General features: G+C 48.6%; 3 protein-coding genes across 3 annotated transcripts; all 3 read left to right on the top strand.

Annotated features, from left to right (window-relative positions):
- The first annotated feature begins 11,402 nt into the window (after positions 1–11,402).
- Positions 11,403–90,036, top strand: LOC144723651 (alpha-actinin-1-like). Its single transcript, XM_078602546.1, has 21 exons — positions 11,403–11,729; positions 41,662–41,776; positions 46,701–46,820; positions 59,984–60,070; positions 63,779–63,866; positions 65,610–65,688; positions 66,634–66,715; positions 67,491–67,576; positions 73,677–73,769; positions 74,096–74,326; positions 74,982–75,129; positions 75,626–75,776; positions 76,296–76,404; positions 77,253–77,393; positions 79,031–79,213; positions 79,498–79,632; positions 83,678–83,857; positions 84,747–84,893; positions 85,422–85,502; positions 87,531–87,689; positions 88,117–90,036. Exons 1-21 carry the CDS (start codon positions 11,631–11,633, stop codon positions 88,273–88,275), a joined length of 2,673 nt encoding a protein of 890 aa, XP_078458672.1. The 5' UTR covers positions 11,403–11,630; the 3' UTR covers positions 88,276–90,036.
- Positions 90,037–97,423: 7,387 nt separating this feature from the next.
- Positions 97,424–114,257, top strand: GOLGA5 (golgin A5). The gene is made up of 13 exons (XM_078602547.1): positions 97,424–97,575; positions 99,322–100,002; positions 101,497–101,730; positions 102,929–103,148; positions 105,189–105,312; positions 106,297–106,500; positions 107,290–107,463; positions 108,127–108,255; positions 109,115–109,213; positions 110,896–111,112; positions 111,687–111,792; positions 112,349–112,412; positions 113,646–114,257. The coding sequence occupies exons 2-13, from the start codon at positions 99,360–99,362 to the stop codon at positions 113,724–113,726; spliced, it is 2,295 nt and encodes a 764-aa protein (XP_078458673.1). The 5' UTR covers positions 97,424–97,575; positions 99,322–99,359; the 3' UTR covers positions 113,727–114,257.
- A 6,867-nt stretch (positions 114,258–121,124) lies between these two features.
- On the top strand, positions 121,125–122,771 carry LOC144723722 (muscarinic acetylcholine receptor M1-like). The gene has a single exon (XM_078602659.1). The coding sequence runs from the start codon at positions 121,125–121,127 to the stop codon at positions 122,769–122,771; it is 1,647 nt and encodes a 548-aa protein (XP_078458785.1).
- The last annotated feature ends 6,466 nt before the right edge of the window (positions 122,772–129,237 follow it).

The raw sequence follows: 129,237 nt of genomic DNA on the forward strand, positions 1-129,237 counted from the left end.
GATACTCCATCGTTTTCTGGACCACCGACCACCATCCCTTCGAGCAACGTGTCCTGCCAGAGCTCACGTACTCTTCTTAGCAAAGTGATGCATTTATCCTTCGTGTGTTCTCTTATCCACACGTTCCCCTTTTTACATGCTTTCTATTAACTCACTCTGTCTGTTGTTGTCGTATCCTCAAATCTTGTAACTCAATTTTAACCCACTCCCCAATGTGGTATCGACTGCAAACTTGGTATACTTATGTCATATTGATGACAATACTATATTATATCATGAAAATATATATTTTTAAACCATCTTTTTATATGTTATGTTTCGGCTTGGGTCTAGTTGTCCACGCTCAACTGACGTTGGCTGTAAATCACCACGGTCCCTTACGTTATGGCAAGCTTTGGGGCCACTTCCTGGAGTCGTGGAGTTCTTCCATTACTAGTAGGGTACATTTAATTAAAGCGTGTTTTGAAAAAAGTTTTTTTATAAATATTACTTATTATTGCATCTCAATTTAATTCCAGGAAATTACCTCTCTATGCTTACATTTGTTGTCAGTGCCCATGTTTCGGTTGCATAGGTCATAATAAGTAATCTGCTGGGACCCAGCCTAAATGCTCTCTCCATTGAACTGATCTGATAAAAGAAACTGAGGTGTGCTCGCCCAAGAATATCTCTGGGTGGAATCGCACACTTGGGCCCTCTCATTTCTCATGCCTGAAATTATAACGAATTACGCCGTACTTAAATATATATTCCTGGGCATTAAAAAAAATCCCATTTCTTGAACTGTCAATGATGCAAGTTTCTTAAATTCCCTCGCATCTGCCAACCTACGAGGATTGGGTGCACCAGTTAGTTAACCTGCAGGTCGTGTGTAGTGGGATAAAGCATGGGTGCTCTAGCCTCTTCCAAGAAGTAAGTATGTAGAACTTCTTTTGCACCGTACGTAGCCAACCGTGCTGATCGGAGGTTGCGGGCGAAGGGCAACAATCCCACAAAAAGCAGTTCTAAAGAAATTCGTTTTCAACCTAGATTATTTAAAAGTGCATAGATCCAGTGGCTTCCAAATATTGGAAAGAAGGTGCTCCAAACAGCCGCACAAGCGCATCTGAAAACATGCGATACAGTGACCGTCTTTGTTCAGGGGCTAGCCTTTGTTCAATAAATTGCTAAAAGCCCCTATAGTAGAGGAGGCCGAAAAATACCCCTCTATCGTGGCTCTGGAATGCTTCCTCTAGCGGAGGCCCTTCCACCAGCAGTGGCTGCGAGCAATATAAATAATTTGCATGCCACCTAGATCCATTGTGTTTATGGTTGTCATTATAGATTCTTACGTAATAATTTGCTCAACTATCGATAAATGCTCTTCTGACCAATGTGCGCCATGCTGGCACTGGACCAGAGAGCCGTGTGGTCACCTGACCTGCCTGATTTGCTGAAACGGTTCACGATTAGTTCACTTTTGACCCTATGTACAGAAGAGCACTGCCCGCTAAAAGCTGGACCAAAACCAGAACCTGTCATGTCATCATCACAGCAGGGTTACCGTGCCAAAGATAAACCCGTGCCGTGATGTCACGCGCCCCTCTCGTGTTTTTAAACTATCTCGGACAAAAAATATATAAACAACTTGTAGATTCTAACTTAAAGTGGCATAACCAAACGTGTGACTACATTGGTTGTTTAAATTAAGTGAATCTACAATTTTATTTCGTGGTAAAATGGTTCCACAGCATCTAGTGCACTGCACGATAATCCCAGGAACTTCAGTTGGATTCCCACAACCATGGCTAACATCAATGGCGATTGACATCTGCACTCGTCTTGGCAATCACCTTCACCAACCCATACGAAATACATCCAAACAGTCGTTTTAAACAACAATGCACAGGGAGACCTTCATCCAGCAGTGGATTGAAAAAGGCCTATGTAAAACTGATGATTATAAACGTATTCTAAGAAGTGATTTTCATAGTCAATTCCTCACCGACCAACATTTCCCACCCTCGTCTAGATTTCTGCCCAGTGAAGGTGTGCCCTCCTCGGCGTGGTGACTAGGCCACAGCGGGTAAGGGGAGGGCGGGAGGGAATGGGAGTGTGAAGAAAGAGAGGGGGAGTCGGGGGAGAGATCAAAGGGTTGCCACATTTGAGGTGAATGTACAACAAAAAGGGGGGTATGTCATGGGAAGGATGTTTACGACTGAAAAAACCTGGGACGTTTAAAGTTCCTGGAAGACTTAGTAGACATAAGAGTCATTCTCAGAACGGCTACCTCAAAAAAGATGGTCCTAGAAAAAAACGAGGACAGGTGGCAACCCTCGAAGAGAGAATGGAATTGAAGAGGCCAAGCTCATGGGGTCTCATTTGCTTTTAATTTATGGGGAACGGAGAGGACGTGGGTGTGGAGTTCCACCCCGGGGCTATACCTGGGCCAGCGCAGCCCAGTTCTGGGTGGCTGTGGACACGGCTGAAATACTGAGATAGGTCTCATTGCCCATGCTGAAACCTGCAGACAATTTTTTGTTGTTGTGCCTAGCAGTCTGCATCTGAACACACGTTTGTGGCTGCCACATCAATTTTCCTCAAGACCGGTTCAGATAACGCTCGCCACTGACGTTGAAGGTCTCCAACTGTTACAGCCTCACGTCGGTTCTCTGCTGTCGCCCCTTCGGTGTGGAACTCTCTAATCCCTTTGCACATCCGCAACATCAAATGCACTCTGACTTTCAAGAAACATCTGTTTGGGACAGGCTTTCAAGCAGCCCTGAGCTTGGCTCCCCGCCTCTTGAGTTATTGACTTGTCTGCAAAATCTGGCACATTATAAATGTCTTTATTATTAAACTGCTCCATCCCATTCACACTGCAGTTTAGGGCCTGACGCTAAGAACGTGGTCGCCTGAGTTCAATTCCTGGCCACGGCTAACGTCAGCAGTGAAAGCTAACATCAGCGGTGAAAGATATCGTAACTGGTCCTGGCCACCCCTTTCACTCCACCCGCACTGACCAGCATGGTGAAGTATGATCGTAGAACCATTATGACTGACAAGGCATAGGGAGCCCTTAATCTAGCAGTTGATTGACAAAGAATTGCAAATTAGACAAATGTAAGGCAGATCAAGTGTCAAAACTGCTTTGATCACTAAACAGCACATTTGAGGAACAGCTGAAATAATATAAGCTGGAATTACAGTGTCTGTGTACTACATGTTCATGCATTGTTTAATCTCCTTTTGATATTTATAGTTTGCAGCAAACTCGTGTTTATATCAAAGGGCCAAGTTTAGGCTACTGTGATGCAGGGTCTTTTTCTTCTACAAATCCATGTAAGCAAAACCAGCCAACGTGGCTTTTACAGTTGTGTGCTGTTTCCATAGTGTGGATCTCCAACAACCTTGTCATGACGCGTGGACATTCTTTTAACAAATGTGGGTTGCACATTAATAGGGTTCACTAGTATCACTCCCAGATCCCCACATAATTATTACAAAAACATGTTGACTATTAACAGGTGCTGAACATTTCAAAAGAGCACACACTGTATTGGAGCTGGCAGCACGGGGTAGAGGCGGGGGGTTAAATTATAATGAGAAAACTAGTGATTGGTATTTCTTTAATAAAGGTTTGTTATGGATTAGTTCGCGTAAATATAAACGTGTCGTTCACCCGCCACCACCCGACACAGTCAATTAGTTACTACTTCAACACTCCGGTGTATTGGAGAGTAAATCCTCAACTATTATGATTCGAGTACGACGTTCCGCTGGTGATTAATTGGCACGTTTTGTTTACGTTTTGTTTATGTCGCCAATCTTACCAATTACCTGTGTCGGGTGGTGGCGGGCTAACGACACATTTATATTTTCGCGATCTACCCCCCCCAAAAAAACGTTATTATGGATAATATTGGTCGCGAAAGCCTACGTGTTAAACAGTTATTTCTTCAGAATACACGAATCAGGTCTGGTACGATTCAGGGGGCTTAACTATTGGAGTGTGCAGGCGGTGCAACTGCACAGGGGCCCGTGGGTATCGAGGGGGCACAGGCGCCAGGCTACGAAGAGGGAGATGATAGCGGAAATTGGGACAGGGCGCTTCCATTTCATTCCTCGCACAAGGCCCACGCCAATAACGCTACACCACTGGGTTATGAGCCCTGAGGGAAAGCTGAGTAATGTTATATACAGGAATTTATACCTATGTTCGTGTTTTTTGGCATATAGATCCGCGGAAAATGGATACTTTTGGATTATCCGCGATGTTGAATTAGCCGCGGTCGTCCTCCCCGTCATTATCGTGGATAATTATCGAGAGCAGACTGTGTATATGGTGGCTGGATGTGAAGAGATGAGAGAACGTCGCTGTTCGCCTCTGAATGAGCGCAGATCCATGGGACTGAGAAAACCCACCCGGACCATTCGACGTAAAACAAAAGATCGAAGTTTGGCGTCCAACAGTAGCAGCCGCTCACTTTGTTAGCACGGCGATCTTTATCAACGTGGGCTCGTGTTCCAGAATGCTCGTCTTGCCTATTTCCTGCAGCACATTTATCCACGAGCTAACACTCCATGCAACGCGCGCGTGCCATTGCCAAGTGACCTTTATCACGTTTATTTCTTACAGCGAATGCGCATCGACCTGTAACCACGTGACATCCATTCTCTCCCCACCGCCCCCCATCCCCCCCCCCCCTCTTGGGCCACAGTGGCATTCCGTTAAAGTTGACAACTGCCGACTTGTCACAACAGCTCTTCAATCGCTAGGCAACTCTTTGAGCCACCAACCCCACGACACATCAGATTATCTCGTGGGTACAACTTGGGGCCAGGCAGCTGTGTCACGAGCCCTGCCAGGCACAGAAACCAAGTTTATAAGGCGCCATCGTGGCCGAGTTTCAATTTAGGGGCCGTCCATAAATGACGTCACGCACCTAGGGGAGGGGGGGTCAGAGATTTGTGACGATGTGTGAGGAGGGGGGGGGTCAGAAATGTGACGTCACATCAAAATGCGCAACTTTTAATAAATATAGACAACACGTTATACTGAATTAAATATACTTTTTAATAAATGTTTTCTCCTACAACATCAGAGTGCAGCGCCACATTAAATACGCACTACAATGACAATAGTTTAAAGCGATTTGAAGCATGGTTTATTTTTGGAGGGGGGGGGGGGCAGAGCTTTGTGACGTCATATTTGAGGGGAGGGGGTCTGACTTTTTGCGACGCCGTGTGACGACGGGGGAGGGGAGGGTCAAAAATCGTTCAAAATCGCGTGACGTCATTTATGGACGGCCCCTTACGCCTTAACCCCGCTTATCACCGATGTCACATGGCAAAGTTACACTGTTGATACGCAGCTGCGTAGATCATCGCGCCTGCGCTTGTGCGGCTCTCTGCCCGATGCGTTTTCGGGTTGGCACCCCTCGAGTTTTGTTCGGCGCGACGTCCGACGTTTCGCTCCATTCGATGTGTGGGAGCTTCCTCGGCAACCTGAATTCTGCAGACACGTTTTTTTTTTCAGCGAAACTGTACCAAAGGCGTGTGGAACAGTTGCGTCGTTCGGTCGCGTAAAATGTCGGGAACTAAAGAATTCGCATCGATGTGCTTATTGTTGATTTAGCTGACGCGTCGTGCCGATTTTGAGATGTTGGTAGACGGTACATATTTGTGTACAGTGTTACAGGATTGCAGTGCACATACCAACGGAGCAAATGATTTTGAGTGTGAATGCGAGATAAAAGAAACACGTTATTATTTACATGCGGAGACACGGAATGGCGTTCTGCTTACGCATGCCGTGTTCTATTTATTGACACTGTAAAACTACAAGCACGTACACATGCGTATGAATGGACTCGCTCAAATGGTAGGTAATCTACACATTGGCTGTATGCTTATGCTAAATCCCCATTGACTTTAGTCGGAGGAAGTGAACCAATGTTGTGCGAGGAGGGAATGCAGCGTCACTGAGAACCACAACATTCACCCTCTGCACCGCTGTGCAAAATGACATAAGGAGCATTGTCAAACCCTAGTTTGTAATGAAAACAAATCAACGAGTTGCCTTATACAACGGGTCACTGGCCAATCACCAAACAGCTACTCTATTTACCAAGACCCAAAACCAAACATCCAGTCTACAGTGTATGCAATGTATCACCCACATATAGTACTCAACACCCATTCTACGGCCCAGACCTATGCGTGTAAGTATGTTGAACTTCGTTCGCACCATACGTAGGACAACAAAGCTTGAATTCAACGCTCACATTTAGCCCAGACCCGTGACTCAACACCCAGCCACTCTATCACTCGGCGACCTCGTTACATTGAAGGTGAAGATGCACAAATTCCATATCGGGGTGGCAGAAACCATTCTGTCACATCGGACTACCACTCGCATTTCTCCGAAAAGGACGGTACCAATCTAATCGCCACTGGAAATGATGATTAGCCGAGTGGAAACCTGACTGGATTTAGAACTCGTAACCATCTGATTGTCAATGCGAGGTCCCTGGACACAGTGGGCTACGGTAAACCTACACATTATTATAAGACTTTAGTTAGCTCTGAACGTTTATTCCAGCTGGGTGGGTGACAGGCATGCAGTTGGTCAGGGATCGTGCACGCGCTATTAAGACCACGGTGGTCATTAATCATTTAAACGGGGAGGATAGAATACCCTGATAGTTTTTTTTAAAGGCCCTACACACAATCCCTGCGTGCTGACAGGGATAATCACGCAGCTTTGCACTGAATTAAGAGTGCACAACCTTGGCAATTTTTAATTATGGCAGCCTGCCCCTACCCCAACCCTGACTTTGTTTCGTCTGCTCATCCACGCCCCAAATTCCACATCCATTACAAAGCGCCGTCATTCAGAGGGATGGACAACAGCCCAGAAGTTTGCGTGGAAACGCTGCGTAAACAATTCCAAATCAATCAAACTGGGCAGCAACTAAGGCTGAATCAGGTCCCCAGGGAGGGGAGCAGCAGCTGGGAGTGACTGGTTCGCGCCCACCGCAGCACCACCCAAAACGTGCCACGTGGAGCCTTGTGGCCTCGGGTTAGCCGGTTGCAGCTTTTGACAATAATTCTAAAAATATATGTTTTCTTATACCAGATAAGGCCTACTGAGCTGTATAGCTCTTTTTCAGACACAATCTTACCAGAAATGATATCTCAACGAAGTGGTTTATCACGTGGAAATTTATAGCAGACAGATACTCAAAAGACACGTTGATTCTAAATGTGGAAGGAAAAACTGGGAGGACCCGGAAAAAAATCCACGCGGCCAGAAGAACACATGAACTCCAAATATACAGGCATTAGGGTCAAGATCGAAGCCACAACCTCCTGCATCGCAGGCGAGGGAAATATAATCTCGTCACCGTGGTGGCCCTATAACATTTCACCACAATAAAGGACTCCAGAAGAATGGACACATTTTTATATTTGCCACAAACACAAGAACAAGAAAATCCACCTGATTTTCAAACAAGTAAGGCAAATCATACAAACGCATGGATCTATGGAACGCTTTCCAGAATGTGTTTGTCTCCGTAAGTATTGAATAACTATCCGTCTGGAAGCCGATGGCTAACTGGAAAATGAAACTGATTAATTGGTGATGCTGATGCGTTCACATTGGTGCACAAGCACAATTAACAAAGCAAAAGCTCCACACGTCTGTCAATAACTTTTTATTTTACCAGGTAAGGTCCACCGAGCTGTATCACTCTTTTTCAGAAGCGATCTGGCCACAAATGATAGCTCAGCGAAGTGGCTTATCATGCGGAAATCTGTAACAGCCAAATACTGTAAACGAAAACCGTATCGGGCCAATGATGTGCAATGAAGAAGGGCCACTGTCTGAAACGTTACCTAATTCATATATTTTCTTTTAAAGACAGGGTGTTATTAACGAATATATTGGACTTTTCGTGTCTCCAAAGTGTGGGTAACACTACGATCAATTTGGCCAGTTTTCAATCTGGTAAGTCCAAAATAGCAACACAACAAATGCGTATACGCGTTATCATGGCCGTCCTATTACGGACAGAGTCTTTCAGCATTAGTCGTAAATAGTTCAAAAGACAAAACAGCATTACTGGAATCTCCAGATCGATTGCATAAAAGAAAGGCCCACTGGGAACATGAGCGCTCATGATAATGACTTGGGGTACAGCAGGGAGATGGCAGTCTTCGTTCATCTGAAATTCCCCACCGGCACGATGGGCTGTCACATCCGCCCAACGTTGACTTACAGCCACTGGAAACACTCTGTCTTATAACGTTGGTGACATTTGGCTCGATTACTGCAACGCCGCCCTTACTCGAATCTTTAAAAAAAGACGACGTTGGCTCCAAAACAACCTGTTTCGAGCTGTCTTAGACTTTATTTTATTTTGGCACAGGTAAATATCCATTTGGAAATAAAGTCACGTGCATTTCGATGGGCATTAGGCATTACGCACGGCCATATGTATGTATGTTGAACTTCTTTATCACCGTACGTAGCCAACCCGTGCTAATTGGAGGTGCTATTTGGCTTCCGTGGTTTCGATAATAAAAAAAAAAACTTGCACCAGCTCCCCATCAAATCAAGGCTGCAGTACAACATTGATATCCTGTGTCATCGAGCTCTGTTTCAGTCTCTCCTGCCACACCTCCGCACCCTTCTCACTCCACTGACCACTTCACCTACCAACATTGTCATCGTACCCAGAACCAGCACCCTACTGGCTGAGTGGCGTTTCTCTGCAGCAGCACTCGGCAATCGTCTGGGGCTCTCTCCCACTGCATATTCGAAGCATTCGTGCATCATCATCATCATCATCCACCTTCAAGCAGTAGCTCACGCCTCTCACCCTTGAGGCTCTCACCTGTTCAGGCTCTCACCCATCCAGGCTCTCACCAGTCCAGTCTCTCATCCGTTCATGCTCTTACCTGTTTAGGCTATCACTTGTTCAGCCTCTCACCCATCCAGGCTCTCACCTATTCAGGCACTCACCCATCCAGCCTTTCACCAGGTGTAGGCTCTCTTCCGCCCAGGCCCTCACCTATCCAGGCTTTCACGTTTCCAGGCTCCGCATGAGGGACTTTGAGCTCTGGCTCCAAGCCTCCAAGTTTTCGATAGAACATTGCGTCCGATTCATGAAATATGCGCGCGTTATGAGTTGATTATTTTTCCAGTATTATGCAGACCCAGAAACGAAAAAAGTTATTTACGTGTTAGTTCACATGGTTGCCTTTCATGTGCAGAAACCTAAATACACTTTAAGAGAATATTCACAAGGAGGATGCAGTTCGATGTGAAGGAGACTTTGTGGAAGGCTGTGGAGGCAACGAGGTGGACAAGTCGGGTTCGGGTCGGGTTGCCGCCTGTCCAGGTTAAACCCGCACAGTCCGTGCATTGGCATCAGCATTCGGGTGGCAGGAATAGAATTGTACGGAGATATGCTACCGGTGATTGTGTTTGAGATCTACTGCAGTAGTTGTGTAGTGAGTCACTCAGAGACACTAATAGTAGGAGGCACTCGATTTATTACAGCATTCACAGGTACAAGGACAGGACAGCTAACAGGCTGCCTGCCTAACAACGCCGAGGAGGTGAAGACGGTGACGAAGACTCCAGCAGCACGACGGTTCCACTCCAAACAACAGCCCCGAACCTTGCTCGGGGTCCCCCTTTTATCCACCCAGCGTGGCCTCGCTCCGCCTTTGGCCACGCCCCCTTTCTAGAACCTACTGGAAGGTTCTCAGGCGTTACCTCACGTGCCCCCTCTATCACCTTTACCCCACATCCCTGCTTGTCACGTGACTTGCTGGCAGACAGGGCTGCTACAACTGCAGTTCCCCTTCTCTGCCAGCAATCGGCGCTGAGCCAAAGTGACCTATTCCATGTCACTACACTTGTGTTAAAGACACTCAGCTGCTTCTCATGCGGTTATCTGGCTTGACCACCTGAGTGTGAATTTGCAAGTTGTTGCTCTGTATCTCCATCGGCCGCACGGAGCAAGAAGAAGACCACACACTTTTGATCATAGACCTCAGCTGATTGAGAAAGGTCCGGGCTGTAGAAAAGGTGATACCCCTAGAATTAAGAGAAAAACTAAGGAAGGTGGAATGAAGCGTAGGGGGATACGTTCGGGTTGATTTCGTGTAATCAGGTGAGAAATTTAAGTATATATATAGAATTTTTTTCGCATCGTACGTAGCCGACAGTGCTAATCGGAGCTGTGGGGGAAGGACAACAAACTAAACACAAGAAGATGTGGGAAGAGAAATGCGGATTCAAATGGAGGAGGAGGTCGTGGAGGAGGGAGCGGTGTATGTATGTACTATTTCTAGATTTGAAGCTTTCGTGACTGCAAGGATTCATATTCTTAGGTTTTTTCAGTAAAGTCACGTAGGAAAAAACATTTAAATTACATTTTTTTTAATGAATTTTATTTTTTACCTACGTGACTTTACCGAAAAAAACCTAAGAATATGTATGTACTATGTTAAACTTATATTCTTGGTTCTTTTGGTAAAGTCACGTAGAAGGAAAATAATAAAATATTAAACAATACAAATTTTCACGACGTTTCGACTGCAACACAAGTAATCATCATCACACCTGATGCATTTTTATTGTTTTATATTTATATTATTTTATTATTTCCCTTCTACGTGACTTTACCGAAAGAATCAAGAATATGAATCCCTGCAGTCACGAAAGCTTTAAATCAAAATTTATGTTGAACTTCTTTCGCATCGTACATAGCCGACAGTGTTAATCGGATGTGCGGGGGAAGGACAATAATCTAAACACAAAGAGCAGTTATAAATAAATGAGTTTTCAATCTAAATGATTTAAAAGTGCGTTGCTCCAGTGTCCTCCTAATATCTGAGGGAGGAGCATTCCAGACGGCCGCAGAAGCGCATCTCAAAGCGCGCGATGCGGTGACCGTCTTTGTTCAATGGCCGGTCAGAAGCCGCTGCTGTGAAGATGACCGGAGTTCACGTGGCGATGCTTTATGTTCCTTGAGGCGTGGAGGAAAGCTGCGCGTTGAGGAGGAAGGATGAAAGAAGGAGTTGGACGAAGTTGTGAATGAAGATGGGGATGGGTGAAGAAAATCCGTGCGGGAGGAGGAGGAGGGGCAGGGGGAGCGCCGCCTTTTGTTGGGCGAGAGATGGCGCGCTCACGTGGGCGGAGGGAGTGGAGCGGGGAGGAGGGCGAGGAGGGAGCGGAGGGAGGAGGGCGAGGGGAGGGGGGAGGAGGAGGGGAGGGGGAAGGAGGGCGAGGGGAGGGAGGAGGAGGAGGGAGGGCGAGGCGTGGTCTCGTGGTGGCCTCGCCACCAAAGGGGAGTTGGCTCTCCCCCCCCTCTTCTCTCTCTGGTGTGTTTGCGCGCTCCCGCCTCTCTCACTGTGTGCTCAGCCGAGGTGGCCCAGGGTTTGTTTGTAGCAGCGGTAGGTCGCGTCCGCGTCCAAACAAGCGCCTTTCTAAAGCTCTCTCCGAGGCGACGGAGAGCGGCTGTAAAGCGTTACCCCCCACCCCCCCCTTCCCACCATCCAGCAAGCGGCAAGCCGAACGGCATCATCAGCATCATCAGCAGGTGTGAAAAGGCGAGCAACCTAGCGACGCGATGGATAACTCGCACGTCCTGCCCGCTCACCTGCAGCAGGAGGAGGACTGGGACAGAGAGATGCTCCTCGACCCAGCCTGGGAGAAGCAGCAGCGCAAGGTGAGCGAGCATCTTCCACCGACACACCTGGAGCAGCACCTTGGCCCCCATCGCTTGCACGATTTGACGGACCAGAATCTTCAATTCGGTTCGCTGGCTCGGCCCGAGACAACTTGGCACGGTTCCCCACGCGCGTTCAACTCGTAATCTTTAATGCAGATTTTGGTGGAATTCGATGAGCCACTCGGATATTTGTTTTTGAGACATGTCCAGGACGGTCTGGTCGGCAAGTAGACTCGGCTGCTCACTCACACAACCACCAAAACCGACTTGCCTCTCCACTCAAACGCTCGTTCGCCACCTCCACTCAATGATTTGTCCCCCCAATTCACTTGTTCATTCACTTATCCACTCACTCAGACACTCATTTACTCACTCGCCCACCCACTCACAGCCCATTCACCCATCCACATTGACACTCACCTAAACACTCACTAATGCACATCAACAGACATTTGCCGACTCAAACTAACTCGCATTTAATCACGAATTCGCCTATCCACTCGCATATCCACTCCCTTACACCATCACCCATCCACTCACGTCCACCATCACCCATCTACTCACCCATCCACTCCCTTACACAATCACCCTTCCACTCACCTATCCACTCCCTTACACACTCACCCATCCACTCACCTATCCACTCCCTTACGCCATCACCCATCCACTCACCTATCCACTCACGCCCACCATCACCCATCCACTCACCCATCCACTCACTTACACCATCACCCATCCACTCACCCATCCACTCACCTATCCACTCCCTTACGCCATCACCCATCCACTCACACCATCACCCATCCACTCACCTACACCATCACCCATCCACTCACCTATCCACTCACCTATCCACTCACACCCTCACCCATCCACTCCCTTACACGTGTAGCGCGCACTCTCTTCACAGATTACCGATCCACTCGCTCGCCTTCGCCTATCCCACTCCATTACAAACTTAACAACCCAAACTGGCCGACTCACCCCCTCACTCACCCATTCACTCATCCATCCCTCACTTGTTCCATCACATTTTCACTCTCTCGCTCACTCGTCGATTCGTTCAGTCATTTGCCTGTTCGTTCATTCACTCACTCACCCACTCGCTCGTTCACGCATCCATCCACCCAGTCACACAAACCCAAGTGACTCAACCATTCAGGCATTCAACCGCTCGCTCGCCCTCTCAATTCTTGCGAGACACGCCAGGACAGCGGAAGGGGAATGGAGGCCCGGAAAGATGCCAGAGAGGAAAGTGGATGGATGCGTTCACCTTTACAGACCTGTGCACCCCTCATCAGTGCTGCCTATCTTATTACAGACCAACTCGGACCATATTGGTCACCCCGTGCCCCTTATGAATCGCAACGTTCATCCTACAAAGTCCCATCACGAGGGAGAAACACAAACAAATATACATTGTTTGCTTTGCCCGCATATTGAAACGGCTGTACGCCGTATGGACCTGAAGACTCAATATCCCTGCACACGAATACGGGGTAAGCCATATGGGTTGACAGGATATGCGGCCTCTATCGGGAGAGGGGCCGAATGGATAGGAGAGAGAGATAGATAGGGGGCATTGTATGAGCGAAAGGGGTTCGGTGAAGATTGGAAGGGGAATGAGAGACACGGGGCGTCTCCCGCCCTGGCGTCAGGCATTTTACGTCTGGCCAACCCTCCCTCACCTGCACACGAACTGCGTGTAGAGCCTCCGCTATGCGAACAGACAAGCCTTTTCATGTAATGCGGGGGGTTGGCGTCGAGAAAAGGGGATTTGTATATAGCTTGCGCTGTAATTGTCACGCGAAGTTTTTGGTTTGTTTTACCCTGTGCGTAACCGCGGCAGATTTGGCACGTTTGGCTACGTACGGTGCGAAAGAAACTCAACGTAGATACGTACAAAGAATAACACAGCACTCGCCTACACACTATTCCTCAGGATCACACAACGCCACCACTATCCCTAGCCATACAACTAGCACTTACCCAACTCCTAACACATACCCCCCAACATTAACTATGCCAGTAACCCTATCCAAACACGAACCCAGTCTTAAAACCTCATCCCCAACACACACACGCACACCCCGAACGCGAACCATACCGCCAAACTTAGCCCCAATACTCGACTCACCCCACCCTGAAACACCTAACCCTAACTCTTTGGTTCTTTAGGTAAAGCCACGTAGATCTAAAATAAATCACGACGTTTCGGGCGCAACAAACAAGCGTCCGTCATCAGGTGGGAAATCACGACGGACGCTTGTGTCGCGCCCGAAACGTCGTGATTTATTTGATTTTACACCGACCCCTAACGCACACCACATCTCGCTGACACGAACCATGGGCCCCCACACCGCCAGCTCAACTTCTGACACGGACCCTATTGTGAACACCTTCGTTAGGGACCTGGTGTGTATATTCAGGAAGGTCTTGGAGTACGCGGGCTCCCAGGGTACGCGGACCCACTCATAGACGACCAAACTCATCCGATTCATACTTCACACCCTGTCAACCCATGCGATTTTTACCCCGGATTCTTGTGCAGGGAAATTGAGTTTTCAGGTCCATAATTCTGGCAAACAAAATGTGTCTTTGTTTGTGTTTCTCCCTTGTGATGGGACTATAGGATGAACGTTGAGATTCATAAGGGGCACGGGGTGACCAATAAGGTCTGAATTGGTCTGTAATAAGGCAGGGTACTGACAGATAAGGGGTTGACTAGGTTTGTAAGCGCGAATTCGCGTAAGTTGGGGTTCGCCTATACGAGTGCATATAAAATGTATATGAATGTACATAAATGTTTAATAAAGTACAGTACTGTACAGTAAATAATTCACTAATCATCAGTGGCATCCGGGTCGGATAGAACACGACATTTTATTTGGACTCGTTCCTTTGCGCGGGCGATTGTGTTGCACGTAGTCAAATCCATCATTCGCGTGATGGCGGGGCGGTGATTTGACTCCTCGCTTCTCGCCCCGTGCGTGTGTAGCGATAGTACGAGTCACAAAGTGTGAGCATGAATCGGAGGGTCTTGCGACAGACATTTGGCCGTATCATTAAGTGTCCTCACCCAAACACACAACTGTCAACCCCTTATCAGTGCCCTACCTTATTACAGACCAATTCAGAACTTATTGGTCACCCCGTGCGCCTTATACATCTCAACGTTCATCCGACAAAGTCCCATCACAAGGGAGAAACACAAAAATTTTGCCCGTATTGAAACGGCTGTACGCCGTATGGACCTGAAAACTCAATTTGCCTGCACAAGAATACGGAGTAAATCGTGTGGGTTGACAGGTTTGCGCTTACGCAGGGATACACGGAACCTAACCCTCCCCACGCCTGCGTACTCTGAGACCTTGCCATAAATGCGTCTCATGGCACGGCAGCCTGTGGCACTGCGTGTACTCTTCACGGCGTTTCTCGGCTTCATTCCCGGTGCAGCGGTTGCGATCACATCAACGGGTGGGCACCCATCTCTTGTTGTGTGGATATTCAATGTCTGCTACGTTACTCGTACAATACGGAAAACCGTGACTCAAGGAAACCGCGTACAATTCTTGTGACGCTCTGGAAGGGTTGGAAAGTTGAAAATGTTGGCGCGCATAAAGTCGAGTCCATTGTTTCCTAATACCGTATCCAGCAAGATCTGTGAAGGATTTTAAAAAATCATTTCCCCCCCCCTTCCCCAAAAAAAGAAGTTAAACTTCAGGGGTAGACAACTTTTGGCTGACTAATCTGCGGATAAGCGCGGATAACAGGAGCGGGGAATGTTCCACAACTTTTGGCTGGCGGCGACTGATGAGCGGGAACGATGCGGATACGAGGAAGAATTGATGCTCGAGGTCGTAACGCGGGTTACTGCTGCTGATCGGGGGGTGCGGATTCTAGGAGGGAGCGGTATTTCGTAGGGCGTCAGGATAAGAGTGGCTGGCCTGAGGCTCGCCACTCCTCACGACGAATGGCTGCTTCAACCGCCCTCATGCCACAGCCATTTGGCAAACATATATCAAAAGAGGCACGATATGAAACAATTCTAAATCCCGATGAGATAATGGGTCACCAATTCGCTTATTCTTTTCATAAAAAGCTAAGGACCATCTAAGTAAACCCACCAGAATCGGTGCGTCTCCAGCGGAGGAGGAACAGCAACAACGACACGAACGCTCTCCTGAAGCCCTCTCATGGCCAGCACACCTCGACATTGGCACTTAGGGCCTGCACATTGCCATCATACTTAAGAGTAGAATAAAACAGCTAGCCGAGTGTCGAGCTTTGTTGTTGTCCCCCCCGCACCTCCGATTAGCATGGTCGGCTACGTACTGTGTGAAAGAAGTTCAGCATACATACACGTTTCCCTCGTGTATCACGAAGGATTATTTGTCTCTTAAGTTTGGGAGTTTACTGGCTTTGATTTACTGCTCCACTACAGAAGCAGTCCAACTCCTAATGTGTCTCGCGTCACACTAAACCGGAACTTGAGTGTTATTTAAAAAAAACACAAGTCCACCACATTGGTCATTAACACTGTGGGTCTTAAAAAGAAAGTAAGTGTATCTACTCGGTGACGTTTTGGGCAATGGTTCTACTTAATAGCAGGTGGATGTAGAAGGGTCATTGCCCCTTTTGCTTGTTGAGTTTCTTTTGTTGTCGATTGTGCTTGCTGCACCACTGCCAACGCACCAGCAGCAGGATCGCCGAATGATTTGTTCAATGTTATTAGAAAATATTTCTTGGTTACAGAACCAAATGAAAAAAGACGTGAATACAAGAATCGCATTACAGTGCTGTTGTTCTAATAACAAAGTCAAGTTTGTGGCCTTCATCCAGCAGTCATCTCCCGTTCACACTCGGGACCTTGTAGGAACTCCTGCACTAATAAGAGTTGTACCTCCGATTAACACGGTAGGCTACGTATGGTGCGAAAGAAGTTCAACACACGTGCCACATATGTAGGCCAACATTTCAGGCAGTGGACCTTATTTAAGGCGTGCCTTTCCTGGGGGTGGCGGTGAAGGATCTTTCAGTCTCTGTTGCCACACCACAGCCGACGGAAAGCCGCCTAATGTCACGCAATTGCCTTTGGTCAAATTCTCCTGAAAGCGTTCGATCTGTGTTAGAACTCTGGAGGCTAAGCAGGTTGGAGCCTGGCTGGTGCTTGGGTGAGGAACTATTGGGATGTTGCAGGTTTCGTAGGCCGCGATTCCTACTGCTGTCAGTGAAGCAAGTGGATTCTTGAATCTTTGCTTTCCATCCTCGTATGTGTGCTGTTTTAGCACCTTGTCTGTGTCGCTTTGCTGGTGTCCCCCTTTCACACCCAAGTTACCGATGAATGCGGCATTTGACAAACATCCCAATAATGCAGGACCCGCCTGAAAAATAAGTCCTCGGGACGAGGTAAAGTATTACTCAGTTTCATGTTGGGCAGTCGTGTTTTGTAGTTGTGGATTTATAAAGCACCCAAATGCGATCACGTCTCAAGGCGCTGATGTACAGTGTCGTGGTTTTTTTGTTTGTTGCTACCGACTTTTTTCACTGAAAGATTCACTGCATGGGATTGGGTGGAGTGCGGTGGGACGTGCCCCAACGGACGTGATGGGTCACGGTGGTGGTGGGAGGGGGCGCCGAGGAGGGAGGCAGCCTTCTTCCAGGGTCAGAGTCGAGTTTTAAGCGCAGTCCTTCCTGTGTGCAGCTTGCAATCACGGTGATTCAACAGGCAGCCGTGTATGCACGTTGCATTTCTTTCGCACCGTACGTAGCCAACCGTGCTCATTGGAGGTGCGGGGGAAGGACAACAAATTAAACACAAAAAAGCAGTTCTAAATAAATGAGTTTTCAATCGAGATGATGTCGACATGCATAGCCCTGGTGACTTCCTAATATCGGAAGGAAGAGCATTCCAGACGGCCGTAGAAGAGCATCTGACAGCAGGCGATGCAGTGACCGCTTTTATGCAATGTCATAACAACGTCTGGGCCGTCCCAAGGGTGTCTCATCGCTGAAACACGCAGCGATCAACTCCATCACCGAGTCAGCGGTGGAAATTCTACTTTGCTATGGTGGACGCCAGTCTCTCTCTAGGACAGCCGCTGTTGGGTTTACACAGAGCGCTACTAAGTTTAACCACCACGCAGGCCCACAGCCTTTTTAGCAAAGAGCTCTGCTGCATACGCCTACATATAATCACTATCCAGAATCGACGCAACTTGGCTTGAGAGATTCTGACGAGACCAGTGTGCATTCCGGATGATTAGGTGTGATAGGCACGGCGTCTGTGGCGTTGCCCCACTACACTGTCTCCTCGTGCCTGAGCCACGCGACCTTTCAACGCGAGGCCCTCTCTGTTCGGCACAATTAGAACCTGCACCCACTGTGCTGGTGCAGGGCTTCGTCTTGTGTTTGGGCGAAGCTATTCTGTTTGGTCCAGTCGAGTGCAGCTGCAACAAAAAATAAACAGTTGCTTGTGCGCTCCATCACCGTGCAGCAAATTTCCATCAATTCGTCATTGGTCTGCGCGTCCAGGCTTGTTGAGTGTTTTATTTGTCCTTTCTCTCCTCCGTATAAAGACATTTCCCCGTACGGTATATTTGTTCGTGCTTTGTCTCCTCCCAGAGTAACGAAACAAACACAACTCGACAAATTCGTTCAGCACACTGTGTGTGGCCTTAAGGGGAGCAAAACACATTTCTAATAGGCAACGTTTTGGGCAAGGGCCCTTTTTCATAGCGTGTCTTTGCAAAGTCCGGTTGGTATTCATCGCCGGGATGCATTCCCCCATAGGCGGGCTGTGTTTTGCAGTGAAATACTCGCACGGTGTCAGAATCAGAACATTTATTTATTACTGGGGGAATCCGATGAGCTATGAAGCTCTTTTTCACAGATCTCCAGTGGAGTCATGAGGAGGAGGCGGCTTCGTGTTACACCAGTGATCAATTCCTCCTTACTGACCTTCAAGTTTGCTACATTACCTCCTGCCAGTGGTTAGCCCAATTTGCTGTAAAAACCCACAGTCAACCGGAATTCGACTTCCCGGCCAGCGGCTAACATCAGCGGCGAGTGATAACTGAACCGGTCCTAGGCCCCCCTCCCCCCCCCCCTATAATTATCCTTCGCCAACCCGCACTGACCAGCGTGGAGGAGAATGATCAACAACCCCCATGGACCTACACATGTTGTAATCATTGTCTCCTACTTCCGTCATATCACTTCCTCCACACTCCTCTCAAAAATCACCGTCCTTTCTCGCTGCCCACCACACAACGTCCCCAGCTGTTTAAAAGCAATAAATACCCGTCTCTTACCGTCTTCCCTTCAGCTAATTCTCGCAAATATCCTTTCCTGTTTCACATTTGAGCGTACATTTTATACGTCCTTTGACATGTTGGTATTGGTTTGTTTCCAACTGTTATTCTGCACCCCCAACCCGTTATATTATATTCCCTGCTATTGTATCATCCTAAATAAGTAATTTGGGCCTGTCACGGCAAAATGGAATTGACATCTTTGCTCAGAATTGCCAATGGAGATCAGTGCCACTCCAGTGCTGGTTTCAGCAGATAATGTATCAAATGTTTGCACTTTGTTGAGACTTAAATTACAATTGCCTGTTGTCACGGGAATGAACTATTGTCTTTCTAATAAAGCGAACATCGAGTGGTGCTCATCTCCAAATGTAATTCTTGAGTTGGTGCTTCAAATTCCACATTCCTGCGGCAGGGGCCTTTTATGTTGATACTTACATCATTGACTAAAAAGGTCCGATGGCCTCGGCTAACCTTTGGCTGACGATGGAATTCGTGAATTTGCCGTCATCGCGAGCTCTTTGATCTATCATTGTTAACGCCACAGCTGTGTACGCCACATGCACGGGTCGTGCAGCGTCATAAATAACGATGCAAATATATATGCCGTCACATTCCGCGCTATTGTTTTACATCGCGGTCAAGTTTTAACGACACCCGCTGTCGCGACTTCTTTGTCACGGTACAAAGTGCTTCCTTGCCAGATGCATCGTTATTGTTCATCTATAAAACACGAGTTTTTAGAAACGTCGCGTGAGCTGATGTTACTCTGTGGCCCTGATAAAAGCTTGGAGGGGGGGTGGTGGTGGTGGGGGGCAGTCAAACATGGACCAGGGATGCTCGGAGCTCCGTGAGTCTGTGCCGTCTTGCGCTGGAATGCGCTTCCGCTTAGCAGCGTGCAGAAGGCGCGGTGTTGACCTCCAGCGGTTGGTGGGGGTCACCAACAGACGAATGTCTCTCTTTTTTTGTGTGTGTATCGCCAAGCCCCCGTCACTTCTCCAGCGACCGAGCGGGCCAGCCAGCCAGCCTGTCCGCCCGTCAGCACAACCATCACCAGCCTGCCCCCCCCTGCCCCAACTAGACCTTTTGGAATGCGTTCCCCTTCGAGCATTGATCGAGTGATACCATGCGTGCTATTTTTATGTGCATTGTTCGGCATGCCACGCTGGGGTAAAGTGAGTGGGGTTTTTTTTAACAAGCAGGAACCCAGCCGGCTGCCTGCCGGCCGGGCGGGCAGGCGTGCTCGGCGGTTTTTATGAAGCCAACAGGGACCTCTGATTAATGGGTTATTGTAATTGATACTCGGCCGTTTTTGAAAAAAAAAATGTTTACTTGCCACCTGCAAAATAAAAAACGGGGGGCCTCGATAGAAGCGTCGAGCCGTCTCGGGCAGGCTACTTGTTTGTCGGCTGGAGAATGAACTCGGGACGAGTGGTTCACTGAGAGTTTACCCCCCTCCTCCCCCTTTCCCGGCGATGAAATGAATTGTCACGATTTCAGGGGGTTGCGATTCTGCTCAGTGATTGATATGCCGTGTTACATTTTGCATTGTTTTGAATATGGAAGCTACCTCTAGAGGCTGCGTAGGTTTTGTTTTTTAATTCGGGACAGTCCTGATTAAAGAGTGTTTTAGATTTACACGTACGTGCGTTGAGCTTCTTTCACGCCGTACGGAGCCAATATATTCCGATATATTTTCTTCGTTCTTATGGCGTTTGAAAGTAGTAACAGTCTATAATTGTATTTTACATTTCTTAAGTCATTCCATGGAAAGTCATTTGGACATTTACTGTTAAACGCACATTCTAAATTAACCGTAGGCAGTGTTTATGTATTTTTTTGTTACAAAACAAATCCAATAATGCTTTACTTTTTTTTCCTTTTGTGTTGATGATCCAAAGTGAATAGCAAATGTGCACAGCCTTAGACAATGCTGGGGGGGGGGTGCAGCAATAGACAACAATTGAATGGTGGAGGAATTATTCTGGCAAAGGGTGTGGTCTCGCAGACCTGGAAGGGTTGTGAGGCTTCAAAAAGATGCCGTTAAAGTGATCGTCACAATCACGTGACGACCCAGGCTCTTTAGCCCTGAGCACATTCTCCGAAGACTTGCTACCTTTTTTGTTTTGCACACCTTCGAGTGCAGCTGAAGCTTATAAGGCCTAAGCTTTGGTGAGGCTAGGAGCTCTGTTCCGATTTAAAGACAATTCAAAAGCAAAAAAAATGGCCAAGTATTTTGGTCAAGCGAAGCAGTTGGGAGGGGGGCGGCAACGCGTTTCATTTCGCGGTCCCTTAAGCCGATGGTTGGAAATTCGACATTTACGGGACAGGGTCTCTCTCGTCCGTTCAACTGCAACTGGTGGCTTGTCTCAAAATCATTCTCATTTATCGACCACAGAGGGATGGACGATGATGGGTTCAAGTCTACCGTTGACCGGGATTTGAACATGATTGGGAGAAGAGTCCATGGCCACGGTGCATTTCTGCGGCTGAAACATACCTGCGATGCGTTACGCGCATACAGTTCTGTATATTAAGCAACGCGCCTCGCCCACTGTTTGACTATTTTAACTTTGCGGTGCGAGAAAACATGCAAATGTACAGCCCAAATCCTCCCCACGCTTTTGTGGGTGAAGGGTTTGGTGAGCGTGGGGAGCATAGATGGCGAGTGCATAGAACCACAGTACAAGGATGGATTTCGACGATGTAAGCACAGCACCGCTGGCACCAATGACAACTCGGTATGCGTGTGTACCGCCCCTCCCCATCATCCAAGCATTATCCAGTTTGAGCTTTGCTTCGCTTTTGAGATCTTTTGAGATTGGGTGCATTCTGGAGTGATCATTCTGGGTGATCTGGCCACCGCAAAGCGGGTTCGCGTGTAACACGCACACAACATACACGTGCACAACGTTAGGTCAAGTACTCGAATTGTAAAAGGTTTACGTGACAATTCTTACTAATTGGCTGTGTGGGCGAGGGGAGCGATCTAACCCAACAAAATGAACCCCTTATTGAACGTTAGGTCAGCGGCACGGGACTGTGTCGATACTCAGTATTGCACCGACCCAGTCATGTCATTAATAATTACCTATTGAAGGCCCAAACGTGCCCTTTCGTGAAACTCCTCAAGGTCAAAGTGTGTGTTGTGTGTGTGTGTGGGGGGGGCCCTCTATCACTTATTCTCTGAGACAAAAGGATTACCAAAAGGCTGTAGAGTCTGGCCCGCTAAACATTGACACACACCCAGCTTACTCGTCCTTCCATAACAAAGGCGTTCGCAATTGTGACAATGGCGATCCGAATGGCGTCCCCCCGCCTACCCTGTCTAAAACTCGTTGTTGTCCGTCCAATTCCCCCACACGGGGCCCCGTGAGGAATTTGGAGGTCGTGTGTGATCCCCTGTGGGGGATGCTGGGGGGAGGTTGGTAGGGCGGCACCCATTGCATGATGTGCAAGCTTTACTCAGGCACCCACCAACCCAATAACTTCTGCTGCTGCTGCTTATTGCAGCAGCAAACCAGCGACAGTTAATAACAGTTGACACAGATGCGGCAGAAATTTCTAATGGTTCAATGTTAGGTGCGAGTCAGTGTTTCACGACCAGTCAACATCTGCCGGTGGGTTTATTTTTTTACGATTGACTTCTGGTGCAGCGTGCATGGGCCCACACAGTGTGCTCGAATTAAGACGATACTCATTTGTCAGTGACGCTGATCCAAAGAGTAACAAGGTAAATCGCAGTGCTCGTGTTCTCCGCAGCAATGCTATCGATGATCTTGTTCCACCATGAAGAGGGCAAAAATATAACGAATATATAGACTACTTCATGGTGTCCGAAATGTCACCCTATTGTATGCATGTTGAATTTATTCCGCACCATACACAGCCATACGTGCTAATCGGAGACGCGGGGGAAGGACACCAACCAAAACACCGTTTTCTTCGGATTATAAGATGCGCTGGAAAATAAGACTTACCCCCAAAGCTTGTGGCTGGTGTGAATAAAGTTACACAATTATGGCCTTTCTCACAAACACACACACACAGAATACTCCAACTATTGCAGTAAAATACAGGGAAGAAAGTCTTAGGATCCAGAGAATATGGTATATACGGTATAAACATATTTGCCTCTTGATGCGAGTTTTTTATTTGTCCATGTGCACCACTGACCAACGCAACAGCTTATTACAACAATATCTTGTCTGGAGGCCCTAAATGCATTGGTTGCTGTGTACGAAGATGCTGCAGTCCATCGCCAACGCGTGTATTATTTAGGGGATAGTTTTCGGATGCAACCACGGTGTTAGCACTCGAGCACAATGAATGCAGCACCGTGGGAAAGAAAGCAAACGGCCCGTTGAAACGCGTGTGTGGATAATAAAACATCACCACTTGGCTTGGGCCGATGATATCACCGCACCCATTGGCGTTGTTTGGAATTAAAGTTACGTTAAAGTTATGCCAGAGACAATTCCGGCAAAAAAACATTTTGCATTTTTCTGGCACCGAGTGTGTGCGCTGTTATTTGGAAGAGCGTTTCACTCCCGAGTTGGAAGTTTTTGCGAGTTTTAAATTCTTCCTTGGGGGTGGCAGGGGTGGGGTTGTGACTGCACATCCTATCCTCCGCGGTCTATGAAATAAGAATCACTTTGTGAAACTTGGAACGGTGGCTGTCCTTTTCGAGAAACAGCCTCCCGCCCCTGCTAGGGGACTGTGGAAATTCACCCGCTGGCTCAGAGCCGTGAGCAGTGACGGGCTGTGTGGCCATGAGCAGCGGAACGGTGATTCACTGCTGCCCCTCATTTGACGAATTTTCACGATTTGGTGTCACAATTCCACTCCGATTAGCACGGTTGGCTACGTACGGTGCGAAATAAGTTCAACATGGCCACATTTGAGACTTGATTTTCTCTAGATTTTCTTTTTTTACATTTAGTGGCTGCAGGGGTGACGAACACCCATTGCAAATACCTTTAAAAATCTAAAAACGCAGAGGGAAAAAAATCAACAAAGAATCGATGCATCATTCCACCCCTACTGCCCGTGCCCATTGGAGCGGGGAGACGCTGATATCTTTACTTTCATATCGCCCTGACAAGTTGGTTGCCGCTGAGGGGGTCCGTGGGTTGAGCCCAAGCGGTCGCCCTGGTTAATACTGCAGTGTGAATTAACCATAAAAATACTTACACACACCGTCAGCTTCACAGTGGCCGTTGAAGACGTTTTTAGCAAAATGCAGATAACTAACTTGAACTATTTAAATTTTTTCCAGGTAAGGCTCACGAGCTGTGTAGCTCTTTTTCAGAAGCAATATGGCTATCACAAATGGCGGCTCGGCGAATTCGCGTGTACCAGCAACATGGGCCAAATTTTGAGAATTGCTTGGAAAATGACTTATTTGGAAAACACCACAAAGCAACGTCACCCCCCCCCCGCCCTGACTGGGAGTCTTCACTCAACTGAAACGCAGCGCCTTTGTGACAGCCTTGTGTGGCAAGAATTACGCGGATAGCAAATGCACTTAAGTTTAGTTATTATTATGATAGAGAAAACCCGTACGCTGCGCCTTGTTGTCAGTCCCATCATTTATCTTCACGCGTGTAATGGCCTTAATAATCCTCACCATCCACTTGGCTTGTTTCCGGACGTTTGTACGAGCTCACAGTTTCCCGGGGCCAGCAGTAAGTGTTTCGCTCTCCACCTCCATCCCTCAAATGTGTTTTTTCATAACGTTCTGGCGGCTTGATGTTGCCAGACAAGTTCTCCGCTGCGAGAAACAATGCGGACATTGTGCGCGGCTAATGGGGTGTCTCGTGGTGAATATGAGAGAAATATTCATTAACTTTGGCTTCACATGGCCCGCAGAGACCGGCTCTATGCGCTCTACAGTAGCACACTGGAACGCCTCTCATCCGCTTTGTTGTAGGGGGGGGGGGGTCTCTGGTTTGAGCTTTGCGCCTGGGCCCTGTTAACAGTAGCCGTGATGAATAACAACTAAAAATGACTCCTCATTATCGGAGCGGTTATGTGATTCTTATTCGCAGAGGCTCGGATGAAGGGAATGAGTTTTCTGTCGCTTTTGGGATCACTCTTTTCCATGCACAATCGCAGATAATAAGAAGACTCGATGCACGGGTAATAGGAGATTGCATGGTTTGATGATGGTGTATGGATAACAGGAAGTGCGGATGACAGCCAAACACGAATATATGGCAATTGGCCAAATATCTCGGGTCAGGACCCTATGGTCATCCTCGCAGCGGCTTTTGGCTGGCCATCAAGCAAAGACGGTTACCGCAGATGCGCTTCTGTGGCCGTCTGGGCTGCTCTTCCTTCCGATACGGTATTAAGAAGCAACTGGAGCTCTGCACTTTTAAACCTAGATTGAAAACGTATTTCTTTAGAACTGCTTTTTTTGTGTTCAATTTGTTGTCCTTCCCCCGCACCTCCGATGAGCACGGTGGGCTATGTACGGTGCAAAAGAAGTTCAACGTAATTACAACGCTCGCTGCTGCAGAGTCTGCTTCTGGAAACCGTGTATGTGGAGTCCCCACAATCTACGCCGTGGGGCCCATTCGCGGATGGCAAGCAGAGAGAGAGAGCGAGAGCATCCCCATCGTGTCGGGGGTGGTGTGTATTGTGTGTCTCAATATTTAATCCTGTGTTTTTTACCCAGCATGTGACCCTTGCAAAAAGCAGCTCCGTACAGTGTGCTCATTGGAATGGGGCCAAGAAAACAACAACGGTGGCTCCCGTTTATTTTTAACATTTGGCGGCGGACGATCTTCGTCGTCTTTATCGTCCCTACAATTCAGCGGAGATGTTCTGAAATCACGTTATTGCTTTTATTTTGTAAGCGCGCCACCTATTTGTGCGCGTATGAGATAATTCAAGTAACATGCTGCTGTTGCACACAAGTGGAAAAATTGTCGGCTATTGAAATGTGCCCAAAAGTTAATTATCGTAATAATGACAGATTACAGTCCTTTGTCAATTTGTGGCTGGTTGCAAGACCCTTCCTGCCCCCCTCCCACCCACGTTGTATCAGTCGTGAGGATTGTTTGACCATACTTCACCGCGCTGGCCAGGGCCAGGTTGGCGAAGGGTTTGGGGAGTTAGTCACGTGGCACATTTTTATAAATAGTTGATTTCGGGTGGAGGAGGGTTTATGACACATTCTCTACACGACCTCACCGAAATGAAACAGTTTATGAATGTTACGTTGAACTTCTTTCACAACCGTACGTAGCCAACCGTGCTAATCGGAGGTGCAGGGGAGCGGGCAAGGCCAATAATCGGAGGTGTGGGAGAATCGAGGACAAGAAGGCGCGAGAGTTGTAGACGTCCAAAGATGCGGCGATTCGCACGCTCGCGACGCGCTCGCCGGCTACGCGCACACTAGGATCGACCGTGATTTTTTTACATGCAATTTCACGCGCCGGTGTTGCGTGTGGGCTCGTGAAGCGAGCGTAAACTTTACAAGCACAAGGACGCGAGCCAAATCAACCACAGCCACCACCAGATGAGATGGTGAAATCAATGCAAAAGCTGAACAACAACAAAAGCCAAAAGATTATTCTTGGATTGAATCGCAACCCTGAACCGTGATGAGTTATCAAATCGCTGTGGCGATGAATCGTTAAGATGCCTGCGGGCTTGCATCATGCACCTTCTGGAGCGGATCACAGTCCCATGGTTTTCATTCCCCCGTAAGATTCCACAGACGAATGCCAAACTTTGCATTTCATAATGTCCTGACCTGTTTGTACACGTACAGCTCTTTCGTCAGTACGCTGCTGGGCTCGTCAATTAGTTATTCAATTTCGTCCATGAAGCAACTTCGTCGACTTATTGTCGCAGCTTTTCAGCTTTTGGATGGTCGACAAGTCGGCGTTTGAGTGGATCACCTTGAGTGGAATTAAACTCGAGGTGTTTTATGCAACCAGCCGTAGGCCTCCAAGGACCACTTTGAAAGTGTATCCCGTCATTTGGCTTCATGTCATCTCCTTGGTAGCTGTCGTGGTTAATTATCATTGTACGTAGAATTCCTTCATGATTGAGCCTTCCAGGACGGGCTTACACGGCTGGCCCAAGTGGCCCGTTGCTTCGCTGTCACTTTGGGACACCGCTGCGATATCAAAAATGCTGAAACTGTGAACTCTCGTTCCCTTTACAACCAAAGTTTGCCCAGCCGGCCTGGCACGTGGTTCGGAAGGCACAAGGTCGTTTTTTTCCACTGCAGAAGCCTGAGCCGTGCCGCTGACGTCCAGCGCTATGAACGAACGGTGACGCGTGTCGGTGACGCGGTGACGCCGCGTCCTCATGGCCGCACTGACCAAAATCGCAAGCAGTGATGCGTCATTAGCCCCCGCATGCATCCTGACCCTGCTTCGGCCCCGGGCTACATTCGCCTGTCTTGTTACATGTATACCGACGTACGTACGTTGAACTTCTTTCGCACCGTACGTAGCCAGCCGTGCTAATCGGAGGTGTGATCAGCACGGTTGGCTAATTGTGACGCCAACCTGAACATGGTTTGGTTCTGTCTTGGCACGGTAAATAGCCGGGAGAAAAACCTCCTATGCCCGTGAGACCGCCTTGGTGGCTCGGCTCAGATGTGCCAGTGGAAAAGGGCTATTTGTAACGCATCTGTATATATGTTTAGCTTCTTTTGCGTTGCACATAGCCAGCCGTTCTAATTGGAGGTGTGTGACCGCTGCTATACACGTGGCTTTGAAACCATATTCTCTTTGGTAAATTAAATGTTTGAAGTGTTTTGTTGAGCTAATTATTGAATTACAGTTAAAAAGAAACAGGTGGAGTTGTGAGGAGACTTAAAAACAAATCGTGGCTATAAACTGACAATGCCAGCTCGATTGAAAAATATCGCACCCAATTTTATTTTGTCACATGTTACACATTGATGCTTCTTATTACCACGTAGCACTGTATAGTGGGGGGGGGAGTTCCAAAAAAAATTCCTTGCATAATATCCAACACCCCTCCCCCCCGTAACCTTTGCATATTTAAATTCACCCAAGGGAGGTTGAAAGGGCCCGGAAATTCCACAGCCCCACAGCCTCCGTTGTGTAAACAATGGAAAACCCTCGGCGGCCGCTGACACTGGGGCGGGCGCAACCTTGTACGTGCATCAAGTGGCGTTTATCAAGAACATTAGCGGCCGTGTCGGGTGTGCGTCTTCCTTCTCCGCACCGAACGAGGGTTGTGTGTCACTGTGAAGGTTACGCGTTCCACATTGAAACCACCCGTCGGTTCCACGTTTGGGTCCCCCCCCCAGGCCTTTGCTGGGTGGACAGCGCTGTCCCCGTAAACATGGCACAGTGCCTGTTGGGCCCACGTTGGCACGTGGCTTGAAACTATTGGAGCAACTTTCGATTTAAAGCTTTCGTGACTGCAGGGATTCATCTTCTTGGTTCTTTCGGTAAAGTCACGTAGAAGGGAAATAATAAAATAATAAAAATAAAACATAAAATTTCGTAGCAACGTTGAGCCGACATTGGGCCAAGGTTGGGCAAACATTCTATGTTTACTGGCTTCTTGCTCTTTTCTAAAGGAAAAGCTCTACCGAGTCCGAAGACTGATTTTTGGGAAGTCCTGCATGAGGATGTCTGGACACTCTCAGTGTACATCGTATGGCTTGTATCAAGGGGAGGAAACCGGAGAACCCGGAGGAAACCCATGGAGAACAGCGGGAGAACATCCACACCTCACACAGAAAGGTGCCCAGGTCAGGGATCGAACCCAGGGTTTCCTTCCGTGAGGCATAAGTGTAAAGCACTACGCCACCCTGGCACCCAACGATGATGATTATATCAAAGCAAACTTGGTAATGATGACGATGGTGGTGAAGCAGGTTTGAGCCTGGTTAGTGCCTGAATAGGATGATGACCACGAGGGCTTGCCAGGCGTTTGTAGCCATGGGGCTTGCGAGGTGACTGAGAGATTGATGTGGTGAGTGTTGCCCCCTTGTACGTGTGTGCGAAGGGATTTCTCCTGGTTCACCGGTTTCCTCGCACATGAAGCCAAACTCGCATTAATGGAATGGGCCAAACATCTCAACTGTGGCAGGCCCGTCAGTGAAGATGTCAATGCATAGCACAGCAACAACGGATGACCATCTAGAGGAAATCCTTCAGTTTATTATTCGGAAGTAATTGAGTGACATTCTGCAATGCTGTGGTCTGTATTATAAATTGGGCTGTGCCTAATCACCCTTCCTCGCAATTGACGAGTTCTCACGATTCCAGGTCGTGCTTCGAATCAAGAATCGTTGCGGTGAATGTTCGCGAGCGGCACCTCGTGGCTGGAGCTGAACCCAACGATCATACCGCGTACACAATTTTAAGAACATAATTTTTTTTAATCCACGAATCCATCCATTTTGTGTTACACTCACAATTTTGACTCCTCAGATGTCACTGCAGTGGGTTGTCCCCTTAGTGGCTTTCTGTTGGATGATTCACTCCTGCCATAGGAAGATCTAATTTCCACCACTGTTCCTCGACTCTGGTAATCGGAGAGATATTTTTCTTATGATATGTCCTAGATTATTTTTTGTACCTCACAGTGGACAAACCCAAGGGCTCAGAGCTGTAAATTATCTTGGCGTTGTCCAATCCTGTCAATGTCACCGTCATCATCACGATCTATGGGCAGATTGCCCGTAGATGTCCTCTGCACACTTCGTCATCCCGCGGCACCAATCTCTTGTGATGTCCTCGTCAAGCCATTCTCTGTTAGGTGTTCCTCTCTGTCCGGTTCCTTCCATTTTTCCCCCGAACAACACATCTTTCATTTTCCTCTTGTCCGTCCTTCAAATGTGTCCAGTCTGATCCTGTTACTGTGCACAACATATGAGCCTGGTCTTTGTTGATCCAGTTTGTCGTAAAAAAAAATCACCCTGATTGATTGACTTGAAAAACCAGTTATTAATCTCAGTGTGGTAGCACAGCCGCATACAGTGGGAGGAAATAAGGGTGTCTGGTACAGGAGAGAGGGCTGTGGGAGCGTTGTGGTGCCACGCACACTCCACCAATGTATGAGCCCGGCGACCCGAGTTCGATTCCAGGCCACGGGCTAACATCAGTGGTGACTGATGGCGGAACTGGGTGTGACAATTACCAAAACTGACATGTCATGAAAGGGCCTTGATTCACGAATGGATTAACAAAAACAACTGTGCAGTCTATACCCTTAGACGGATGCAAAGCTCAGGTCGAGTGTGGCGAGGTAGATAGTACTGCAGCGGAGTTCGATGGTCATCTTTTATATTGAGATTGACGTTAGTTTCTCTGTCCCTTTTTAATTTTGCCGTAGAGTCCACTGGTGAAGTTCATGTCGGGTCGTATGGTAGTGGAGTCCGGATGCATCGGTTCAGTGGAATCGTCGGTTTGTCCGTGGTGCAGTCATTTAGGAAAATGTCATTTTTTTATTCTGACTTTTTATCAGACCAGGTCTCACTGGATCCACTTGGCCTGTCATCCGTCGGGGGTCAATAATAGGAATAGATTACCACTTTGTCAGAAGTTGTTCATCGTGGATGGACTGGCCCCAGTTAGAGGAATGAGAAATTTCCACCACTGGCCTAGAGCCACTCGTATGAGCCGGGGCACACTTTCGTTCGTTCGTTTCTCAGTCCGCTTGTCCTGGTGAGGGTCGCAGCGGCAGCGTGTTGAGTAGTGGCGGTCCACACCTCCCTTTCCCTGGCAACAGACTCAAGCTCTACATTACTACACACCACTACACTACACTATACACTAATACACTACACTATACACTAACTATACACTACTACACTACTATACACTACTAGCTATACACTACTACACACTACTATACACAGACTCTAGCTCTTCCTGGAGAATTCCCAGACCAGCCGAGCGACATCGTCCCGCCAGCGTGTCCAAGGCCGGCCCCGGGTCTTCGCCTAGTGGGCACACACTTGGACTTAAAAAAATTTGTTCGCACTTTTTACATTCCTCATTTTCCATGCAACTGGTGATAATCTGTGCCAGTGTTCTTCATTCATGGCAAGGCCTGTGGGCCACTCGTGGTCCCTGGTGGCCTTCAGTGCAGCTCCAGACATGCGGCCTCCGACGAAACACAAATGTGAAAACACCGCCCATCATCGTGCTGTCAAACCCCAATGGTTTCAAATGCGTGGCGTGGCACTCGCACCGATGTTTTATTGGCAAAGTGGCCCCCCACTAGACATCACCGCTCTCCCACGTCTTCATTGTGTTTATAACGTATGCACGTATGTTTGTTGAACTTTTTCCGCACCGTACGTAGCCAACCGTGCTGGTACAATACAGTGCACGGTATCATCAAACCAAAGTTGTGAAAGCAGTCGCGCTGACCAAACGTAGGAGGGCAAATGCATTCATGGGTGTGCGCAATCTTCTTTTCTTTAAAAAAACAGAAGTTCATCGCAATGTTATAAAATAAACTATAGTGTATGAATAAGCAAAGTCCTGAGCTAACCGGGTGCAGCCGACATTGACACACGGATCATCACACACTACGGGGTCACTGGTAACAATAAAAGTGTCAAAATAATGAAAAATCCTACGGAGGAAATATGCGTGCCTGTGGTGTTGCATAAGGACGAGTGGAAAATGCGTAACGCCAGTCGATGCAGCTTCTCGTCGTCCTTCGAGTCCGAAGATGACACTTGTCGATGACGGTATCGTGTTTTGCGTGTGCGACTGTGGCCATGTAGACGCCACAGTGGCGAGATGTTAACTACCTCGCCTGGTATACAGGAGGTCGTGGATTCAATCCCGACCCTGACGCCTGTTTTTTTGGAGTTCGTATGTCTCTCTCCTCGTGGTCGCGTGGATTTTTCTCCGGATCCTTCAGTTTTTCCCTCCACATTCAAACTCAACATGTGTTAAGAGTATTTGGCCGCTATAAATCTCCAAGTGATATGCCACTTCGTTGAGCTATCATTCGTGGCCAAGTATATTCAATTAGGCCTTAGCTGGTAAAATAAAAATAGTTTATAGTTAGAATAGTTTACTTTAGACCAATACCACGTCGGTTGCACCTGTCGAATGATGTTTGAAGGAATGTGGTTGGTTGCCCATGGAGATTATTTTTCACCGAGTTGCAGCATCTCGTGCGCTGGGTAAACAAAGTCGCGTTTGGACAGAATGTGCAGTGACGAGCTCGAGTTGCCACTCGGATACGTCACGGGAAGAACGCGAATATGTGACATTACTGGAAGAGGGGGGAGAACTTGGCAATGTGTTCCCTTGAGGACCGTTTTATTATCATCACAACCACGCAAGTGACAACATCTGGGACTTGCAATGCCACGGGAAGACTGACAGATTTTGCGGAAGAGCCACCACGACAAGAGGACGATGCTGGGAAAACCAGGACAGAGGTGGTGACCCGTGTTGTTGTCACGCTATGCATCGGCAATTCATTGGGCCAAACTGAAATAATGGCCGAATGACGGACAAGAGTGGGGAAAACGCAGAGGATTGAGCCGGAGTCACAAACTCTGGGAGTGTCGTAGTTTGTAAACCAGTGATGATTCAGCCCCCCCCCCCCCCACTTAACCTCTCCCGCACCACAGGGATTTGATGAATTGTCACGATTAGGATCCGTGATTCTATCTAAGAATTAATCGTTTTTTTGGTCGTATTTATCACCGTCCGCAGATTGTACGGGTTCGCGTTATTTTCGTTGCCTTGGTACAGTTTTGCTTACCCTCATTTAGCCTTCATGCAACGTTAGTCTTATCATTTAAATGAACCGTAATAATAATCCACTCTTACGCGTTCAGCTCGAAGCCAATTATCGAGTACGAAATGCAAAGTATGCCCCAAAGTCATTCAACTGCCCTCTGGCCGATGTGCCCCAGGCCATTTTCGGACATAAACCAAAGCTTTAGGTGCTGACAGTTGTTCTGGTCTCTTGAGTGAATCTGATGATTCTGGTGTGGTCCTAGCAACCTTGCAATCCAGACAATGGGTGCAGTGGGCTTGCTCAGTGGCTGCTGATTAGCAACTGTGCTAGAGGTACTTGTTCGTACCACCAGAAGTGGCATAACTTCAGCGGTTCCAATTTCTTGATGTGGCCAATAAACAGTCATTTACGTAATAACCATTCGAAATGAATGGGGTTACCAAAGTAAGTCCATCGTATCAGCCACACCAATACATGGGTACTGCTACATTTTCGCTGCCTAAGGTGGTACCAATATCCTCTCTGGCCCCATGGATTGCTATCTGTGTTTTCGGATTGCACCGCATGTTGTTTCGGGTCTATATGCTGAGGAGTTCCTTCCGTTCTTGCTGTCAGTTCCTGAAGAAGCTCCTCCACACACAGTCGAGCGAAACGTCGGACGACACGACGGACCGACCCGCGGCATGAGCCCAAAAAACACGTAGGGGGGAGAGGGGAGAGAGTGCGGTTCGGCACGACCGTGAAAATTTCACGCGGCCGAAATTCCGAGCCCTTTTGCAAAACCCTCCCACGTGTAACGCACGGAGGTGCACGAGGGATCTCGCTGTGGGTGTGTGCTCCTGCACCGAGCAAGGAACGCATTAGGCACGCACCTGTTTTCTATCACAAGCGTGCTTGCACACGCTGGCTAGCTTTCGGCCACAGTCAAATTCTCTGAGATTGCAGGGATGCCATCAAATGGCTCAGTTGAAATTTACGTAGCAATTCATTGCCCCCCCCCCCGCTCCCCTACTGCGTCCACTTGGCAGGGACCCTCCTGGAAAAGTGTCGTGAGACTCGGTGAGCGAGGGCCCTCGTGGGTAAACAACGCTTAGTTAGTCAAGCTTGTTTGGGCGCTGTGGTGGCGAGATGTTAGCTACCTTGCCTGGTATACAGGAGGTCGTGGGTTCGATCCCAACCCTGATGCCTGTACATTTGGAGTTTGCATGTTCTCTCTTCCCGTGGCCGTGTGGTTTTCTCCTGGTCCTCCGGTTTTTCCCTCCACATTTATAATTGACATGCATTTAGAGTATTTGGCTGTGATACATTTTGCACCTGATAAGCCACTTCGTTGGGCTGTCATTTGTGGCGAGGTCGCTTCTGAAACCGGTAAAATATAAAACATGTTTAGTTTCATAGTTTTCGTCATGATAACTGCGAAGAGTTCTTCTCGACACAGTGGCCACGGGCGCGCTCGTGGCGTTCGCGAATGGCGGAGTGCGTGTGCCATCGCGATGCTTGCGCGACGATCATGTCGTAGTGCAGCTTGCCTTTTCCGTGTTTTTATTATCTGCGCGGCAATTGGCAGAAGATGGCAGCTAATCGGATGACGTTGCCGCCACTTCTGGGATAACTCCTCGTATCGGCAGGCTTGGATAATATCACGAATTTGGTGCTTTCACGAAACCAATTTCTGGTAACTGCAGAAACCACAGATAATCAGATGTTTTTTTTCTCCTTTTGTGGGTGGCTCCCTTTATCCAGAGACACGTGTGGATCATACGAAGTTTCGATGGCACTTTGGGAATACAGCAGTGTACTCCCAAATGTCTGTGGACAAGGCGTGAATAATTGGCACAATGAATGCTTGGATAATAGGTTTCTCGATAATGGGAACTGCGGGTTAATAGGGGAGCGTATAATTGGTTGACGTTGTATATGATGCTGCTGCACTAAAGTGGAATTAACAGTAACAGCGAGCACCGGGGCAAGTAATCTCCCCTTAAGCTGACTCACGGAGCCGCCCTGTCTCCGCATGATCTCAGTAATGCCTTTGGCTCTGCCTCACGGATTCCAGCAAACACTGGGGGTGAAAATGTGGCACGTGTTCCACAGTGGAGAAGGAGCCGTACATACTTCATATCGTTCGTTCACAGTGGCTTTGGGAATTGCAGAAAAATGTTGCGATGGGACAGCCCAGAAACCCCCCCCCCCCCCGATATATATCACTCACCCGGCTCCGTTATTGATGCTGCCCTATTACGTAAATATGTAGCTTGTCGTAAGCTGACGTTTCAGGCAATGGCCCTTCTTCAGAGCAGCGAGTGCGTAAAGATGGAATAAGTTGTACTGCCGCGTAGGTTTTCGTGGTGGTGCTGCTGGAGTGCGTTCTGAAGTGTGTTCGCAGTGTACCGCATATTGTGTACCATGTGCAGTGTAACGCGTTCTGCGTACCGCTCGCTGCGTCCCGTATTCTGTGTACCGCGTGCTGTGTACCGCTCGCTGCGTACCGTATTCTGTGTACCGCGTGCTGTGTACCGCGTGCTGTGTACCGCTCGCTGCGTACCGTATTCTGTGTACCGCGTGCTGTTCAGCACGATGTCCAACGTTTTTGCTCCCCGTGCTGGCGACTATTAAGCCGAAATGTCACCTGGACACGCATCAGAGAGCTGAGTAACTTACGCTTGAAGACCACACGAGGAAGTTGTGGCCTTCTTGGAAGTGCTGGGGGGGAATGTCAAAAAGAGAGTTGACACTGACAGTTTAGAGTTTTTATTTTAACATACGAACGTGTCGAGTAACTTTTTTTTTTGCGCCCGTGCGCCACTGCCAACGCAGCAGCATCACCAAATAACGTGTTTACATATGAACAGTTTTCGACTGTATCCAAAAGTTAAAAAGGGGAAATAAACTCGCAAACGAAAAAATATTCGGCCACTGGAAGCGGGTAGTGGAATGGCCTGGTGGGGAGGTTTACCGATAACATCTGTGCTTGGTTGGGGTATCAGTTGAGCACCATGTACCGTGCTTGTTCTGACACTGATGCTCAGCGCAATGATGATGGTTGGCATTGATCATGGTGGTTCTTCGACCTCTGCAAAAAATGCAACATTTTGCCAGGGGTCGAATACTTGTGGCTCAGGCGCCCCTGTGGTTTGAAGCTGTTTGCCCCCCACAGCTCGTTGTTTTGGATAACGTGGCGTTCAAAGTCAAAAAGCGCTCGGGTGATGAGGGCTTTGGAAGTTTAGCGCCAAATCATTGAAATTCCTTCCCAGAAAAAGCCGCCGCGTACAACCAGGCCCCTCGCGACCCCACTTTGGCACCCGTATTCACACGGCAGGGAATGGTATTCATTGCAGGCGGTGCAAGTTCACAAAGGTGTTGCGGTGGTGAAATGTTCACTACCTCGCCTGGTACACAAGAGATCGTGGGTTCGATCCCGGCCCTGACGCCTGTGAATTTGTTCTCTCTCCCCGTGGTCGCGTGGAGTTTTCTCCGGATCCTCCAGTTCTTTCCTCCATTTAGAATCAAGATCCGTTTAGAGTGTTTGGTTGCTGTACATTTCCACATAAGCCATGTCGTTGAGCTATCATAAGTGGCGAGGTTTCTACTGAAAGAGAGCTATATAGTTAAGTGGGCCTTACCTGGTAAAAAAAAAATTGTTTAACAGTTTAAATAGGAAAAATAACAACAATAGTGATTTAAATTTGTAACACGCCGCACAGTATTCGCTTGCGTTCGAAGCGGGAGAACGACTCGGAGGCACGAGGGGGGACCACAGATGAGGCAGCAGCTAGGCGATGGGCCGACGCGACCGACAATTTCCCAAGCTCCACGGTAAATCGATATATTAACGGTGTTGTCGTCCGACCGTTGAGTGAGGAAACAAAACGCATGTGCGTGCGCCCTGGTGTTGCGAGGCACCTGGCGTTATCTTTGTACAAATATCGCACATTCTTAGCTTTTGTCAGCGGCAGTCTTGAAGCGGTCCGCGTTCCCTGCTCGAATGCAAATTAGTTTTGAAGGAGCCCTCAACTATGCTCAAAAGAAGGGGGGGGGTGGAGCGGTTGGCGAGCCCGCGCTGTTAACTCAAACGACCCGAGTTCAATTCCCGGATGCGGCTTTTGTCGATGCAAAGCGATATCTTAAACCGGCTCCTTGGGCCTCTTCTGTCCTACACCAACCCTCACCAGGCCAGCGTGGTGAGGTACGGTCGTCCGGCAGTGGATTGGAAATGGGGCTGTACATTATATTACATCGTAATGTATCTCCGTATCGATCACTTTGTATCGAGGTACGTTGCGTGCGGTCGCTGGTGGTGGCAGGGAAAGGGGTTTGATGCTGGGAGGTCGGGAGGGGTTTAGTCGCCGGGGTTGCTGCCTGATTGGCTCTTAGGGTCGCGAGGTTCGCAGGTGGCTTGAGGGGCGGCACGGGGAGGCAGCCCGCAGAGGACAGATCATGATATGGGACATTGTGTTCGTGCCCTCTGTTAGGTCACTGGCCGTCGGTCCACAACTTGGGGGGGGGTGGCACAATGCATTGGGTTTTTAAATTTGTTATTTTGCTCATGGTGTGTGCATCGAATCCCATGCGTAAGAGCTGACGTGTTTTATTTGTTTGTGTGGTATGCCGCTTCATCAACCCGCAGTGACCAGCGCGGTGAAGTATGGTCAAACAACTTCCCATGCGTGACACGGTACTGGGGAGGCATTCATCCCCCGGTGGATTGACAAACACCTTCACCTTACTATTGTTATTGTTAAGCATTGTATGTATGTACATTGAACTTGTTTTGCACCGCATGCCATTGGTTCACATTACCCCTGCAGTCACTGGAGGCCGCTACATCCAAAGACCTATTTATAGAGAGAGAATTGATTCTCGATGCTGAATCAGAGGAAGAAAATGTCCAGTGTTTATCCGATGGCAGCGTTAGGTGCGGGCAAAGCCAAGACCTCGTTAAACACCCGCTCGCCACCGACGTGAGAAGTGGGCCCGCCGTGATGATTTCTATCTTCGAGAAAAAAATTTTGGGGCGCGTATGCGGGCAAGTAGCCGGGTCCGTTGATTCACCTGACGGATAAGATGAGGAGGAATCTGGGGTTCGAACGATGGACAACGGAGCGAGGCAACCGCTCGTTTCTTGCGGCACACGGTGGAGGGGGAGGGCGGTTTGCGGAATGAGGGCGCAGTGGAGGCGACTTTATGGGGTCCTTCTTTCCGGAGTCATTGGCCAGCACCACCGCCACCGCATCCTTTACAGTCGTTTCATCGTTCCGGAAAGGCATTTTTCTTTTGGTCCTCCTTGCCTCGGCAGTGATGTAATCGCGTGATAAAAAGCAAAAGGACAAAAGCGAAGTTTTAAAATAGCCGACAATCTTATTTCCTGCTTGTGAAAGGGACGCGCTACCCCTCACCCGATTATTGGTTGGATTTAGGTGATCATAAAGTTATCTTACATTTACGTCCTGACAGATAACATTGAGGTTATAATGCCTCTGTAGCTTAATGACAAAAACTACTGTTCATGAACACGAACAAATCAAACACTTTTAGTTAAACTAACACTCTGAGAGAACATGACAATAGTATTTCTAATAAGTTGCGTCATGTGCCCGTGAACATGTAATGGATTGCCTGCTATTTTCACCTTGACACAATCGCGCAGTTGCAAGATATTCCATTTTATATTCACTCGCACAAACCTCGCCGCATTAGGTGTTAAGCATTCACATTGTAGATCAGCCCGTCCTCACCGTGCTCTGTAATGTTTCACAGTCCACGTGAAACGAGGCACCGCTGTCCTACGATTAAAGGGTTCTCACCTAGTTTTGATTTAAAGCTTTCGTGACTGCAGGGATTCATATTCTTGGTTCTTTCGGTAAAGTCACGTAGAAGGGAAATAATAAAATAAAATAAATATAAAACAATAAAAATTTTCACGACGTTTCGACTGCAACACAAGCAATCGTCATCAGGTGTGAAATTCACAGCAAGAAATTTTGAAAAATTTGAAAATTTGAAAAATGTTCTTGCTGTGTTGCTTGTGTTGCAGGCGAAACGTCGTGAGAATTTTTATTGTTGAATATTTTTATTATTTTATTATTTCCCTTCTACGTGACTTTAACGAAAAGAACCAAGAATATGGTTCTCACCTCGTTTTAATTAAAGGTCCTGTGCGGTGTGTACGCTGTGTACGCCCTGTACGTGCGTGCGTGCTGTGTGTACCAAGGGTATAGGACACGCGCACACAGCGACGCCCATTGTGTTTTGTTCAATACGCGGGCGAATTGAGGGCAGTGGGAACACAAGAGGCGTTCTGTTTTTAAATCGTCGCAACGTCTCGCCGCTCAACTGACCCAACATCGGGCGTGACAGACCCGTAACGCCGGGGATGGGGGTTACGGGGGGCTCGGAGAGACCCCCTTTTAATGATGAATGCCCCCGATGGCGGGTTTTTCTCGTGTAACCCATGCCCACTCACACGGACTGATCCTCTCAGCGGTGTCCTTGATTTAATTCGCATACTTCATTCGGTGATGATGATGACTATTATGGTTATCTGCTTCTTATTATGATGACGGTGATATGCAAACTGTCTGCAGTAGCCGGAGGGAGGTGGACAAATTGCACTAATGAGCACATGGAAGTAATGGGGGCGTAGCGACAGCCGTTCCTCGCATGGAGGGGGAGGGTGGTGGTGGGGGAATGGGGGGGCCAGAGCAGAATGCACAATAGGCAAGAGCAGAGATCGTATCGTAACTCATTCTGCTCGGTGTTTACCGTTTGTTTAACGTTTGTTTGACATCGACCTCCGCCGTGCCCCCCACCCCGCTCCAGAGGTTTGTACTCCTCCCTTTAAACAAGGCCACGCTGGTACAGGGTTGAACGGGGGGAGGGGGGGGTGGAAATTCCACATTCCCATGGCAGAGACCAGTGCTATTCATATGAAGCACACTGTTAACTTCTGGAGCAAATTTAGACTTAACTTTCGTGACTGCAGGAATTCATAGTCTTGGTTCTTTTGGTAAAGTGACGTAGATAGAAAAAAAAAGCTAAATTAAAAGAAAAACGAGGCAAAAAAAAACCCCACGACGTTTCGATCGCAACACAAGCGGTCTTCTTTTGGATTTTCGGTAGCAAATTTTGACCGCCGGTGAGAACAACATCCGAGACATGCGAGGGCAAAGTTATTTATTTATTTAAGCAGGTAAGGCTCCCACTGAGCTACGTTAGCCCCCGTTTTCAGAAGCCATCTGGCCATCACAAATGACAGCTCAACGAAGTGGCTCGTCGTTTCGGATGAATCCGCCAATTCTGCCGGCCGTGTCGTCCCTCTGCCACGACCGGTTCGCTGGGCTCATCACCCAAAACTGGAGGTCATCCCCGGGGACAAGGAAGCTCAAACTTTTATTCCATACAAACCGAGCGTGCGGTTTTGCGGCGCGTTTACGGCTCGATGCACATACAAGCCGAACTCTGTTTTCTGCATCGCCTGCCCGAGTAAGACCGGCGACGATAAAATATATTTATTAATGCCTGGGGTTCGACAGAACACAGTTGTGCTCTGTGTTTGTGTGTTCTCGCTCAATCTGTAGCATTATTGTGTGGAACGTTATGGCTCGGGGAGTAATGAAACGCTTTACATCGGCTCATTCGCTCGCAAATCAGATGATTGTGTTGTACCAACAAGCCATCCTGGCTGTGCCCACAATGGAGCAGTCTCTCATGGAGGGCTGCCCCGTGTAGCTGGCGTATTGTTGGAACTTAATGACGGCTCTCTGCGGGCCTCGAACGAAAGGGTGTCGGTTGCACTCGTTAAAGTGGGGGTCGTTACGGAGCTACCGGTTTCGCCGTACAGAGGTGGGAGGTGGTGGTGGGGGGGGCAGTTGTCTCGAGCGGGGTTTTACGTGGGCCGCTGTTCGAGTGGAATTAAATTTGAGGACTGGGCCTTTAAAACAACGGCGAAAACACAGCTGCGACCCGGCGGCCGCTTGTGCCACACAGCCACGATTGTTGATACAACAACGCCCGCTGCAGCGTCGTTCCCTGTGCCTGTTATAAAGGCAAAGGTGCAGCCCTGCAAGCACTCCGCTCACGCCGTTGCAGGTGGAAGGGGCCTCCGCTAGAGCAAGCTCTAGAGCCGGGGTCGGCAACAAAAATAACAAGATGAGGCATTTTTTTTCGAATTCGGTACAAAGTTCAATATTTCAAGAGTCGCAATGCAAGTGAATACATACATACACTAGGTCACGTAAAGAGCCTCATGCGGGTCCGGAGCCGCAGGTTGACGATCTCTGCTCTAGAGCCACTTGTCCTCGCCGGCCAGACGTCTTGGAAGATGTGGGCACACGTACTTTACCCCACCACCCCCACACACGCGACATTTTTTTATTTGATCAGAAAAGGCAGAAGCCACCTGGCCACAAATGATAGCCCAGCAAAGTGGCTTATCACGTGGGAGTTTACAGCAGCCAAATACTCTAAATACGTGTTTCCTAAATGTGGAGGGAAAAACCGGAGGACCCGGAGAAAAATCCACGCAACCATGGGAGGAACATAAAAACTCTAAATATATGCATGTCAGGGTCAGGATCCAACCGACGACCTCCTGTATACCAGGCGAGAGAGTTAACATCTCGCCACCGTGGCGCCCATTTCCGATGAACTGTGACGCGTGCCTGTTTATACCGCTGGGGAAGGGGATTTAAGAAACGGGCCCCGTTTGTTGCAACTGCCGCGCTAGGAATTCAAAGCGTAAACCGGCGATCTCTGCGTGGCATGTCCAGCGTGCTCGCAATCGACGCACGGCAGTAGGGGACCCGTCGGTCTCTTGCAAATGAGTTGCATTCCGGGTTTCCGAGTTAATGTTCACGGAGCGTTGATCGCTTTGCCCGTTGTGTGTTCCGCAGACGTTCACAGCATGGTGCAACTCCCACCTGCGCAAGGCCGGCACGCAGATCGAGAGCATCGACGAGGACTTCCGGGATGGCCTGAAGCTCATGCTGCTGCTTGAAGTCATCTCGAGTGAGTGGGAACACAACAGAAAAAACTAAACACCCGTGTTGTGGCCTTAACGGACTGCGGGGCAAGTGCCGTTCGCAAGTAGCACCTGTGAAGGCCGGCAACGGCACACGATTTGGGGTGGGTCGCTAACACCATGCCCGGCCGCCTTTGTCTCCCCAGTGGCAATATTTATACTATGCACGAGGTACGATGAAATCAGCTCCTGTGCAGGTGCTGGGTGGATTGTTGCATCACGGAACTGTGGGAGGTGGCCACAGCTTGTGGAAGGGGGGGGGAGATAGGTGCATGGGTGCCAGTGATGATGACAGTGATGATGACCATTGACTTATTTCACGAGGGTGGCGACGCTGGCGGTCAACGTGATCCCACGCAGTGCCAGTTGACAGAGGCAACTGAGTCCGGGTGCTCCGGTTTCATCTCGCATGTAAACACTCATGAATTGGCGAGTAACACCTTAATATATATTTAGGATCACAGAGCTTGGGCAATTGTTGACGCCGGCTCGCCGACCAGCTGCTGCTTTCCCGCCCGTCTCGCCTCTGATTCCTCCTCTCTATTTCTCTCTCTCGTCGAGAGTGAGCGACTACTGGTTCAACAGCGTGGGACAAGATGTCATCATCATTATTATTATTATTCGTCATTTCTTTGGAGAGGGACTTCCAAAGTGCTCGGGGTTTATGTAAAGTGGGGGCATCGCCGCGGTGACATCGTTCGCTGGCGTCGCTCGCCGTGTGATCTCACGCCGCGCACCCCGGTGCCCTACATTCACAAATTGCCCGCAACTAAACGGGTCGACGTTTGCGCCTTGCGCAAGCACAGCAGTCACTCGGGGCTCTTGTGCAACGGAGGCGATGGAACTCGGCAGGCTCGCGCTTGTTCACATTACGGACACGGAGATGTGTCGTGCCATGTCATCGCCTCTGTATTGTGCGCAAAAGTTTAGGCGCACTCCTGCAATTGCTTGCGTGTGCCACAGCTGCCGGAAGGGTTTCCGTCGAGGAAACTCGCAAGAGAGTAGTGGTTAACCTGGGGTGCGAGATGCCCGTACGAGACATGGCCAGATATTTTTGAGAAGGTAACTAATTTGAAACACAAATTAGGATGGTGCGTGTAAGTACAACTTTTTGTTTCATCAAACCTGTGCGTTTATTAACATTGTACATTTTTTACGATTGAGAACCAAAGGGGGGTGCAGGCTGCAGTCAAATTAAGAGCCACTGGTTTAGAGGGCACCTTGACCTCCTCGTCCACACTGGATAGATGTCATGGAAGAAGTGGGGGGGGGGGGATACCCACACTTGACCTCACCACTCGTGACCACCTGATCAATTTACTCTGATGCAGTCATCGATACCTGCTGGTTAGAGTACGTGTCGATAATGATAATAATCATATGGCCCTTCATCAATCCACTGATGAATGAAGGTCTGACCCACGTCACGTCAATCGAGGGGATTGTTTGACCATACTCCACCACGCTGGTCAGTGCGGGGACGGAGCATTATAAGTTCATTACGACGAATGATTTTGCCGCACCGCCCTACGCTGCCCACAAAGTTACCCCTCATCCTATAAACGCCCTGCCGTGCGTAGTGAGTCGTCCGTCTGAGCACTATCCAGCAACCAATCTGCTTGGCATTCAAGATGAGACGAGATTGGGTGCGTTCCGGGTGACGTGGTCAGAGGCTTGCGTACAGTAATAGCTGAGCCGGGCCAAATATTTCGCAGATCGCTCTGTGAGGGGGGGGGGGGAGCCGCACGCGTAAAAACGAAAGATGTCAGATCGCCTCCAGCTCAGTCGAGCAGCCCTCGTCACCTTCAACGACTTTGAGTGGCCCAGGTCGCTGGAAATTCCACATTCCTGCGAAGGGGGCCAGTCTCTCCATGGGACCCCCCCCCCCCCATTATTGACTTTCGGTCCTTTGCAAAGAGGCTCGTAAAAATCCCCGTTACTCAGGCGGGTTGTGTTTTAGTCTGCTACATGCACAGCCCATTTGTCAATTCCACCGCCCCCCCCGCCCCCCAGGTCTTGGGTGTTATTTGACCGCACTTCACCATGTTGGTCTGTGAGGGCTTGAAGGCGCGGGGGTTGCGCTACGTGTGTGGCACAATTACAGCAGCTCCGGGCACGGGCTCACGTGACCACTTTACACGTTTGGCGATGACTCTTTGTTCAATGTTCGACGCTGGCACGCTGCGACGATTAGGACGCCGGATTTGCGATCCGGAGATCACCGGTCCCATTCAATGTCCCGGTGCGGCAGTCGAAACGAGTTTCTCCATCTTAAATTTTTTAAATCAATCTCCCCGAATCTGGTCCGGCCACGGTTTCACCATGGCTGGCTATGTACGACACTGTGCAAAAGAAGGTCAAAACAAAGACAAAGATCCCCCGTATAGCCTGTAACCGACTGTTGGGGAAAGTGCTGTTGGTGAGCACTGATGAAGGCCGGCACAGCACACGAAGGGGTGGGTGGCCAGCACCACGCCCGGCCGCCTTTGTCTCCCCAGTGGCGATGTTTACACACTGCACCAGGTACTAATTTGAGGCTGAGTCGACCTAGGGGAGGCCCAGGACCGGTGCAGATAACTATAATTGTCACTATTGTTGGCCGTGAGCGGGAATCGAACTCGGGTTGCCGAATTCGTAGCGCAGCGTAGCGCGAACCTCTACACCACTGCTCCCCACAACATACATTCATTCAAAGCGTGTGGATACTTCCACATCTTCCAGGACGTCTGGCCAGCGTGGAAGGAGTAGACCAAAATACCCTCCTAAAGTGGCTCTCTATAGAGCTCCCTCCAGATTAAAGCTCTTCCGCCAGCAGTTGCCCGAGCCAAGCAATTGCGCGGCTGTGCCTTTTTGCTCTTGTTGAGCGTTCTTCCGTTGTTGTTTTAAAGAGCACTTTGCGCGCATGATGTTTCAGCACTCAATTATTGGCTCACGGAAGCCTCCTCTTTGAAGTAAGAGTCCCCTGTTGTGTGTGTTCGTGTTTGTGCGTGCGTGTGTTTGTGTACGCGCGCTAGCGTGGTGCCATTATGCGCAGTTTTAAATGCAGAATGCCCCCGCCGGTCCTGTGTCTTTATTGGGCCGAAGGAATGCCGGCCAGAATAGTTGGGAGTGTAGCGAGTAGCGTGCGGCACTCCCACACAAAGGTGTGTCGGGCACCCTCGGGTTAGAAAAAAAACATGCCCGGCCAGTTTTCGGCCAAGATGGAGGCCTTCTTGTTACTCGCGAGCAGGACAAATGTGTGCCTGCATTTGGAATATCCGTTGGCGTGCTTTGTCTGCAGGGGCCTTATAATGAAATGTTTATGCTTGCTTTGCCAAAGGCCACGCAGTTCCAAAGTCTATTGGTCTCGGGGTAAATGACATTTTTCCGGCGATGACATTGGCACACAGTAGCCTGCTCTGGTTCAATGATATCAACACTGATCTGTTTTTTTTTACTCAAATTATGTTCGTGGGGGTGTTGCAGAACCCAGTTTCTCCCCCGCTGCCCCCGATAGAAGTCGAGGTGAAGGAGCAGTCAGGTTTGGTTGACGATCCAGCAATCAACCGTTTCACTCTCGTCACTCGCCCACCGGCAGTCAGCCGCCTCCTTACCACTCTTCTATCGCTCCTGCCGTTGTTACTTTTCCCGTGAGCTTCACTCATCAATTCCTCCACTCTTGTCTAGGATTCGGTCTATCAGACCGACCCGTGTCGCCTCATCCGCCCGGTGTTCAGCCACCGCGCCGCAGGTCACAAAACTTGTAACAGCCACCATTGACTCGCCAACAAAGTGGTGCTCATTTTCATGGAAGGATGACAGACTAAGGTGATCCCCGAACTGGGATTTGAGTGTGAAGCAAGTGCTGCTCTTCCCGCTGGGACCGCCTCGGTCACATTTATCAGGGGCCGACAGATTTTGTCGTAATTAGTGACCACACTCCTGGACAGAAACACCCAGCGGTGCTCGGGTCACCAGAGCAGCCCCCAAAAACCCAAAGAACACAAATGTTCTTCCCCACCGACAACGGTAGAAATAAATTAATTAAAGTCAGAGCGGCTGACCAAACGGTACCGGGCGACGTGGCACGGTGTAGTCGACAGACCGCGGACGCGCAGCCCACAGGTATTGGTCCTCTCGCTGAAGATGACCGGACGTGCAGGCGCGGCACCGATGGGAAACGTCGAATGCTCGAAGACTTTTGCGCACAGCCCAAGGCCCGTCAACGAATGCGTTCAGCGTCATTACTCAGGCTCGACTCGCAGCAGCTTTGAATAAATAAATATACACGGCCAATTGTGCGCAAGATCATCGCCATGGTCTCCCGGTGCCGCTCGGTATCACACATTGATTGTGGGTAACAGCATCTACACTGTGTGAGCGGAGCAGCTCACTCCTGAGCTCTGTCTCCACGTGTAAACACAAACATGTTTAAGTGAGTCCATTGGTGGGTATTGTCTTTACACACCAATAGTACCCAATGGCATTTGTTTAACTAAGCGAACTCTGGACCGGTTTTGGATCCTTCTTGCATGTCATCAGCAAGAGTCGGCCTTGTTAAACAAATGCTGCTGGATTGCCAGATGTTATTGGCAAGAGGACTCCGTATAAACAAAGGTGACCTGTTCAGCCGTTTGTGTGAATCTGCATAATAAATGTGCTAGCGTGTGTGAATCTAGAACCTAAAGTCGTATGAATCTAGAAGCTACAATGGATTGAATGTCGGTCAAAGTGTCTATTGCACATTTCGTCATTTGTTTCCACTTTCCTCTGCCAATATGCTCAAGTAGTGCACATCTGTCGGTGCACGATCTATAGAATCCACATGAACCGCGGGACCCTATTCAACGCAATGGCAAAACCACACGCGTCGTGTTGCTCTGCCGAGGGACGTCGTATTTAAAATAATAACCCGTGGTTGTTCCCGCGCAGGCGAGCGTCTTCCCAAGCCCGAGAAGGGCAAGATGCGCGTCCACAAGATCAACAACGTCAACAAGGCGCTGGACTTCATCGCAAGCAAGGGCGTCAAGCTGGTCTCCATCGGAGCCGAGGGTGAGGTGTCCACACAGCAGCCCCCGTGGCGTCGGGGTGGGGGGCTGAATATGACTGAGGTCTCCCCCCTCCCACTGCGGGCCGGAGTGCGTCGTGTTCGGGAACAAGGAGGGCAGGCCCACGATTTCGGAGCATTGCAGACACTTTAAAGATGTGGCGAGTCGTCGTCAGTACGGTCATAAAGTGGCTTTACACTCGGGCAGAGGTTTGTTGCGCTATTAGGAGTGGGATTTGGATACAAATAATGTGTCCACCACCCATCTTGATAGTGAGTAAATGCTCGTAAAATACCGCTGCTTCGGACGTACTCGGACGGAAATAGCTTTAAGTGACGTTGAAATGGTAAACGCCACAGTGGCGATATGTGAACTACCTCACCTGGTATCCAGAAGTTTGTGGGTTTGATCCCGTTGTTGAATATGTTGGGTGGAGGAGGGTGTACGGACACACATTTTATTACTCGCGCGATCTCACCCAAAAATACATTGTGAATAAGGGTAGCAGCGATCGACTTCCCAAGAAGTTATTTTCCGTATTTCCAACCGACACGTCAGCCCTGCGCTGCCTCTGCTGGTGCGTCACGTAGATACGGCCGCCATTGTGCGCATACGTCAACGAGCACGTGCGGACGCGAATCTCGAAACCGCGGCCGGAATGCGTTGGTCGCTTCGCGTGAATGGTACGGCAGCCTTTTGAAATCCGAGCGATGAATCGCGAGGGTCGCGCACGTCGTCGTCGGCACGCCAGGGTCGCGACGCGGCGAGTCGGTGGCCCGCGGTGTCCTCCGTGGCGTGCGAGACGCCGCCCTCGTGCGTGACCCGTCGCGCCGCTTTTATAAACGTGCCGCACCCTCCACCGCGCCGCTTTGTGCTGTTTCAAAAAACGATTATTCGGTCGCCCCCCACGCCCCGCCTCTTTTGCAATGGGCGGAAATGTCACGGCGTACAAGGCCGGACGTCGATGCTAGTTTCCCCCATGCTCCGTCGAGCTGTGCAAGTTGCCCGCTCCCGTTGACCTTCGCGTGGCCTCTGTCGTCATCCGAGTCGTGTGGCACTCGCAAAAATTCGTCACCGGGCGGGAGACGTTATATACACTCGCGCATTTTTTCTGCGTGACCTCACACCCGCTGAGATAACGCTCGCAATCAACGCGGGTCTATTCTCGTGACGACCCCGCATACCGAGCGTTCTTGCGTGACACGTTTCGGACTCTTTATCGCAAAAGATGTTGAGCCCGCGAGCGTGGCTCGAGATGCGGTGCCCGCCGGCAGAGACATTCCACGTTGCGTGAATGTGGTAGGAGATGACCGCAAAGATGTTTCTGAAGTTTGTTTATCGTTGCCACACTCCGTCACCAACTTGTTCTCTCTTGCAGTGACCTTATTTGCTCATCGGTGTGAAGGCTCACTTGCACCTCATCTGTCCTCATGTTACTCATTGTCTCACCAGCCCTGCTGAACTACCGTTTCCCTCGCTTCCTCCTCCTCTGCACCCCCTGCTAATGAACTCTGGAACCCATAACCCTCTTTTCTATGCTCTACTGCTAAACTTTGGAAATTATCACCCTCCTCCTTCACATCCGGTAAAGGTGAACTCTGAACTGCTCACCTGCATCTATCTCCTCACTCGATAATGCCTCTCAGTCTCGTAAGTCTACTGTCAACCGTTGACAATCCCCTGCAGTTGTGCTGTCACTGACGAAGATTAGCGTTCGTGAGAGGTCGAGACTCTGGACCTTGTGTCAGCGACTTTCAATGTTGGCGTAGAGAGAATCGCACAGTTCGGGAAATGCGTGGTTCACGCTCACAGGCATACACTCTCTCTGCCCGTGCAGCTGATGGAATTTAAAGGACGCTCGCGCTCGTAATCCAACACACTGTGGAGGCAGCAAGGGTTGGTGGATCACACAAATGTTACGGATACTCCCTTCCTGTAGCCATCGAGGAGGAAGCCATACCTTGGCCTCGCCAGAAGGCGGCTCAGAAATAAATGCTAAATTCCACAAGTTTCATCGCACGGGTGCTCCGGTTTCCTCCCACAGGTATAAACACTCATTCATTGGGCGATCACGACGTAATGTACATAGAAGGCCGCAGAGCTTACGGGGTGAATTTGGTGCCATCTCACCATCTCGCTGCTGCCTTCCCCACTCGTCCGTGGTTCCTCCTCGCGCCCCTGAGTCTACAAGAGTGGATACCGTGCGGTGCCGCGTTTCGCGTTGACGTAAAAAAAACATTGTTATTAAAAAATCTGGTCTGATACTCCAACTGATAATTAATTCATTATTCGTTGCAATAAGTAATTATTCGCCTATTGTTCATCCACTGCTGGGTAAAGGCCTCCCCGCAGAGTAAGTGGTCACAAGGGGGGTTGTTTAACTATACTTCACCCATGCTGGTCAGTGCAGGTTAGTGAAGAGGGAACTCGGGATCGATTTGGAAATGACTGGCCACCAATGGCCAGAAATTGAACTCGGACCCCTGAGTCAACAGTGTAGTAGTGCGCTAGCCACTGTGCCACCACTCGAGCCAAATTCTCCATGCGAGCGATTCTCATTTTAAACTTGGGCAGACTTATTCGATTGAAACGTGTGAAAAACATTCCCCGTCACGTCCAACCATCCGTGGTGAGGAACGGGTTGTGTGTTTCAGCGCCCTGTCAAGTTGTGTGACAAATCGTCGATCTTTTTGATATGCTTTTTTAAGTGTGATCTTTAAAAAACATTTTTTGACAAACGACAAATCCGGTACACAACAAAGGATATTAAAGGGGGTTGACACCAGTACAACACACATTACGGATTACAGTGCAATGCAAACCCACACCGTATGGGTTGACACGGTATGGAAACCAATTTAAACCGCATGTTTCAATTAACCGTTTCAATACATTGTACAATCCTGGTGCCTTCATAAGCTCTGATAGCCCTGTAGGAGAAGGGAAACAGGGGAGGGGGGAAGGGGAGAGAGGGGTGGAGTGCCAAAGTGCCCGCATGAATGCTCTTCAGAATCAATGCCCACTGGAGGAGAGGTCGTGAAAGGGGTTTCATCTTCGGTGGTAAGCTTCCTTCCTGCCCCGTGGTGTTGCACTTCGATGCTCTAGAGCGGCCTTTATGCATAATCTTCGCGAGATGTTTCTTCCCACCGTGAATTTTTTACCTTTACGATCCAGAAAACACGTGTTTATGACCTCCCTTGGCCAACTGTCAAACATCACCACGAGGGGCTGTTGGGATTCCTGCCACCCAGAAACGTTGGCCCTCTTCACTTTTCCTCCCAGCTTGCAAAGTTTTCCTGTTGCTTCCAGTGAGATTCCTGGCAATGGTCCCACTCTGACAACTGTCTTTATTCGTACCTTAGTCTCAACCCGCAAGATACCCTCGGCTCCATTGTGTCCCGAGGCTGTATCTGTGGTTGATTTACTCGCACCCTTGACACTGTTTTTATTTGCTTTCAAGCTCTTTGTTGTTTGACCTGTAGTGCAGTAAGTTCTAGTGTGGTTTTCGTGTAAATAATGTATTGTTTGTTGCTCCTTGTTTGTATGTATGCATGTTGAACTTCTTTGCGCGCACACATTTCCTCCACGCTGTGATGTCGTGTAACTGCCGATGGTCTTAGGCTGTGGTCTGTAAGTCTCTATGTAACTCTATGGATCTCTATGTTACCGTGTAACTGCAATGCCATGTACCTCCTGCCACTGCTGATGATCTGGTGCTGTGGTTGCTGTTGTAAGAAAGCAGCTTCGCTCAATGGGGCCCTTCCTTGGCCAGCTGAAATTAATTCTGAGTTGGAGTCTGGAAATGTGTTCAGGGGACTCCAGTAGGCTCTGCCACAAATGTATGTTCTTTACCTGACGGCATGGAGCACCGAGGATTTCATCATCATCATCATCGTCGTCGTCCGTTAACATTTACAAGCCACCCTTTCAGTGCAACTCGAAGTGCCTGGAGCAAAGGGTAATTTGAGATAATGAGTCTGCAAGGAAGTGATTGCAGACCAAATACAATATTCAAACACAATGCAACATAGACAACACAAGTACAGTGCTGATTGCTGGCTGGGTATTCATGACCTCGATGATGAAATTATTTCACTCTCTTTGATTTTGGGATATTCTATATTACGTTGGTTTGAGACTGTCTGCCCCGGATACATTCACAATTCTGGCAAGTCGGTCTTAATCTCTGCCTACCTTTGTTCCTTTATTTCCTTCCACTTTACCAAAGGCCATGACTCTCTCCGCGTGTTCCTCCGATCGCACCTTTAGGACTCGGTCTAGCTGGCTGGCTCTTTTGTCTCATCCACAATGTGTTCAACCACCACACTGCAGGTGACCCACCATGCTTCTCTCTCTGCTTCTCTCCCCCCCTCCCCCCCTTTTACAAAGTTTTTATGAACGTCTACGGGCACAGCCCCGGTGGCGAGATGTTCACTACCTCGCCTGGTACACAGGTGGTCGTAGAACTCCCTCACTGGACACTTAGCCTCTTGGGCCTTGAGGCCCTGTGCTCGGCAACTGTGATTTTTGTTACAAATAAAAAAATACAATTTGCACCTATTCACAGCGATGATGTGTCCAAGCACTGGCGGAGCCAGTGGGGGGCGGGGGGAGTGGGGTGGCACGTGCCCCCACAATGATCTGTTTGAAATCCCTAATTTCGATCAGATCATTGGAGTATATTAGTAATAAATCGGCATTTTGTGACCCACACTGCCACTGTGTAGCATATTACTATGTGCCAGGGACTCTGAGATGATCGGACAATAGTCTGAGTCCATAATTGGCAATAATTAACGGCAACGCAGTTATAAGTGACTAACAGAATTGTGCGCAGTTGCGTATACAGTACGCGACTTCCCTGAAGGCAAACGTCTTCAGCGAGCGCGATGCCGATCACACGCGGTTCGAATTCGACCCTCGATCGATGGCTGCGCCATCGCCGCACACGCATCGAATAAAAAGCGAGGGACATGTCCTTAATTACTAACAACTCCTATGATTCTTCATTGCTGGCTCCGCCATTGTGTCCAAGTGCTTTAGTTCACACCTTTTTATTACGGCGGACAGTATTTGCTTGTTCACCGGATCTCACGGAGCACGCTTCCGTTGGTTCTTCCTGCTGTCGATGGGACACACGCAATCAGCCGACTTCTCCAGCTGCACAGCTCAGCGGCTCTGATCTTCCTCCTATCTTACCCTAATCGGATCTCCCTCCAAATTACCCATCTGGGATTATACAAAGCAATCATTGCCCCCTGCTGGTAGACTAACGCCTGTTTGCAGGCCAGATGCCGAATTATCCTGTGTTGCGCAGGGACAGCTGCCAATGGGCACCCCTTTCAAAGTATTGCAATGAGATGCGAGACGTTAAGCAGTTTGAGATGTCCCAGCCTACAGGAGGGTGGCTCTATCAAAAAACAAATCGTCATCATCGTCGTCGTCTTCTGCGTGTACCATCCAGGCTTCACTTGCATCACAGCGTAGGGCATAGCTCTCAGCTTTGCGTATCCCGTATGTAGCCATCCACCCATCGGAGGTGTGGGGGAAGGACAGCAAAATAAACACAAAAATCCGTTCTAAAGAAATTCGTGTATTCAATGTAGATGATTTAAAAGTGCACAGCTCCAGTGGCTTCCTATTGTCGGACGGAAGGCTTTCCTAAAGCGAGCACACACAGCTTTAATGGGAAACAAAATATTAAATGCTTTGCGGTTTGGAAACTTTAATGGAATAAAAAACGAAATAACATCACATACAGATGGACGTCGCGATCGGTAATTGTAATGCACATCCCGAATTTTAATTAGCGTTGCGGAGAAGGGCCAACTCCAGCCCCAGCGTCCTTACGTTCTCGGCCGCCATTTTGAGTGTATTGGGTTGGCGGGGGCTGAGGTTTTTATGCCCCCGTAAATATGAAAGGAATGTTTTTTTAATCGATAAATCTGGATTAATAAATGTTCACAACAATCCTGTGAGGACTGAACTTTGGCCGTCTCCGAATAATAACATTTTAATTTAACTTGAATGTGGCTTAACGCCCTCTGTTTTTATCCAGATATATTTCCATCGTGGAGTGAAAGTTAATCCCCCCATAATAAAAAGCACTTGTTTTACAGCTTAACTATGTTGGTTGAAAATTAATTCATTTTAATGCCGAACAGCTCTAACCACGGGGTGGGGAGCGGTGGGGAGTGGTGGTACAGCGGTTAGCGCACTGCGCCACGAGCCCAGCGACCCGAACTTGAATCCGGGCCACGGCGAGCATGAGAAACGAGTGACATCTGAACCACTGCTGCGCCCACCTCCACCACCCAATTAACCAACTCGCACTGACCATCGTGGTGAAGTATGGTTAAACACCCCCCCCTCAACCCCCCATGACCAATGCGGAGTGAGGAGACCTTCATCCAGCAGTGGATTGGCAAAGGGTATGTGCGTTATATCGCATAATACCTACAAAATAATGTTTTCGTTATATGTCGAAAGAGAACGTAACATGGAGAGATGGAGCGCTGAAATCGGCTCGCATGCATGCGCTAGGTGGATCGTGAGAGATGGCAGTGGCTTGGGGAGGGGGGCGAAGGGGGGTAGTGGTGGTGCTCTTCCATCAGAAGCAGGTTAATCCTGGCTGATGACAATGCCAACGACGATGATAAACGTACGACTGCAGGCCAAGGTGTTTTAAATCGCGTCGGCACGTAGGGGAGAGAGTCTGGGCTGGAGTCGGGTGCGGGCGGGATGGGGCAGGCGTTGACATCTGCTGCAACATGCCGACCTTCGTTCATTCCGTGGCCACACCCAGAGCCAATTAGGCAATTACAGCGCCCGGCCAGTGTCTACACGCTGGACCAGTCTGGCAGGATGTCTCTCCTAAGAGTCCCTTTTGGATAACTGCACCATTCCCTGGCTGCGCTGTTGAATGGGTGCGCACACGCCAAGGGTATAAGTTACAATCGCCACGCATCGACGGGGGGTCTGTACTGCAGGTTGCCCGGGGAGCCGATGCCAGACGCGCCGAGCGAGCTTCTGCAGGAACCAAGGAGAACGAGGTTTAAGATCTGGAAGAATGCTCCCGGCACACGGAGTGAAACGTCGGGCGTGACGCCGAACGGCGCACGGGGTAGCACGACCCCAAAACGTAACGGAGAGCTTACGCAGCGCAACCGTGGGAAACCGGCGCAGTCGGCGTCGCTCTCCTCTAAGAGCGCGCACTCGCAGAAAGGATTGTCAGTTTTTAAAAAAATCCATTGATTGAAAGTAATTTGAACTAAAATCACTGGCTGCTGTGTGATTTGTGTTCATGTGACCCTGGCGCTGAGCTCGGCGCTGTCGGGAGGTTGTGGGGTCAGTATCTAAAAGTTAAACATGCATACATGTATGTTGAACTTCTTTCGCACCTTACGTCGCCAACCGTGCTCACCGGTGGTACGGGATGGCTGGAACGAGTCCTCCAGCTTCCATAAAAGGAGAACCGCTTTGAGAGACGTCACCAGTTGACTCGCCATTCTGGTGACCGGCCTCTGCCGTAGGAATGTTGGAATTGTCACCCAATGGGCTCATCTGCCAACAGGGATGAGCCACAGTGCAACATTTCATTGAGATACCGTGACGGATTTTTAAAAATATTTTGTTTTACGTAAGCAAACCCCATCGATGTTTAGAAGATGTTCGTTTTCAAGTACCCGGAATGTGCCTGATCTCAATCCGTTCTTGAATGCTAAGCAAGCTCGAGCCTGGAGCGTGCTTGGATGGGTGACCACCACCCTTGCCGGGCTGGCAAGGCTATGGGGGCCGTGCTACGTGGTGGCGGTGGAGAGCAGAGAAGCGGTGCAGTAAAACCCACCGTTGTACTCTGCTCAGCTCCTGCCGTGCGTCTATGCCTCCATCCTTCACCAGCATGCAAAAAACCGCACCACAACCCAGAGGCACGCACCCAGCAGTGGAATTTAAGCTCTTTTAAAAACTCTTTTCATTTTTGCCAGGTGTAAGGCCCTCTGAGCTCTGTCGCTCTTTTTCAGCAGCGACCTGGCCACAAATGATAGCTCAACGAAGTGGCTTATGATGTGGAAATGTATTGCAGCCAAATACTCTAAACGCACGTTATATATATATGGAGGGATAAACCGGAGGACCCAGACAAAAATCCACGCGACCACGGGGAAAGAGACACGCAAACACCAAATATACAGGCATCGGGATCGGGATCGAACCCACGACCTCCTGTATACCAGGCGAGGTGGCGAACATCTCGCCACCGGGGCTGTGCTTGTAAACGTCCATTGTAATGTATAACTGCTATAAATGTTTGGTGGAGAAGCGACACGGCGCGGGTTGTGGTGGTGGCGGCGGCGGCTGGCACCGTGGCGCTGCGTGCATTGGGCCCCTGCGTGGATTGGCGGGGCTAAAGTCTCGACCTGTCAACTCCCACGTGGAATGGGGAGTGCCCGCCGCATACCTTCACAGCGACAACGCATACTTTGTGCGGTGGTTCTCGCAGCAGTGGAGGGGGGGGGTGCGCGGGGGAGGGGAGTGCAGCAGGGTCTTTTTTTATTGATCCCGGTTGGCAAACAACTGCCCCCTGGGGGAACGGGGGGAGTGGCACGGAACTTTGAATGCAGTTCACTTACTATCTTTTTTTTTCTCTCCGAATTTTATTCCGGGTCGTGTTTAATTCGCGGTTTTAGCGAACTGAACACACGGGCCTCGGTGGTCCAAAAACGCGAAGCGGTCCGTAACAAACCGCACTGTTGTAAGCGCAATAGGCAATAGCAACGACGATGAGAAGCACTGTTTACAACGCACGCCGTTATTCGTGAATACGGACGCGACGTTCGAACGAGAATTCGGCCTGAATGAGTGAATACGTTTCCTGGACTCAAGTAAGGGGGTAATGTTTATAAGGACTCGGGAGACGAGACGATGGGAGGCTATTCCAAAGGCGAGAATGACTTTGACCCCCGTGGTGTGGTAGTGGAACAAATTGCAGTGAGCAGTGCACCACTCTGACACAGAACAATTCCCTCTTCTCTGTCAGAGACCAGTCACAAACCGCTTCTGACATCACTTGTTGATTAATGCTTGAGGCACTCCTTATATATTGCCCCGCACAGAGTATTTGTTGCGTGTCAGTCAAAACAATGATTACATTTTTACAGACCTGGAACAAACGAACATTAATATAAAATGTCTCATTTAATTAGATTTTATAAGCAGTCAGACCGAGGCCATCAAACCTCCCCTTCACTTGCTGACTTGAGAACCCGGTTTAATGGCAGGCGACTGAAACTCGGATTCAAACCCAGGGTCTCGGCACCCCTCGCTCGCCTCTCTGGCACGGTGTTGGACCCCTTGAGCCCTCTTCCGATACCTTGCTTCCACAACCGATTTGAGAACCATCCTGGCACTGAATCAGGCCTCAGCTACGATGCCTGGGCTGTCTGTTTCTGTTCACACGTCGGCCCAATCGGAACGGTGCGCGCGATCGGCTCCAAGTGGCCGGAGGAGCCCCTCTTCAGAGGGAGTTCCGTCCGCTGTCAGCAACCCGGGCACGACCTCCGAACTGGTGACCCCGTCAAAGAGATGCGTGCACTGTGATATCGATCGCGCCGGCTAGACCAACAAGCCAGCTGTGTTGGTCATAAAATAACGATGGTCGGCAAGTACATACCGAGAGCGCACGCAACAAATGGAGTTGACTCCCACTGCCATCGTCATCATCAGCACTGCGTTGTGATAGAGAACAAATACGGAAGGGCGAGTGTTTCAGGTCGCGACCCTGGCCCAGCAGCAAGCAGTCCACACTGCAGTGCGCAGAGTCTTTGCACGCATTTGAAAAATTTGAAGGAGGTCAAATCCACTTGTTAATTTATTAATGCTTCGCTGTCAAGAGCATCTGTCACCACGGATGTGCAAGTGGGAAAAACATTTGCGAGTGAACTTTCGTTCGAAACTTTACTCCACGTCGTCGCTCCGTTGCCAAGCGGCCTCGGTGGCCGGGCATTGGGACACGGTGCCTCCGCCTGAAGCGAGACGTCCTGCGTCACCGTGCCGTCCGCACAGCAGTGCGGCTGTCCTACAAGGCCACGATCAGTCACGGCCAATCTCAGGTTCCTAGGTCTCCGAACCTTGTTAACTCTGTCTCTCTGGCCTGTCTATTAATGTGCTACGAAGAGGTTTATTGTCCCTCCCCCCGCAGCTCCAATGAGCACGTTTGGCTATGTTTGGAGCGAAATAAGTTTAACATACATACATATAAGGGCCATTTCCTGAAACGTCGCCTGTTATCCTGGACGTGTGAAAATGAGCCATATAGCTCATCGGATTCCTCCAGTATAAATAAATATTCTGATTCTGTAATCCTCTTTTAAGGCCACAGTGTTATTGATGATTGTGTTGAGTTTATTTGCGAATTAAGATGTTTACACCTGGAATGGCTGTGTTCACATGCACTTCCTCTTGCATTTATGAAGAGGTGAACAGTTGTTTAAAAGGCCTGACTCTGCTGTTGAGACCCTGAAAGTCTAAACCGGTCCAGAGAGTATTCTTCTTTCAACAAATGCCACTGCAAAACATCGGTATGGGAAGGCCCATAGGCTAATGGACTAAAATAAATATTTCACGTGGAGAAATGGATTTCCTCTCTCGTCCTTTTATATTCACAGCTACCCATCCGCTCATTATAAATTCAAGAGACCTTCCTGCCCGTGCATTATATATTCACAACCAGTCTACTTCTTGTGACAATGACCAAGAAGTCATGGAGGTCGTGAACATAAAATGAACGGACGGAAAGTAAAATGTTTGCAACGGACTTCCTGTTCGTTCGTAGAATGTTTTTTGTTTAATCGCCCGTACGCATTCCGCCGCAGCGCGCATTCAATTTTTTTCGTACAAATGTGCAATGGTCCCGATGACGGTCTCGGGGAGTTTGCTGCGCGTGTGTGCAAGTCGAGAACGGCGGGCCGTGTCAAGTGGGGCTCCCTGCCATCGCTGCGATCTGTGCGGCTTCGGTAGCGCGGTTGGGGGGGTGGATGTTCGGGCTGACACCTGGGTAGGAGGAGAGTGAGGGTGTGGGATGGGGCTGCCGCAGCCTGACCTCCAGGGGACCTCCACGAGAGGTCAGACTGTGGCAGGAATGAATGGCGTCCGTCTGCCGTTGCTACCATTAAACTCTCACCGGTTATCGGGCCTTGCTAGCGTTGCCACCTAAAAGACCCAGTGCCAGCGGAGCATTATAAAAAGTGCTGCTGCCTCGAAGAAGCCTCAGCTGCTTCATGTTGCCTTAGAGAAAGACGCCTGATGGCTAACAGATGTTGGACGTCCCATGGTGGCCCTCGCAAAGGGATGGGGCATTTTGCGTGCTGCAGCATTTCCGTGTTAATACATCACCCTCAATTGATATCGCCGAAGCTGAGTCGACCTAGGGGAGACCCAGGGCTGGTTCAGGTAATCAACACTGTCGTTGGCCGTGAGCGGGAATTGTACTCTGGTTGCCAAAAAAAAAGACAGATCCCCGCCGTGTAGCCTTAACAGACTGTTGGGAAAAGTGCTGTTAGCGAGCAGCGCCTATGAAGGCCGGAACGGCACACGAGGGGTGGGTGGCCAGCACCACACCAGGCCGCCTTTGTCTCCCCAGTGGCGATGTTTATACCCCACATCAGGTCCTCATCTGAGGCGGTGTCGACTTAGGAACCGGTTCAGATAATTGTTACTGGCGGTGGCCGTGAGTGGGAAATCAAACGCGTATCACCGGGTTCGTAGCGCAGTGCGCTAACCGCTACTCTGCCACTCCCCACGCTACCACTCCCCTACACACACATTAACCCACACACCTACACACACACTTCACAGGTGCCATTATCACTTCTAAGAGGCCCTTGCAATGACAGAGGGTGACTGAGCATATGACAACTCGAACACAAAGTTTTGCCGGGTTCAAAATCTTACCCCTCTCGCACTCGATTCGTGTGGCTGTGATGGATAAGTAATCTTGGCAGGCTATTTGGAAGTGGTAGGCCTCACGTGGCCACGGATCATGTGAAATGAAGTCGTGGGCCGCTCACAGTCCGCTGCTGGATGCGAGATCCCCATCCCGTCATAAACCAGAGCTTGCAGTGGTTGTAATTGATTAATGTTTTATAATGCAAGAATGCCATGAGGTTAATGACTCTGGGATGGTTGAGTGACTTGTCCGGATTTGTTTTTGTTAAAACTTTCACCAGTGAGTCCATGGTGGTGGCGGTCGCCTGCGATCCATCGGTTTTGAGGAGGGGGTTGGCAGATAGCACAACTTTGTGAAACTTCCAGACTTGCCGGGCTGTGCGTGAGGCTTGAGACGATAGTGCAGAAGTGTGCGCATGAACCTGTCTGCGTGGGCTTTTGAGCATTCGCCATTACATTTGCGTGTTTGCAGCAGACTCTCTCTCATTTCCTCCCACACGCATGACACTCCTTAAAAGGGTTGGTGGATTGTTCAAATGTTGCAAAACTCCCTTCACGTGGGCGTCAAAGAGGTATGTGTATTGAACTTCTTTCGCATCGTATGTAGCCAACCGTGCTAATTTGAGGTGTCAAACCCTGGCTTACCAGGAGAAGGCAGTACACTGAAGTGTGGACGAATGTCATCTGGTCCTTCTGTGTGGGATCGAGTGTTTCCCCCTCGCATGCGTGGGTTTTCTCCAGGTACTTCAGTTTCCTCCCACATGTGAACACTCATTTTAGTTGGTTGTTTCCCACACCTCCGATTATCATGGTGAAAGAAGTTCAACATGCATACATACAAAACATGAATGTATAGAGAATTGCAGAGCTTGGACAATTGTTGGTAGCGACGGCTCAATGCCTGACTGGTGCCTTCCAGCTTGGTCTGTGGTCTTAGTGACTTTGAGATGCAATTTGCATGGACCACGACTCGATATAAAACGAAGCATTCAACATTAAAATGCAATTAACCCAAACATGCTCTTGAAATATGCTCTTGAGTCTCAAGACTCGGTGAGTCTATCCTTTGATAACTGACGTCATTATCACGATTGTATGAATTGTATTGAGCTCTAAAAATAATGTGCAGTGTGTTCACATATTTGGCTACGCGGCTTAATGGGACACACGACACGGGAGTTGTGTGTGTGCTGAATGTCTGTCGTTGCAATTCTTGTTTTGCAGAAATTGTGGACGGAAACACAAAGATGACGCTGGGTATGATCTGGACCATCATCCTCCGCTTTGCCATCCAGGACATCTCGGTAGAAAGTGAGTGACGCACCGACAGATTCTATGTAGGCAGCTTCACGGCCGCCCTTCGGTGGAAGATTGCAAGTAAAATAAACCCACTATATTGCACATTTGTAAATTCGTACCGCGGGCTGTGTATCACAAGCCGCTCAGCACGAAAGTTTTAAGCTTCGTGATTGAGAGAGATCGTCTGGAATCGTGACCAGGATCACTTTGTAGCCAGCGGCGTAACTCGGTCGGCGCTGGCCCTGGCGCATGGCATGAAGTGGGGTGGCTCCATGCCCACTTCCCCCCTCCTCCTCGTGCCCCGGCGCCCGGGACCCCCTCCTCCATCCCGTGGGCCCCCGGTGCAGTTGCACCGCCTGCACACTCAACAGCTACGCCGCTAACTGCAGAGCGAAATGTCCACCGTAGTGGTTCATCCCGTACAGCGGTGGCGTCGCTAGAGTGCTCCTGTCTGCCACTTTACATTCTGACTTACTAAGTTAAACATGTGTAACAGGTTCCGGAGACACTTGTAGAGGTAACTTCTTTATTACAATACAACACTCCAACAGTCCAACAGTCCAACAGTCCAACAGTCCTGATACTCTGTTACAGCCTAGGTACACAGCCTAGCTACACAGCCTAGATACTCTACTCTGGCTACGCTCCGGAACTCGCCCTCACAAGGTCGTAGAGTCGGGAGTTCCAGAGTCCCAGCGCTGGCTCTCACAGCATCCCCGGGTCTTCAGATGGCTGGTCGTGGGTCTTGGGTCTTGAGTTACAACTGGGCCCCGATCGTCCAGGGAGCTCTCCTTTTATGCCTGGTACAACGAGGGGTGGGGCCGTGTGCGCCCCCAGATATCCCACAGAGCACACACAGCCCCCCCCTTTGGCGGCGCCAAGGGGATTAAGCGTCTGGACCCCCTGGGAACTCAACGCCTGGCGCCCAGAGGCTTAGCGTCTGGACCCACCTGGGAACCCAGAGCCCCCAGCAGCCCCTCCCTTCTTATGTCACTACACATGTAAGAGTTTTTTTTATTAATCATGGTGCTACTACATAAATATTGCTGTTTTTTTAAATGTAACATTTGTCTCGCGCAAGCACCTTAATCATTTACGTTGTGACGGAATGAGATCGATGTCTGTTATTTGAAACGGTGATAACCCAGTGGAGGGCACACCTCTTATTTTTCAATGTACAGTCTCGCGGTATATCCTGCAATTATGATGCAGGATATACCGCAGGCTTGCGGCCCACCGTGATATGAAACACAGCGTCGGTTGTTCGCATTTTTTTTGCATAATGCCCCCATTGTCCGTGTTTCCTCCCCTTCCCTTCCTGCCGAGTCAAAACATTCTCTGGGACCTCTGTGTTTGTTTTTTTTCATCGCACAGGCGACAACCGCGCTGCAAAACGTGTACAGTTCCTTTTTGTTGCAACTTGTTTTCGAGAAAACGTCGCAAAACAGAAGCACATCCTACAGAGAGACTGGGACCCACCCGCACCACCCCCTTGGCCATAGAAATGTGAAATTTCCACCGTTAGTTCTGAGTGTGTCATGGGGGTTATTTGATTGTACTTCACTACGCTGGTCAGTGTGGGTTGAAGGCACAGGGTATATACGTTAGAGCGTCGAAGTACCGTACAACAATGGATTTATTTTTCACAGCCCTCGGCCATCAACGTAGCCCTGAAGCAGCCTAAAGCCACCTGTTTTAAGAATGGTGGTTGCCCATCCTAGTGCTATCCAGGTTCAACCCTGCTTATCTTCCGAGATGGCTCGTGTGTTCTCGGTGATTCGGCACCAGGCGATGAGCCGGTGTCTTTTTCGCAAATGTTATTGCAACGTACAGACCGGTCCACTTCTGGTGTTTATATTTGCGTCACAGAGTCAACAGGGAGTGCTGGCGCATTCTGTGTGTGTGTGTGCGTGTGTGCGCGTGTGTGCGCGCGTGTGCGTGTGTATGCGTGTGTGCGCGTGTGCGCGTGGGTGTGCGTGTGTGTTGTGTCGCGCACGTACACACGCACGCTGTTGTTCCATGCCCGTTGTACACAGTGTTTCCCCGTCGCTTCACCGTTCACTCGTTTCGCCTAATTAGCCCCAGACGCTTGGTGATCGAAATGCACTGGGGAGCTATGAATAGAACCCGGCGGTCGATGCGCCGTGCGCGTTATTTAGAAGTCTGCTGCGAGGAGCGGCGGCGGCGGCGCAATCCTTAAGCATGCTCAGCTGTGATCCCACTGACCTCGGTTGGATTCCGGGCCACAGCTTCCGTAGCATCGGCGGTGCAAGTGATATCTGAACCAGTCCTGGCCTCCAACCCACATGTCACCAACCTATTCACGAGGAGGCCTTCAAATCGGCAGCGAACTGACAAGGAGCTCAAAATTATTGTTGTCGCACCTCCGATGAGCACGGTTGGCTACGTACGGTGCAAAATAAATTAATCGTACGTACATATATTTTTTTCTAGGTCTCAGGGTCCCAGACTGCATTGCTTTGGGGTGGCATTGCCCTTGCATTCAGTTCGTGCGAAAATATCTTCTGAGAGTAGAATACAAATCCGTATGGCCCAGAGTGTCTCTGCGATCACAGTGCTTGACTCGCAATCACTGTTGCCGGTTTAAACCCCAGTGTGGTGTCGATTCAGCCCGGCAGTGCCTCTAGGCTCTGTGTATGCATGTTGAACTTCTTTCGCACCATACGTAGCCAACCACGCTGATCGCTTAGGTGGTCCTAGTCGATCACATTTGGACAACGTCAGAAGTGAGCAAGTGTTCATTTTGCAGGTATAAACTGGCACCCACGGTGGCACCGTGGGATTTCCGCCGCTGGTCCAGTGCCGTGAATGGGGAAGAACAGCCAACCCCTTCGCCGCTTTGAGCAGAGGGCCACCGGCTTGTTGTTTTGGACTTTAGAACGCATTCCATTATTTAGTGCAAACGGGAGTTCGGGTGAGCAGTTGGTTGGGGGTCAGTGGCTTTTGTTCGGCGGAGGCTGTGCGTGCAAGTCGTGGTGGCAGGCGTCGATTCGTTTTGACTGGGAAGAGCTCCCCCGGCAAGAAAGTGCCCTCTGTGACGGGCGGTTACGTGCAACGGGCCTCGCTAGTTTTACGATTACCCAGCACAAATGGCAGAGAAGACCCCATCCCCCCGCACCGCGGTCACACACAGGGCGCAACACGCGCGGTTGCGTTGACGTCCCGGCCATGGAAACAGTCACTGGCAGAGTTTGCCGCGACTTGCTTGGTTAGCGTTGCACCAACGCAATTGGGTGGCCTCTGAGCATCGCTTGCAACTGCGTGTGCAGATTCGTGCGTGCCTTGTAGTCCAAATATTTACCCGTTTCTGTATACGCCCAGTAAAAGGTGAATTACATGATAATTTACCCTTCACAAAGTCCCTTTTATGGGTGATTTAAAGATATTGATATGACTCAAGTTTTGCCGGTTCAGGCGGTAGCAACAAGGATAATATTTGGTCTTGGCCCTTGGATTAATAACCTCTTGTATTTGGTGCATAGAAGCCAGATGGATTGTTCCATCAGAAAACAGTGAGAGATGGCTGCAGTTGCTTGGGGAGGCCTTCATCCAGCAGTGGATAGACTGTGGCTGCTGCTGCTGCCGCTGCTGACGATGACAAAGTGTATACCATACATGGCGAGCGCACTTCCTCTCCGACAGCGCTCGCTCGTAATAAAAACAAGACAATGACGACACCGCTCTCGTCCGCGTGTGCAGACACGTCCGCCAAGGAGGGGCTGCTGCTGTGGTGTCAGAGGAAGACCGCCCCCTACAAGAACGTCAACATGCAGAACTTCCACACCAGGTGAGCTCCCGACAGTGGCGGCGCTCCCTCTCCCACTCTCCCACTCTCCCGCTCTCCCGTCGCGCAAAATGCCGTTTGCGTTCACGGCAGCGCGGAGCGGCTCCGCAAAAGCGCCGCCACCGCACGCGGTTTCGGAATACGATGTCCGACGTTTTGCTCCGTGCTTGCCTGGAGCTTTTGCGGGAACTACCCCCCCCACTCACCGCACTCGGTGGTGTTGAGATGGCACTGATTCGGTTATTGCTGAATTTCAAAACCAAAGAGAATGCCATTTTACGCAGATATGTTTGTAGTGTCTTGGAAGTCCCCTGACCTCGAAGGGCAACGAGTTCCAGAGTTTTGGTGCCGCAACTGCAAAGGCACCGTCACCCTTGGAGTGTGAAGCCGAGACCGTGCGACAGTGAGCAATGCACAACCTGAGGATCTTACCGATCTCGATGGACTACATGGCTGAAGGAGGTCATGAATGGAAGGCCTTGAAAAACCGTCGACCTTTTGGTTGACGGTAAGTGGACGGTGATCCGAGGGAGCCCATTGCAAGCGTTCGTGCGAAAAAAAGCGTCTCCGCGCTTCCTCCCGCGCTGCGCCTCAGCGCGGGAGGAAGTGCCGCCGATGAGGGGCCCAAAGCTCTTTGCGCCATCGTTGCGTTTTTGTCCCCTCGCCCATCGCTTTTCAGTGGCGGGGAGGAAAAGAGTGAAAGAAAAAAAAATCGACAGGAAAGCCCACGAGCGTGCCCTTATTTCACGTGAGGATAATTGAGTTCATTAATAAAAATAATAACAAGAAAGCAAGCCACTGTCAGAATGGCATCGCATTCAGTTCCATTGAAGCTACCATGCTCCGCCAATCACTCTCTTCCGCTGAAGCTCACAATTTGCGACAAAGACAACGTCTATTATTTTTATCATTTATTTTTATTTTGACCTATCTGACTTTACCAAAAAAAACCTAAGAGTATGAATCCTTGCAGTCACGATAGCTTCAAATCTAGAATTAAAGACAACGTCCAACTCCCAAGGTCTCATTTTACAGCGTCCAACCCCCCGACCTTGAGGTTTTCCCCTCGGTCTCCAACCTCTGGCTGCCACTTCAATAATGCCCTCCTCCACCCTGCACACGTGACCCACCCATCATCACAACCTCCTCTTTTGCGACGACGTCATTGGTGCTTTCCCGCCAACTCTTATTCCAAACTGCCGCATTGATCATCCCCGAGCCTTCCACGATGGCCTTTAGCATCGTTTTCAAGGCACCTGTTTTGAGAGGCCCGGAATCTTAAAAAATATTGCGGTCGAGATCAGTTATTTTAAGAAGAAAAAAAACGGCGGTCTTATTATTATGAAGGCTCGTGTGGCTCCTCCTGTTGGGTTCTGTCTGGGACTGTGTGCTTAATTTGCCTCTTGTGTTGTCTGGTATTCACAGCAGTTGGGTAAAAGTCAACACGTCCTTAAACATTAACGGATTCACCAAACACAATCAAGGCGGGGAAGGGGAGGGAATTGGAATCCACTTCCTGCCACGCCGCGTTAGCCGGGGCAGATTAGTGGAACGGGCACAACATATGCTTTTCCCATTGTTGCCGTATATTTAGCGGTAGCAGACGCTGCCAAACCAAATAATGAAACCGTGTCCCAGCCGTTGCTGGGAGCGGCTCGTGTGTGATGCGTGGCATCGGTCGCCGGGGCAAGTGCTGGCTGGTGATGCACCGCGTGCGTCGCGTGTGTGCGTGTGTGCGTGTCACAGCTGGAAGGACGGGCTGGCATTCAACGCCCTCATCCATCGCCACCGGCCCGATCTCATCGACTACGACAAACTGCGCAAGGTGACGTGTGACCATTGCCACCTCTGCTGCGATGGCTTTGCATAATCCCCCCCCCGAACCACCCAGCCCCCCGTGGTGATGTAATGGATAATAAATTACAAGGTCGTTGTGTTCCGGCCTGTATACACTTTGCGTTAATCTTGAATTGCGTCAACGACAATAGCAACTGCAATTGTTTGATTTCTGCGGTTTTTTTTGTTTTTTCTTTTTGTTCATTGCTTAGCGCCTGAGATCCGATTAGACGCATTCCTGGTGATTTGGTCAATGGCGCACGTTGATAATAATACCCTTTAAAAAGAAATCTATGCCTGGCAGGGGGAAGCCAGCCATCGGCTGTTTAAACTAGAGCGGTGGCCAGACCGCTGGATGAACACTTGGCTATAATGTGGCCAGGTATTTTTGGTTTGAGCCTGCAAGCCCAATCACCTGGAATGCGTCAGATCTCGTCAGCAACGTTTTCCCTTGAATGACTTTATAAAATCTGCTTGGTGGACTTGAGTATGCATGCATGTTTGCATGTATGTTGAACTTCTTTCGCACACTACGTGGCCAACTATGCTCATCGGAGTGGCGCCTAGGCTGGAAAGCACCCAGGCTTAGTGGCACGTGGACTGAGTGGCACGTGGATTGAGTGGCACGTCGGCCGGCAGGCATCTCGGCTCAGTGGCACATGGACTGAGTGGTGTGCAGGCCGGGAGGCACCGACGCTTAGTGGCACCAAGGCTCAGTGGCACGTGGACTGAGTGGTGCGCAGATTTCGGGCTCTGAGCTCAGTTGTGTAACTCGCGTGGCCAGGTGCCAAGTTTCAGGCCACACGTCGGCTTGTAGGGCACGTGCAGCTAACTTTTGATTTGAAACAATTGGACGAGAAGCGGAGAGTACGGTCCGTGTGTTTGTTGTGACGAATGCGTGGCCGGCTGCGGTGCCCCTTTGCTCGGTTTGCAGGATGATCCCATTGGGAACCTGAACAATGCCTTCGAGGTGGCCGAGAAATACCTGGACATCCCCAAGATGTTGGACGCCGAAGGTGACGTTTGCGTGCTTCGGTTTCTCTCGTGACAAAACGGGGCGTCTCCATATGCATGCAGAGCGCTTGGATAATGGAAAGACTTGATGCACGGGTGATGGGAGATTGCATGGTGGTTGATGATGGCATGTGGACAACAGCCAAATACTCTATTTAAAAAAAATATTCCAGGTAAAGCCCACTGAGATGTAAAGCTTTTTCAGAAGCTACCTGGCCACATTATAGCTCAACAAAGTGGCTTATCACATGGAAATGTATAGAAGCCAAATAATCTAAATCCATCCTGAGGGAAAAATTCACGCGACCACTAGAAGAACATGCAAACCCCAAAATATACATGTGTCAGGGTCTGGATCTAACCCACGACCTCCTGTATACCAGGCGAGGTAGTTAACATCTCGCCACCACGGCGCCCTCTTATGCTGTACACGGCAATTGACCAAACATCCCAATGCAGGATCCTACTGAACAATAGTCCATTATATTTTGTGCGTGAATTCATACAAGTCACTAGTCGTGTCCTTTGATATGCTTCATTTTACCAATCACTTGGGCGAAGTATATGGTAAAAAATCCCCAACGCGACCCATACGCATTTGGGGTGGGTGGGGGGAAGGAGAAGGCCCCTCAATCCAGCAGCGTGCGCACACAGGCGCCGTATGTATGTGTCCGTCGCTGTCACGGCTTCTGAGAAGTTTAATGTTCGTGTTGTGTTGTGTGGAGGACAGCGGGTTAACTCCTTGTCTCTCTCTCTGGCTCTCTGTCCACGGTGCAGACATCGTGAACACCGCGCGGCCCGACGAGAAGGCCATCATGACCTACGTGTCGTGCTACTATCACGCCTTCTCCGGGGCCCAGAAGGTGCGTTTGTCGCCACGGCACCCAACCTCTTGCCCACAGTGCTGGAGAACATCTCTTTCTCTCTCTCTCTATAGTGATACAATCGGGCGTGGCGCTGGTGCTTTGCGTTATTAGGTAATGGACTAAATGTGGAATTCGAGTTTTCCCAGTAAACTTGCCAACGTTGGTATGTGGTTGGGCCAATGTTAGCCCAGCGCATTTAAGCGCCGGGAAAAAAAAACGCAAATCCTCATTGTATTCTTATAAGTAGGCGACGGATTTTGTTTAATCAGCGGAAAGGAAATAACATGATTGCATTGGCTTATGGGCATTTTCTCTCATTAATGCTGTTTAAATAACAAACGCAAGTTTTAGGCATTTTTAGCAGTGTCCATATTCTCACAATTTAAATGTAATTTCCTCTCGGCGATTCAACAAAATTGTGTATCCATTTGGTTATTTAGTTTTTTTACATGAAAAACTTTTTTTTTTGCTCCCAGTTAAATTATTTATAGTTACAATTTTGTTTTGCCCCCACTGGTGTTGTCGTGAGATGAAGTCATTTCGATTTGGGACTCGTGGTGAACAGTTGTGTCGGGGAACAGCTCTCTGTGGAAGATGTTGTCATAGAACTACTTTTGAAGTTACTGCAGTAGGCCCTGCAAAGAGTGTTGTTGGGACCAAAAATTAGAGCAATTTTTAGTCCTCGCAGCTTGAAAGTCCAAATTAGGTGAAAAATCTCAATTAACGTCATGGAGGTTTTTCCCCGCAATGCAGTCATTGATTATCACCTCGCCACACTTGCCCATCCCGGTTTAAACACAGACAGCTGACGCCTGCTTTCGTGACCCCAGAACCTCAGCCGTGCCAGCCGTACATTAATTCAATGCAGCATTAACAAAACAAAAATTATCACGTAAAACTTGCAACGACATGAAATAACTTTTCAAACAAAACTCGCAAATGCGGTCAAATGTACTTGTAAGTCAGTGCCGTTTGTTTTAAAGGTGCAGAAATCTCAGAGGAGGTGTGTGTGGGGAAACACAGCAGCACACCGACATGACGGCTCTCTTCCTCGGGCCTATTTAGGATTTTTCTTGTCGCATTTGCTGAGCAGAGGCTGTGGTGGAGGCCTTTACTACAAATCGGCCAGCAACTCGGAGCCTAATGGCGGTACTTGTTAAGGTCGTTTAGAGTATTTGGGTGCAATACATTTCTACACGATAAGCCGCTTCGTTTAGCTATCGTTTGTGGCCAGGTCGCTTATGAAATAGAGCTTTGTCGGAGCTCAGTGGCCCTTACCTGGTAAAATAAAAGTAGAACTGACTAGTCCTCAGAGGTGCGGTTAAAAGTCACCAAGACTGATCCCCCAAAACATACAGAGACCAGCTTTGGAATCCTCCGATGACACATCATGACCGGCCACCTCAAGCAGGCATCCAAGCAGGGCAGAGCCTCTTTGACGATTCCTTTCATAGCAGTAAACAACTCAACACATTTGTCAATAACACTGTGGCATGAAAAGGAAAAGTGTATATATAGCTCATTAATAATGGTCGAGATTCTTTGTTAATTGTGTTTGTGCACCACTGCCAACGCAGCCGCAGCAGCAGCAGCAGCTTCACCAAATAATTCCTCTTGCAGTAGTAGAAGTAGGAGGTAGTGGTAGCATTAAGTACATCCCTGGGCAGCAACAAAGTTTAACCTTTGACACCGTCCACCTTGGATGCGTGGAGCTACCTCCCCGTTGTTGTCCCCTCGTGTCTGTTTTTTTCCACTAAATCGTTGGTTCAGGACGATGCGCTCTGGGAGTTTAATGAACCCTACGGGAGCACATTCCAACATCACAGCCCCCACAGTTTGGCAGCCACGCCACGCCACCCTTTGTTGGTTGCAAGTTATGAATTCACAGCCATAGATGTTGCATTGAATATGCTTTTTTTTTATTAGATTTTTTTTGCAGAAGAACGTTGGGTAACAAAACGCAACCGCGTGCGAATAATCCACCAGGTGTATGTACCTGACCTGTCCTGATTGATGGGCGGAGGGGGAGACAGGACACTGCGGAGCATTGAACTATTATTTTTAAAAGATGTTTGGCTAGCTGTGTATCACCCCTTTGTCAGGCAATGGCCCCGGCAAAAATCAGGTTGCAGAATCCCTTGGGAAATCACGTCGCCTGTTGTTCTTGGGATTATAAGATGCTCTGCAAGGAATAGAGATGCAACCCCAAACGTGTCTCCCCGATGTCAATAACGTGATATAAATCTAGTCAAAGATCAAAGATCCCCCGTATAGCCTTAACAGACTGTAGGGGCAAGTGCTGTTAGCGAGCACCTATGAAGGCCAGAACGGTACACGAGGGGGTGGGTGGCCAGCACCATGCCCGACCGCCTTTGTCTCCCTAGTGGCAATGTTTACACACCGCACCAGGTGCTCATTTGAGGCTGAGTCGATCTAGGGGAGGCCCGGGACCGGTTCAGATAATCGTCACTGGTGTTGGCCGTGAGCGGGAATCGAACTCGTGTCGCCAGGTTCATAGCGCAGCGCGCTAACCGCTGCACTATCGCTCCCCACCTATCAGATTGTAGGATTCCAGCCCCAACTTTTGTTTAAAATAATCATCATCACGATCCATGGGCAGATAGTCCGTCGGTGTCCACTGCACATTTCGTCTTTTGTTTCCACTTACCTCTCTTGCACCAATGTGTTCAAGTAGTGCCACATCTTGCTGGCAACCAATCTCTGATGTCTTCAAGCCATCCTCTCCTAAGTCTCCCTCTGTTTCCGGTTCCTCCTAGTTTTCCCGAACAACACACTTTTAATTTTCCTTTAAAATAAAGAGTTGGAAAAAAAAATCTCCGTACGATAATCCGGCGATAAGAGTAATAAATGGGCCTCTTCATCCACGCTAGTAACGCACGTCTTAAATATTCCCTGTGAAGAATGTTCAACGCACGCCACTGAAACCGATTGTGTGTTTGCAATTCTCCCCAAAGCTGGAATAAGCCAAATTAAGTGAAGAGGAAAAAAAACCCCAACATTTAATGAGATTGGATTTTTTTGTTTTGTTTTATGCAGTCATAGCGACTGGACTGAGGCCATCATCGGGTCACTCCGCTTGAGATCCCAGTTAAATCGATTGGAGCTCAGGGTCTCAGCGGTGCCAGCTCAGAGCTTCTGACCCCCCCCCCCGAACCACCCGCGCCACTTCCCGTGTGAGATTTAAATGGGACACTCAAACCCCACCTCGGCATGGTGTTTTGACGAGTCTCAAGTTAACACACGGTGCGCAGAAATTGCATCGTCCATTATCGAGCAATTACAATTTGACAGCAGTTTGAGCTAGATTTAAAACATTTTTATTTGGCCAGGTAAGTCCTCCTGAGCTTTATTGCTCTGTTTCAGAAGCGACCTGGCCACATGATAGCTCAACAAAGTGGCTTTTGTGAAAATTTGTAGCAGCCTAATACTCTGAAATGCACGTTTCTAAATGTGTCGGCAAAAACTGGAGAACCCGGAAAAAAATTTACGTGACCACGTGGAGAACATGCAAACTCCAAACATAGAGGGATCAGGGTCTGGATCGAACTCACAACCTCTTGTATACCAGGAGAGGTAGTTAACATCTCGCCACCAAGATGATGAATGTCCTCAATGGTCCCCCGTACAGCCATTAACAGGTTGTTAGGGCAGGTGCTGTTCGCGAGGCCGGCTCTGCAACACCCCGCCAAGCCACCTTTGTCTCCCCAGTGCTGTTGTTTTCACACCGCTGAAAGTTTCGTGTACAGCGAAACCCCTTCTGTTCGTACAGATGCCGAGAGGCCTGTGATTGAACATTGGGAAGGAGTGTGACCCAGTTTGGCGAGTGTAGTAGTTAAAGGGTTCGTGCGACCGTTGTGGCGTGGACGATATGGGCAGCGGGGGAGGGCAGTGGAGCAAAAAAATAATCCATCGGCGTAGTGTAAATATGTTGAACTTCTTTCGCACAGTACGTAGCCAACCGTGCTAATTGGAGGTGCGTGGGAAGGACAACAAACTAAACTAGAAAGAAGTCAAAAAGAAATTAGTTTTCAATCTAGACAATTTAAAAGTCCATAGCCCCAGTGACTTCTTAATATCGGAAGGAAGAGCGTTCCAGACGGCCGCAGAAGCGCATCTGAAAGCGCCATGTGATGCGGTGACCGTCTTTGTGCGATGGCTATGCTCCCACGTCTATGCTCCCCAACCCGCACTGACCAGAGCTTCGAAGTATGGTCAAATATCCCCACAACCTGCGTGGCGTAGGTAGGCCCTAATCCGCCAGTGAGTTTGCACAAGGTTTATGCGTGTGACTTTGGGAAACACACACACACCAAGGCTGTAAATGATTAGGGTTAGTGCTGTTTTTGTTTTTTTACAATAAATCTAATTCTAAATGGTAACGCAGTGAAACGCATTGGACATTGACTTTTCAAATATTGTTATTTTTTATTATTCAAATCTCCCTCCCCCCTCCCCTTGTGATTAAATTCAGGAATCGATTTTATCTTTAAACGTTGTGATGGATGTAGCGGCATCTAGTGGCTGGAAGGGCCATCACGTGAAAACCTTGACGAGAACACATTGATAGCTACACTTGCGATTCGATGTGCGGTATCGCGAGTTTGGGAATCGACGTCGACCGGTGCAGCGGTACCGCGGTACCGCGACACCCATGACAAACAAACACTGCCATGGTGCTTCAAAAAGCCAAGTTTTGAAGAGTTTGCTGTGCGAATCGCTGAGATGTTCCCGCAGACTTGTTATGTTCCCGTAGACTTCTTATGCAAGTATCTATTCGCGAATGGTTTTGATAAGACGCACGGGATTGCTGAGATGTCTAAAACAGATTCACGCTTGGCTCCTCATCTCCGCCTGTTTTCTCTCTCTCGCTCGCTCTCTCGCTCTCTCTCGCATACCTCCGACATGATGCCCACTGCTATCGTCCATGATTTATGTCATCGGCGCCTCGCGACTTCAAACGGGGGCCGCTGATCTATGCCCTCTGATCAAGAAGAATTCCTTGTCTTGGCAAACCTTTGTTGTTGTGCGTGTGTGTGTATGTGCTCTCTGCTCTGTCTCCCTTTCTGCTCTTTCTTTGCAAGTTGAGGCAATCTCTGGGAGGAAAGGATGCCCGTGTCTTTATCCTTCCTTGCTTCTTTCTGTGCTAGGCCTGAGCAAGGTACAGTTTCCACTCATGTGTTCTTTGCCCCCCCCCCCCCCCCCCGGGCCTTCCATTCGTGCCGATGTACGCGCGCCTCCGTTGGCAGAGCACGTTTAGGAAAATGGTCGTTATTGCATTTCACACATCAGGGATTACATTTAAAGTAATGTTTACTCCTATGATAATTAAATCTCATCTTAAGTTACTTTGCATGCCTACGTATAAAACTCCTCGCGCAGAAATTAATGATTTGAATATAACGTCACGCGCTTGATGAGTAAAATAGGTTTTGTGAAAAAAAAAACTGAGCAAAATGTTTGTTGCTCACCGACACATTCATAATATTACCGTATTCTTCATATTGTGAGACACTCTGGAAAGTACGACACACAGTATCTCGCGCCGTTATTACATAAATCTGATCGTGCGCGCACACCGACCGGTTTCTAAGACACACCTCCCTCCCCCACCCCAACTGCTTAAAAATGCAGCGGACAAAAAGTGCGTCGTTTATAATCGGGAGAAAGCGGGAATGCATAGGGCTGGTCGCCAACACATCAGGGGCCCAATTCACATCGCGGCTGAACCTTGTTCTGATCGATCATTGTTGATGGAAAAAACGGGCAACGTTCCCGTGACACATCTGACGACGAAAATGAACACTCTCCATTCGCGAATCGGGCCCTTGATGTGCGCGGCTCTGAGCTTTGCTTACGCCCCCCCAACTCTGCCTGCCACCCCCCCCGCCCCCGTCCTGTCATGCACGCCCGCACTGCCCCTAGAAACGCAAATCACGCGAGAAGCTTCCGTGCGCCGGAGTGGGAGGGGGTGGCGTGCGCGCGTCCACGTCCATGTCCACGTCCATGTCTATGTCCGTGTGAGTGTGAGTCCACGCACGTGACACCGCGGCTTCTGTGTGTGGCGCTGCACTTTCAGGCCGAGACGGCCGCCAACAGAATCTGCAAGGTGCTGGCTGTCAACCAGGACAATGAGCGGCTCATGGAGGATTACGAGCACCTGGCCAGCAACGTGAGTCCCGCGCCGTGCGCGGCCTCCTCGCTGTATACGGGAACACGGGGGACGCGCGGGCGCTTATGTGTGGCGTCGGTAGAGAGGGGGACAATGGAGTCCCGCTTGTTCAATCCTCGACTCTTGGCAGAGAAGTGCCACTCTTGTGGACCGACGACAAAGAGAAAACTAAACTCCACGCATTCGTCCATAACAAGTCAAGTCAATGTTATTTTTGTTCACGTACGCACGGGCCCCTTTGTGGCACAGGTCTGCCACTCAGAGCAGAGCGGCTCCGCGTGTGCGTGTCACTCACGAACGCGTCGAACTCTCTTGTGCGTGTGCAGCTGCTGGAGTGGATCAACCGCACGATCCCGGTGCTGGAGGACCGCAACACGCAGAACAACATGCCGGCCATGCAGGGCAAGCTGGAGGACTTCCGCGACTACCGCCGCGTGCACAAGCCGCCCAAGGCGGGGGACAAGTGCCAGCTGGAGATCAACTTCAACACGCTGCAGACCAAGCTGCGCCTCATGAACCGCCCCGCCTTCATGCCCTCCGAGGGCAAGCTCGTGTCGGTGAGCGCCGGGCACGGGGGTTTAACATTTTTTGGACTTTGTGTACGTATGGACTTTGTGTATGTATTAATGTGTGTTGAACCTCTTTCACACCGTACGTAGCCGTGCTGATCTGAGGTGCGGGGGAAGGACAATAAACACAAAAAATCAGTTCCAAAGACATGAGTTTTCGATCTAGATTGCTGGATATACTGTGCCGATGAGTCCTAATTGTGCCGAAACCGGTCCACAGTTCGTCTATCGCTGCATCATTGCCGCTGTCAGTTGGGTCACATTTGGTTGCATTTTATGTTGATAGCAACCTAAAGCAAGGTGACCACAATGCACTTGTTCAGGAAATACGAATTGGTTTGTTCTAAACGAATGAGTTTTAAATTTAGAAAAAGAGTGGCGTGACAGTATATGACGTCACTTACATTACATCACTTTCACAAGCACGAAGACACATTCGGTTATTACATCACATAAATGGTCCAAAAACTATGAAACGGTCCTTTAATGTCCAAAATTCTTGGAAGCCTGAACTCTTCAAATCTTAAACTCATCCCTCGGGTGTACTCTACATAACGGCGTGAGAATCCTGTGGACATCGCGGAGCCAGCGACCGACGCGACCGTTGATCCCCCTCCGCCCGTGTTTTTGCCGCGTGGCGCAGGACATCGGGAACGCCTGGTCGCACCTGGAGCAGGCGGAGAAGGGCTACGAAGAGTGGCTGCTGAACGAGATCCGGAGACTGGAGCGATTGGACCACTTGGCCGAGAAGTTCCGGCAGAAAGCCAAGATCCACAAGTCGTGGACTGAAGGTATGGAGAGCGCGCGCCGGAGATCCAGATCGCTCGCTGAGTGACCAAATGCCAGCTTCACGGTGTTAATTAATTTAATTATTTGGCATGGAATGAGTCGTGGATTGACGATGCTGCTGATGCTGTTGCTGGTAATGATGACGATGATGCAGATGATGATGCTAGTGGTTACGCGCTCACTAGAAAGCAGTAGGTATAGGATGATGACTGGTGCTCAGGCAAGCAGCAGATGCTGCAGCAGAAGACGATGCTGCTGATGATTCTGATGATGCTTATGATGATTCTGATGATGATGCTGATAATAATGATGATGCTGATAATAATGATGATGCTAATGACGCTGATGACTGGGGCACGCAGGAAAGCAGCAGATGGTGCAGCAGGATATGATGCTGATGATGATAGTGATGATGCTGATGATGCTGATACTGATGCTGATACTGATGCTGATGATGCTGATGATACTGATGATGCTAATGATGACTGGTACTCGCAGGCAAGCAGCAGATGCTGCAGCAGAAGGACTACGAGTCGGTGTCGCTGGCGGAGCTCAAGGCTCTGCTGAAGAAGCACGAGGCGTTTGAGAGCGACCTTGCTGCTCACCAGGACCGCGTCGAGCAGATCGCAGCCATCGCCCAGGAGCTCAAGTAAGTCATGGGCATGCCCCGGTGATGCTGCCGCCACCGCCCACCCCCTTGGGGATCGTGCCTCACGGGCGGGCGGGTTTAGCCGCGTGCTCGCATCTCCTCTCGCGGCCCTGAAGGTCGCGGGTTTCGGCAGCCAACGGTGCGTGTGTACTTGTGTACGTTGAACTTCTATACAATGGACTTGATAGACCAGTCTCTGATGGGAACTTTGGTAAGAATGTTACGATTCTCCCCCAATCGCGATTCAGTTTGCCACCACCGATGACCAATTGTATGTATGTTGAACTTCTTTTGCACCGTACGTAGCCAACCGTGATAATCGGAGGTGCGCGTGCTATCCGGAGGCTCATGGTGGGGAGGTGTGGATTGTGAGCCGATTGTAAATCGCACCGTGCGTCGGCACAGTTATGCTGCGCCGCTCTGTGAGAGCTGAGCTGGGACTGATGGAGCCGTTTACCCAACCATCACCCCCCCCCAACCTTCTCGCGCCTCCACTCCCCCCCCACCCCCCCCGTGCAGTGACCTGAACTATCACGACGTGGCGAGCGTGAACAACAAGTGCAAGGAGATCTGCGACGAGTGGGACGACCTGGGCGAGTGGACTCAGACGCGCAAGGATTCTCTCGAGGCAAGGCTCGCTCGCTCTAGCTGGCTTGCTCGCCCACTGTTTCAGCAGACACCACACCGGGGCATGGCCACGTCTCAGAGTTGAGAAGCCGCAGCAGTATATGGCAGACGCTACCCAGACAGAGTTTCTCGACAATAGACTGACTGGTCTCTGGTGAGGTCTTTAGTCTATAGACAAAGAGCTCTCTGGTGGGGTCTCTAGACAGTAGACTGACCGGCCTATGATAGTCTTTAGGCGATAGACAACAGATCAGATTGGTAATGATTAATAATTGCCACTGATTCGAGCCATGGCTGGCAATTAAATTCAGGTCATCAGATTCGTCATGTATTGTGCCACCGTTCCCCAGTTGTATGCACAAAGACAAAGATCACCTGCATAGCCTCATCAGACTACTAGGGCAAGTGCTGTTAACGAGCACCTCTTTCAGGCTGGAACGGCACACGAGAGGGGGTGGGTGGCCAGTACCACACCCGACCAACCTTTATCTTGTATTGATGTTTTCACACCGCACCAGGTACTCATTTAAGTCTGAGGCTCAGGACCAGTTCAAATATGCCACTATTATTGGTCATGAGTGGGAATCACACTCTGGTCGTCAGGCATGTATGTTGTACTTATTTCGCACCATACGTAGCCAACCGTGCTAATCGTAGCTGCGGGGGAAAGACGACAAACTAAACGCAAAAAGCAATTCTATAGAAGTGAACTTTCGATTTCGGCTCGTAGCACAGTGCGTGAACCACTGCGCTGCCAAAGCCACGCAAGGACAAAGACACACACGCACGCTGTGAGTTTGCGGGACCCAGCAATCACACGTAATCTCCTCCTCCTGTGTGCCTTTCCAGAGGACGGAGAAGGTCCTGGAGACCATCGACCACCTGTACCTGGAGTTCGCCAAGCGCGCTGCGCCCTTCAACACCTGGATGGACGGCGCTGCGGAGGACCTGCAGGACATGTTCATCGTGCACACCATCGACGAGATCCAGGTGCCGTCGCGGCGCCGCGCCACCTTGTACAAGAATCAGAATATTTGTTCACGCTGGAGGAATCCAATGGGGCTATGAAGCTCTTTTTCACAGATGTCCAGTAGGCGCAGGTCAGGACGTTACAATAACAACATCAACCCTTTCCCGTTTTCGAGAGGTCTGCAAGTCGCCGGGCGTGGGTCCCCTTCACCGCCTGAATCTCGCAACGTGCGAGCGGTTCGGCGTTAATTTTATTTAAGAGAAGCATAGCGCCGTTTATTTTTAAAAGACTTTCTTTGTACTCTACTCGCCGCAGAGAACTGCGGCATCGTGACCGCGCTCTGCAATAGCTAGCGCCAAATTGTTGCCACAAGCCCAGAGTGAGTTTGGAGATTTCGCACATCTCCATGACTCCACCAACCCTCGTTTCCAACATGCCGGATCACAGGCGTGTGCGTCACCTTGGTGTAGGGCTTTGCCATCCCTCGGCTGGCTTCGGAGGTCAGAGTACACGCGCTGAGCTGGCAAGGCTGAGAACCTGGGTTTGAATCCAGGTTTTAGCCACCCTGTGACTAAACCGGGTTCTCGAGTGTAGCGGGTTGATGGTCTCATACCGATCGCGAATCGTGTTGGATTTGGTTCTGCACTTGATTTGGCAAAATGTAATCACTTAAGAATTAAAATGTTGGTCTGACCGTCGGGTGATAAAACATGATTCTCAGTGGCACAGTGGGTAGGCAAGTGCTGCCCTCTATTGCGTGGACCACAAGTCACTCGAAGGGATCCCAGAGGTAGCTCTATGATATCCACTTCTGTGGGCTGTCCTCTTCACACTGCTGTGCGAGAGTTCTGAATGAACACTTCGTCTCTCATGGCGTGAATCTTATGGCACGGGAGCAATCGGTTGAGCCGAGCGTGGCCTGTAATCCAGCACTGTGGAGGTAGCGAGGGTTGGTGGATCACCACACAAATGTTGCCAAACTCCCTTCCGGTGGGCGTCGGGGTCCCATACCCTGGTTCGCCAGTTTAAGGCGGTCGAGCAAATGTGGGATTCGTCCGAAATGTGTTGCACCCTCACACTTGTGGGTTTTCTCTGGGCGTTCTGGTTTCCTCCCACATGTAAAACACTCCTTAATTGGTTGAAAGCACCTTAACATATATATGACATGATATATAGAGGACCGCAGAGCTTGGGCGATTGCTGACAGCGCCTGGCTGCTGCCCTTCCCGCTTGTCTGTGGTTCCTCGTTTTCTCCGGGAACGAGCGAACCGTGTGTGCAGTGGTGGCACGTTACACGTTTTTTAAATTACATTAAAACATCGACAATGTTTTTACTTCGTGCGTGTGTTGCTGGCTTTGAACAATTTGTGATAATTATAAATTACGAATGGCCATTAAATACGTGCACACGAGACATCCCAGCCCATTTAGAGCCAAAAATGTAATTTAACCCGCAGTTGAGTACACGGTTTAAGGAGCAGTGATTGTTACAGATAGCAGTTGGCACGTATACATCTTTTTGTTGAAATTATTAGCGAGGAAAAAGAAAAAAAAGCACATTTATTTTCGTAACTTTTACCCGCCACGCGTGGTCCCGACAAGCGCCAGTGGTCCGCTCTGGGCGCAGCGACTAAGCACCACTCCGTGTGCATTGCAGGGGCTGATCACGGCTCACGAGCAGTTCAAGGAGACGCTGCCGGAAGCCGGGAAGGAGAAGGACTCCATCATGGGCGTCCAGAACGAGATCCAGCAGGTGGCCCAGACCCACAACATCAAGCTGAGCGGACAGAACCCCTACACCGTGGTCACCCCACACGACATCTCCAGCAAGTGGGACAGGGTAAGCGCGCGTGCACCACTCGTGTTGTTACCCCCCCCCACCCCTCCATGACCGGCACGACACGAATGGCGACAGCCCTCGGTTAGCACGGTTGGCTACGTTCTGTGCAAAAGTAGCTCACCCGTACGTACGTACGCGCAAACGTCATGCGCGATTTTATTTACTTTAAGCGTAAAACACCCAAGCGGAGTGCCGTGTTACACGTTCAGCAGCGGCGGCCACGACCGTCGCAAGCGCCCTCCGACGCTCACCCCCCCTCACCCCCGCGTGGCGTGCGCATGCAGATGAAGCAGCAGGTGCCGATACGCGACAACGCACTGCACGACGAGCTCATGAAGCAGCAGGCGAACGAGAAGCTGCGCAAGCAGTTCGCCACGTCCGCCAACACGGTGGGGCCCTGGATACAGACCAAGATGGAGGTAAGGGCAGAGTCAAGCAAGCTTGTCTGTGCATCGAAATTAACTCGGGCCTCCTCAAAAATCACCGTGGCTTGTGTGGCCACCCCCCACACTGAATCCCTCTGTCTCTCGATCTCAGTCAACTCAAGCCTCCCATCAATCACATGGCTTGTGTGTTGACGACCTCCACTCTGAATCTCTCCCCTCTCCCACCTATGAAAACAGACGCTGCCCCGTCCAGCTCACTTCTGTTCCCTGCTTCCTTCTCTCTCTCCCCCTTTTCCCAGCCCTCTCATCATCACCCTCTGATCCCTCGCACCTCCGATTATTAGCACGGTTGGCTACACACGGTGCGAAATAAATTCAGCGTACATATAAACATACATCCCTTTCATCTTGGCCTGTTTATTCCTTCTCCCCTTCCTCCTCTCCTTTTTGCCTGGCGTTCATTCCTGCTGCTCATCTTGAACGGTGCCCTCTTTGTTGTCGCTCCTTTTCCCGTGGTGCGCCACGGGGTAATAATGCTCCCGTACGCTTACGCAGGAGGTAGCGACACTCCGAGTTGCGGGTAGTAGTGCCGTGGATAAAGAGGAGGTCTCTAGTCATGGGGCAGAGCACTCATGTCCAGTGGCGCAGCCGGCCTTGTCCAGCGATGAAAATTCCACATTACCATTGCGGGCGACTGTCGGTGTGACAACCATTGGATTTTCTATAATGGTACTGTCCATAGCACGAGTCCTGGGGAGGGATATAATCAATCGAGTTTGACCCCGAGCCGACCCAGGGTATTAACTCGCGCCTTTCTTGATTGCGAGATGTGCATTCTCACCCACAGCTCCCAATCGGCCATAATTTGAGCAATTGGCGTGGGAAAAAAAAACAATTTCTGAGCAATTGTGCCAAATGCATTGGGTCCGCCTTGTGGCTTGGTTCGATTGCGTGTGTAGTTGCTGTAATTAATTGACATTTCACTAGTTATGGGGTGATGTTGGTAGGGTTAGGCTATTCTACAAAAACAATGCTGCATATTCTTACATGTTACATTGTCTGCAAGGGACGAGATGCATTCTAAGGCAACAACGCAGGGACGTGAATTCTTTGGCCTCAGTCCACTTGCAGTGGTAATTGGTGGCGTTGCAACTCGCCCGCCCGTGCGGTTATAATTTCCCGTGGCTTGGGAAGAAACGAAAGACTGCATTTAAAGGTGATGAGGGCTTCAAAATTTCAAACCATTTTTTGCCCTGTAATTTTCACACGGGGGCATTTAACGTTTTGTAAGCGTGGGTTCATTTTGAGTTTCTCTTTCATCACTTTAAGCAATCCAAGCTGAAGTGTGTCCATACACACGAAGAATGTGTGGTGATTACACTAACAGTGAATTAGACCACATCGCCCCCTATCCTGGGATCCTTCCACAAGCTCCCAACCCAACCTTAAGCCAACGACAAGATCGCCCTCACTATCTTTGAGATACTCCATTATTTACTTTCCCCTGCCTTCCTTATCCTGTCTAATCTTACCCTTCTCCCCTCCACACATGCTCTCACATCTCATCTCACTCTAATGCCCTCCACATGTCCTCACCTTCAGTAATCCGCAACCCCCGATTAAACACGGTTGGCTACGTGCGGTATGAAAGAAGTTCTACATATATAATCAAGTCATTGCAAAACCCCTCTATCAAACTCTGGGTCAGTGGAAAGTTACTCATTCTCGGCTACCATCGTAGTCTGGAATGCCCTTCCCCCAGCCATCCTTTCTGCTAACTCCCTGCCCCTGTTCATGTCCAGGCTCAAGACCTTCCTCTTGTCCTCTGCCTATGGCTTCTCTTCTCCAAAGTGTTATAATCGAACACCTTACTTTAGAGCATATGTGTATAATAATAAGGATAGATTTTACACTTTCTGGAAATAAAACACTTGTTAAGATGTTCAAACACCAAATAGAAACCCTTTGCAAGGAATCATGGGACCAAAAAAAAAGTTGCCATGATACATCTGTATCCCCTCCCTATTTTAGGTGGTTCCATTGAAGGCATGTGCCCCGTGTCTGGGTAAGAATGCAGTGTGAATCCTATTGCATTGCGCGTGTGGGTTGGAAATATTTGGTTTATTGAATCAAATCTACCCACGGTGTAGCAAGGCCATAATTATAATATATATTGGGGGGGGGACATCCCCCCCCCGCAATATTCAAATATGCTCAAAATGTCCCCCCCAATGTATTACTATAAAATAGATTTCTGTTTATATGATTGTGGTTATGGTTGTACTTTATTAATCCTTAATCTCTGCCATTACATACAATGAAACAAGAAAAGGTCAAAAAGAAAAAACAGAGCAATGTAATACAATACACCATTAGACATTATTGTAAAAAATAAATAAAAAAGTACATCCATTGTGTTAGTGACTTTTTTATATTTTAGGCAGGAAATTCGTTTTCAAATTTGGATTTTTTTTCTGGGGGGGGGGGGGAGCCCAGACCCCCTGGAAGATTTGGTCCCCCCCAATGTTGACTCCATGGCTACGGCCTTGCGGTGTAGTACAGTGCTCAGTTGCTGAAGCAAGATCTGCATTCCATTGCTGGTTTACATAAGAATTAGCCACGGGCCATCGCCTGTCGAGATTCTCACGTGGCCGGGAATCGCGTGCTGTGGCACGTTTAATCGCAGCCCCGCCACGAGGCACACGGTACTCCTGGAAGAGAAATGCGCGCTTGCTTGACGCTACGAGAATGAACAGATTCAAGCGTCAGGTTACACGTTTGCGGTGCATTTGACCACACTTCTGCTCTACTATCCGAACGCCACTGGCTCCCTGTCAACTATCGTTGTACGTTTAAATGTCTCACTCGAGTCTTTTGATCCCTCCACGGTCTTGCTCCAGCTTATCTTGCTTTAATCGTCTGTCCTATTCCGTCCTCTATGCGCCCAGTCTCTACTGTCCCTCTCTTCCTCACCCTGCGCCCAGTCTCTACTGTCCCTCTCTTCCTCACCCTGCGCCCAGTCTCGCTCTCTTTCCGTTGCTCTTCTTGCTCCCACTCGCTGGAACCAACTGCGACTGCACATGAAACAATAATCTTCACTAACCTGCTTTTGATCCTCGCTTAAAACAACCCTCATCTCTTCTCCCCTGCCTATCCTGCTACTCTTACTCCCTGCCCCCTCCGTCCCCTAGCTACAACCAGGGCTACCCCTATCACTACCCCAACCTCTGCCCCTAACACTACCCCTACCCCAATCACTAACCCTATCACAACCCCAACCCCTATCACAACCTTGATCACTACCCTAACCCCTATCACTACCCCAACTCCTCCTTAACCTCTCCTGCCTGTCTCATAACTGTCACCATTACGACACAACCACTTTTAATTACCCCACAATTTATCTCAACCACTATCATCTTATGTACAATTTTACAATTGCTGTAAAGGGCATCAGAGTAAGGCGCTGTGTACATCTACACAAGATAAGATAATGCAGTGGCCCCGTGTGTTTGTAACTGACCTGCATAGTATTGTTATGCACGAAAACAATTATAAAAGATGCACTTGAAAAACAAATATTAGCGGTGACTTCCTAGTCTTACGAGCATGGGGCACAAACATTTTCAGAGCGATGTGGTGGGTAAGTGGCAGTCGGATTATACTCGATGATACATCAGGCATAGTGAAGATAGGGCCAATAATAATAGTCAGTCAGATGACTGACTGACATTTATACAAACATACTCTTTGGTCCTTTCTGTAAAGTCACGTGACTTTATTTAATTTTCTACCTACGTGACTTTACCGAAAGAACCAAAGAGTATGGATTCCTACAAATACAAGTTAAAAAGAAAAAAAACTATTTGTTGGGGAGCTTCTTGAGAAAGTGCTTTCAATTCCGTTCCTGAAGAAGCTCTCGACGAGCGGGGGCGGAACGTTGGACATCGTACCGAACCACGCTCTGCGCAACCCGACAGCAATGACGGATAGCTACTCCGCAGCACAACCGCGTCGTGAGCACTGCGTCGGAACGCTCTGACGGCACGCGCGTGCTCCCTCCGCATTCCTCGCGCAGGAGATCGGACACATCTCCATCGAGATGCACGGCACGCTGGAGGACCAGCTGAACCAGCTGAGGAAGTACGAGCAGAACATCATCAACTACAAGCCCAACATCGACAAGCTGGAGAGTGAGCACCAGCTCATCCAGGAGGCGCTCATCTTCGACAACAAGCACACCAACTACACCATGGAGGTGAGGACCGCTCACTCGCTCACCACGCACACCGCGTACATCACGCTCACCACGCCAACTACACCGTGGAGGTGAGGACCGCTCACTCGCTCACCACGTACATCTCGCTCACCACGCCAACTACACCGTGGAGGTAAGCACATCACGCTCACCACACACATTACATACTCCACAAGTGCATCACACATACCATGCCTACAGCGTACACTGTCCACCGCGTTTACATTTAAGAATGTATTCCTCTTTGTGGGTTTCTTTTGGCTAATTTGCATTGCATGTCACATTTGTTTTGTCTGATCTGTACGGTATTGTTTGTTCCGTTACGCTTTACAGAAGAGTTGTGGATATAACTTGTAAAAAAAAGGAAAATTCACTCTTGTACACATGACTCGATGCACGTATCACACGCTGAGCTGGATTGGCTTCCATTTGCCGAAGGAATACATTATAAGGTCCCACTCATTACACAAAGTGCTTGCCACAAATGAACCACAATACCTTGCTGATCTCGTCCAGGAGCATTAACCATCGCGCAAACTCCGGTCATCCTCGCAGCAGTGGATTTTAGCTCACCATTGAAGAAAGACGGTCACCGCATCGCCCGCTTTCAGATGCGCTTTTGCGGCCATCTGGAAAGTTCTTCCTTCCAATATTAGGAAGCCACTGGAGCTGTGCATTTAAATCGAGATTAAAAACTCATTTCTTTGGAACTGCATTTTGTGTTTAGTTGTCCTTCCCCGGCACCTCCGATTAGCACGTTTGGCTACATATGGTGCGAAAAAAGTTAAATATACATACAGGCGAGTCCGGGAATCGCTATGCGTGTAGACTCGGGCAGAGTGAGTGTTCTTGGTGTGAGCTGCGGGAACTTTTTCTTCTCTGTTTGCAGCACATCCGCGTGGGCTGGGAGCAGCTGCTCACCACCATCGCGCGCACCATCAACGAGGTGGAGAACCAGATCCTGACTCGTGACACCAAGGGCATCAGCCAGGAACAGATGCACGAGTTCCGCGGATCGTTCAACCACTTCGACAAGGTACCTGCGCGTGAGCCTGGCGCTCTCGCCGCAGTCGCGTGGACGCGCCGAGACACGCGGTCGTTTTTCTTTGCCACGATGCTCACGCCAGGCACGAGCGAGCGGCATTCCTCCACGCCTGTGCATTTTAGTCCGGAGCGTAGCGGTCAGCGAGCTGCGCTACGAACCCCTTCAGACACGAGTTCGATTCCCGCTCACGGCTAACACCAGTAACGATTTTCGGAACAAATCCTGGGTTGCCCCTAGGTCGACTCGGCCTCGATTGAGTGCCTAGTGTGATGTGTAAATATCTCCATGAGGTAGGCAAAGGCGGCCGGGCGTGGCGCTGGCCACCTACCTCCTCGTGTGCCTTCGTAGGTGCTCGCTAAAAGCACTTGCCCCAACAGTCTGTCAGAGGTTGCACGGGTGATCTTTGGCTTTGTTAGTCCTATATTGGCTACGTACGGTGCGAAATAAGTTTTAACAAACATGCATATTCACTCGTGCTTTGGTGGTTAAATGCAAATCCGTATGTCTCTGTTTTCCCAGGACCACTCTGGTCTTCTGGCTGCCGAGGAGTTCAAGGCCTGCCTCATCAGCCTTGGCTATGACGTCGGCAACGACCAGCAGGTGGGCCCGGTGGTACATGCGGGAGTAGTTTCTCGCGCGGCGCTGACGATCGCTGTCACATTAAGCGTTCGACTCGCAGTCGGCGGATTGCAAGTTCGCAAAACCTGGTTGGGATGCGCGCGGAGGGGACACTTGTTAGTGTGAAGCGTTGACGAGTTTACGGATGTCACGCAAGACCCCCCCCACTTCCCCCTTCTTCCCTTCTCCTGCAAATGTGCCTCACCCGATCGTTCCCCCCTACGGTGGTAGGACAGCGAGCCCAAGTGTCCTCCAGTCGCTCCCTAACTTGAGGGCGTGTCGCTCCGGGTTCGTTTGTGTGCTCGTGAGCTGCTCTTTGATGTTTGCGTTGCGCATATTGGGTTCTTGAATAAATAAAATAAGAACAAGGGGGCAGGGGTGGGGGGGAATTATGAACAGGGTGGGTGGGTGGAGGGAGGGAATGGCTCCTCGGCTCAAATAATTGAGAGTGCTCAAAGTCCCCAAAATCCCGATGGCATCCGAGTTCAGGGTTTCCCACCTTCACATCGCTGGAGGGTTTTAGAGACTTCGCAGGAGCCACCAGCCACACATTTATTGGAGTGCTGCCTTGAGGTGTGCTTATCATCATCATTGGCATCATCATCGTCATCACCTAATGAGCATGTATCTCTTCACGTGCCTTTGCTCACTGTTCTTCTATTTTCCGTACGAGTTCATATAGAAGGAGCATTTTACTGATTGCTTGCCCAAGTGTCTCTATGCAATTGTTTTTTGACGAATTATGTTGACTTTTTAAAATACACACACGGTGTACTCTTGTCAGGGCAAACGTGAGAAATATTTATTTTATTGTGATTTTTTCCGTGAGATTAAGAATCCTGCTAATAGCTGCAGTTTACCCATTTACCCTCGGGTTGTGTTGCTTTGAAGGACGTTCAGGCAGTGCGGCAAAGATGTGGACTCCTCATAGTTTCCCCCTCACACGTGTGGCTTTTCTCCTGGTTCTTCTGGTTTCCTCCCACTTGCAAACACTCGTTTTTTTTCTATCTACGCGATTTTACCGAAAGAACCATAGAATAAGAATTCTCATTTATTGGCCGATTGCACCATAATATACTAGCTTTACTGCCCGGCTTCGCCCGAGACGTGGATTCTTGTCTTGGATTAATTCACGGCCTACGTGGAGGGTGGGGGGGGATGCGTGACGTCAGCAGGCACGCTGCGTGACGCTGCCGCATGCGGGTGACATCACAGAGGTGACGTCACCGCTCACTTGCCGTGCAAAATATATGCATTATTGCGCCCCCCCCGCCCCCCAAAATACCAAAGTCTATTTTTATGCTTTTTGTATTGTGTACAGTCTGAAAGCTACACACATGCCAAATTTCAAGCTTGTTGCATGTTGGGAAGTATGCTAAACATTTCGAACAGACACACATTCACAAATGTAACTTTTACATATATAGATAGAGGACCACAGCGCTTGGCCAATTGTTGGTAGTGCTGGCTTACCGTGTGGCTGCTGCCTTCCTTTCCCACTCGACTGCGGTTCTTTGCGCCTCTGAGTCGTTCTCGATCTGCCAGAGCGAGCGACGACGCGCGGACACATCGGAGAGTTGTACAACAGTGCCGCGAAAACCGCCAAAGTTTCGCGAGTTTTCTGTGTACCCATAGCTGTGTGTGTCCGTTTGCGTGGGGAGCGGTCGTGTCGCGGTTAGCATGCTGCACGAACCCAGCAACCCGAGTTCGATTCCCGCTCACGGCCATCAACACCAGTGATGATTATCTGAACCGGCCCTGGGCCTCGCCTAGGTCTACTCGGCCTCAAATAAGTACCTAGTGCGGTGTGTAAACATCGCCACTCGGGTGTGGTGTTGGCCACCCACCCCCTCGTTTGCTGTGCCAGCCTTCATAGGTACTTGCTAACGCACTTGCCCCAACAATCTTTTGAGGCTACACGGCGGATCTTTGTCTTTTGTGCATTTGTGTATCACATCACACGTTGGTGTTACTCACCGGGGGGACCTCCGCTGTGCTTGACGTCTGTAGGGTGAGGCCGAGTTTGCTCGCATCATGAACATCGTGGACCCCAACAACTCCGGCTACGTCACCTTCCAGTCGTTCATCGACTACATGACCCGAGAAACGACCGACACGGATACGGCCGACCAGGTCATCGCTTCCTTCAAGATCCTGGCAGGAGACAAGGTCAGTGTTATTATGGTTGTGATGTGCACAATTCCCAAGGAGCGATCGTATGTCCCAAAACGTTTTTCAAAATTAAAATCTCTTGTTGCTTATTCTTAACTGGTTAATAAATGTGTTAAACTGCAGCCCTCCTGGACTTACGATTCAGCTTCTCGTTCTTACCAATGTTTTTCAACGATGAGCAGATTAACTGAATATTTGATTCTTGCACGTGGCAATATGTTCAGGAGCTAAATGGCAGGTCTGCTAGCCACGGTGAGATGGCTTCAGGAGATACATGTCCACGATCATTCGTGAAGATGTGCGCGTCGGCCTGTTGGTGTTTTGACGTGGTAGATGGTTACCCCAGTCTCTTGGAGGAATGTCAAATCCATGAGAACCGGATGCTCTCCGCGTGCGGTATGTAACTCTCCCTCCCCCATCGCAGACCTTCATCACGGCGGAGGAGCTGCGGCGTGAGCTGCCCCCCGAGCAGGCCGAGTACTGCATCGCGCGCATGGCGCCGTACCGCGGGGCTGACGGCGTCCCAGGCGCCCTCGACTACATGTCCTTCTCGACGGCGCTCTACGGGGAGAGCGACCTCTAGGCTCGCGCTCTCGCTCGCACACACACAGACACGTGCACGCGCGCACACACAGACACGTGCACGCGCGCACAGAGATACACGCGGGCTCACGCGCGCTTGCCTACGGTTCGCCAGCATTCGCACACGCATTTGCACGCACGCACACGCATGGCATCGACAGCCGCCATTTGCCGCTAAGTGATGGTGAGGTCACCTCACCGCTTGTGCTGCCAGGTTGGGTGCACTTTGAGGTCGGGTGAAGTGTCGAAAGCCCGCTGGGAGGAAGGTCATGGGATGGACCCAGGCATTATGGGTCATCCCATAACACACTACATACAAATGTATGAACTCGCGCGTATTTTCTGGCACACACACACATACACCTGCGCAAATGCACGGACACACTTACCGCACGCAAGCACAAAGACAAATATTCCCGCCGGTTAGCCTTGTTGACTGTAGGGCTAAGTGCTATTATTGAGCACCTATTATGAAAGGCCCGCATAAATGCATGGACGCATACAAACGCATGGACATGATTTATTCTCAGTCGAGAGCAATACACACTTAGTGCCTGCGCATTTGCAAATCTTTAGCTGATGTAATTGAAAGAGAATAAAAAAAACAATCCAAGCACCTTTTCAAGCACACTGATGGAAGTCACAGGTTTAATATATTCCTAAACCATAGCCAATGCCAGCCTTCCTAAATTTTATTTATCACCACTTGAACACCTGCTCGCAGATTGTTGTATTCTCATGATGTATCTTTATCGAAATGCTAACGGTGCATGTATTGTGTAGAAATCTATACGATTTGGCTTGTGACTGACACCAGTTATTGTAAATTTATATTTGGGACAACGACATCTTGAGCAAATTTATGTGTAGTTTTTCGTCACAACAACACTACCGATCATATTAGCAAATGTTTGGAACGGATTTAGTCCCGATTCGGAGTGCTTCTCAGAGGCTTCAGGCAGCTCATTGGCCGCTTGCCGGGCTGGGCTCAGACAGGAGTGGTTGCTGGGGTGGGGGTCACATTAACCAAATTAAAACGGGGCATTAGCTGTGCTCGTGGTTTTGTATTTTTTTTTCTTCTACTATGCAATGAATTTGAACACTATATATTCAGCTTCACAACGGATTATTCACAATAAACAAAAGTGTGCGCTTGCAGTAAAAATGGGGGGGGGGACACATTGAAATCGAACCGTTGTTTTGTGTGTAGAACACCGTTTTTATGCCAATTATTTTCTTGCTTTACTTTCATACACGATGTACATAGGTGGTGGGACTGACGCACACCGTTTTGGGAGCTCAACTGCTGGTGTCAAGCGTTACCGACGCATTCTTTAGATGTTTTCTTTTCAACTGCTCCACAGTGCTCTTACCTGGTCACGCTCTAAGTGGTTGTTCCACCCAAACCCTAATCGATGGTAATTTTGTTATTTGCAGTCAATACAATCAACTGTAAAATATTGAGCAGTTTTATTTCTTTTAAATAGATTTTTTTTTATCATGGTGACATTGCATGTGGTAAAAAGATGTTGCACTCCTGTAATTTCTGATTCTTTATTAAGGATTTGTCTTTTTTGAGCTTCTTGGGCAACAATTTACTGTAATTGTACTTGCATATCCACAATTAAGAGCATGTGATAGAATCTGACGTATTTTTTTTTGAGTCGTTAAAAAGATTTCTACATGCAATTGCTATCCATAACAATCATGCTCCTTAAACCGTGTATTCAACTGTGGGTTAAATATAATTTTTGGATCAAAACGGGCTGGAATGTCTTGTATGAGCGTACTCGAGTGGACTTTCGTAAGTTATGATTATCACACATTGTTCAAACGGGCAACACGCACGAAATAAAAAAAACATTGTCAATATTAATGTAATAGAAACATGTTTCAACGTGTAACGTGGCACCACCACCGCCACACACTGTTCGAAGATAGAGAACGACTCAAAAGGCCTGAGGATAAACCACAGGGAGAGGGGGGGGGGCATCCACATGAGCCGGCACCAACAATTGCCCAAGCTCTGCCATCCTTTATATAAAAATTGTGCCCTATTGCAGCTTTAATGTGCAATGTGTTGACCCTACTGCAATGTTAAGCACCATAATAGTCAACTGGAATTGTTCTTCCCCCCCCGCACCACCGGTTAGCACGGTCAGCTACGTACGGTGCAAAAGAAGTTCAACATACATTTAATGTTTGATGCTGAAGACTCTGGACTGCACGCACTTCGGATCCTTCACTGCAGACTCAACAGGTTCGTCAATAACACTGGCCTGAAAAGGAAATCGTGCAATAGGTGACGTTTCGAGCAATGGCCCTTCTCAAGTGGGAAGTTTGTCAATGCGGTCATGGCCGGAAAGTGGTCCGAATATTGTTTTTACAGTTACTGAGCAAAAGCCCAGAATGCCAAGTGGCCATCAGCAAATAACTCTGTTAAAAGTATAAAAGATAGCGGTGAATGAGTGTCTTGAATTGAGCAAAGTTATATCAGAACTTGGAAGGGAATTCCCAAGTTGAGCAGTGCAAGGAAATATGGGTGAGACAAAACAGTCGGGTACACCAATAAGTGACGTTCATGGGACAATGACCATAGTAGTGATAGAAGAGTAATAAGGAGGCGAATGATCGCAGATTGAGTGTATGTCGAACTTCTGTTGCACCGTACGTAGCTAACCGTGCTAATCGGAGGTACGGAGGAAGGACAAACTAAATACAAAAAGCAGTTCTAAAGAAATTAGTTTTGAATGTAGAGTGAGATACTTTAGTGAATTGGTGAGTGCTGTATCATTAACCTGACTGGTGGTGGTGGTGTGAAACCAGCAGTGATGGGACAGGATAAATGAAGATTTGTGGTGTTTTCATGTTGACTTTGGTGGCATGAGGTCAACAAATTGCGGTGGAAACATTACTACGCTCTCCATATTCAAAGTTCCAATTCTCACGCATTCCGTTCTGCTGTCATCTAAGCGTGAGAGTGAAAGCTTTGAGACTCGAGACTTGAGAGCTCTATCGCTGACAATGTTAGAACTCCTGCCATCTGTGCAGCGTTATTGCTGTGGTCATAACGCAACTGCATTCCAGAGCATTCGTCAGTTTTTTTTTATGGCTGATTGGCGCTTCGCCATACAGCAGCTGCTCCGTGTTGTGCCAACTTAAGCCAATAAGTTGTTTCAGGCGATGACTTTGTCCAAATTGTGTTCAAACACGGGAATCCAATTGCACCAGTCCCCTGTGCCCTGATTGACATGATTCTTGGGGTATCCTTGCTGAAGCTTCGGCAATGAATCACTCAACACGGTCTCTTTTATCAGTAACCAGCGATGGGTCCTCAAGACCAGTTCTCGGGTCCCTAGGCCGGCTCGAGGACATCTTCCCGTTTCAGGTATTTGACTGGCACCGGGGTTGTGGACTTTGTTCGACATCGGTGTGAGGGCCGCCGCATTTGAAACCATTGGGGTTTGACAGCACGGTGGGGGGGTGTTTTCACATTTGTGTATTGTCGGGGGGGGGGGGGGGCGCACGTCAGGGGCCACCAGTGGCCTTGCAATGAAGAGCACTGGTCTAGATGATTCGTTCTTGGCTGACCTTGACCGGCCGTGACTCTGGCCGTGACTCTGGCCTCGACCAAAAAGAGACTCCTCCCAGCCTTGTTTTCGGCTTGGCCGACTGGGTCCTGGTCTTCAAGACTGTCGGCAACCATCCGATTGTCGAAAGGCAAAAGTGTGATCTTGGCAATGCTTTTGGGCTCCCAACATTTCAACTGCGCTCAGACGAGCCTTAAAATATGCTTTGGCAAGGCGAGAGGATATTGTCACGTCGCCACACTACCGGATCTTCCTTCACGTTGTGAAGGTCGGTAGGCTCATGTTGACACGGTTGTCACGGTAACATGTCAACAATGACGGGAATGGCATCTGTCGTGTCTTAATGTGAGTTGGCATGCAGATAATAAAAAACTACTTTTTCAACGTAAATTATATATTTCACAAATTATGTAACATTTTTCATTTTTATTTTTTATTTATCTTTTTTAAATGTTTCTATAGGCCATAACTCATTTCCTAAATCGCGAAAGGGCTTTGGGCTCCACCCTATAGGTAACAGAGGAGGGCAGGGTGGTGGAAAGTGTCTGGCCCATCCCAGCCTCGACTCAATAATTGAAAAGATTCACCCCAATTGGCTGTTGCTCAATTTACGGAGACAGCAACAGTACTACATGCAACAAAGATGCACCATATAATTAATTTCAGCTTTACATACCTCTGACTCTCCGTATATAACGAGCTTACTTGGCAGTACACGTAGTTTGGAACGGAGATGCTAGAGATATGCTAGACATGTTACAACGTTTAAAGACTTTGAAATGTTACGTTAAATAATAGCAATTAGTTCAGATATAATAATGCTCTTAAGTGTATACATCTAGATATGCTGGCAGTATATACTGTAAATATATAGTAATTGCATGTGAACGAGACAAGGTAAGGTCCAACACATTCCTGCGGAGGGAGCTGGTAGGAACGTTGGGTTGCTCGGTCAATGGCCAGGGTCAACGGCGGCGTGGTGTATTCCGCAAATATGCCCGACTGTGAGGGCGGGCACAAGCCGGCGTGAGTAGGTTAAACGTTGAGTTTTATAAGGGCACCACGGGGTGACCAGCCCCTCCCTACCCAGCCCCACCCCTCCCACCCCCCACCCAGCCCCTCCCTGCACGACGGACGGACGGACACAATAACCCCCTGTGGGCTGGTGGAACCAGGAGGTTCCTACCAGTAAAATGCTATCATACACATTGTCTTGTACTGTGACTTAAAAATACAATGTAAAATTATAAACAGAGGCAATGTGAATGTAAGTACAATTTAATGCAGGTCATTAGCTACAATTGTCAATTTTGAAATACATCCAATGGCCAATGGGTTTAAATCTGTGAAGTAAAGTTTGGGTGACATGGCAAATGTTTGATAGCAACACCAACATATTTGGCAACATCCTTGAACCTGAAGGGATAATACACCTATCATTTCCCAGCCCAGGCTTAAAAATATGTCATAATACAGACAGGCTATTGGCTGGTTGCACAGCATGCCTCCTGATTCATATTCGAAGACATCAGCAATGGTGTACTCTAAAACTGTTAGTGCAGTAATAGACAATAAACTCAACACATTCTATTCTTAGGTTTTTTCGGTAAAGTCACGTAGGTAAAACATCAAAATTAATGAAAATAAAATAAAATAAAACAAAAATCACGACGTTTCGGAGGCAACACAAGTCTCCGTCATCAGGTGGGACCGTCACAGCCAGATTAGCTGCATCAAGTGAGGCAATGATTCAAGATGTAATCCCTTATAAGCAAGTTGGAGGGGGGAGGAGGGGGGGGAGCTCATCAGAATGTGGTAGCCAATGAATGGAACGTATCGGGAGGGAGGGGGGCGGGAGGGGCGGGAGGGGCGGGGCCAAAAAAATGGACGACGGCTTGGACGCGGTTGCTGCACACGCCAACACAATGGACAGAGAGGGGGAGGGGAGGTCTGATACACATGATAGAACAAAGGAACGAAAATGCCCATGTTTATACCAATGCTGGCTGAACAATGAAGAGAGTACTGTTAAAAAATAACTGGGGATATTAACACTCGGTAAAGTAAAGTAAAATAGTGCCTGTCAGATAAGATGGTCCAAAAAAGTGTAATTAAGTCTTTTTTGCGTGGTTGATAACATCTTTCCAATGATTACTAAGTTTGTACCCATCATCACGGTTGAAATTATGTCTGTGTTTGTATATTTGTATGGCTTCGTGTACAAACCTTTGATGGTAGCCGGGAGGTTTGCAGAGAACCTTGGTCTCGGAAAAGACAATTTCATGAGAGCCCACCGAGTTGTAGCAATGATCGGCAACGGCAGAAGAATCAGTTCTGCCGTGTTTCAGATCTGACTTGTGCTCGCGGACACGATCAGAAACATGACGTTTCGTTTCTCCAATGTAGCAATCACCACAAATGCAACTCAATTTGTAGACTCCAGGATACTGTAAGTCAGGAACGACATCCTTCACAGATGGAATCAGATCACGGATTTTATGCACTGTACTGAATCGGACTTGGATCTTATGTTTGTTTAGAATTTTGGAGATATTTTTGGTCACGCCTGCTATGTATGGTAACGTGATGGTTTTGGTCGGAGTTTCCTGTGGCTGTTTCTGTGTGGTGGGAGAGACAGCTTGGCGGATAGTACGGTCAGAGTATCCGTTCATCCTGAGGGCCCGATGTACATGTCTTAATTCACCGGTCAGGTGGTGTTTGTCAGAAATGCCATGGGCTCTGTGGTATAGCGTTTTGATGAGAGAATTCTTTTGTGATGGGTGGTGGTGGGAATCCGGTTTCAAGTAGGAATCTGTGTGGGTGGCTTTCCTGTAGACAGAATGTCCCAAGGATCCGTCAGGCCTCCTCTCAAACAGAATATCCAAGAATGGTAGTTTACCGTCTTTCTCCACTTCCATGGTGAATCTGATGGATGGGTGTCTAGAATTGATGTGGTCCAAGAAGTGGTTCAATGCTGAGAGGCCATGTGGCCAGATGACGAAAGTGTCATCCACATACCTCTTCCACAGGGAAGGACGCAGGGTGGATGTCTGGATGGCGTCTGATTCAAACTTTTCCATGAACATGTTGGCTATAACTGGTGACAAAGGGGAGCCCATAGGGGTACCCTCATTCTGTTTGTAGAAGGTGCCATTCCAGGTAAAATAGGTGTTGGTGAGGCAATGCCTAACCAGCGCAGGTGCATCAGAATTCAATCCATGTTGGACTAAGTCCTCAATTATTGTTAGGGTGTCCGGTACTGGGACTTTGGTAAACAAAGATACTACATCAAAGCTGACGAGGATGTCATCAGGAGATAGTACCATGTCCTTAACCATAGAGACTAATTGGGTTGAGTTGAGTACTGCCGAAGAGGTCTTGCCTGTGAAAGGGAGCAGCGTATCTGATAGAAAACGGGCCTAGTTTGTACGTAGGAGAGTTTATCGTCGACACAATGGGTCGTAGCGGGGTGCCTTCCTTATGGATTTTGGGAAGACCATAGAGTCTGGGAGGTCTTGCCGCCGATGGTTCGGAGGTCTTGCCGCCGATGGTTCGTCAATAACACTGTGGACTTAATAGGAATACAAATCTTTTAGGCGATGAGAGACAAAACACAGACACACAGACAGACACACAAGCAGAGAGAGACACCTAAAATTATTTCACCGAGTTAAAATATCTCCAGTACATTTTTATTAAACATTCAGATTGTGACATAACTTCCAAAAGCTATCAAGTTTGCTGAACTTGTCACAAAACCACCCAACATGTCTACATTCATCCCATGCTCTGTGGCCAATTCCTACACTCACTAAACAGTGGTGAAATTTACCCAGAGTTGTCTAACTTACAGACTACAATTCCAAACCTCGGTTCAAATCTCCACTATTGGGGCCTCTCAGTGACCAGATATTAACTACCTCGCCTGGTATACAGGAGGTCGTTGGTTCGATGCCGACCTTGACGCCTGCTGCTGCATATTTGGAGTTTGCGTGTCTCTCTTTCTCTCATCATCATCACGGTGGCTAGGACATGTTAACTACCTCACCTGGTATACAGGAGGTCGTGGGTTCGATCCCGACCCTGATGCCTGCTGCTGTATATTTGGAGTTTGAGAGTCTCTCTCATCATCATCATCATCATCACGGTGGCCAGGAGATGTTAACTACCTCGCCTGGTATACAGGAGGTCGTGGGTTCGATCCCGACCCTGACGCCTGCTGCTGTATATTTGGAGTTCGCGTGTCTCTCCGTTGTTGTGTGGATTTTTCTCCGGATCCTCCGGTTTTTCACTCCACATTCAAAAAGATGCGTTCAGAGTATTCGGCTGCGATACATTTTCACGCAATAAGCCACGACCTGTGTGTGATACTGCGACCTTTGTGGGGAGCGGTGGTGTAGTGGTCAGCACACTGCGCTACGAACCTGGCGACCCGACTTCGATTCCCGCTCACGACCAACACTAGTGACATTTATCTGAACCAGCCTTGGGCCTCCCCTAGGTCAACTCAGCCTCAACATCGCCACTGGAGGTGATTAAACATTGCCAGTGGGGAGACAAAGGCGGCCGGGCGTGGTGTTGGCGACCCACCCCCTCTCGTGCCGTGCTGGCCTTCATAGGTGCTCACACCTGTCAACCCGTACGGTTTACCCGTATTCTTGTGCAGTGGAATTGAGTTTCGATTTAAAGCTTTCGTAACTGCAGGGATTCATATTCTTGGTTCTTTCGGTAAAGTCACGTATTTCCCTTCTACGTGACTTTACCAGTGGAATTGAGTTTGTCCATACGGCGTACAGTCGTTTCAATACGGTCAACGAATAATATTTTATTACGCTTTCTATGAACTCACTCTGTCTGTTGATGTTGTCATATCCTCAAATCTTGTAACTCAATTTTAACCCACTTCCCAATGTGGTATCGACTGCAAACTTGGTATACTTATGTCATACTGATGAAAATACTACATTCTATCATTAAACATAAAAAAGAAAGATTTTTAAACAATCTTTTTACATGTTATGTTTCGGCTTGGGTATCATTATCCACGCTCAATTAACGTTGGCTGTAAATCACCACGGTTCCCTTACGTTGTGGAACTTTCGGGGACACTTCGTGGAGTCGTGTGGACTTCTGCCATTACCAGTACGGTACATTTCATTAAAGCGTGTTTTTAAAAAAGTATTTTAAAATATTACTTATTTGTCTATTTGTTTGTGTTTCTCCCTTGTGATGATGAGACTTTGTAGCATGGACGTGGAGATGTAATACGGTCTGAAATGCTCTGTAATAAGGTTAGGCAGCACTGATGAGGGGTTGACAGGTGTGGGTGCTCGCGAACAGCACTTGCCCCAGCAGCTCAAAGCTACACGGGGGATCTTTGTATTTTTTTGGGGAGGTGAGGGGGGGGTGATACTCCGACCTTTGACCTGTGAAGTTTCCCCACAGCGGATGGGACGTCATAGGGGTGCGTTGGTGGGGGCTAGGGGCGGGGCGAGGGTGGAGGGGGGCGCGAGGGTGGGGGGTAGGAGCCTCGCGTCGCCATTGGTCCACGCGCTCGCCCCGCGCGTCACGTGACGGTGACAGGGGGCGGGGCCTGGGGCTCGTCCACGTCTCAGGATCTCTGCGGCCTTCGCTGAGGCAGTCAACAATCGTCGTCGTCGCGTTCCTGCAGCGGCGTTGCACTTAACGACACCAACGTTATCAACGTCGGAGTGAGTTGCCGCCAAGTAGCTTACGCGATTAAACGCACGGGTCTGTGTCTTTATTGGGGAGCCGCGGCCAACCTGAGGGGTTTTTTGTTGTTGTTTCGTCCAGGCCCGCGCGCGGTCTTCCTCGACCCTGCCACGCGAATGTGGAATTTCCATTGCCGGCTCGGAGATGCCGTGTCCCTTGTTTCAGTCGGCTAACGTTGTGTTGTGTTGGGTCTTTGCGCGTTGATTTGACTATGCTTTTTGTTTTGCCACGCTGGTCAGCGCGGGTTCAGGAAGGCAGGAGCATAGAAGTACAGTCGAGTACAGATGTGGATTTTGCACGGCCACATTGCCCCGCACTCTCTATGAGGACAACCTCCAATTTGTTGGGGTTAGATCGCGTGAATATACACGTGTCGTTAAACCCGCCACCACCCGACACAGCCAATTAGTACGGCTTTTGTCACGTAAACAGAACGTGCCAATTCGTTACCAGTACAGCCACACCTGTGTGGGAGAGTAAATGCACAATACTCTTTAACACACCGGTGCATGAAATGCACACCTGATGATGATTGCTTGTGTTGCAGTCTAAACATCGTGAGAATTTTTGTTTCATATATTTTTTATTTTATTATTTCCCTTCTACGTGACTTTACCGAAAGAACCAAGACTATTATGAAGGTTGTCATCAGTTTAACACGTAGTAGGCTTTCGCGATCAATATCACCCATAAGATGATGTTTTGGGGGTTAGATGTCGTAAATGTGTCGTTAAACCCGCCACCACCCGACACTTCGTTACTAGTACAGCACAGCAGTGTGTTGGAGAGCAAATTGTCTCGTGCATTTACTCTCCAATGTTTAGCTTCCGCGATCTGATGAGATCCGTGCTCATTCCAGGTGATTTGGCGGCAATGATGGTGGAGATGCTGATGATGATGGTGCTGCTATTGGTGATGGTGGTGGTTATGGTGATGGGTGTTGGTGGTAGCGAGAATGGTTGGATTGGTCATATCGATCATTGTGTTAATAAGTGGTTATGGTAATTATGATAATGGTGATTTTGGAGGTGACGATTGTAAATGTGATGAGTGGGTTAATGGCGTGGTGATAAGGAGGGTGGAAGAGATGTCAGTGGTGGTGATGTACTTGACTGTGGCAAGGGCAACTCCAAGTTCCAGGCAATGCAGACCTGTCAACATTACCACCATCATTGATCCAGTCATTGTTACCAGAATACATTACTTTCTTTACAGTTGTAATCACTATAATAGCCATTTAAACTGTTATTTTGGTTGCCTTCTTTACCATCATAACGGTTATTAAAATCTTGAATACCATCTGCATTAGGACCACCATCATTGCCTTCACCATCATCACTTTTTTCATTAACATCATCATTACCATCATTATTACCACTGTCAGCAAAATCAGCACCACCATTATTACCATCACCACCTGCCTATGTTCAGTAATTAAAGATTAAATAGGTTTTGACATCAGAATATGGTATTTACATTTCAATATGGGAAGGCAACATCATTTTTTAAGGATATATACTTAACTGAGGCATAGGAATATGAATTTTCTACCTTTAATCCTGCAACAGCAGACTAGACATACACAGTACATCCAATAACTACCATTTTGTTGATTATGCAAAATAAGTTGCCAATTCTTGTTAATTACTAATTTCTCACAAATGCAATTTCGAATATTTCAGACATACTAACGAGCAAGTCTTCACTGCTCTCTTCCCGAACAGGACTTGCTCGCAAGTGTGACCTGGGGCAGCGCCACAAGATGTCCTGGATCACGGGCTTGGCCGGCAAAGCCGAGGAGTTACTCAACCTCGTGGACCATGGGGCGGCGGTTGCTCTGAGCAAGTCCCAAAGCGGCGTGGACCTTGAGTATGACTCCCTGCAGGGAAGTGCCGCCAACAAGACTTATGACCAAGGCCTTGCCATGGGGGGAGCAACGTTCCAATCTCTTGAGCTCCATCCGAGTTACCCGTCGTCCAGTTACATCTCCTCCGCAGCCAGCAGCATCAAATCGAGCAAGACAAATGCGGCCACAATTTTGGCTGGCACGGCCAACCTGACGCCGCTATCCCAGATGGCCACGGCCGTGGCCGTGCCGCCACCGCCAGCGGCAGGCGTCGGCAATGGCAGCCGGCCCTCGGCGCAGTTCGTGCGGCCCAAGAAGGTGGAGCCGGATGACGAGCAGGCGCTCTTCGATTTCCTCAACAGTCCCGCGGAGAAGGCGGCCAACGGAGCCGCCGGTGGTGGCGAACGTCCAAAAACACCGTTGGCATTCGGTGGCCACTCGCGTGCTTCCAGCTCCAGCTCCCTGTCAGCGAGCGGCGGCGGTGGTGGTGGCGGCGGTGGTGGCAGGAGGAGCGTGGAGGACGGGGGGTCGCGACGGGACGATGCCAGCAATGAGCAGGGTAACAGTGGAGAGGCGGTCCTGCGTTAGTTACGATGCGCATGCACACCGCAGACCAGACCTGGAGTCAATTACAGTAGGAATTAAGTACTATGTAAGTAATTGCAATGATGATATTGTAATTTTTTTTATAGCTAGCAATGCTGCAGTGATAATTAAAATTACCTCCTGATCTGCCACGTAGAGATATGCATTTTTATCTATAACTCGGTGAGGTCTTTGACCAAATCACCCGGAATGCATTTGGTTTCGTCAGATCTCAGAAGTTAAGAAGTTCTGAGACTGGATAGTGCTTGGCTCGGTGACCGCTGTGCATTAAAACAGGTATTATAGGCTACTGCAAATGGGGGGTGTTAGATAAATCACTCAAATCACACTGGCTACCAGTGCACAAGCTGTCGCGAGCGGGTTGTCAGTGTGTAGATTACATGTCAAAACCTCCCACGTACGGAGCCTCTGCACTAATTGTGCATCATCGTTGCCGGAAAAAAACTGTTATGAACTTTTATAATCACATTGTAGGATCTATGCATGAAAAGGATTAATATTTATTCTAGTATTTAAGGTTTATGATCAACTTATGGAGGATTATACCCCTTCTGTTGATACAGGATAGCACCCCCTAATACTGTGGGACAACATCAGCAGAGAGCAGTGCAGCACATTCCATTGTACTGTATAATGCTTCAGCGTCTATACCCTTTCATCAGTCCACTGCTGGATGAGGCCCTAACCGCATCTAGATGGGTCATGAGGGTTATTTAACTGTACTGCAGGTTGGTGAAGACAGGGAGTATTGACGACGTTTGGGCATCTGCACTGCTCTCTGCTGGCCCGCAGCAGCCTACTACATATTTTTTCGTCCATGGTGGTTGCCCATCCTTGTACTATTCAGGCTCAACCCTGCTAAACTTCTGCAATGAGATCATGTGCATTCTGGGTGAAGTTATCATGTCATACATAGTTCATCGTAAATAACACAGATTCCTGTTTCTGTCTGGTCAGAATGACTCTTATGACAACGATAAGTGCTCTGACTGACACACTGACAAATGAAGTGTCGTATATATGTGTATACGAGGGTGGGTCAAGTATTTCCCGGCCTTTTGCTCACAGAAGAGAGATTTAATTCCCGGATCATGGCAGTTCACGGATTCCTCAACGCGGTTTCCATGCACAGCACTTCTCCCACCCAGGATGCACGTCTTCACTTGGTCACCAGATTGGAAGTGTTGCCCACCCAAGTACACCTTTTTAAGAAGACCAAACAGATGGAAATCGCTGGGGACCAGGTCTAGAATGTATGGCAGGATGTGGGAGAATCTGCCTGCCCAGTGTGTTCAATTTGCCTGTGGTGGCATAAAGCTCTATTTTCTGTGTGCAAAAGTGCCCCCATATATGGATGAACAGCCAAAATGCATGTGTAGATTACTAGATTGAAGAGCTGTCCTAGCTCTGTTGGCTTACCAAGGTTCTGTCATCGTGCCGTCGTCAGACACGTCCGAGAGTTTAGACTTGCCGCGGGATTCATCCACGCCCGCCTCGTCTCTTGCGTCCGGTGAGGACGTGCCGGACGCAGTCGCGGTGTCGCCAGCTCGCTCTTCCAAGGACAGCCAGTCCCAGGAGCTATCCAACCTGCGCCTGGAAAATCAGCTGCTGAGGAACGAGGTGTCGTCCCTTAACCAGGAGATGGTCTCACTAATGCAGAGGAATAAGCAGATTCAAGAAGGTGGGTGTTGTATAAGGTCTTGGCGGATACTTTTCACGAAATAAACTCACCGTACATGAACCGTATTTATTATCACGTGAACACGGCGGGCCAGCAGGGTGCACACTATACTTGTTTTTGTTTTTACAACATTAACTGCAGACAAAAAAGTAACAATTGTGGAAGTAAACAAAATATATATTCGAGTACACAGCACTTACTTAAAAAGTTAGTCGAGCCAAATTGTCTACCAGCTCAATGAGTATGGGGCATTGCTCATCTTTTTTGGCAGCCCTAAGCTACTGGTGGATATTCCACTTTCCCAAGGCAGGAGCCAGTCCGTGTGTGAATATGATGAGCGCCATTGCCAAAATGTGGTACATATTCTATGTAACGCAGAGGGTTGATGGGGTGAGTTCACCCTGCCAGATTTAAACTCCCAAACACCTTTTGAAATTTTTTTTGCAGTAACCGTACTATCAAGTAGCCAAAATAAAAATTCATTAAAGCTGATGATTAAACCGGTGCGCAAGTTAAAAAGCACGAATGAACGCAGTTTATCCACAAGCTGGATCATCTGCCCACGGATATGTAAAGGTCAATGTGCAGCTCTGCAATTACTCGTATCACTGCTGGCAGGTTTATTTAATAGAGAGAGCCCCTCCAGATAGTATTTGGCCTATCTTTCACTCTGGCTAGACATATTGGAAGAAGTGGGGGTACCCACACTGCCACACATTACCTGCCGATAGACTGGTGTGCCCATTAATATTATAGTGTATCAACTGCTCCGCCTACAGACAATTGAGATATAACTCTTACATTCACGTGATACATAGGTTTTTTTCAGCCAGTTTATTATTTACAATAGATCTTTGGGTTAGGCCACGTAATCATCTGGCTACATTTTCGACGAGCAATCCTCCACCGTTCGACACAGCCAAACAAACCACATGTTCAGGTGTTCAAGTGTCTAACATGCAAATGATTGTTTGAGCTCACCGGTAAATTGAGGAACAAAATTTGATTGTGAGGAATTACGTTTCCCTTGAAAGTGTGCCATGCGCCAAGCATCTTCCGGATACAATCCAGGGAGTAAGGATTAAAATCCAGTAAATCAGAATAAAATCCAGGAAATCATTATACTGCACGATACTTCACATGAGTACTTCCCACTCTCTTTGCCTATCCCTGGCGGCGGGCCCTGCTCTCCGCGCAGACCTGGGCCTGGCTCGCGCGCGCATGGAGAAATGGGACGCGGACGCGTCGCGCGGAGACCGAGTCGCGCGGCTGCTGCAGGCGCGCGTGGACGACCTCACGGCCTCCCTCGCCGCCAAGGATTCGCAGCTCGCTGTGCTCAAGGTGCGGCTCGGCGAGGCCGATCAGCTCCTGCGGGCACGCACGGAGGCACTCGACACCCTGCAGGAGGACCGCAACAGGTACTGAGGGCCTCGCCACCACCACTACCATCGTCTCTGAACATTGTCTTTAGAATTGCTCCTGCTAATGACGGTGAGGATTGTGATACAATAGTAAAATTGCTATGGGTACAATTGGTCGTAGTGATGGAAACATGAATAGGCTTTATCTCTTCTGGGAAGAATACGGCAAATAGATACATATCACAAGGCATCTTGATGCATTGTGATAGGTGTCCATTTGGTGTCTGAACATCTTAATAGCTCTGTTCTTGCCGGAAAGGGTTAATACTTTTTTATTATCTTGATACTGGTGTAGTGTTTTCTCCGGAAACACTTTGTAGGGGGCACGTCTTTATTATACACACGCGCCCTAACTACTAAACATCAACTCCCCGTACAGTTTATCTCGAGCACTTCCACTCGGTATATTATACACCTACGTAGCGTGCCTACCCTGGCTGCGCTCCAGGTCCTCCGGCTATAATATCCTATGGGAGACCCAGGGTCCACCACTGGCCTCGCAGAGCTTCGGCCCTTAAAAGGACGGCGGGTCCTATTCTAGCAGGTCTTCTTGCTTCAACTGGTCGTCTTCAACTGCCTGGACCTCTCCAGAGGTCCGCCTTATATACGTTTTTCAGCCGAGCTGCGGACCTCCGTGAGAGACGCAGGTGACCCAGAGTCCCTCACCGAGGTCCGCATGTCTGCCGTTGCAGCCCAGTGCATCTGCAGCCCCCCCGGCTGTTGGGAGTGTTTGCGAGGGATCGTAGGACCCCTCACAACCCCCAACCGCTTCTGGGATGCCTGTTGCCTGCAAGTGCAGCCCATCCATGGCACTACATTGGTAAAAAGGGTCCCATAGACATTGGTAGTAGTGCTGTATTCCTGTCATCAGTAAATCTAATTGTATTAGAGTTAGATTCAGTTGTTCACTGTAGTTACAGTGCAGTATTACTTTGACATTGAATTACAATTGGAATCATTATTTCATTATTGCTGTAATGTAATCCAGTAGGTATTCTTCATTGCCGTTAGCCATGATCAATACAATGCTGTGTGTAGGTCTTCCCAAGCCATCACCCTGGGGAGTCCATCATATTCCTCGCAGAAACTCGTATTACACCACCCCATGCCAAAAACTCCTTAAAGTGGAGGATTTGCCAAACTAAATAAGTGCAGGACATGACTGAAATCAGAGTTAACATTAGTTCTTATTGTCTGGGTTAATAAAATTACATTATTTAATAAAGAATGGCTCCTGGAGGATGACATAACTTAACTACTTTAAGCTCACTTCGATAGGCACCTTTAGCCACACCAGGCGCATACCTTTTCCTGCCCTGCACAGAGTGTTTGTCTCTGCCAATCAAAAATGTTGAATTCTCATAGCTAAAATTTAGCCAAATTAGGTAATGTACCAAGTTCATTTGTGCAGTTTTTGGTGACAGAGCTGAATCCATCAACTTACTACATTTGAGAACCCATTTCAATCGCATGTGGCTGTCCAGATGCGCTCTAACCCCGGAGTCACCTGGTCACCGTTGTATTATATCACATTTCGATATTTTACTAGGTTATTTAATTTTCGTGTGCCTGCCTCCTAATTTTCAGGCTTGCGTGCCCGTGCCGCGTTGTCAGCTTGCTCCTCTCTCTGTGTGCCGTTGTGATGTCTGTCTGCTTGTATGTCTGTCTATAGTTTTTCCTAGTTAGATTTTTGTTGCTATTTCTTTTATGCCTGATGATGATTGCTTGTGTTGCAATCGAAACGTCGTAATATGTTATTTTATTTAAATTTATTATTTTATTTTTAGACGTGACTTAACCGAAAAGAACCAAAGAATAATTCCTGCAGTCACGAAAGCTCCTAAATTAAGATTAATCATATGTAGTTGCCCAGATTTGAACACAGCTTTTAGTTGTTCCGGCCAAGTGCGCTGATGTGGTATTTAATATCCAGAGCCACCCAGCCACTTCACGGCAGGGAGTGTTCTGACACGGGTTGCGTGTTGTGGCGCGGCTCGTCTGTTCTGACGTGAGAGTCGTGTGTTTTTGCGCGTACAGGATACTGCACGATCAGAGAGATTGCAGCAGCCTGCAGACGCAGGCGCTGCACACAGTTGAAGAACGGCTGCACGATGCCGAGGCTAGCGTCCGCCGTGAGCAGGAGAGCTACCGGAAGATGCAGGTCCTTGCCCAGCTCACAAGCACAGCACCCGCTCACACTCACGCAACGTGGTGTAATGTTGCCACTCCAGCGAGCTTAGACAATGCTTGACGGTGCGGCATGTTGGCGTACGCATGTAACTCAGCCCTTTGGAGATCAGGGGTAGATGGCTCACGTAGGTTTGTGAAACTCCCAAACCCTCTGGGCTGCAAGGTGGTGGCTAGGAGACGGCATTATGGAAAGTTGGTGCAGGAACAAATTTGTGAGGGCCTCTTATTTCCTCGTATGTGTGTGTGTGTGTGGCTCTTCTCAGGATACCCTGGTTTCTTCACACTTGCAAAATACTTCTTAAGTAAGAGAATTGGCTATTCATCCTAACAAGACCCTTCTAAACTATTCTTGAGACTTGGTATTGCCTTGGTGTGCACCCCCTGTGGATGCCCTGGGGCTCTTGTGGTGACATGGCCGTCGCGGCGGTCCCTGGGGCTCATTGTTGTTGTTGCTAATGCTTGGCTCTGGTTGCTTTGTCGCATGCTGTTCGGTGGTGTCCCTGCTCCAGACTCTTCCATCCCCCTTCTACCTGAGATGTGGTTGCATTTCAGACTATACTCGAAAAGATGTTAAGCGACTAATTACTGCATATATTTTACAGAGCATAAATGAATAAAACAATGCAAATTTGACTCACGTTTTCAGTATAATATCAGCCTGCAGTCATCCCATGGCGGAACAAAGAACTGAGAGTATGGTATGCTGTCGAATACTGTATCATTCCATGCGTATATCCAGAATTCCCATACTGATCAGCCGCGCCACTCAAGAAAGTAGTTCGTCATCGACCGCTCAGAAACCGCTTTGCGTGTAAACTCTTTTAGGCGAGGATTTATCAATATGCAATAAAATAGTTTTTATTATCGTTCCTGGATAAATCATTGGTGTTATTAACATGATGAAATCGTATCATTATGTTTAAACCTCGTCCACTCTTCCCCCCCCCCCACGCAGAGCGAGCTGACGGCTCGCGTGGGTAAGCTGGAGGCGGAGCGGCAGAGCCTGGCGGAGGCCCTGACGACGGCTGAGCGGCGGAGCGGCGAGGAGAAGCGACGCAGCGACGAGATTCAGCAGCAGCTCAAGGCCGCCCGCGCCACTGCCGAGTCGGTGAAACAGGAGCTCGCCGACTACAAGCAGAAAGCCACACGCATCCTGCAGGCAGGTTGCTGCGGTGGGGCGGTGGGGGGGGTGGGGGGGAGGGTTAAGCCTGACTAGTGCTTAGATGGGCAATGACCATACACAACAAAAGAGAGGTGTTATGGCCTGTGGTGTGGCTACATTGTCGGCAGCAGAGTGCAGTGAAGCACATTAAATTGTTGTGCTGTATTTACAAACCCGCACTGACCTGCGTGGTGAAGTATGCGCCCACGTTTGCGCAGAGAGCACAGAAGTCGGGGCATAGAAGGACAATAATGGATTTTGCTGCAGTGTCCACCACGTAGACCGACAGTGTCCTGTAACACCTTTTATGCACGATAGTCATTCATCCGAGCAATATCAAGTCTGCTTATGTTCCGAGATCTGTCACACGATTTGGTCATTGACTAAAGTGCCAATAACACAACCGGAATACAATCGGGCAGCGTAAACGCTTGTTTCTGTGTGTGTGTGCGGAGAGCGGCAGTGTAGCGGTTAGCGCGATGCACTACGAACACAGCAACCCAAGTTTGATTCCCGCGCACGGCCAACAGTGACGAATATCTGAACTAGTCTTCGGCCTCCCCTAGATTGACTCAGCCTCAAATAGGTACCTGGTGACGTGTGCAAATACATCGCAACTGGGGAGACAAAGGTGGCCGGGCGTCGTGCTTGCCATCCACTCCCTTGTGTGCCATGCCGGCCTTCATAAGTGCTCGCTAACAGCACTTGCCCCAACAGTCTGGTAAAGCCTATATGGGGGATCTTTGTTTTGTCTTTGTGTGTGTGCGCATGCCATGATCGCTGCAGTCCAAAGAGAAGCTGATCAGCAGCCTGAAGGAAGGCGTCGGCATGGAGGGGGTGGAGGGCGCCATGGCCGCCTCGTGCGTGGAGCTGGAGGAGCTGCGGCACGAGCGAGACCTCCAGCGGGAGGAGACGCAGCGTCTCCAGGGCCTTGTGCAGCAGCTCAGGGTGGAACTGCAGGTGCAGGCGTACGCGTGCGTGTGTGAGCTTGTGCGGCCATGTGTGTGCGGCCCAGTGGTGAGCGCCAAACCAGAGTTGGATTCCTGGCGACGGCTCACTTCAGTGGCGAGTTACGTCTGAATCAGTCTTTGGGCCTCCCCCCAATGTTGTTTAGGGCTTTAAAAACATCACCGAGTACACCAGTTTCTTCCCAAAAATCCCATGTAGGACCCTCCTAAAGAAGATTCTTAACACTTGCCTGGATAAATACAAAAAAAATTATCATAAAACTGACCATGCTTGTCTTCGTTTGAGGGGTCAGTTTCAACAATGGACTATCGGAAGTCCACTGTTGACTTCCCACCAAGCATTTTCTCTGGTTTCCTTCCACACACAAAAAGAAAAAAACATTAATTGAATTGGTCAAACATCCCAGTGTAAGACCCTTCAAGAATAGTCTTGAGCAGGGGTGCAGTCCTGCAGTTTTCATAAATAACTTGAAACCTCTCCCAGTGCATAATATCTGGAAATAATGGAAGTAGGTCTAATTAAGGTCGATTTCAGCGATTCAGAGCTCAGTTGGCATGAAAACCTGAGGACACTGCTGCCCACAAAGACCCCAGAAGACTCGACGAAGCTTCTGCGGTGAGTGAACGACGTTTTGTTTCTGTTGGAATGGCGCAGGACAGCGAGGTGCAGCAGGCCGCGGAGGTGGAGACTCAGCGCGAGCAGCAGCAGGAGCTGCACGAGCAACTGGGCCTGCAGCAGCGCGCACGGCAGGAGGCCGAGAGCGAGCTCGACAGACAGAAGCAGGTGAGAGTGGAGCCACCGCAAGCCCGTGCACTCGTACTGCTGCCTGTTGCTGAGGTTGCTTATTCTCTTCTGCTGCCCCCATTGTCTGGCTCCCAATCCAATCCCGGATCAGAGTCAAGGTCGCACTGCAGTTTTCAAAATCCTCCACGGACTCACCCCTGCGTCAGCCTCCCTTCTCATCACTCTACTCATTTTGTATTGGGAGCCAGTGGACTGACTGGAGTATTGAGGTGATTGTTGTGGGTTGGGGTGACTGATGCGGTCTCACTTAGACGTGCAGAATTTTGGATCTCCTGGAGTTTATAAGTGGTGGGGTTTGTGGAAGCCTTAGAGGGGTTGCAGTAGTCGAGTGGGGATAGGATGGAGGCATGGGTTAGGGCATCAGCAGCAGGAGTTGGGGCAAGGAAATGGCGGATGCAGGGAGATACTGCGTAGATGGAGATATGAGATCCTGCAGAGTTGAGGTGTGGGAAGAGACGGATCATGTGGGACAATGATGACTGCACGGTTTTGCACACTCTTTGCCTGTGGAATATCAGAGTTTAGGAGGTGCACACTGGAGTTTTAAGATAGGCGTATGATTTACAAAGAAAAGGTTGCACGTTTAAATTCTAGGGGGGCGGTCAGCTCGGCAAATAATTTATCTGGAGCCAATACAATAGGTGCTGCTTTGTGGGAAGTCAACACGAGGCTCTGTGTAGAGAAACTCACCACTGCCATGAGAATGTGGAATTAGCTGTGTGCAGTGCGAAAGGGGGCCACGAACCATAAATGAGCACTGCCCCATTGCTGTTTTGGGCATGGACACACTTTGACTTGAGTTCACCTTTAAAAATCTCAAGATGTCTTGTTTTTTCAGGAATACCAGTACATTGAAGAGGAGCTACACAGGACCAAGACCAGCCTTCACAGTCGGATAGGAGATCGAGAAGAAGAAATCAAAAGGCTGAGAAATCAGGTGAGCGCGAGGAGTGAAGGGAGTGCGGGAAGGTCTGTGTAGGTATCCGGTATATAGTGCAGTGAAGCATTGGCCCATTAATGAATTAGTCAGACTCAGAATACAGTCATACCTCGGTATACGACCGCTTTGTAATACGTCGAATTTGGTATATGTCGTGTTTTGACGAGAAAAAAATGTCTTGGGATACGGCATCTTGCTTGGGATACGACGCGCTTGCTAGAACTTGTATGGGTCGGGATGAGTCACCGCGTACCCACGTAGACCCTATTCACTACTGAAACAAAGCGCCGCTCCTCAGTCTGCCTGTAGATCTCGTTCAGTGCACAACTCTTGCTATAACTCTTTGTGAATTTTCACGTGTTTTTTGTCATTTTAACGTGAATTTTTAGCAAGGTAAAGTGATGCTAAATGTAGTTTTTATTTCAATTTATTTTAAGGTATTTATGCATTTATTTTAATTTATGTATGCATTTTAGGAATAAGTAGTGTCTAAATTATTGTATACAACCCCATTAATGTATAATATGCCATATAAAATATAATTTCTTATACTCTGGAACGGATTATTTCCTTTCCCTTTATTTCTCATGGGAAAAATTCGTTTGGCGTACGTCATTTTCGGTATAAGTCCTACCTTCTGTAACGAATTAACGACGTATACCGTATTTATATTGGAGGAATCCGATGAACTTTAAAGCTCTTTTTCACATATGTCTGGAAGGGATGGGTCAGAACATTAGAGCAATAAAAAAATCCGATAGGAGTACAAAGCATAGGAGAGGTAAGAAAATCACAAAAAATATATACAAATAAAACTAAACTATTTTATCTTCCATCTTATTGGGTAAAGCCCACTGAGCTATTAGCTTATTTTTCAGAAGTTACCTGGCCACAAGTGATTGCTCAACCAAGTTGCTTATCATATGTAAATGATAGCAGCCAAATCTAAATAATCTAAATGGATGTTTCCAAATCACATCTGACTCAGAGACTCACTATCCACCACTCTCATCTCACCTGATAACAAAGCATGGGTTCAGATTCTCATAATGACTCATATTCTATTAGCAAAGACGTACCAATGTCACCACGAGAAACCATTTGATAAGATCTCCATGTGAAGGTGTTTCGGCTCTTTCTTCAAGATGCGAATCTGGCTGGTAATCATCCATACAAGCACTATCCCGGCGTGTGTTGCCTGTGACCAAATCACCCGCAGTACTCAAGCTAAGCAGGTGTTTAGCCTGGACAGTGCTTGTATGGATGATTACCACTCGTAAAACAGGTGTCATAGGCTGCTGCGGAGCTACTTTGTCAACGGAGGGCAGTGTCAGTCTTCCCATCTCAAGGGATTATCTTGGTTAAAATAATGTTCATTATTAATTAAAACGAAAATATCCATAACAAAGGGTTTTTTTGGGGTTCGATCGCGTAAATATATATGTGCCGTTAACCCGCCACCACCCGACACAGCCAATTAGTAAGGTTTGTCACGTAAAAAAACTAGCCAATTAGTTACCGCTTCAGCAACACCGGTGTGTTGGAGAGCAAACCCACAACATTTACAATTTGAATAAAACAGTTCACTGATTACAACCAGACTCAGGCGATTTGCCAGAATTGTGAAATCAAAAAAGTCCTGCAGGCTGACTCCTGACGCTCACACACACTCTGTGCAGCTGACCGCCAAGTCACTGAGCAGCAGTGGGCAGGCGGAGCTGGAGGGGCGGCTGCACCAGCTCACCGAGACGCTCATCCAGAAGCAGACCTTGCTGGAGGCGCTCGGCACCGAGAAGAACTCCCTCGTCATCCAGCTGGAGCGGCTGGAGCAGCAGCAGCTGCGCAAGGGGGCGAGCGTCGGCGCGGCCACCGTCAACATGCCCCACGTGGCAGAAGGTGGCGCCCTCCGTTTGAGCAGCAGTGCATCGAGCGATCGCCGAGCTTACCCATGTGCGGCCAACGTGTGCTTGTGCGCAAGGCCTTCTGGTGTTTTAGGGTTCCCCAACAAATTCTGTGCGTCTCTTCTGTCTCTCCCCTCGTTTGTGTTCCTTCCCATGCCTTATCTTTCCTGGTCTCTGTGCATCTCACCATGTCTTACTCTGTATTTTACTTTTTCCACGTCAATCTCTGTGCCTCACTTTGTCTCTTGCCGAGTCTCTGTGTGTGCGTCTCTCAATGTCTGTATCTTTTCTCTTTGTTATGTTTCCTTTCTGTCCGTCTCTGCTTCATTTTCTCTGTGTCTATCGATGCCTGTCATTGTGTATTGCTGTCTCAATGTGTGCCGCCTTCTATACCTCTCTTTTGGGTCTCTCTCTCTCTTCCCTAGATTGTCAAGACTGCGTTGCAGCTGAGATGTGAATTAGGGCCCATATTTTGAGAGATGTGATGTCCCAGACTGAATGCTCCATCATGTGACAACTAGAACCTGCTGATGGGAGAACTTCACACGTCCTCTCTTGCTGTGCTCCAGGTGCCCGGTCCAGGGTTGTTCCAGTGCTCTTCAGCGACACTGATGTCATGCAAGATGGGATGTACGGGAAAGTACGGAAGGCCGCCAACACGATAGACAAGTTTAGGTAACGAGCACACTCATTTAAACTTACACTGAGGTGAAGTAACCCGACGTCTCGTCTCAAGATGCATGCATGGAGTGTGGTTCAACACACTTTGAATTTATTCAGTGTCTAAAGATGTATACGTAGGCTTTCATGTACATATGTAGAACCTAGTTGGCACCGCACCATACATCACCATCCGTGCTAATCTGAGATATGAATCATAATTAGTTTATTTTGGGTTAGATCCTCGTGCAGGTTTATTATGTTTTTTTATAACCCTCCACCACCCAACAGCCAATTAAATCAAGTTATCACGTGGGCAACTATGCCAATTGATTAGATTTTGCGGCAAAACTGGAGGAATATTCCGATGCAAGTTTTTGTACAACATTTTGCTGGAGATTACACCCAGCATTTAGGCGTTAACAAGAGGACCGCAGATCTTGGGCAAATTGTTGGCAGCGGCTCACCGTGTGGCTGCGTGTCGTTCCCTTCGAGGGCTAGCGAATACTTTGCGGCGCGTTACAAGTTTAAATTAATCATCATTAATGTTGTGATTTCTGGGTGTTCACAGCATACGTCTCGGGGTGTTTTTGAGAAGATATCCAATCGCCAGAGTTCTGGTCATTGTCTACATGGTACGTACTCAAATCAGATAAAGTTTTGATGACAAGGCAGCGTTCTCACACCGCGACTCTTCAAAATGCTGTCATTGCTTAACATCACTGAATGTTAACAATTATGTAACTTGTGTTGCCGTAACATTTGCCTTGGGACTGTACATTTTAGTCCAGCCCAACTTTAAATTCACATCGTATTCGGTCAAAACAGCTGATGCGGTAACATCCTTGCTACCGTATTAACTGTTTTGGCAGGGCCACCATTCAAAAGCGGCTACTTAGGTCAGTGGGCCGTCCCCAAAATCAACTGACTGGCTTCCTTTGTTGTATTTTGAAGTCAACAAAGAAAGGGCAATTCCCTTGAGAAGCAAGGCACAGGTGGCTACGTGGCGGTCGACCAGAACCCATTGTTATACTCGAATGTCCCCCATATCCATGCTCCATGCCTTCATCAATCCCCGCTGACCAGTGTGGAGAAGTCTGGTCAAATAACCGATACGTTCCGGAATGGCGTAGGGAGGCCCACACCCAGCAATGGAACGTTAAAAGTGATGTACACATTCTGCTATTATGTTAATTCTTTCATATTGAACTCTCAGGTCAAACCTTAAAATGTAAACATGCTTTACGGTGGATGCAAATGTACATAGCACACGAGAGCTTTTTAAAGGAAGATGCCACCGGAAAAACAAACATCTCTTGTCGATACACACCTGGGATGTAGTCTCACGCTGTCTGCCACAGATCCAAAACTTCATAATTGAGAGATGCAATCTCAAGCGCGTCGTCATGGCATTCTAGCGACACCACTTGCTACGACCTAGCTCCCATGTTTTAATTGTGGAGCAGTGGCATTGCTAGAGGGCTGCGGCCCCATGCGGTTTTTTATTTGTATTAAACACACCTTCAAACTCCTGTTAGACAACCCCAGGACAGCCTGGAAGTGGTGGTGTAGTGAGGTTGGCATTGCATGGTTGACATGTGCCTGTTGCGAACAATTAATTGTGGGCCCCTTGTCCAATGCCCCCCCCCCCACGCTCTTTGTAACCTCCGACCCATGGGTCCTGGTGCAGTTTTACCGTCTGCACACTCGAGAACTACATTGCTGTTGTTGCTGCTGCTGCCGCCTAGGAATATTATTTACAGGATGAGAGTTGATTTGTTTTGGGGATGCATCATCTGCCTTTGGTCGAAAGCCGGGCATTTTTTTTACTGCACCACTTACGCACGGAATTCCCTCTTGTGTTCCAGGCTCTGCTGCACGTCTGGGTGATGATCGTTCTGCTGACGTACACGCCTGAAATCCATGACTCGAAGCATCACTTGCCCTAATCACCCACACAGCGCTTCGATACGGGGAGAACGGGTGGTGGCACAGTTTTAATATAATGTACGATTATTGGGGGATTTAATAAATTTAATTATAGTGTACATCAATGATTTTTTGCACTTTAAGCACAGCGGCTGCGTGTTGTGTGAACGCCAAACGAGAATGAGGTCACAACCAATTTGCGTGTTAAAGGTGGGAGTGTATATTGGGTTGTATCGTCGTACTATGTTACATCATGTAAAAAAAAGTTGGGCTTTTTTAAAACTGCCCAAGTTCTTCATGCCATCGGTTACTTTATTGCTTTCGTTTTGAGACTTAAGAGCTGTTTTAAATTGTACAATACACGTTGTAGATTATTTGAACTTAACTTTAAAAATACTTTTGTTTCTGTGTCAATCAACTGAAGAAGAAATGTCTCATGAGGTTTTTACGTATTCTGCTTTTGTTTTGTTGTCATTTCATAGGCATTGGAAATATTTGTAGAAAAAGTAAACACTACAAACTGTTCACAAAAATAAACAAAAAAATGGCAATCGGTTGTGTACTTGATCCACTCGTTGCAGTCTTGGGAATGAACATTCAATAATTTTAGCTTTTTGTAGGATGTTTTTGTTAGACGGAAAACTGTATTTGATAAATTCCCATGTAATATGATGAACAGAAAATCCAATATTTAAAAACGTATCTCTTGGTGTAGGATGGGAACAAAGGGTGTGAAGATTAGTGTGTGAATGTAATACATGTGTGATGGACACATTCGTAATGGGAACGTGTGGTTTCGGAACGGGTGTGTGGCAGCAACAGGCATGTGACGGTTACAAGTGTTAGGGGGATACGAGCAGAGCCGTCCTTAGGCTACATGGCTAATCGTGGCGACTGCCCCGGGCCCCGCGCTTTGGGGGGCCCCGCGCTTTGACGTTGCGGTATCAGATGTAATACGGTTTAGATTGAATGCTTCGGGTGGGGGGGGGGGGGAGCCCAGCCTGTGAAATTTGCCCCGGGCCCCACAACCGCCCTCTGGACGGCCCTGGATACAAGTGAGTTATGGCACTAAGGTTCTTTAGCAGAGAAAGTTTGATGAGAATAAAACGTTTATCCAGGTAAGCCACACCAATTACAATGACCTTTTTTTGCAGGGTCCTCCAATTGGGTTTTTGTATGAAGGTGTTTTCAGCCAATGAATATAAACGTGGGAGGAAACCGGAGCACCTGAAGACGACATCCCACGCGTGCGAGGGGGCAACACTCGATACCTCCCACATGGCACAGATTGAGATGAATCCATAATTCGCTGTTCGCTTTCTGGCCAGGCAGGCAGGGTTATGGAAGCATCTCGACGATTGTGCGATTATTCGGTAAAGTCACGTAGGTATAAAACAAAATAAATTTAATCACAACGTTTCGGGCACAACACAAGCGTCCGTGTGTTGCGCCCGAAATGTCATGTTTTAATTTAATTTATTTTGTTTTTCCCCTACGTGACTTTACCGAAAGAACCAAAGAGTATGGATCCCTGCAGTCACAAAAACTTCAAATCGAGAATGTGCGATTGACCAACCCCTCCACAGCGCTGGGTCACAGGTGTGCGTGGAGTAGCATGTGATACAATTGTTGTCTTTGTGTAACAACAGCAACAGGTAATGTAATTCTGGGATGGGCACATTATTGCAAAATGCAGAGGTTAAAACGTCACACCTGACTGAATTTAGGGTGTTGGGTGTTATCGATTGGGAAATATAAAATAACACAAACGTGAGCCCGAGAGCTGCTGGACCTGCTCAATCTATCAGCCGTCGTGAAACAAAAGACTGGTACAGTCGGTGAACGTTTCGTTAAAACGTCAATATTTGAGGGTACAAACTCGTTGAACGTTGTGTTGCGGCTCACTGTAACGTCGAAAATGAGCTACATAAAACATGTGTAGTGGTTCAGCCACAAAAAGTAAAGCATTGTTTAACTCATAAATAAGAAAATATTGTACATTTACATGTAATAATATCATAAATACTGTTTCGTAAATAAAACAAAGTAACATGAAAAGCAAAACAAGTTTCACTCATTTACATTGGAGAGTCTTCCTCGTGCTGGCTTGTCCAATGGGTGCAATGAGGCCCCACAATTGCGCATAAGACAATGACAAAGATGCCCCTCGGTGTAGCCTCTAAGACTGTCGGGGTCAAGTGCTGTTAGCGAGCACCCCCGAAGGCAGCCACGGCACACGAGGGGGTGGCGTGTGGCTAGCAACCACGCCCGGCCGCCTTTGTCTCCCTGTTGCAACACATGAAGATGAGACTTCCCTTAATGGGCTGGGTTTATCAGCTTGTTTCATTAATATAGTCAAGGGGGAAGTCGCAGCCCTGCAATTGCACGCTCACGCGACTGCTGGCGGAAGGGCTTCCACTAGAGGGAGCTCCAGAGAAACCCTCTAGAGGGTATTTGGCCTACTCTTCAATGCTGCCAGATGTCTCGGAAGAAGTGGGGGTACCCACACTTTACCATACACAACCTGCCAATCGACTGGTGTGGACCCATTTTCGGAGCGCCACGGTGGTGAGCCGTTAAATCCCTCGCCTGGTGTACAGGAGGTCGTGGGTTCTAACCCTACCCTTGATGCCTGCTGTATATTTGGAGTCTACATGTTCTCCCCGTGGTCGCGTGAATTTTTCTCCGGGTCTTCCGATGTTTGCCTCCACATATAGAATCAACAACACGCGTTTAGCGTATTTGGCTGCTATAAATGTCCACGTGACATGCCACTTAATTTGGGCTGTCATTTGTGGCCAGGTAGCTTTTGAAAAATTGTTCTATGTAGCTCAGTGGGCCTTACCTGGCAAAATAAAAATAGTAATAGTTATACTGCTGCGGGGAAAGAGGAGGATTTAAGAAACGTGATCATTGTGTAAAGCCAAATAACTCCGCTGCTCCTTCAGTTTTCAGTTTCATTTATTTGGTATAGCCCTGTGAGCCATTCGGCTCTTGAATCGGGTGCAACCGCAACAAACAAAAAACAAAAACATGAACAAGAAAACATCTTAAAGTGACTACGCGCAAACAGAAAAATCCAAGAAAAAACTGCAAAGTCTTCCAGAAAAAAGCACCGTACACCAACTCTGCAAAAACCTCAGTGGGATGCAAGTCAAACAACAACAACAACCACAAGACAACTTAGATTAAAGCCATCATTCTAACTCCGTACTACAACAAACAAACATGGCCAAACCAAAAAACGTTTCGAAGTCACCAAAATAAAACCATAATCAATGTCACAGTGATCCGACAGCGGTAATCTGTCTTGTCCACGTGAATGTGAAATGATGTTGCTTTGCATCAACACAAGCCGTGCGAAAGAAATAGAAGACCGAAGCAGATTGTTTCAGCTGCCTTGCCGGGGAAATGAAATCGAAGAAGCGACCTCTGGGTGGCAAGACCAGTGAGTGGGCCGACTCATTACAGGTACGGCCGGTTGGCGTTCCAACACTGAAATGTGTTGGGCAGGCAGGTGAAGGAGATCTGACGGCGTGATGTAACGTGTTGACGTGCCTGCTTTAGCCCGCCGGTAATCGCCGTGCGTTCCACACGGCAAGCGCACGTGGCCGACACATGCGATTTCCGTGACTCAATGAGCAGCAAGCATTTAAGTGTCTGTTGACAACGCGAACCTCTGGGGTGGGGCCACATCGGTGGGGAGGACACGGCTGGCACAGGCTGGCACGTGCCAGGCACAACATTCGCCAGTGGAGGACGGCGCAGAACGAGACAAGCAAGTCTGCGCTCGTGACCTATTAACTTCCCAAACACTTCGCCATCACACGCTCGGCTTGAAAATTCACCGAAGTCTGCGGGCGCTTTTGAAACAGCAAGAGGGTTGGCGGCGTGATGTCGGGCTGCGACGGGCAGAGGGAGATGGGACGCATCCGTGCAGGTGAGGGGATTCTCGCTTGATGTTATACGCACGCCTGTCAAGTCCTTATCGGTGCCCTACTTTATTACAGACCAACTCAGATCTTATTGGTCACCTCCGTGCCCTTATGAATCTCACCGTTCATCCTACAAAATCCCATCACAAGGGAGAAACACAAATAGACACAATTCGATTTTTCTGCCCGTATTGAAACGGCTGGACGCCGTATGGAGCTGAAAACTCAATGTCCAGGTACAACAATAATACGGGGTTAACCTGTGTGAGTTGATAGCGATGTTTAACGGTTCGTGCGATCGGCGCAAATTTCTCTTCGTCGGATTATAATTTTTCTAACCCAAAACATATTTCTTTGGTCATTCCAAGATTATTCTGCGTGTGCTCATGACAGCAGACGTTAGAGGCCGGAATCCACTGGGGAAATCTCGCAGAGTTGAGCAACCGTCTGTATTTAGAGGACAGCTGCCACTCGAGGTTTTCACGGAACTTAACTTTGAAAAACCCTTCGACCGGACGCTCGCTTTATCCTTACGCAGCAGGGCACCGACACTTTTCCACACTATGCAGTGAGATTGGTCTCTTCACCACAAGGCTGTAGCCATGGAGTCAACACTGGGGGGGACCACAACTTCCAGGGTGTCTGGGGGTCCCAACCCAAAAAAATATCTAAATTTGAAAATAATTTCCTGGCTAAAATAGAATAAAATTCACTAACACATGGGATGGACTTTTTCTTTATTTTTTACAATAATGTCTAATAGTGTATTGTATTACATTGCTCTGTTTTTACTTTCTTACCATTTCTTGTTTCATTGTATGTAATGGTAGAGATTAGGGATTAATAAAGTACAACCATAACCACAATCGTATAAACAGAAATCTATGCATTGATTTATATGAAGACAAGTCCAGATATTGTGGCCAAGGTTCAGCAAATTGTTGTTTTTATTTACATAGCATAGCAATTATATTTTTATAGCAATATATTGGGAGGGATATTTTGAGCATATTTTAATATTGGGATGTGTCCCCCCCAATATATATTATAATTACGACCTTGCTTCACCAATCCTGTACTGACCAGTACGGTTAAACTACTGTCAATCAACTCCTACAACCGACACATGGGGGGAGTCCTTCATCCAGCAGTGGAGTGGCAAAGGGCTGTAACAATGGTTCACTTTGACTGGGTGACTGCAGCGTTAAGACCGCTCGCCTGACAATTAGGAGGTTTCCAACTCAACCCATCTTATCTCTAATGGTAGATAATGTTGGTTCAACTGTGATTGTCTTATGGATAAATTTCTCCCTGCCATTGTAATATGAAATTGTCATCGCTGGCTCAGGCCTGCCAGTGGAGATGAGCGCTTGGTCCACAACTGATTTGAGTAGCGAGGCTGGATATGTCTTTTCCATGCGATGGTAACTATGGGATTGTTCAGTTGAGATACCTGCTGCGAGTGTTGTATTTATCGCAATTTATATTGTTACAAGTTTTTCAAATCTTTCATCTTCAGTTTCCTTTTGGGAAAACAATAACATCCAGAATTTCTGTTTCATTCCACAAACAAGGAACATTCACGGAGTGCTACCCTCTCCGATTTAAACCAATACGTGGACAGTGCACGGTGATAGAACACGGTTGGTGACATTTGATGTATCCTCATGGGCTGATTTAGTCAAATCTCGCAAGATTACGAGTAAAAAAATGTGGATCTCAATATAAAAGTGAGACAGACACAGCTCACGATAGGCAGCAGCCAGTAGCAGCAGCGACTTGGCGCCGCGGTGGCGAGATGTTCACTACCTCGCCTGAAAAAAAAATGTCAAAATACTTTTTTAAAAACACGTTTTAATTAAATGTACCGTACGAGTGATCGCAGAACTCCACGACTCCAGGAAGTGGCCCCGAGGCTCGCCACAGCGTAAGGGGCCGTGGTGATTTACAGTCAACGTGAGTTGAGCGTGGACAATTAGACCCAAGCTGAAACACAACATATAAAAAAGATGGTTTAAAAAAAATATTTTTTACTTTTAATGATAGAATATCGTATTGTCACCAGTATGACATAAGTTTACCAAGTTTTCAGTCGATACCACATTGGGAAGTGGGGTTAAAATTGTGTTACAAGATTTGAGGATACGACAACAGACAGTGAGTTAACTAAAAGCGTGTAATAAAAATAGGTCGTGGGTTCGTGTCTAACCTGATGCTTACTGAATATTTTGGAGTTTGCATGTTCTCCCATTGGTCGCGTGGATTTTTCTCCGGGTCATCAGAAGGTCACATTTGATAAAGAGCTAGATAGCTCAGTGGGTCTTACCTGGTCAAATAACACATTTTAGTTTAGCAGCACATCCGATGATGAATGTGGCCTCGTTACATTCAAGCTGCCCCTCCACATCTTCCCGACAATTTTAATTGAAGATGTCCATTTCAAGACAATTATTGAACTTGGTGTGAGCCGTGACTCGGGCCTGTGATCGACGACGTATCGCACTTTGAACCACCCATACTCGATAACAGTACCTGAACCGAGTAGCCGATAATTGGTTGTGTTGTGAGGGACTGGAGCTTCATCAATATAGCATCCCCCGTTGGAAGAGCGCCTCTTGAGGGGCGTCATTGATCGCTGTGGCAAACGGGAGAAATGGCACTAGCTAAAAAATACCCGCGGTGGGTGAAGGGACGTGGATGTGAAGGGACGTGAATGTGAAGGGTCGACGGGTAATTCCTCCATTGCTGCACCCTGAGAGAGGCAACGAGGACCACGTGACGTTACACCGATCCTGTGTTTCTATCAGCGTGCACTGGTAACCATTTTACCGTCACGAAACGTTTGGAGCTCGGAACCCACAAGCGGTTAGCGTTGATTTAATTTTGTTTAGAGAGGCGTAGCACCGCTGTTTTTAAAGACATTGTACTCGCCGAAAGAAAAGTGTAGCGACACCACCGCACTATATGATAGTTGGTGCCAAACTGTGCTATACGCCCTCCTGCATGACCTTTTACTTACGATTCCCTTCCAATGACGTATACGTGCGTACACGTACGTCATCTGAATGGAATCTGAAGAAAAGCTGATGATGTACACATACGTCATCGGAACGGGAAAGGGTTAATGTATACATTTGGATTGGAGCGTCACACTCTGGCAATGTTCCTTGTGAGCACTTTGACTAATCTGGTAAATAAAACTAGAACTAATAAGTCAGCAAATACATGCTTTTATTCATTCAGGAAGGCCTCCCTGAGTTTGTGAGCAATTTTTTTAGGTTGTTCTTGTCTTTACTCTGGAATGATAATTTGGAGAAAACCCACGCAGACAAGGGGATAATGCTGATTTTTTTCTCATATAATACCGATGTTGTTTACAGGGCGACTCTAGGAGAGACCTGAATGTGTGGACGGAAACGCATGTGGATCAACTCCGCTGTACAAAACACGACGCTGCATCTGCCAACTCCCACAGGCACAGCAATGGAAGAAATCAATATTCAACACGAAGGCATCGTTTCGAGCCCCACCTCTCAAAATCCGAGCGCTGCTCTGACGCTCAACTCGAGCACCGGCGATCTGCTCGCTGGGAAACAGAACGTCGCCGAAGTCGTCGTCATTGCCGTCGTGGCAGGGATGTTCAGTCTGATCACCGTGGTCGGCAACATACTCGTGATGCTCTCCTTCAGGGTCTGCAGGCAGCTCAAGACGGTGAGCAACTACTTCCTGCTGAGCCTCGCCGCTGCCGACCTCATCGTCGGCCTCTTCTCCATGAACCTGTACACCGCTTACATTTTGACGGGCCGCTGGGCGATGGGCACGGTCATGTGCGACCTGTGGCTGACTCTGGACTACGTGGCCAGCAACGCTTCCGTCATGAATTTGCTGGCGATCAGCTTCGACCGGTACTTTTCCATCACTCGACCTCTGAAGTACAAAGCCAAGCGGACGAAGAGGAGGGCCTCCATTTTGATCGGCCTGGCCTGGACGGTATCGTTCGTCCTCTGGGCACCGGCTATTTTGTTCTGGCAGTACATGGTCGGCAAAAGGACGGTGCCGGAGGATCAGTGCTACATCCAGTTTCTCTCCGAGCCCATAATCACGTTTGGTACAGCCATAGCTGCCTTTTACCTGCCCATCACCATCATCATGGTTCTCAACTGGAGGATCTACAGGGAGACACGGCGGCAATCAAGGCAGTTTGCGACTCTGCAGGGCTCCGAGTCCAAGTCCAGGAGCCACGTGCCGACAGGGACACGAGGATGCTTGACCTTTCTGAGCGACGATGATTGCGACGACGATTACGACGAAGATTGCGGTGCCAGGGCTCACGACGGAATCCACTCCCCGGCAAGCAAAACGTCGCAGGGCACTCAGCCATGGAAATGCAGCTTGCAGAGCTGTGAGGGACACGTTGAGACGATGCAAGAGGAGGAGGAGGTTGCGTCGCTGGGGTGCGCGGTCAGCTCCGATGACGAGCAGGAGCCTGCGAACGTGCGGGTGGACTTTTGCGCCAAGCCAGCTGCCGCAGCAACAATTAGAAGCTCTCCACGGCCTTCTGCTCCATCTGACGACCGCGATGACCCCATGGCAGCGGCCGCTTCACTCGCGAGCAACGACGGTGAAACTGACGCCGAGCCGCAGCACGGACGGATCAACTCAACAGGAAGAGAACGCGACCTTGGAGAAAGCAACTGTGCGACGCTTGTCGATATGTGTATCGAGGAGTCCCTCCAGCAACGGGACGCCGAGAGAGAACCGCCACGTGAGGACAAGTCTGCTGCAGACGAGATGGTTCTGAAAGGACGATCAGACAGAAGGTGCAAAGGAGGGAAGGCGCCCAGCAGCACGGCGAGGAGACACTGCAGCCTGCTCGCCAAGGACAAGAAAGTCGTCAGGATCCTGTGCGCGATATTGCTGGCGTTCATTGTGACGTGGACTCCGTACAACATCATGGTGCTCGTCTCAACGTTTTGCGACGACTGCGTCCCGAAGAAGTTGTGGCACTTGGGATACTGGCTTTGCTACGTCAACAGCACGGTCAACCCGATGTGTTACGCACTGTGCAACATGCACTTCCGCAAGACGTTTAAAACGATTTTGTCGTGCAAGTGGAATGCTGTCACGTAGGGGACAGTGTCCGGCTTGCATTGGAAACACATTTATTTCCGATACTTGTTCTACATATAACAGCTAAAATAATTGATGAGTACGGCAATGGCTTAAGAACGTTGCCAGTTACACGGTTCGCCTCTATCTAAGAAGCAAACACCACGTGTAGGCCGTGAGAATTCGTTAGTTCTCCGAGGTGTTTATCGGGTTGTAACGCGCGTTCTTTGGCGTGATGTCCGACGGTTTCGCGCCACGTGCTAGGAGCTTCTTCAGGACCTGAATCGAGCGTCTCACATTCTCTACCTCCGTTCAGTTCCTGAAGCTAGACGATGAATTGTTTCATCGCAAGATTGTGAGAGGACTTCATCATCCAGTAGTGGATGAATCTGATGATTCCTTGTAAAAAAATGTGTCAGTTTTGTTGCCAGATAAAAGGGTAAAAAAACAATTATCATATTTTTTCTTCTGGCAAATGAGGTTCCAATGGTGTAAATTCTTACCCCGAGCTCTCATACTCTGATGGTGCATTGTCTTTGAGTTGTGCACCTTTTGGCGTCATCTGGTCCAACACCATGTGAGACTAGGCTCTAAGGAAAGCTGTCTCGGGTGTGGACCAATCAACTTCAAGGACAGTGCATACATTATAAGAGTTATGTTTTTTGTTTGCATTATGACTGCAGGTATTGTGGTCTATGCAAACATCACTCCTTGTAAAAAAAAAGGTGTCAGTTTTGTTGCCAGTTAAAACATTTTTTTTATCGAATCTAATTATTTTAATTCTAACCATTACAACACGAATCTACCATTACGTAAGAAAATTGTCTGTTTAACTTTTAATGTTAATAAAAAAAATTAATTTCAATTTTCATTTGTGCAGCACTGAATACAAACAAACATATCATTGTAACCGTATGGGAGTTAAGGCTAATCTTTGAATATTAGTAAGTTTAAAAAGTACTCATATTTTTAAACGAATCTTAGCTATAATTAAATCATGAACTGTAAACATTAAATAATTTACAGGAGACCCTCGATGATCCGTGCTAATGACGCGGAGGACGGCCGTAGATAATAAAAAAATGAATAATCCAAAAGTATAAATTTTCCGTGGATCTCTACGCCAAAAACAACTAAAATGGGTATAAATTATATTTACGTTTCTCTGCCATCGCAGTTTCGTAAATTAAAACTCACAAAACAAATGATTGGATAAATCACCCAAAATAAAGCACAACTGACAATTGTAATAGTTACTTTCGATTTAGGATGAATTCTAACGATCGACCAATCGATGCACGTGCTCGGTGATAGAACTTTCCTGCTCCCACGCAAATACTCGGCCCACTAAGTGGACAGCAGCAGAGCCATGCCAATCAACATCAATCAAACTCCGCCCATTGTTGTAAAGATATGCAACTACTCTACTATCGAGGCGATCATGTAGATTTCGGATTAACCAGAGCACATATTTGTTCGGTTTAAGTGCGTGACTTGTAATAAACATTTCCAAGTGTAACAATGTATAATGACTTCGGAACACACGGACTGTAGAGGGTTTCTTCGTTTATTTTTCTATCTCTTCCCAGCGTCGACTCGATCTCACATTTATGACTTTGAGGACATAACGATCTCTGACTATATAGCTGACTGACTATATAACGACTACGGCGGCGACAGCGACGATAGCGAAGACAGCGACGAGAGCGACGACGGCCAGGACCCCGAACCCCACGGCAGCCTAGAACCCTGCTTCTCGCCCCCTTTTATCCTCCAGCGTAGCCATGGCTCCGTTCCTGGCCATGCCCCTCTTCTTAAACTCCCTCGCAGATGCCCGAAGCCTCCAGATCGTTCCCCTCTTAGTTCCCTGGCCTGGTTATCCCCCATTATTGCTAGGCGTAAATACTGCCCCTGTTGTAATCCTATACTGTTTTCACACCCGTAGTTACCACTTGTGGCCACTAGTCCACACACTGTCTCTACAAATGTGTAGTGACATATGTAATCTTCTTGGTTCTTTCGGTAAAGTCACGTAGAATGGAAATAATAAAATAATGAAAATAAAACAATAAAATAATTCTCACGACGTTTCGGCCACTACTTGCGTTATTTTATTATTTCCATTCTACGTGACTTTACCGAAAGAACCAAGAAGATGAATCCCTGCAGTCACGAAAGCTTTAAATCGAGACATATGTAATGTAGCAGCAAAGCGCTGGCTGCTGGCGGTGAAGGGGATCTGCAGCTTACAGCAGCCCTGACGTCAGCAGGCCAAGTTATACACCAAAGGGGGATCTAGGGGGGAAAGGTCACAGAAGGGGCACACCAAGAACCCGCTGGTAGGTTCTAGAAAGGGGGCGTGGCCTAGGGCGGAGCCAGGGCACGCTGACAGTATAAGAGGGACCTCGGGGCTGTCGTATGGAGTGGGATCCCCGTCGTGCTGCTGGAATCTTCACCATTCTTCTCGTCGTCGTCTCCGTCTTCGCCATCTCGGGCGTCACCAGTCAGGCAGCCTACCAACTGTCCTGACTGGGCAATGTCGTCGACTATAGACGGACTTATTGTGAAGTTCTAAATTTTAAGCTTTCGTGACTGCAAGGATTCATACTCTTTGGTTTTTTCGGTAAAGTCACGTAGGTAAAAAATAAAATAAAATAAATGAAAAAACTAAATTAAATCACGACGTTTCGGGCGCAACACAAGCGTCCTTCTTCAGGTGGGGACAACGTAGCGAAAGCACAACCGCTTAAGTGTGTCTAAGAGATGGCTGTGACGAGGAATTATATAGTCGTGGGGGATGGAGGGAGGGGAGGGGCCAAGGTGAGTGTCAGCGGGCTGTGGACTGGGAGGCAACGTTGTGCAGCACGGGGGGGGGGGGGGGGGGGGGGAGGGCGCTGGGAGGTAACGCATGGAGTTCAAACTGAAGCTTTGTGATGCAGGGGGCGGAAGTAGATAAGTAAGCTAGGATTAAGCAGTCTTGTGTTATGCTGCCGGGGAGGTAAATTAGAAATGCGCAAGATGAAAAACAACGTGTGTTAATGGTGATGGTAGTGTGTGAAGCTGGGGGTAACAGACTGGGAATATGGATATTATGAAAATAAATCTAACCTGGCTGTCGAGCAGTAAACTGCACGGCAGCTAAAGTTTAACTTGGTTAATTACATCTTTCCAATGATTGCTCAATTTGAATCCATCATCTCGATTGAAGTTATGTCTATGTTTGTATGTCTGGAAAATTAGGAAGGCGCAATCTAAACTTGCACGCTCTAAATAACGTGTGGCAATGGTGATGGCAGTGTGTCAAGCTGGGAGTAGAAGACTGGGATTATGGATATGAAAATAAATCTAAACTGGCTGTCTAGCAGTAAACTGCACAGTAGCTAAAGTTTAACTTGGTTAATTACATCCTTCCAGGATTGCTCAATTTGAATCTATCATCTCGGTTGAAGTTATGTCTATGTTTGTTTCATAATCATATCCATATTTCCAGTCCGTTACCCCCAGCTTCACACACTACCATCACCATTACCACACGTTAGTGTGTTTCACCTTGCGCATTTTTAATTTACCCCCCCCCCCCCGCAGCATAACAAAAGGCTGCTTAATCTTAGCTTTCTTATCTACTTCCGCCCCCTGCATCACAAAGCTTCAGTTTGAACTCCATGCGTTACCTCCCAGCCCCCCCCGCCCCGCGCTGCACAACGTTGCCTCCCAGTCCACAGCCTGCCCACACACTCACTATGGCCCCTCCCCTCCCTCCATCCCCCGCGACTATATAATTCCTCGTCACAGCCATCTCTGAGACACCCTTAAGCGGTTACGCTTTCGCTACGTTGTCCCCACCTGAGGAAGGACGCTTGTGTTGTGCCCGAATCGTCGTGATTTAATTTTGTTGTTTTCATTTATTTTATTTGATGTTTTACCTTATTGTGAAGTGTTAACCCCGATGGTGCTTGTTAATAAAGAGTACCTCAAACTCTTAAGTGTCTCCGAGTTAGTCACTACAAATGTATAACGGTTTTTAGATGATTAATTTGGGCTTAAGGGAATATCCACGAGTGATTAATTAATGTCAAAATCTCAGGTGCACGTTTAATCTGCTAATTTTGATGAACTGCGTGCGGATAATCATGATTGCCCACGTGGTCCACTTCTTTAATAATTACAACATACCTGTTAACCCCTTACCAGCACCTACATTATTACAGACCAATTCAGACCTTATTGGTCACCCCGTGCCCTTGTAAATCTCAACGTTCATCCTACGAAGTCCCATCACAAGGGAGAAACACAAACAAATAGACACAAAAAATGCTGCCGCATTGAAATGGCTATACGCCTCATGGCCCTGAAAACAAAGTGTCCCTGTACAAGAGTACGGGTACACCGTATGGGTTGACAGATATGCTACAAGGTGGGCAGTCTAGGAATCGGACTTTTGCAATATACATGTTATTTAATTAACTCAGCCGATTGGTATTGTTTGCAAGATTTTTGCACTTTTTTAACAAAATAACTTTTGCTGGTTTTCATGTTAGACTCGTTTTTGATGCATCGTGTCAACCACTTGGGAGAGGTGTTCGCGACGGGCGTTGCTGTATCGGTCACGGAGCTTGACTTTTACAAAGTAAAAGGAACTTCTGGTCTTTTGCATTGCAGATGCGTGCATAGAATGTGCCAGGAATTTCAAGGTTTCGCTGCAGATTTCTTGCCCAGTTCAGCAGTGTGTGTTGCACCCGAAACGTCGTGAGTTTATTTTTTATAGATTATTTTTATATATATATTTTTCACCTACGTGACTTTACCGAAAGAACCAAAGAGTATAGTGTGAGATAAGGGGGTCACGGCAACTCAGAAGTTTGTGAGTAAAACGGGACAAAAGGGAGAGGAGGTTGAGATGGGTGGGGCCACGTGTGCAGGGTTGGAGGAGGTCAGGTTATCCGAGACAGGCACAGGAGTGGCCAAGGGGAAGAGGAAACACCAAGGACAGACATTGGGACACTGTTCGAACTAGGGCAGTATTTATCAAACATTTTTGGTTGGTGGACCACTCGGCCGATGCAAATATTTCCGCAGACCGCCCGACCACCTCCATACCTAGGTGACAAAACGTGTTCGCTTCTCTCTCTCAATACCAGTCATACAAAATTATTCATATTGTAGTGAGTCCAACTGAATAGCAACCCGTTTTTATTAAACTCTTAGCACAACATACTCCAGGCTACTAACACAACACACACTCGGGTGGTGACCACCCAACTAACCACGCTACAGCAGAACTAGAAACGGTTCCGCTCTCCCGGTCCGGATCATAAGCTGGGTCCCGGACCGCGTGGCTGGAGGCTTCTTCAAGCTTGACGTGGATATCCTGCCTCTACAACAGTAAGAACCCTGAGCCCCTCACAGGGCCCCCCTTATATTGGGCCGGGCTGGGGCTGGCTCCGCCTCTCGCCCCGCCCACCTTCTCGATCTCTCTCGCCATTGCCCCGAGGCTCTCGAGAGTTCATCCCGGACCACGTGACCACCCATTGGCCCCCTCCACCGGTGGCCTCCCTCCAGTATCATCCAGTCACGTGTCCCCAGGTCAGCCAGAGTATCATGCCCCCAACATAACCCCAGCTAACTGACGCTCTCTCGTTCTCTCAACGGGAGCCCGCACCGCACGCTGTGCCTGGTGCCACCGAGCTTAACCAGCGCTCACCCAAGCCCCCACTAGGGCTGGTACTTCACCCCGTGTCCAGGGTGACACAAAACAGGAGACATCCCGCCGTGGCCTCGCAGGCCCGGCACCACATAGTGATTATTCCCAGTCACTACAATATTACCAGAACATAAAACATTTCTATTTAACTCAGCGAAAAGTTTTTTTTTCTTTCAGGGGGGGATGGGGCATTTTGATCCCAGGGTTAGTGTAGTGTAATTTTTAAATGAAATATCATGGGTAGAATATTAATTCTTGTCCGATAAAAAACGTATACCCATTGTTAGTATATCCGGATCAATATGCATTTGTATTACAGCCCGCAGACCACCTGGAGGACCGTCGCAGACCACTGGTGGTCCAGGGATCACACTTTGAGAACCACTGAGCTCAACAAATTATCACTGCCTCAAAATGAAAACGACATCTCCCTGTGAATTCCTGCTGCTAGATCTCACAAAGTTGACATCCTTGGGCCTACAAGGTCCGTGCTTACTAAGGAAAGAGTTTCAGGTGAAATGTGTTTTTTATAATAGGTGACATTGCCTGAAACGTCACCTATTATATGTTTCATTGTAAGGCCACAGTGTAACTTCAACAAATGTGAGTTTTTTTTAAAGAGCTACGGATGTTCCCGATTTTCGAATTCTAAAAATGCCAAAATCAGGCCGAGATACAAAATTTCATATCTTATTTTGTTTTAATCCAAGCATGTGGCGCCACAGGAAGTGATATCACTTTCACGTATGCGGTTTTCCCGACAAATGTGGGGTGACGTGGCATCGG

This window comes from Lampetra planeri, chromosome 18, assembly GCF_965212315.1.
Source record: "Lampetra planeri chromosome 18, kcLamPlan1.2.h2, whole genome shotgun sequence".
Taxonomy (NCBI): Eukaryota; Metazoa; Chordata; class Hyperoartia; order Petromyzontiformes; family Petromyzontidae; genus Lampetra; species Lampetra planeri.

Bases quoted from the DNA above. Each gene is read 5' to 3' on its own strand.
- LOC144723651 (XM_078602546.1), top strand. From the start codon at position 11,631: ATGGATAACTCGCACGTCCTGCCCGCTCACCTGCAGCAGGAGGAGGAC. The intron at 60,071-63,778 runs GTGAGTGACGCA...CCGCGTGTGCAG, and splicing joins CCAGGACATCTCGGTAGAAA to ACACGTCCGCCAAGGAGGGG. The intron at 66,716-67,490 runs GTGACGTTTGCG...TCCACGGTGCAG, and splicing joins CAAGATGTTGGACGCCGAAG to ACATCGTGAACACCGCGCGG.
- GOLGA5 (XM_078602547.1), top strand. From the start codon at position 99,360: ATGTCCTGGATCACGGGCTTGGCCGGCAAAGCCGAGGAGTTACTCAAC. The intron at 101,731-102,928 runs GTGGGTGTTGTA...CTCTCCGCGCAG, and splicing joins GAATAAGCAGATTCAAGAAG to ACCTGGGCCTGGCTCGCGCG. The intron at 106,501-107,289 runs GCAGGTTGCTGC...TGATCGCTGCAG, and splicing joins AAGCCACACGCATCCTGCAG to TCCAAAGAGAAGCTGATCAG.
- LOC144723722 (XM_078602659.1), top strand. From the start codon at position 121,125: ATGGAAGAAATCAATATTCAACACGAAGGCATCGTTTCGAGCCCCACC.